This window comes from Rhamphochromis sp. 'chilingali' (assembly GCF_963969265.1).
Source record: "Rhamphochromis sp. 'chilingali' genome assembly, chromosome: 8".
Classification (NCBI taxonomy): Eukaryota; Metazoa; Chordata; class Actinopteri; order Cichliformes; family Cichlidae; genus Rhamphochromis; species Rhamphochromis sp. 'chilingali'.
This window is the reverse complement of record NC_137935.1, coordinates 11618963-11762742: the sequence shown is the minus strand read 5'-3', so window position 1 is coordinate 11762742 and position 143780 is coordinate 11618963. Positions and strand designations below refer to the sequence as shown.

Below are 143780 nucleotides of genomic sequence, written 5' to 3'. Positions count from 1 at the left end.
GAGGCGTGGACTGTGTCAGACTGACAGGTGTAGTAATACAATAGTAGACAGTGGGCCATTAACCATACATAGATGTAGATACATTTTGCTCTATATAAATATACAATCAGTCCAATATTTATTTCCTATTTATTTACAAAAATAACATCCCATCCCAACATTTCTTTAAAACTTTTCTCAGTTTGATTAAGTACATCAGCCAGTCAACAGCATAAACAGGCCAACATGTACTGTCTGTTTTTAGGTGATTCCTAGGCAACATAACATTGTAATATCAGATATAGATAAGAACTTTCAGGTTTCTAAGTCACACCTACAGTGGGGCAAAAAAGTATTTAGTCAGCCACCGATTGTGCAAGTTCCCCCACTTAAAATGATGACAGAGGTCAGTAATTTGCACCAGAGGTACACTTCAACTGTGAGAGACAGAATGTGAAAAAAAATCCATGAATTCACATGGTAGGATTTGTAAAGAATTTATTCGTAAATCAGGGTGGAAAATAAGTATTTGGTCACCTCAAACAAGGAAAATCTCTGGCTCTCACAGACCTGTAACGTCTTCTGTAAGAAGCTTTTCTGTCCCCCACTCGTTACCTGTATGAATGGCACCTGTTTGAACTCATCATCTGTATAAAAGACACCTGTCCACAGCCTCAAACAGTCAGACTCCAAACTCCGCCATGGCCAAGACCAAAGAGCTTTCGAAGGACACCAGGAAAAGTAGTGTAGACCTGCACCAGACTGGGAAGAGTGAATCTACAATAGGCAAGCAGCTTGGTGTGAAAAAATCAACTGTGGGAGCAATCATCAGAAAATGGAAGACATACAAGACCACTGATAATCTCCCTCGATCTGGGGCTCCACGCAAGATCTCATCCCGTGGGGTCAAAATGATCATGAGAACGGTGAGCAAAGATCCCAGAACCACACGGGGGGACCTGGTGAATGACCTGCAGAGAGCTGGGACCAAAGTAACAAAGGTCACCATCAGTAACACACTACAACGGCAGGGAATCAAATCCCGCAGTGCCAGACGTGTTCCGCTGCTGAAGCCAGTGCATGTCCAGGCCCGTCTGAAGTTTGCCAGAGAGCACATGGATGATACAGCAGAGGATTGGGAGAATGTCATGTGGTCAGATGAAACCAAAGTAGAACTTTTTGGTATAAACTCAACTCGTCGTGTTTGGAGGAAGAAGAATACTGAGTTGCATCACAAGAACACCATACCTACTGTGAAGCATGGGGGTGGAAACATCATTCTATGGGGCTGTTTTTCTGCCAAGGGGACAGGACGACTGATCCGTGTTAAGGACAGAATGAATGGGGCCATGTATCGTGAGATTTTGAGCCAAAACCTCCTTCCATCAGTGAGAACTTTGAAGATGAAACGAGGCTGGGTCTTCCAACATGACAATGATCCAAAACACACCGCCCGGGCAACAAAGGAGTGGCTCCGTAAGAAGCATTTGAAAGTCCTGGAGTGGCCTAGCCAGTCTCCAGACCTCAACCCCATAGAAAATCTGTGGCGGGAGTTGAAAGTCCGTGTTGCTCGGCGACAGCCCCAAAACATCACTGCTCTCGAGAAGATCTGCATGGAGGAATGGGCCAAAATACCAGCTACTGTGTGTGCAAACCTGGTAAAGACCTATAGTAAACGTTTGACCTCTGTTATTGCCAACAAAGGTTATGTTACAAAGTATTGAGTTGTATTTTTGTTATTGACCAAATACTTATTTTCCACCCTGATTTACGAATAAATTCTTTACAAATCCTACCATGTGGATTCATGGATTTTTCTTTCACATTCTGTCTCTCACAGTTGAAGTGTACCTCTGGTGCAAATTACTGACCTCTGTCATCATTTTAGGTGGGGGAACTTGCAGAATCGGTGGCTGACTAAATACTTTTTTGCCCCACTGTATGTGCCAAGTTTGCTTGCTTAACTCCTGACTGTGTAGAAGTTTGCAGACAAAGAAGCAAACAAGAGAAATTCTCTGCAACATTTCGTTCACTTGTTATCTTTGTTACTGTCAGTAACAGATGTTTAGAGATTTTTTATGCACAATGATCTGAAAAATTAGCTTAAAGAGATGCAATTGCCATTAAATGAAACATTTATGTTGGAAAATAAGTTAGTGGTTATTTTTGCTGCCTGAGAGCAAGTAGAAGCTGTGTTCGAAGCCACAGGCCAAATAAGGCACAATACTAGATACTCTGGCTTCCTCCTAAAGTCCAGAGACTGCTTTTTAGGTTAACTTGTTCTAAAGTGACAGTAGATGAATGTGAGTGTGCACAGTTATCTGTCTCTGTGTTAGTCCTGCGACAGACCAATAACCCGTTTAGCTTGTACCCCACCTCTGGAAACTGGACTGCATGCCATAAATCTTAGCATTCAGGCTTTTTAAGAAATAAGGACATGTGTATGTAGTTTATAAGGAAATCTCACCAAACAACTAGAAAATACTAACCAATTTCCAAAGCCACAGTCCATGACGGCTTCAAGCAGGGCCATCTCTTCCTGGGCTGTCCACCCAGGCTCCAGCACGGGGAAATCTGACGTCTGCATAACGGGGTGAAAGATGAACATTGATGTTGAAAGACAGCCACACTGGATAAGATTTTATTTGTTTGTTTGTTTGTTTTTTATTTCACTCACCATGATTTCATATTTGTGATCACTCTGGTGCTTCTTGTACTCAAATCCTCTGGTGAAGCACTGAAGGGAAACAAAATGTTTAGTTTCAGTCGGACTGGGTTTGTCTGCAGGTAAATTTAAGAGTTTTTGTGACCGATTCACCTGGAGGCACAGCAGGAAAGGTGAGGGTCCACATTCTGCACATTTGATATAAGGCTCAGTCAGATACGATGAACAACCTCTGCACGGCGGTTTATCGGAGGGGTCATCTGAAATCACGTGATTTTAACACTTTAAGTCACCAGGTAGGGTTGTATAACAAATCAGCTGACATTTCTTTACATGAAACGAGCTTACAATGTAAACAAGACTGCAGATTTCAATTTATTAGGCTTTACAGCGAGCTTTAAGCTAAACCACACATGCTAACTTTAAAGCGCCATGTATGATAATGTTTCATCACCGTTTGAAAAGCAGCTCAATAACAAAAGGCACCAAAGGCTGTTAAAGTAGTTAACACGCCGTGTTAGCATCGCTGCACGCTAACGCTAATGTTAGCATAGCAGACCCAGCTTAATATAGCTAACCTGAGATAATAACCCCAAAAATGATAGACGATAACACTTTAAAGCTGAAGTGGATACGTGTATCTGTGACATATTACTAAAACTTACTTGCAAAAGATGCTAGGCGGTCCATAGGATTACGTTTAAATGAAACTTAATAACAGCTTCGACGTTTAGGTTCCATCTATTTTTCAAAGCTCGCAAGTGACCCTGATTGTGAAGGCACAGCTAATCGAGCTCAGATAACTCAATACTCCCCTTAGATATTTTCTATAAGGAGGATCGATAACTAACTAAGAAATGTAATACATGTAAAATATTTGGTATTTATATTACGGCTAAATATATAGAGATTATAATAATCCCACATTGGGCAAATATACTTGCTACAGCAGCACAAGGGTCAGAGACAAAATGTGAAGTAATTATATATTAGAAAACAATAAAAACAGAAAATAAAACAAGACTTACAAAAAAGCTAATACTTTTAAAAATGCAAAAATCAATAAAATACAAGACTAAAACATTTTTGTAGAAAATGTACTATATACACACACACACTAATATACACTAAAAGCCACACCACAGAGATTAAACAACAAAACAAAATATATGTATAAAAAGTGCAGTGGGAATGATAATACATACACAAAAATGGTGGGCCGTCCTACACTGCGGCTAGAGGACTGGCCATGACAAAGCTGGCCCTCTTCATTAGAGTATTAAGTTGTTTCTGGTTCCTCTCCGTGCTGCCACCTCCCCAGCAGAAAACTGCATAAAAAATTGCAATAGACCTCACCAGGTCATAAAAAGTCCTCAGTAATGTCCTGCACGATCAAAAAGACCCAGAAGCCAACTTTGACCCTTCTTGTACATAGCCTTGGACCAGTAATCAAACCACTCCAATCTACTTTTAAGGTGAACCCCCAGATATTTGTAACTGTCCGCCACCCTGATGTCCAAACTATGGATGTTCACTGGTATGATAGGTGTTGGTTTTCTCCAGAAGTCAACCACCATCTCCGTTGTCTTACTGGTGTTAATGTGCAGGTGATATACAACCACTTTAAGCTAGAGGTAGAGTGAAATGGAGGCAGATGATCTGCTGTGGTGACCCCTAAATAAAAGGAACAGCTGAAAAAAGAAGACTGATATATATTTATATAATCATGTTAATTAGTTTAATTTTAATGTCACTTCGCCATTTATTTTTTTATTTTCTTTGCAATGACCTACCAAAACTTACAATTACGATTATATTGTACTATATTTATTTTTGTATGTTTTTTTTTTTTTTTTCATATTTCTTGTGTTTCAGCATTTCAGCTTCAGTATTCAAAGGCGCTGTCTGCTGTCTGGGTTGACCTTTCACCTGGCTGGCTCACAACACAACTATTAAAAAGGCAATCAAAATACATAAATAAACACATAAATATAACAATTATTAAATGTAGGAAAGGAAATTTAAACAAGAATATAAATAAATAGTTGAAATAATAATAATAATAATAATAATAATAATAATAATAATAATAAATGGTACAGGTAGAGACAAATTAAAGGTGAAATTTCTGTTAATGTTGCTGACAGCTCTTTATTGTTGTTTTTGCCATACATGTACAACAGTCCAAGAATAGTATGGAGTATAATACCTAATAATATCATATAAAATATAAAATCAAAATGTTTCACAGACACATGGAGATGATCTGTTTCACTTTTAATCTCTCACTTCTCTCACTGCAGTTTAGTGACATAGCCCCAGACCTAGTCCCAGTGAAAAGCGCCTTTATTAAAAACGATATTAAATAAAATTACAGCATGTTAGCAGGCTGGACTTCTTCTGAAAGGACCCCGTTTAGAAAAATTAAATAGTGTATGTATGTGATCTTTATTATTTTCGCCACTCTTCTGTCATTCTCCATCTTACCACAGGGTGCCGATCTTGGACTATTTCTCTAATGAAAACAATAAATGTCGTGCAAGTCTTTGTCTGCCTTTCTGTACACAGCACCACCTGAGCTTCATATAAGCAGCGTATATTAGGCTGAATAATGGAAAGAAAGATCATAGATGTGGAACCTTATACGCAACATCCCCATGCTGTTTTTTCTTGTCCCCCATAAAATTCTTCTACAAGTACTACTTGCCCTGAAAATGACTTTAAAACAGCTCATTCTGATGCAATAAATAGCTATGACTCCAGATATTTTCCAGGGTCTGTATCCAGCATTGGCCCCCTGAATCAAATAAAACCCCAGCAACTTAAGGTCGCCCCCTGTGATTGCACACTAAGGGACCTAGCAAAGCAAATATCTGAACATTGATGTGTAAAACTGCAACCTTGCATGCATCAAAACCACTTAAAGTATGAAAAAAAAGAAATATTTTTGTGATTTGAGTAAAAGGACCCTCTGATTCAGTCCAGATGTGATGGAAGTAGCTCGGTAAAAAGAGGGCAGGCACTGGTGTAATGGTGTTAAACTAGGCCTATTGCTTTACACCTTAATTGCCACTCATGATATTTACAAAGAAATGTAATCCATTTCACATTTTCATAGTTTTCTGCTTGATTTCAAAAGATATAATGGTGTGCTTTATATAATTTGCTAAAGCCCAAAATTCATAAACAGGCTCTAATGTGGCTGTGAACGTGCACATTGGGTTAAATCTGTGTACTCTGCTTTCCTCCTGTTAGCCTGCGCTATGTCCATGAGGACGATCCACAGTGACAAGTGCGTTCAGTTGCAGCATACTCTGCGTCCCATCTCCTGACCCTCTGGGGCTGCACCAGACCTCTGGGGAGAGACTCAGACAGCACAAGAGCCCAGAGCAATGCAGATCCACTGGTAATGACAAAGTGGCTATCCGACAGACTGTGCATAATAGAGGGACAGTTGCACTCTCCCCCTCATTGGAATTTCCAGCTTCCTGCCAGAGCAGAGTTTATTTAACAGTCCTGTGAGAACGTTATGATTTATTTATCTTTGAAAGAGGAACTCTTCATTTCTGGGTGACAGTTTGGAGTACAAATGGAATATGGATGTGTGTAAACTCATAACGGCCACCTTTAAAAAGTGAACCTTTTCTTCCTGCTGGAAGTACACTATCTGATCAAATGTTTTATGTGCATACAAACACAAATCTCACATTAAACAAAGTACAATGAGATTAGTGCGTGTACATAAGTGAAATTTACAAGGCAAAAGATCAGTCTGAGAACGTTTTTTCTCCTCTGTGATTTGTGTGACATCAGTGATATGTCCTTGAGCATTTTTACAATCACCCTATGATTCGGTAGCTTGTCGAAGCAGCTTTAGCAACAACAAGTTGAAGTGATTGTTTTCTGTAAGACTTTATCAGTGGAGGAACTCTGGCTCACTCTTCTTCACAAAGTTCCTGGAGTTCATTGTTGTTTGTGAGCATTCGGTTACACGTAGCTCTCTTAAGGTCCCACCACACTGCAATCAGGTTGAGGTCTGATTCTTTTCTTTCTTCAGACATTCTGCTGTAGATTTGCTGCTGTGCTTGGGATCATTGTCCTGTTACATGATATAATTTCAGCCAACCTTTAGCTGTCACGCAGATGGCCTCACATTTGACTCTAGAATACTAAGGTATACAGAGGAGTTCATGGTCGACTCAATGATTGCAAGGTTCGTTGGCTATAAAACAAGCTCATATTAGCACCCTTCCACAACTGTGCTTGATAGTTGGTATTAGACGGTTGTTCCAATATGCTGTGTTTTGATTTGCCAAGTATGATGCTGTGCAGTGTGATGAATGTCTCCACTTTGGTCTCATCTGTTCAAAGGATATTGTTCCAGAAGTACTATGGTTTGTTCAGATGCAACTTTGTTCCTGAAATGTTCTTTTTACAGAGAAGAGGCTTTCTCTTGGCAGTCCTTTCAAACAAGCAAACAAGCTATTTAACATTTGACATCTTGACTGAGGTGTACAAATGTCAGGCTCAGGAGGGACTCAGAGTCAGACCGTCACTAAAGTTCCTCACTAAGACCAAAAAAGTGGATCACATCAGTCCAGCTCTGAGGTCCTTACACTGGCTGCCTGTCCGTCAGAGGATAGACTTTAAAGTTCTGATGCTGGCCTATAAAGCTCTGAATGGTTTAGGACCAAAATACATCAATGACCTCCTGACCCAGTATGAACCATCCAGATCCCTCAGGTCATCTGGATCCGGTCTTTTATCAGTTCCCAGAGTCAGAACCAGACACGGAGAAGCTGCATTCAGCTTTTATGCTCCTTATATCTGGAACAAACTCCCAGAAAGCCTCAGATCAGCTGAAACACTCAGTTTATTTAAATCCAGGTTGAAGACTCACCTGTTCTCAGCTGCATTTGAATAAAGCACCAAATCCACACTTTAAGCTTAAATTTCAAAACTTACATTTAACTACTGATTTTATCTACTGTTCTGATTTTATCTGTTTTGATTTTATATACTGTTTTGTTTGTTTGTTTGTTTGTTAATTAGTTAGTTTATTTGCTTGTTTTAATCAATTTTAAATCATGCTTTTTATTTGTTCTTGTTTCTAATGTCTCTGTAAAGCACTTTGAATCACCTTGTTGTTGAATTGTGCTATACAAATAAACTTGCCTTGCTTTGCCTAAAGTTCACGTTTTATTTACACACACAGACACCAGGTGCGAATATATACAGGTGAGGGGGCACAGGAAGAGGGTCTCCGGGAAGCACAGGCACGGGAAGAAGAGGGCTATGTACAAAATCCACTGAAGCTCGGGTAGCTCGGACTCCGGCTTTAGCTCACCAACGGCGGTCCTCAGGCTGGCGAGAATCCTGGCACAGAGAGGAAAGGCAGGTAAGTAGTGGCACGACAGAAACTCAGAAAAAGGCTCAGATAGGTGATGACACTGACGAGTGTTACACAATAATCCAGCGAGGAAGCACTCTCCGCAGCCGCCTTAAGAAGTGAGTGAGATGATTGCTTGCAGGTGTCCGAGCCAGGGGCTGGAGCCGTCATGACTCCGCCCCGGTAGAGCGCAGTGCAGGGGAGAGAGAGAGATGCAGCACAACAAAAACACTTGTAGCCATACAGAGTCAGCCGAGAAGGCACAGGGTCATGACAACAAAGGCTCAGATGGAGTACTTGGATTGGAAGTTGCTGAGATGTCCACTCCTTAGGAAGATTGTAGAACTTTGATAACATAAACCTGAATGCTCCAGATGAGGAAACTGAAAAACCTCTGCTTTTATAGAGGTGCTCACACTTGCTAATGATCAGTTAACCTGACCTGACTGCTACTTACTCTTAATTTCAATGGAAGCAGCAAGTGTTCACTTGGTTTTCCTCAGTACTTCATATATTAAGGACATACTGTTCAAACCTTGAGGCAGGCTGCCTAAAATGGAGAGGGCACCTTGTTTTTGTCAGAGTTTGAACTGAGAGGCTGGAACAGGGCCCAGTGTGTAATAAGGATTGTTTTGAAATGAGAATCATGCAAAGCTGCTTTTTGGATATAACATTTCAGAATTAGTAAAAATTATTATAAAAGAATTGCAGTCATTAAAAAGAAAACAATCGCAGAACTCCAGATAACATCAGGAAAATGAAAAAAATTAATATGGTAGGATCAGGAAGTACTATTGGAATATTTTCAAATTAGACTGTAAATCAGTTTTTCCTCTGTATGAGGTCAGCAACTGATGCTCATACTTCCCCCAAAAAGTATTGGATGGGGTTCAGGATGGTCAAGATCTTCCACAAAAATTAAAAGAAAAAGCTTGATAGACTTTTCCATAAAGATTTGCTCAAGGTATCTGAAATAAGACCTTTCACCTAACACTTCAAACTAATTTGTAGAAAATACGGTTGTCTAAATTATTATTGCATTATGTAGCATTGGTGGCAGAGTGACCCATCTACCGATTGGAAAGCTGGCGGTTTGACTACAGTATTCTAGAGTGAAAAGATCAACTCCTCTTAACTTCTCCAGTCTCCAGTCCAAGTATTCTTGGACAAGCAACTGAAGCTTGAGTTTCCCCTGAATGCATCTGTTGGAGTGTATGAATGTATGTGACAGGGTGAATAAAACATGCTTTGAGGGCTTTGAGTGCTCAACTGAGTAGAAAGGTGTATATAACTACCAGCAACTCAGGATCCCACAGATGGTAATGAATGCATAAAGATAAGAATATAAAAATATAAATATTCTGAAGCTGGCATTTCCTGCAGCCCAGTTTATGAGGACAGTGCTGTAGCCTCCATATGAATTTAATTAAGCAAAACTCTCACTGGAAGCCAGTTTCAGATGCCAGGGTCAGCATATGTGAGAGCATACTGTATAAAATCACATCTTGGCAGAATCCATTATCCACATGGAGGCTAACAAAGAAAATAATGTCAGCCTCGCAGACTGACATGTGCGCTCCCCTGCAACGGCCCCTGCTGCAGCATCACTGCCTGTGGGCAGACAACCTGCTGTCTCTTGAGCCACATGCCACCCCCACCTACTCACAGTGTCTGCTCCCTCTGCCTTCACACCCAGAGTAAAGGACCTGAACGACCAGGCGAACCCCCATCCTGCAGGCCTCACACTGCTCATGTGGATCAAAGGCAGGGAGCTTTGGGGTTTCTCAGCAATAGAAGTGTGCCAGATTATACAGAGGCCAAACAAATGCACACCCCACCCCATTAGATCTTTAAAAACTCCCCCAGTCCCTGCCCACTTCTTTCTCTCTTACCAAAGCACTTCCCAGCTGCTGTGATTTGAATATGGGGGTCCTGCTCAAGAAAAGAGGGCATCTGGCACACGCCTTGCAGGCTAACAAAAAACCCCTAAACTGCTCCTGTCCTGGAAATGTTCGGAAACAAGATTAAGCATCTTTAAAAAAGCTGAGAGTTAAAATGGAGACAGCCACTAAAACAAATCTGGGTAAAAGGCAATAAGATACGAAGGCAAGATTGAATGCTACAGACTGAGAGCTTTTCTGTTGATTATACATTGAAGAAAATACTATATTATTTTAATTGTGTAACTCTCCAAAGGAGGCTTCCATTTCACATTTATTAAGCTACCTGCCTCCATCTGGCCACTAATGCTAATTAACATATAGTTGCTCAAAGTGTAGACAGAACAGTGTTACATTTTCTTTCTTTCTTTCTTTCTTTCTTTCTTTCTTTCTTTCTTTCTTTCTTTCTTTCTTTCTTTTTTGTTGAAATATACTAAAAACACATTTTATTTTTACAGTACTTCTAGTTGATGACATATTGCAGAGTTTTGAAAATGACCGTAAGACCCAACATTAGCCATTGTACATACATACAGTACATGCAGTTACTGACCTGTTCAAGAGCTTGTTAATGCAAATATCTAATCAGCCAGTCAAATGGCAGAAACCCAATGCATTTAGGCATGCATTCACCATGTACTGTTGAAGTTTAAACTGAGCATCAGAATGAAGATGAAAGATGAATTAAATTAAATTGAATGTGTCGTGGTTTTTAGACATTTTGATCTGAGTGTTTCAGAAACTTTGGCTGTACTTGGATTTTCAGAGAATGGTCTGAAAAATAGAAAATAGTGTGGGGGAGTTCCCTGGGAGAAAATGCTTTGTTGATGCTGATTCACATGGGATCACCAAAACTGGACAATAAAAAACTTCCTGATCTGATAAGTCCTGATCTGATAAGTCTTGATGGGTAGCAAAATCCAATCACCACCTCCTAGCGGTGCCTCCTGAATAACCAACCAACCAACGGTGATGGTCTTCGATGTCAGGCGGTGCGACAAGTCGATCGAAGTTTCAAACCGTCGCATCAAATGGCAATGGAACAAGCCGTGAAAACTAGGGCGTCCCCGCAGGCGGCAAGCAAAAGAAGGCCGCTTTTAAGAAATGGCGTCAAACACTGGCAGACTCTGATTACCAGCAGTACAAAACTAGCAAATCGGCAGCAAAGAGAGCAGTAGCAAAAGCGAGATCAGCCCACTACGACCAACTATACGCCGACCTGAATACACCAGAAGGAGTGAACAAGATCTACCACCTCGCGAAGGCATGCCACCGCTCAGCGCAAGATATCGGTCAAGTCAAATGCATCAAGGACAATAACCATCAGGTCCTCTGAGATCCGCCAACCATACTAAGGCATTGGAGCAACTACTTCTCAGAGATCAGTAACAAAGAATTCCCCCACCCTCCAATTATAAGCGCCGACCCAGTACCCGGACCAGTCCCGCCTATTACACCCGCTGAAGTGGAAACGGCCGTCAAGAAGATGAAAAATGTAAAAACCATTGGACCAGATGATATCCCAACCGAAGTCTGGAAGCTTCTCGGGCGACCGGGAACGGCCATCCTGACAGAACTGTTTAACAACATTGTCAGCACAGGGGAAGTCCCAAAAGTCTGGACGACCAGCATTACCATACCCATATGGAAGAACAAAGGGGATGTAGCCGAATGCTCAAATTATCGTCCTATCCACCTACTATGTCACACAATGAAAATATTCGAAAGAGTCATCAATGCATGTCTTTGGGAAATTGTAAACGTCACTCCAACCAATGCGGTTTCATAAAGGGATTTGGAACAACTGACTCCATACACGCCGCCCGACTCCTGTTGGAGAAGCACAGTGTAGACTGTACATATGGCCTTCCAAGACCTTGAAAAGGCTTTCGACAGGGTACCCCATGACCTCATATGGCACTCCCTAAGATCGCATGGTGTCCCTGAGGCGTACATCAAATGGATACAGCTCCTCTACGACAACACCACCAGTTCAGTCCGATGCGCCGCTGGACTATCACCTTCCTTCCCAGTTAGTGTTGGGGTCCACCAAGGGTCAGCTCTGTCACCCCTCCTCTTCATTCTATGTATGGATACCATCACGGCCGACCTCCAGTTACCTCATCCATGGTCTCTCCTCTTTGCTGATGACGTATTCCTCGCCAGCAAAGACAGAGAAGAGACCCAAATGACGACGCAACTCTGGAAGACCCGGCTCGATGAATACGGTATGTGGCTCAATACGAAAAAGACCGAATACCTGGAAGGAGGCACCCAAACTGATGGCACCATCATAATTGACAACGAAGAGTTGAAGAAGACAGAAGAGTTCCGCTACTTGGGCTCAGTCATCAGCTAAATATAACCTCCGATGTCCGAGCACGAATAAATGCAGCCTGGTTAAAATGGCGACAAGTCACTGGTGTCCTTTGTGACAGAAGAATGCCAGATCAACTCAAGGGAAAAATCTACAAAGCGGTGGTCCGCCCAGTAGCCTTGTATGGTTCCGCATGTTGGCCCGCATTGACCATACATGAACAATCCCTAAACACCATGGAAATGCGCATGCTCCGATGGAGCCTGGGAATTACAAGACAGGACCGTGTTACAAACAAAGACATACGGAAGCGACTAGGTGTAGCCCCAATTAAGGAAAAGATGCTCGAGTCCCGCCTGAGGTGGTATGGACACGATTCGAAGCGATGAGAACTCTGTAGCAAAAACGGCAATGATGATCGACGCAGAAGGATGCCGGCCTCGAGGCAGACCAAAGAAACGGTGGATGGACAAAATTAAGGACATTAAGACCATCAATGCATCACCTGAGGACGCCTTGGACAGAACCAAATGGAGAAACCTTTGCTGAAGAGCGGACCCTGCACCAGCGGGAACAACGCCAGGATGAAGAAGAAGATAAGTCTTGATTTGCTTTTCAACATTTGAATGGTAGGGTAAGAATTTGGCATCAACAACATGGATCCATCATATCTTGCATCAACAGTTCAGGCTGCTGCTGCTGTAATAGTGTAGGGGATATTTTCTTGGCACACTTTGGCCTCCTTTATTTAAATTCCACTGCCTACTTGAGTGTTGACCATTCTTTTACAACCACAGCGTACCCATCTTCAGATAATGCACCATGTCGCAAAGCTCAACTCATCTCAAACTGGTTTCTTGAACAATGTGTCCAGTGTACTCAAATGTGAATTGCAGCTCCAACTTGTTTAATTCCATTTAAGTACGCTTGAAGTTATATGCTTCATTTCCTTTAAAATACACTTAATAGACCACCTTTCTTCTAGTTTCGAGATTAAGTCAACCCCAGAAAGGTAGGCACCTGTTGAGCTTATCCTAATAGCAAGATTCATATATTAGTCTGATGTGCAGTAGTTTCAGACTAATGTCTTCTTTAGCCGTGAAGTCTCAGACCCACCATATGTTTGCCCTTCTCCTTCAGAATATACATTTTATTACCACCTAACAACCCATAGAGATAAGTTTATTATCAGCAGCTGCAAATCCAGCTCTAGCCTTTGCTGTGTTTATGATCCTGCAGAGACTACAGAGAAGTTTACATACAAGTGACCCTATTATTCACTAAGGAAGCAGAACCTTTCTGGCAGGAAATGCTCACGTAGTGCAGTGACTCAGGACAGAGCTATGAGTCTTTAAAGAGAGAGCATGTGTTGATGAAACCTTTGATAAGAAATGCATTTTGTCATCATAGGAGCAGATGTTAAACCTAATTTTCCACTTTTCCCACATTTAGCCTTTGCAGAGAGTTTTGAGTGCAATTGAAATGGCTTTTCACACACAGCACTCGACACTTCTGATTCATGCGCAAGCACAGGCCGTGAGGTGATAAAGAAATTAAGATGTCTCTGTGTAATGTGCCATATAAATGTCAATAATAATATATGACGACCTTACTGCTTTTGAAATTACTCAGTTTCAGCAAAAGGGAATAAATTCATAAGCACAGATGACTCCCACACAATTGTGTCATCAGTTTATTTTCGCTGAGTGAGAGGTTCTCCTTACATATGTTCCTCCTCCCTGTGAGCTTGGTGGATGTCCTCCCCCCACGCCCAAGGTAACATGGAGGAATCAGGTTCAAGAAGGTCAGTAAGTGGGTGTGGAATCCATGTGTTTCCCATGCGGAGTAACTTGAAACTCAAGCACTGAGAAACATCAGTTATTGCTCACAGAACTGGAATTCAAGTAGACCCAAAAGGACCACCTTTTGTGATGAGGCATCAGGCTTATTGAAAAATAAAAACACTGGTGGGGGAACTCCAATCCTTTACTTAAGCACAAACGCATATCAAATCCAGCAATGTTACCACAGAGAACAGAGAATCCAAGATGTTGAACTGACTTCAAAAGTCCCCAATCCGACAGAGTAATGTCACAACAAGTCTGATCTTTGGAGGACATTGGAGGCCCTGCAATACAACCGAGAGAACCCAGAAGATCTGCTAATGTTCCAGTGCCAGACACCACAGGACACCTCCTGAGGTTCTTGACCAAATGAGTGAGAGCTCTTTTTGTAATATAAGGATACAACTTTTCAGAGTGGTGATTGTGTTGTCATGTCAAAGCCCTTTAAGTCAGAGCATATAGTTTTAGGATTAGATGATACGTATTAGATGGCGATGACTATATGATTTTCCTGTTGCTTTTCTGCATTTTATGTAGCGTTCTAACCTCCAAGTCTGAGGCCATAGTTTTGAGTTGGAAAAGGATGGAGATTCCACCTCAGGTCAGGGTTGAGTTGCAGTGGAGGAGTTTAAGATTCCCAGGGTTTTGAGTCGGAGATTGACATGGATTTATCGGTTGGTGTCATGTCTGCAATGATTGCACTGGATCGATCTATGTTCCTACCCTCACCCAGGGTCACAAGTTCTGGGTAGTGACTGGAAGAATGAGATATAAGCGGCAGAGAGATGAGATTCTTTGAAAGGGCGTCTCTCTCTTAGAGATAGAGTGAGGAATTCAGTAATTTGTTAGGATCTTGGAATGATGCCACTACTCCTCCCCATTAACAGAGGTGGTTCAGGCAATGGATGGATGGATGAATCAGCATTTGAGCATTCTTGCATTTAGAGAAACACTGCTAGATTTTTAACATAAGCTCTTAAACTGAAATGTTGAGCATAAAGTCACATAAAATGGAAACATCTAAGAAAAAAAAATACTCCAAATTATAATTCCTGGGTTGGTTTCCACCACTGCGGGGGAAATTTCATCAGCACCAGAGTGGGAAAATGTTGTGGGAGCTGAGAGAAGAGATCCGTGTGGTTGAAATGTGGCCACACGCACACACATAAACACACAAAGGTGATGCATCCCACTGAGGCAGAGCTGTGGATGGAGAAAGAGCTCCCCGTGTGAACCACCATGTTTCCTATGTACCTCTTACGGCAGAGCGGATTTACCACAACACTGTCAGAACACATCAGCTGCAGTAGCCCTGATGACCTCCACACTCAGGCTCTCCCAGCACAGCCCTGGAGACACACCACAGGCCTGTTACTTTAGTCCTACTCCCAGCGGCCTGCTCAGCCTGCCTGGGTCTCAGCACAGTGGAGAGGGCTCCCTAACACAATACTCCCACCCCTCAGTTTAATCTAGGGGAAAAATGATGACGTGGATTAAGCATTATCCATGCTGGCGTTTGGGAGACTAGACAGAAATAACAGCAAAGGGTCACATGGGACATTGCAAAAAGTTTTTTTTTAAAGGTTGCTCTATTGTAGCTGGAGCAGAAATGGCATTGAGCCCTTGAGCTATAGCTCCTGCTGCTTTGTGAGAAGAATAATATCCTCTGAACATGCCCACTGACCTCTTTGGGTTGAGAGACTCAACATATTCTGTAATGTCTTCCTTCTACTAGGTGGCTAAAAATGTGTCATGTCATCACTATATTCTCTTCTCACAATGGTATGCAGCCTGTCAACAGAGTGAAAGTATTCTTGGTTGTCACCTGTTCTTTTAGAGATGAAGAGGCATGAATTTCTGTCGGGTCAGGAGCAAGAATGCAAAAGAAGCAGTGAGAAGTAGAGAGATAAAGACACATGCATGTGGCTTGACTGACACCGGTTCAGGGTTACGACCTGTCTGCTTTGCCACTTTCTATTACACAGGGGAAATGTAAATCATTGCACTGAGCCTTGGTGAGTTTTCTGTTGAATGGGACAGCTACTGAGTTGGGGATTTCGAAGGTTTTTCCCCCTAAAGTAGACACTTAACAAGGGCACAAAGTGTCCTTTTAACAGCCCGCTGGTCAGTGGACACAGCGTCATGACACCAAACCCTGGAGTGACACAAATGATATGTTGTTACCAGCTTGCAGACATCACAGGCAAGGATGAGGACAAATGGAGTAATTTTGCAAGTACATCCTAGCAGGATGGTCAGTGGTAGGGTTTATTGAGTCAGCCGAGGCAAGAGACTTAAATAGTGGCAGTATTTTGGAATAAACATTATAATTTTTGAGTTGTATTAAAAAGAAAGCATGCCAAATGCTTATTTTCACCAGTTTCTCACACTTTTGTTTAACACTATTCCTGTCATTGATAAGATATTCTGTCAATCAATGCTTTTACTGTTACACAGTAAGGAGCATTGTTATATATCTAATTAAATAACACAGCGTGTTAGGTCCAAAGCAGACAAATATAAATATGTGATTGGTGTTTTTATATGATTATGATCAACATCCATTCATGCTGATTAAAGAAAGAATGAATAGGCGCAGAAGCTGTGACATCTCTTGTTGCAGTGACTAATCTGTTCCATCATGTAAATATAGTCTATAATTTGCACACTTTTTTCCACAACATTAATGTGTGTTTGCTACCTTTGGAAACGTTGCAATTTCAAGAAGAACTTAAATAACTTAATCTACGCTTTCTTAAATGAAAATTAAAGCAGTTTGCATTTTTACACCCATCTGCAGATACCGTCAGCATTACTAAGATTTGAAATTCATGGCAAAAACATCCACAAAAGATGAGTAAGAAGCAAAGATAGCCTCTGATGAGGAAAGTTTGCATTGTTTTAATGCTTGTGTTTACTTCTTCTTTATGTCAGAGCCTACATGAATGGACCAACTGGTTGTTCTATATATTTTCCCTCTGCTCCCTGTTCACAATAGAGTTATGGTATGTAGAAGATGTTCTCCAAAGCTCTTTGTAGGACCAGCACACAACCATGCCAGTCCCTTGAATTTCAGGTCATTTTTAAGCCATCCAGAGACAATATTATAGTATTTTATTTTGCTATAGCATGGTATATTATCACTTTGGATAACTGTGCTTCTGTGAAAAAGCCCTGAAAATAACTACAGACACACACAGTTAGCAATTAGCTGGTAAACATTTCCCTCAAGACCAGCGAGAGACTAAAAGCAGAGCTAAAAGAGAGTGATTTAGACATATATTAGCCAACTAGCCAAAATTGGCTTCAAGTGAATACTTTTATATTTTGTATAAAAGTTGATGGTTATATTAAACATCATCGATCCATCCATCCATTAAAGTCCAGGTCAGAAGAAGAGCCACTGAAAGATATAATCTCTGTAGTGTGTCCTGGGCTGCCTCGTGGTTTCCACCCAGTTGGACATGCTCAAAATATCTCACCTAAGAAGCCTCCTGTTCAGATGGTTGTACCACATTAGCTGGCTCCTTTGGATGTGGAATAGCAGCAGTTCTACTTGGAACCACTCCCAGATGAACAAGCTCCTCGTGCTTTCTCTAAGAGAGAGCCAAGATACCCTTCCAAGGAAGCTTATTGGTAACCACCCTACTACTACCAACAGCTAGTGGCCATAGATAAGTGCGAGCATGTGGACTGACCAGTAAAACCTAGTATTTCTGCTCAGCTCTGTCTTTACCACTGCAGACTGTCTGCATTACACCAGGCCGTCTGTCATTCTTAAACTCTATCTTTCCCCCAAATACCTGAACTTCACTTGAGGAAATAACTCCTGTAAAGCCCTTTTCTAGCTTGGAACCATGGTTTCAGACTTGGAGGTGCTAAGTTATCACTTGACTGCCAATCGCCACAGTGCAAGCCCGAGGTCACTGCTCGATGAAGCCAACCGCAGCACCGTATCATCCATCAAAAATTATGAACAGAATTGGTGATAAATAGCAGCCCTGATGTTGGAATACACCCACTAGTGACAACAACACTGGCTTAATGCAATGTGAACCAAGCTCTAACCATAGCTGTACAGGAACCAAAATTATCTTTGACAACATGAAATTCCAGTTGTTAAACTAATTTAAACATATTTGGATCAGTCCTACATACAACAGAAACAGAGCACCATCAATCTTTTTTTTTTTTTTTTTTTTTTTTTTTTTTTCTAAATGACATCAGAAACAGCAGTATGCGACATTACGTGATGGCAGAGCTTCAGTTCATCCTTTGTCATTTTTTTTTTTTTTTTTTAATAAATAGGACAGGGGGAATGAATGAGAGAGAGAGGGGGAGAGAAAGAAAGAAAACCAAAGGGGAGAAGAGACGGTGAGAAGGGGGGGGAAGAGAGAGAAAAAAAAAAAAACTCCTGGGTCACCTGTATGGAGAAAAAAAAAAAAAAAAAACAAAACAAACAAAAACAAACAGAGGAGACAGCAAACAACAAAGAGCAACATAATAATAGAGAAAACAAAGCACCATCACAATAAACTAGCTAGTCATAGATATCAGTATTTACTAAGTAATAAACGATATTGTGCAGCACGCAAGATAGACAGTGCACAGTGTGCTTTGAGGCAGCAGCCAAGAAAGCTTTAGTCCGCGTCTGTGAATACCCATGTGTGCATACCTGTGTGGATCAGCATGCTTGCATTCCAAAGGTTTCTCCATGTAATGATCTGCTAGGGAGTGTGGGGGGGCCACAGCCCCGTCCTCCAGGGTGTGAAGCGGGTATGGAGGAGATCAAAACTCCAGACATCCAGAGGCCCCCAGAACACAAGAGACCATGGAAGACCAACAGAGGGGCAGCCGCGCCACTGTCCCAGTAAGAGCTGAGGAGAGTCCCAGATGAGGGCTCGCCCAGCAGCCGCGGAGCAGAAGTCAGGGGGAGTTGCAGTGACGCGCCCGTGAGCTCCGCCGGCCCCCAGCTGCGCCTGAGTGACCGAGCCCTAGGCCGAGAGGCCGGGGGCACCCCACCTCCAAAGGGGCCCGAGCGAGCCCCAGGCCCCAGGCCCCGACAAGCGGCCGCCAAGGAGTGAGCCGGTGTGCACCCGGACGCCCACCCCCAGACACAAAGAACCACCAACACACCGACACCTGAGGGAGTCCGCCACCGGCAGGGGAAGTGGTGGTGGGTGGAGATAGGCCTCCAAACCTTGGAGGGCCTGAGGTGTCCCCAGAGAGGTGGCTTCTGATACCCAACCTGACATATAGACACAGACATACAGGCACACACAGACACAAACATCCATTCCCACCCTCATGCTCTCATATGCACTCACTCCACACTCAACCAACGTGGAGACAGACATAAAGAGACACTGTACACACAATCACACTCCCCAAGCGTACTCTACAAACCGGGTCTAGGTACCCTTGCCCCTGGAGGGGGGAATTGCACCCAGACCCAGGTGGTGTTACCCTTTTCCCTGCGGTGGGGAGAGGCAGACCACCCCGACTCCGCAGCAGCAGGGAGGCCCCACACCCCAGACCGCAGTCGGACGGCCAACTCCTCCTACTAGCCCTCCCGCTCCAGCAGGCCGCAGAGAATGGGGGTGGGAGAAGACTCCAAACCTCCCTCCACCCGCTCATTGTAGTGTTGATGCATATGTGTTCTAAGGTGCAATTAAAACCCAGGAGGGCATGGAGCTACCTGCCAAGGAGCAGCAGGTAAGCGCATAGTCCCTCCTGCTAACCCTCAATGACTAAGTGAGCACCATCAATCTAATACACAGGTGAGCAGTGTTTTTTTTTTTTTTTTCATGTTTGTTGCGTGAGCAGCAAAGGTTGCAGAGCCAGTCTGCAGACAGCTGGCTTCAACATGTCTGATCTCGTATTACAGGTGTGAAAATATAAACTCAAGCATATTAAGCCTGTTTTTCCCCACCAATGCGTGCACTCTGTGTCATCTCCTTAAACTATCTGTAGTTATTTAATGTCAAAAAAACATGTTTGGGAGGGGCTTTATAGTCTCACAACAGCCTAAAAAAGTTGAATGAATACAGAGCCATTGTTTGCAAGCTTGGGAACGGGGTTCCCAAAGGACAAGACATGACAGAAAACAGGGACTGTGATCAGGGTATTTGGGTTTACACTAGCATGTGGTTCTCATTGCTGCGGCATAGTGAGTGATCATTGTGTACTAAAGCTTTAACTGGCCCCAGCCTTGCACGTGAGCTGATCAAAACCACATGTTCCAGTGCGATTGTGTCTGTGGGCTTGTAAAGATGGAGCTTTGGCTGAAGAGCTGCATTTGGCTCACACAGACATACAGAGCACTTTCTGCATATTAAAAACATTTTTTCCACTCTTGGCTGATGCAACGTAGTACAACTTCCACACGGTGAGTATTTTCCCTGACTAAGGGGTTTGGGATCTGATTTATAGTACAGCACCGTTGTTCAAATGAATCTGAGGAGTGAGGCTTTGTTTTTCTAAGAGCCCTCATTGAGTTAATATTCCAACAGCAATCAAAGAAGAAAGGAAGTTATTAAATTGATTATCCAGGCTATAAGCAAAAGACTATTTGGAGGCACTGAGAGATTCTTTGCAGAGTTACCATTAAGCTCAAAAAGATAGGCTGAACTATTTCTACATAATTATTTTAATTTAGCAGCCTTTGAAATGCAAAGATTCTGTTTAAAAAACTGTTAGGACATCTGCTTTGTATTTCCACAAGCATTTTTCTTGGTCTCGCTGCTTTAAAAAAAACAAGCTATGATCTATTTCAGATAAAAACTCACAAAATGTCCTAAATAATAATTATAAAGCTTATGATTGCACGTTTTTATTGTTTCCAAAATGTTTCTTCTTGTCCTGCGTTGGCGTGCAAATTTGTAATTCGTGAAAAGTTTTCTTACACTTAAAAAACCACTTAAAATGTAAAAGTCGATTAAGAGCTTGTCCAAAAATTGAAGCAAAGAGGGAAATTAACAATCAATATCAGTTAGCCTATATTTCCACTGCTCCACCTGGTAACTTTCATTGGTGTTTATAGTTTGTTTAATAAATGATCTTTTATTCAAGTTAACATTTTGTGTTCACATACCCTGAACCACTGTGTAAGACAAATGGGGTCTTGTCCGGGATTTGAACCCAGAACCCTGACAGCCCTCCACTTGTTTATCTGGGCTGGCTTTTATAGTCTGAAAGGTCCAGGCGAGCTGCATCATCTCCCGACCCTCCCATGTCAGCCAGTTATTGGTAAGAGTGTGGCAGGACTTTCCTGGAGACTTTGTTATTTCACTCCTACAAACATATGAAATCATCTTTAATTCAGTCCACATGTTTTAAAGATATTCATTACATAGATCACATCATTATATGTCAGTTAATCTATAAATGTTAGATGTGTGCTAAAGCATAAAGCAACTTTTCAATTTTAAGTTGTATTACTTTTAGCTACAATTAGCCTATTTAATGTAAAAACAAACAAACAAACAAACAAACAAACAAACAAACAAACACACAAGCAAAAAAGCAAACCGAAAGAATCCACTACTTATAGCTTTATGCTGTTCTAATAATCATTTCAACTGTGCATTAAATACATTTTCAGTTATTTTTCTTTTAGATGTTTGTTTTAGTCTTTTATTTATAACTTTCTGTAAATCTGTTGCTTAAATGTGTTACCTTTTCCTTTTAATTCTGTCCATGACCTACCTTTTCTTAATGTTTTTTACAGTTATCACTACAAGCAATCCCATATGTAAATCCAGCATCTTAAGCTTTTTCAACTGTAAACCTTTTTAAATAAGTGTATTCCATTATTTTGATAACTTCTTATTTGATTCTGGGGGTGAATGGCTGGAGCCTATCCCAGCTATCATAGTGGAGTCTACCTTGGACATGATATTATAAGTTTATACTGGTTAACTGTTTACAACTTTAAGTGCCATTTTAACTTTTCAGCTTTCTGTCATTATACTCACCTGAAAGCTTCAACCATTTGTTTATTGGCTTTATTTTTGAAACAATGGACTTTCACAGCTGATTCCTGAAGCATTTCCCAATTGCTTTCTATTCCATCAGTACTGCAGAAACATTAAGATTCAAATGTGAATTAGTCAAATCTATTTTGTATCATCTGAGTTTCTCCACAAGACCTGAATACCTGACTTACACTAAAAGGTGAGTATATGACGATGAGGTGTTCAAGGGAATGGTATGTGTTAGTTGGGTGATAAACGAGGGACCGTTTGTGGGCTGGCCGAGGTGTTCACAGTGTTGCTGCCCTGAAGTCCCCTGGAAAAAAGCCAGCTGCAACCTCACGGAGACATTGTGTGCCTTATCTCCAGCAGCCAGGATGCTGATTACAGGGCGACAGTAGAGGCATGCGCATATATCCTGGTCTGTGTCAGAGACGGTATGGCTGTGCATCTGCCTCCATGGCACCACAGACATTCACAAAGTCATTATAATGTCACTCACTGTAATAGGATGGTGGACTTTTGAGGCAGCAATGTTTGACAAATACTGTTTCCTTGGACACTGGTGGCATCAGGTTGCAAAATTGTTTTAGGTGATGCTAGCACTCTTTTATTTGTATTTTATACAGCCAACAATATCTTTGTTGGCTTAAAATCTAAATGCACATAGACTCTGTCAGCAGTAGACTTTTAATGTACCTGGTTTAAATACCCAGAGTTTTTAGGTTTATTGTACATACAAAATATTATAGTATATTATAATATTATATTATAATAAAAGTCAAGTGTTATCTTGTTATCAGTGGTCTTGCTGTTGTGTCATGGATCAGCTTTGCTATCAAGTTTTGTACACATCACCATCACATTCTTTAGACCTCAAAGTCCATTGTTTACCAGTGGTGCTAGTTTCAGTCAAATGTACGCTTTATGCATCATCTCCTGATCCTCCCATATAAACCTTATAAAGAGCCTCTACTCTTTATAAGGTTGTGGAAACCTGTAGTCAAGTGAGACCAAAGTAGTCACTTGGATGAGTGATGAAGTGTTTCTCCCCCTGAAAACGCTACATCCAGATGAACAGAATCAACTTTTGGGGGGTTCTTCATTTGGAATTATTCCACTTTTTACATTTATAGCATTACATATACAGTAATGAGCAAAAGTCTTGAACTACCCATCATTTCTTCATATTTTGCTTCTAAGGAGCCAGACTTGTAAATTGTTAAAATTGTCTTGAGTAATACATCTTCAAGCTTTCTAAAGGTGTTTGAAAGTTTTTCTTTGGACATTGGCTGCTTTTTCACTCATTTTGTCCAGTCTGTGTAAATGATGATTTTCAGAGACTGTTTTGTTCGTTTTGTTCATTTGTTTGTTGGATAAGCGGAAGACCATGGATGGATGGGAACCATTTAACACTAACTTGTGAATCAAACACAAAAAGGCACCTAACTCAAAACATTTAAATCAACAAAAAAACAACAACAAAACAAAACGTTATATTAACTAATCGCTCCACATGTGGCCAACGCCTGGTATGCCAGATTATAGTCAAACCCTGAAGAGAGGTACAAGAGTGAGTTTCTACAACAATCTTTGGAGGCTCTGTCATGGTTTGGGTCAGCATTTCAGCCAGGAGTGTTTGGAATCTTGTCAAAATTGATCAAGTATGAACACAGAAATGTGTAATGCTATCTAGGAAATATCTGATTGTCTTAGAGAATTCAGGCTACTCATGTGCCAAATAAAACAAAGGAGGCGTGGTTCAAGACCCATACAATACTTGGTTCTCAGATACAATTCCCTGCATAGAGTAGAACAGAAAAGAAATCTGAGAGGAGTTTAATGAATAATAACTTCAGTGTTTGTGTCTTTCCCACATTTTTCAATCATAGATTAATTTTACTCTCCTGGGATGAATAGTCACACTTATGTCAAACAAGTGGGATGTTAAAGGTCCTGAGATGTGTCAGCGTGTCAGCTGAGAACTGGACTGCTATTTCTGAAACTCTGCAGCTGCGAAAGAAAAGTGGCAAGAAGGTAAGTTAATGATTTGTGTCAACTATATTTGCTTCACAGGAATGTGACACCAGACACACAAGCAAAAAGTAAAATTTGACCCATGAACTCTCTGACTCTGGTTAAAAAAGACATTCCACACAGGTGTGTGCCAGAACAACAGACTTGTCTCTGCTCTAGATGTTTCCACACATATTTCTGATACAAAAAGGGGAAATACTTGAATACAATAAATGTCAGGAGATAAAGGAAACTGTACAAATACAATGCTTGCTTTTAACATTGAAGAGGATTAACGCTCAGCTGTTATCAAGTGCCTCCAGCAACCTCCAGGCTTTCTGTTTGTCTCCTCACCAGTTTGGCTCTCCTTTTGATCCACAGAAACAGAGCTCATGAAGCTCTTGCTCCCTTTTTCATACACTGGCAGTAAAAAAAAAAAAAAAAAAAGACAGCATTAGCTTTTTATTTCAGTGTCCAGTTCTCTTTTCAGGAGAAGAAGGCCTGTCGCAAATAGATTTAACCCTCTCAGGCTCAAATTAAACTTTTTGTTGCTAATGCACAACCAAGTCCTGCAGTGGTACTTCTGAGTAAAAAAAACCTCATAAATTATGTATGTGGGGTAATCAGGTTGTTAGTTTTTAACTGTTGCAAATCGGCAACGCCTGCCTTGAGAGGGTTAATTACATCCTGAACTAAATGCAAACAAGAAAATGTTTGAAACTGAAAGCAGACATTTGGTGCACATACAGTATTACATCAATAATGAAGTTCAGCTGGCTTATATTGCCAATTAAATGAACATAAGTTTAAATTTATTTATGACAAATTAAATTTATGTCATTATTTGTTTTTGGTTTTTTAGGTCTTCATTGTTGCAAAATATAGAACTACATATGGATAAAACAGCAAGCTGCAATCAAACCTCTTTTCCCTCCCTCTTTTTAGTGACTGCAAAAGGGCTAAAAAAATCCACTAATGTGTTTAGACAAGGGGATTACATCTACATTTTCTATCAGTATTCAATAATCTTACAAGCTCTTTGGTTTACCAGCTGACTAAGACATTGTAAAATCTAACTTTAACCTCAGACTATTTGCCTTTTATCCTGACACTTAGATGCAATATCTCTCTTTTGCTTTAGGTTGAAGATGACCGCCTGCAGCAGAACAGAAAGTCTGGCAGCACCTGTCTCTGCTGCTGAGCAGGGGGATCTCAACCCGCAGACCACCAAGGCTGCTAGATGTTAGCCGAGATTACAGTACATTCTTCGTCTACTTATAAATCTTCCCAATTGCTACATCTTACAATTTTTCATAGTTTATGAAAAGTAACTCTGTCACGTCATTGTCAGTTACGTCTATGGATTGTTGTAAAGTTCTGCAGAGTTTCTGTAGTTAAGAATCATGCTACAGTGTCCTGGCAGGTCCATAAGGATTCTCAGAGTCAAAGACATATGTGTATGTTTATTTTAAGTGACTTGAAGACTTCACAGCTCCCAAACAATTGAAGTCAGGCAATAATCGCTTTCCTGTATGTTTGCAAGGCATATACCTGTCATGGCTGGGGCGGCAGTCGTGTGAAGGGTGAGAAAGGAGGATCCAATAGCAGACAATGGCAGAGGTGCAAGTGGGTTTATTTACAGTGCACAAAACCAAGGTGTGAGCAGAACCGAACATAAACCTAAACTGGGAAAACTAATGCAAAAGGGAGGACATGAAACGAGGAGCAGAGCGACACTAAGAAACATGGAATAATGCTGACTACATGGAATTAAACAGACGACACGACAGAGAGCACAGGAAAACACAGGGCTTAAATACACGGGGAGTAATCAGGGAATGGGCCACAGGAGGGAGACACAGCTGGGAGCAATTAGGCTAACGAGACAGGGGAGAGGTAAAACTGAACACACTGACATGAGACAAGAACTTTCAGAATAAAACAGGAAACTAACAGACACAGTTTAGTTAAGAATAGTGAGTTATTCTCTAAAAAGTAAGTTCCACTATGCTTTCTTGTCATCATCTTTTTGTAAATGCAATGCTCTTTAGGACCATATTATGTTAATAAAATATTACTTGCTACTGATTAATAATTTTATTTTTAATCTTAGTTCTTCAGAGAAAATAGGTGCTGTGGCTGTTGAGCACACCAGCAGGCAACAATGTCAGTTACAGTCAACCATCAATACAATTTTCTCTGCATTGCTTAACTTCTTTCTGATAACTCGTCCATGTGCTGAAGCAGTTGAAGAACTCTCGAGCTTTTCCTCTTTCTGCTATAGCAAAACCTGCAATCCATCACCAACTTCCTGTTTGTGCAGAGGCTCAGTTTACATGCTTCCTGTATATGCCAGAGGACTTCCCTCACGACACTCTGGATGCACCGACTCTTTCAACAGCCTGCTTATCTCCGAGGCACAGAGTGACACAAATACAGGCTTAAGATTCCCTGGTGACAGATGCACACACCTCAAAAGAAAGGCATCTTTACAAAAAAAAATTCCATGAATAAATAAATGAGTACTGGTTCAAATACAGGGCAGTCTTCATTATCCAGCACATATTTCTGATACATTTTAAAGTCATGAAATAGTTTTTGAATGAGAGTTTGCCTTTTTTCAAGTGAAAATCTGTGACAGGGGCTTTGACAGATTCTCTGGTTCAGTCAAATGTTTATTCAAATGATTTCCAGAAAAAATATCATCTTCTATTTGGGCTGAATACAGAAAGTAAGGCTGCCAGTGCTATGGATGAATCATAATATTTGATTGCTACTATTTTGCCCACTTATTCTTTTCCATTTTGAAAGCACCATTGACACTTTACCTTGGTGTTGACAGAACCTTTCCGGTTTGGGCTCTTGTTTACTTCTCTCACTGATCTCTTGCCATCATTGGGATCTGCCAGGAAAAGCTACAGACACCTCCACCACAGCAAACTCTGTCAGGCAGTCTCAGTGAGAACAAAGAGAGAAGAAAGTATGCCAAAAGTTAGTGTGTGGTATAAAAGTGCTGATCTTGTGTGTTAATCAGGGGGAAGAAGTGCTGAGATTGCTCATAATGCCTAATGGTTCAAATCAGCCTTAGGATGTATGGTAGTGGGTTATAAATACCACAGCTGCTAAGATGATGCAACTAAAGTGCTACTTGTGACTGTAAAGTTTTGAGACTCTTGTGCAGGCAGACCCAGCTGGTTATCGACTGATAGCAAGGTAACGCTCCCTCTGGTCTTTAATGGTACAATGTTTAATTCATAGACAGGCCACGACTCCCGCCAATGCTTTCATGCTCAGGTTAAATGTATCTGAGCAAAAAAAGCAACTGCCTTACTACATGCTAAAATGTGTCTACCTTAATTATTTAGGACTGCACACAATGACAAGACTGTAGAGCAAAAAAGTCAAGTTAGAGAAAAAAAACTCTTAAGTTGATAGCATTATGGTAGCAGGGGTTTTTATGTGTGTGTGTGTGTGTGTGTGTGTGCTGTCCATGAGCAGTGATGTTATTCAGCTGGTGCACTTGGCCTAAGAGCATGTGAAGTGGTGCTTCACACAGAGAGGTGATCTGCCAGATGTAAGTCTTCATAAAATTCACAGTGCATTTGCCACTGTAGTCATTCAGGCAGGGGCATCCTCAGCAAGGACATCACTAGACTAAACTGGAGTAACATGAAACTAACATTACATTTTGGAAATTTAATTGCATTTCTGGTAATTTGGGCAACTTGGAGGCAGAAAACAAATAAAACAACTATTATCCCTCAAATATTATCTTAACCTCACCCAACAGCTCCACCTAGGCACAGGGTTATTCTTCTTTAGTCACATGCAGTCTTTGGGGATGCAAAATTGGTTAAAAAAAGAAAAAAGGAAAAAAAAGTGACCGTCAGTGGATCATCACAGTGACCCATTTAGAGCAACTGTGGGGATCCCTACATTGGACAGCTGAAAGAAAAAGAAGATAACCAAGGTATGCAGAAGAGAATGTCTGAGCTCAGCAACAGAAAATCAAACCAGATGCCACTCCTGTCAGCTAGGAATGGGAATCTAAGGCTACGGTTTGCAAGGGCTCAGCATAATTAGACAACAGAAGACTGGAAAACATTGTCTGTTCTCATGAGCCTTGATTTCTGCTTCAATATTTGGATAGCAGGGTGAGAATTCAGGGTGGTATAAACAACACAAAACCATGAATCCTTCCTGCCTTGTATCAACGGTTCAGGCTGCAGGTGGTGATGTAATGGTGTGGGGAAAATTGTCTTTGGCGTCCACAGTACCAACTGAGCATTACTTAAACATCGTAGCCTACCAGAATATTGTCATTGAGCATGTCCATCCCTTTATGGCCAAAGTCTACCCACCTTCTGTCGGCTGCTTCCAGTCGAATGCACCATGTCCCAAAGCTCAAATCAACTCTGTTCCTTAAATCTGACGAGTTAATTGCGCTGAGATGTCCTCCACAGTTTTCAAATCTCAAACTAATAGAGCACCTTTGTGAACACATTTGGCACCCCCACAGCAACAGTGTGATGCTATCATGTCAATTTTTACCAAATTCTCCAGCCCAGTATACCAAGATGTAATTAATAAAGTGGCAGATGTTGTGATTTAATCTTTATTGAATGCTTGATCTAAATTTGGAACTGTCATCCCATTTATAGTAAAATAGACATGAAAACGTGATCTGTTTTAAGGTGAAACGCCCTTGTACTTGATAAGTTGCTCATATTTGCCATTCTGTTTCTCACCCCTCATTTCTTCTATTTGTGTTTATCTGGTGGATACATTTTAATTTTAATATATTTTTTAATAGCCAAAACAACTGAATACTGATCAGCTCTGCCCTCTTGTCCAAATACAGCCCATTCCAGTGTTACGGTTTGCAGAGAGGACCTAAATGCAGGATTCCAGGTAGGCTGGAAAAGTTTGCAATGGAATCGGGACACACACTTTTAAAGGATCGTAAGGTAAAACCAGAGCCTTTGAAATGGTACACAGTGGCTGCATTCATCTGGACATAAGTCCATATTAAACGTGTCTTTTCTGTTTCTTTCAATTTGATTGATGTTTCCAAAGAGCTGTTGACAGGTTAACAGAGATGTGACTGAACAGCATTGAAAGATGAAAAAAATAAAAACCTCAAAACAAGTAGCTAAAATGGGCTAAAAACCTAAAGTGGCATGCATTATTGTGTAACAATTCTATGTTAAATTTCAGAGGGGGAAAAGCTGCCTAATTGATTAACAACAGTGTAATTTTTAATAAATACTCTCATTATTTTCAACATTAACTTTTTAGATGAACATATAGCAGATACTTTATGACCCTGCAGTTCCCCATTATGTCCAGGATTACCTGGAATCAAGTTCATTTCAAAATTGCAGGTGGGGATTATGAGATCAAGGCATTATCTCCTCAATCCCAACTCTGATGTTCAGTGTTTAACCTGCAGATTATAGGGACACAAGGTTAGTGTGAAGTGTATTCATCTTAGGTCAGCAGCCATGGGACCAGCAGTTTATAAATCTAATTTGCATCTGACATGTGATGTGGTTTCCTCAGGGAGAAATAAATCTGTCCTGAGTGAGACAGATGAAGACGTGAGGTACTCCCCATTTTGGGTGAGGAAGTTGTGTAAGACATATGGCTGTTTCCCCTGATGAAAGACCTTTTTCTTATGTTGTCAAACTGCAGCACAGCAGCAGGGTGAAACCCCCACCTTGCAAGAATCCAGCAGAGATCAAAGGTCACTGCCCTTCCTGCCAGTCAAAGCAGAGGAGTGCTAACAGAGGACTGGGTCCATCTGTAGGCTGAAATCGAACCACTAGCTTATACTCCTCCTGCTACATCTCTTGTTTCTATTGTTTAAACAAAGCTGCTTATTTAGAGTGGGGGGACTTACTATAATATTTCTGCCCTGCTTTTCTTGCTTTGTTGCAGAGACGTTTTGTGTTATAAGAGGGGGACGGACTTAGTGACTTTCTTCTACCTATCATCTATCTTTATTTCCTCTGTCGCCACAGAGCTCATAAAGACAGTTCATGACCCTCCCTTTGACTTCAGCTCCTTCATCTTCAGTTGTCTCCATAGGCTCAGCTGGCAGATTTATACCCACTCAAAGCCATTGTGTGCTTATCGCCCTAATTTCTCACCGCTTTTTGACATATTACATGCTGGTTTGATCAGGATGTGAAGGCATCCCTCTCACTACTTTAGAGAGATATAGTAGATTTCCTGTTTGAGTGGGAGAGGGTGTCCTCTTCCTTTGTGGCTGTAAGATGTATCTGTTCTTATTTCTAATAACATTAGAAACCGTATGAAACAGTTGCTAAATGCATTAGGGATATCCATCCAGAGATTTCACCTAATCACACAAATACTCTTTTTTTCACACACACCATTTTGTTAATGTGCGTTAGGGTGGCTCTTTGTAAGGTTACCAGGTAGAGTAAATGCATTACGCCATGGATCATTATGAGGCCATAACTTTGAAGGTTGGCTGAATTTATTCTAACTGGAGTCCACCGATGCGAAGCTAAAAGAGAAAAAACAAATTGATGAGATGAGGTAGAAAGACAACAAGAAAACAAAAAACACTTATCCATATTTATGAATAAGAGTAATCCCAGCTGTAACTGCAAAGAAAAGGGTATTCCCAAACGTTAAAGCAGAAATAAAAATCTTTGTCTGTTGCTAATTTCACCCTTTATAAGAACTGCATAGGAATTAAGGGTCAAGTGAAGAAGGTCTCCCTCCTGTGCACCACTTCCTGGTTACCGAGTGTGTGTATTTAGTGTCCGTGTCTGCTCCTGCTCGTTGTCGTGTCGTACCCTCACCAAGCGGTGTGCTCTGTCTCCCTTGCCGGTTTAGCTTATGTTTGTATCTTTCGGTTTAGTTCAGTTTGTGTCCAGCAATAAAGCTGTTAAAGCTCACACCTGCCCTTTTTTCGAGTCTGCATTTGGGTCCTCCACCCCTGCCTGCATGCATACAGTGATGAAAGTATGAACCAAACCTACACAGGGATATCACAGGGAATCACTGGTTGCTGAGGAAAAAATGTATATTCCCTGACTGGTTTGTATTAATCTCCTCACGATTGCTTGGTCCATCCATTTTTTTCCGCTGATCCATTTCAGGGTCTCAGGCAGGTTGGAGGCAGGTTACACTCTGGATACGTTGCTAGACATGCATGTCTCTGGATTGTGGAAGGAGTACCTGCTGAACACCCATGCAGATATAGTGAGAACATAGTGAGAATCCTCTTTTTTTCCTCTTATCACCAGTGGTCGCTAGATGGCTGCAGACTGGTCTCTAGAGTTGTGTGACTGAATTGCACTCTGATAACATCACATGGCTATTGGTCATCTGTCTGCAAAGCCACAATATCGCTCTGACATTCTATGCAGATCTTTTTATAAAATAAAATAAACATCAATTGCAATAAAAGATTGAAAGATAACCTAGCAGCTTCCCGCAAACTGAACCTTAACTGTCATAATGTTTAATCAAAGAAAGAAAGAAATGCTGATGGGTTATGGTCAGAAAAACATACATTTGTTTTAACAGACTCTCATCGCTCGTCTGCATAGATAACATCCACATCTTCATTGTGTTATTAGACCCTCCAAAGTCACATGCTTCACCGGTCTGAGATGTGAATGATCATCTTCATGTTTTCCTAGCAGACTAAAGATATCTACCTCACTGTAAGATCCCACGCTAACCACTATTAGCTGTGCCCTCCTCCACATGTACATCCTGTCAGTGTGACACTGTTACAGACGTATATATGACTTGATAAGACAGCACCAATATTACCACAGCAGTGCGTGTCTGTATCTAAAGGAACATGATGGAAATGTGAGACACCCCAGCTGACGTTTCTTTGGATGACTGGTAGCGTCACACTGTACAGCCTCGGTGACTGAGATAACACATCATTATCTATTTTCAGTTGGCTTTACTGCCTAGTCTGTCATTATGTATGCAGCACAGAGATGTGGAGGAGAAGGGTTATAGACAGGAATGTGACACAGCTATAATTGTTTGGTTGTCACAGAATGTAAAATCTCAACTTTGGTGTTGATCACATCATTTCCATCTTTACTGCTGAGCATTACAGATTTATAGCCTGAACTATAAACAACTTATTTTTATGATAGCAGCACTCCTGGCATATTGATTGGCCGCTATTCTTTCTTTCCTTCTCTCTTGCTTTGTTGTTTTTTATTTGTCTGGATTCAGTTGGCTGATTTCAGCTGAGGCAGGTAAGATCCTCAGTCTTTTTAGTGGCACTCTTGAGAGCAGCTTGAAACTGGACGCCCAGCGTTGCACTTTTGTCTCCTGACACCAACTCTCACAGCTCCTCCCCCCTCTTTCACTGGAGTTTCGCAGGGCCCTTGTTTTATCTAATTTGTCTTCAAAATGTGGTAATAAAAAGTGGGAGATCAACTTGCAGTTTCGGCTCCATTGTATTTGGGATTTGGGATAAGAGCCAGGCCTTCTCTGAACGGGGAGAAGTTGCGCTAATAAATGCTTCTCATGGTTTATCATCGGTGACACATGATGCAAGCTGCTGAACGTGGTTTGAACATGGTTTAATGTTTTACTTTTCCCTGCCTGTGAACGTCTGTGTCCATATGAATGGAATGTGTGAATAACACCCAGCAGCTTTGACTGTGGCACAAAGGACGTCGAAGTCACTGCGGTATAATGTCGAGTCCAAACTGAAACATGAGGTCAGTTTGCAAAGTACACACAACCTCAGTAAGGCCTCAAATGATTTCTGAAGTGTCCTTGGGCAAAGTCCTTCAGCACTAACCTTGTGTTTGATCTCTTGGAAGGCAAACTATGCTTGGGATATTGTGAAATCTTTCCTATTTTAAAGTGAGTTGGAAATACCAGAGTGATAATGAATAACATGCTGATACAGCTGACATATAAAATGAGCTCATTTTGTGTTAAATATTCAGAAACAAATGGTTTCTTTAATGAAGCACTAGTTTTGTATTTATAGTGGATAATATGAGTCATGTGTAGAGAAGCTCCAAGTGTAAGCTAACATAAGCACAACAGTACACTACATTGTTGTTTTACGTACTACAGGTACGTAAATTCTTTACTCATTAGTTGTTTTTAATACCTTCAGTAAAATAAATTTCAGCTATGAGATCAAAACAATCTAAAATGCAAACATATACTCACCAACCACTTTGTTAGGCACGCCTAACACCATGTGATTTTTTTTTGCTTGCATCTTTATGGCGTCGTTTCAACAAAGTGTTGGAAATATTTCATGAGGCTTTGGTTCATATTTACTTGATAGTATCATACAGTTGCTGCAATCAGCCACAATCTCATTCCTCCACATCCCAAACGTGCTCTAATGGATTGAGATTTGGTGACTGTGGAGGCTATTTGAGTACCATGAACTAATTTTCATGTTTCCGAAACCAATTTGAGATGGTTTGTGATATGGCACAACATCTGATGATGTGGTTATAAAGATGCAGAAATGGTCATTGAGATACTCAGGTAGACTGTGGCATTTATATGATGAGTTTGTTCTACAGGGTCCAAAGTGTGCCAAGGAAAAGCAGAATGGATCCATGTCTTCCTGTTGTTAATGCTGAAATCTGCCCCTTACATCAGCAGAAATCAAAACTCGTTGAACCGCGGATTGTTTTTTTCGATCTTCTATTGTCTTATTTTGGTGAGCCCGTTTGAACCGTAGCCTTAGTTCTTAGTTCTTGTTCTTAGCTTCACACAGTGAAATCTCCTGATGCGATAACCCAGCGGTCCCCAAACCCTGGGCCACAGACCGGTACCGGTCCATGAGTCATTTGGTACCGGGCCGCGAGATTTGAGGCTCAGGTGTGAAATTTATGGTTTTCAGGGTTTTTATCGAGTTTTAGCGTAATTTTTTTAAATTAGTTTTTATTGTTAACTCGGTTTCCCTGGGTTTTTTCCCGTGTGTTATGAATAAATATTCTGTTTTTTGGTACCGGTACTGGTTTTATTTTGTTTTATTTATTCACGACACCTTAAAGGCCGGCCTGTGAAAATTTTGTCATAAACCGGTCCGTGACACAAAAAAGGTCGGGGACCGCTGCTATAACCTATCCTATCTGCTTTAAGATTTGACGAGTTATGTTCAGAGATGCTCTTCTGCACATCTCAGTTGCAACGAGTGAAATTTGAGCTACTGTTTCCTTCCAATCAGCTTAAAGCGGACTTTTTTCCTAACCTTTGGCATCAACAAAGCATTTCTGCCCAGAGATCTGCTAATCACTGGATTTTTTCCCAGTAGATCAACAGTTTCTGAAATGCTCAGACCAACTCACCTGCCACATCTAAAGTCACTCAAATCAACTTTCAGTCGACTTCAGCAGGTCATCATGAGTTGCTCTAATGAGATCGGCTGATTAAATATTTGTATTAACAAACAGCTGAACACATGTATCTAATAAAGTGGCTGGTGAGAAGTCCTTGAAATACCCCTACCGTCAGTTTGAGAACACACAGCTGAAACAATAAATTAGTCTTTTTTCCAGATGTTACCTTCCCAGTACCAAACATAAGATAGGAAAGTTCCCACCTAGTGTAATGTAAATAGTGGAGTAAATATTGGACTTTGGCTGGAAACATTTGTCCATCTGAATTCTCTGAATTCTCGTGTCACTTCGCATCTGCTGGATGTGGACATGAGCAATTGTTAGTTTGCTATATCAACCTCAGGAAGTGATACTTTGCTTATTAAATCTGCTTTATTTGTAGTCTGCAGCACAAGAGGAAACATGAACTACATATGAGAACGCAAACTGCAGAATATAAGGTGTGGTTTACCCCTGATAAAATCTGTCTGCTCTTCTACAGCGGGTGCCAAATTCCAGCTGCATTCCTCAGACTGCTTTACAACAGCGATTTGGGCTTCAGTAAACGAGTAACCTCCTGCAGCAACAAGTCTTGAATGTACATTGTGTTTATAGAGAAAACAATACAGGACCTCTTTAACAGACCGGCCACTAGTCAGGGTGTTGTGGACCTCACCTTGGTAAAGTGCCACATGAGCTAGATAATCCACTCCATGTGCCTGTAACCCGACACAATGACTGAGAATGGACCTTTAGTTGATGGACGACTCCCCAGTGGCCCATCAGTACAACACAACACTGCCTAATGACGGATTATTATAGTTAAGGTTAAACTAAACTAAAATGAGGAAAAAGCAATTTGAAAAATTAAATTTAAAAAAGCTGAATGCCATGAAATTTGGTTGTGAGATGAGGCATAGATACTAAATGACAGTCACTCATACAGTTGAGGCAGCGTTGAGGACAATGGGGTGGAGGAGTTGGAGGTCACGTTTCAGTTCCCCGCAGCGGTTCCTCCTCTCTCTCAGCCATGCTGCAGAGCTTTCCTCCTCTTTTGGTTCAGTTGAACAGTCCTTCACAGAGAGAGACCGAGCACATCTGGAGCCGCAGCCATGGGGCCAAACACGGCGCCAGCCCAGCTCCCAGCCAACACCACAAACACACACAGAAACACATACACACACATATGTCCTAAAATGCTGCCGTGTGATGGCATTGAATAGTTTGTCTCTCACTCGTCATTTGTGCAAATAGGAGGCCAAACAGTATTTCATGTATATTTTCATTAATGCGGAAAGCTATTTTTATTCGGTTCAACAAAGCAGGCAAAGAGTTATACTACTTCAAAAAAAAAAAAAATCCTTCCAACTGAAGTGCTCTTTAAAAGCTTCTTAAATTAATCCTGTGAAATTAACATAAGCAGATACCATTCCTTTCTTATTGAGGCAAAGCAGACCCTCATGCACGTTAATTGTTCACAGCTTTTCTAATCCAGTCGTGCACATGTGGGACCTGATCCAGTCTGCCTGTTTCTGATTAAAACTAGTGGGACAGGAGATGCTGAGAGCGCAATCCAGAGTGCATTTTTCTCGGTTTGTGGGATCCGAAACTATTGTCTTGACTGGCCAGCTGAAACGTCTCTGTCATGCTCAGAGTTGTGATTATTGCTGATTTAACCAGCTGAATGAAAATGATACATCCCAAATACAGCTGGGTAATTACATCTGTTGAGAAGGCCCACAATTGGTTGATTGCTCCTTTTAGGGGGAGGAACATTTTTAACGCACACCACCCTAAAATCTCTAGTCTTTGGGCTTCCACTTTTATGGGGATTCAGCATTCAGCATTCTTGGTTGGCTCCACATTTTTTTTCCTTTGGCAAGATTAAAGATTAGAAAGTACAAAATTATTAGGGCTTAAGATGAAAACAAAAAACAAAAACAAGAAAGCACAAACTGATAAGGGATTCTGCTTACATAGCATATTTTTTTAAGAGTGAAACATCAACAATATGATGGATTGCCATTAAATTTTGTCTCCTGGGGATGGCCTACTGAATCAGAGGGTCCCCCGAGCTTTGTATTTGTCAAAATGAGATAAATGAGATTGCTGTTTGTATTTTTGAGTAAAATGTCTTAGCAATCAATATATTAAGGAGGACTGGATAACTCAACAGTTCAGCTGAATGAAAATTACTCACCTGGTGCATTGGCAGGGAACCATTTCCTGCTTGGTCCACAGAATTTATTCTGAAAAGCTGTCAAAAACAGAACAATTCTTTTTTAAATTTTCTGGGCAAATTTAAAATTTAAAGTTAAGTTAAAGGATAAGCCGAGGAAAACAGAAGCCGGTGCAGATGTGTCCAAAATTTGGATGTCCATATGAAGCTGAACAAGCTGTCTCCACCTCATATTGAAAATATATAACTTGCCATTTGTGGTGTATTAAAACTTAAAGATATGTGTACAGGCTGCAATACTGCTTTAAATAACAAATATAGATGCTCTATGCTAGTTATGCTTTTATTGCATTGGTTATATTTAGGGGGTCTTTATCATGCTAGAAAATGAAGCTGTTGCTATAATCAGATGCTTTCAAATGCTGTTTTCCCTGTTCCCAACCCTGAGACCATTTCTGAGAAGGCTTTAGCAAACAGTACATGGATCAACCAAAGTGCCAGATGGATCAGCAAACAACAACAACAACAAAATAACATCCCCTGAAAATGGTCAAGTACAAGGACTGAACTGAAACTGAGTGAAAGAGCAACCAATGTCTAAAGTAAATCTTTGAAATACCTTCAGAAAGCCTGGAAAACTGTTGCTCTGACTTTTTCACCAATATTTGCTAATATTGTTGGAAGTAATTAAATGATTTATCCTCATCCAAGAGTACATTAAAGTAAATTTTAGCGTGAGGAGCACAGTAGTTCAACAGGGACTCAGGGTAGGGCTGCTGCTGCTCCACATCGAAAGGAGGCTGTTGAGGTGGTGTGGTCATCTGACTAGGATACCTCCTGGATGTCTGAGGTATTTTGGGAATTTTCTACCGGTAGGAGGCCCCAATGCAGACCCAGGACTCATTGGACAAATTATATCTCTCGGCTGGCTTAGGAACAACTCGGTGTACCCCTGAAGGAGGGAGGAGGGGTAAGGGAAGCTTGGCCTTCTCTGCTCAGACGGCTGCCCCTGAAACCCAAAACCACAGAAAGGGTAGAAAATAGATGGATGGAACAAACAATTTAGGTTTCAGTAAAATAAACAAGACCTTTTAGCCTTTCTCTTATATCCAGATGAAAAGTCAAGACTTTTTTAGGGAATCTAATTTATCCTCAGTTTTAACTTTTACCTGTGCTATTGGATTGCAAATATGTCCTCACAGACTGAATACACTTTTAAACCAGAGTAAAGTTAAATTTGATTGCTGCACTGATTTTTATGTTTATGAAGCAAACAAGCAGATCCTTATTGTCTACATAAGTGATGGCTGTCAGGTGTGCTGTAAATCAGCCAAACTGGAGACTTTTTAAAAAATCAAATTAACTCCCCCCTCTTATTAGGACTCAAATATCGCTGATTTACATGTACAATTAGCATTGCTGAAGGGGTACATTTCAGACTGACAGTTGTTGTTATGGTCCAAAAGAGTAATGTAATTAGAGGCCATTGTTTAAGCACAGCCGCCCTGTTCAATTACTCGTGTGCAGCTGACAGTCACAGCCTGGCTGTTTGAGATGCACGACTAATGAATGACATCAGGATGTGCTGCCACCTTGCATTACTGCACAGCTGACTTTACACACACGTACACAACCATCAGCCAATGTAGAGATTTCTTTGCAACAAACAAATAAGGAAATCTTGTTCAGTGATTTATGCTAAACAAGTGAATTCGTATTTGCTTGAAAGTTTGCAATGTCTCCTCTTAAATGTAAAACATGATCCAGTAAATGAGAGCAGAAGCAACAAAGCTTCATACTAACATTCATGAGGCCTTTTATATTAAATTTTACTGTTTTTCATGCAAAGAAAAAATAGTCTTTATTGAATTTGTTTCCCTGCTCACACCCAGCTTATAAAAAAACATGAGAAAGTGAAACCTTGGTGGAAAATACTGAGCTCATTGTTTTTTAGCCTTTTGCACAAAGTTGTCATCATACAACTTCCCACAGCCTCAAATCACAGAGGGACAAAGTTTTATTAAAAACAGGGAGGATCTGTTTGTATGAGCTGCTCTGATTTAATAAAGGATGCAGGGAAAATAACTATCATACATATTACAAACCTGAAATGCACACTGTGTAGTTTTGAAGTATTCAGCTGAATTTAAGTGATCTGTTATTTTAATAAAGAAAGGGGTCAGATCAGCCTCTGTGTACACTGAGCAACAACATTTGTAGCTAGTTGTTTCATGAGCTTTGATGATAAAAAGACTGTACCACAGGAGCACCAAGCAGATGTGTAGTGATGTTTCTTTCTTTCTTTAGCAGGCAACCTTCAATAATCGATATCTAGGTTTATACTTATAGAGTGGAGCAGTTCAGCTGCTGGGTCTCTTTAAGATGGGTGTATTTTTTGTTATTTTGTTTGGCAACAGAAGCATCGACCGCTGGTTGAACTGGAAAATCAAATCAACATTTGAATAATTTGCCTAACAGCTGTCCTTCCTGCCTTTAGCAGAAGAGGTCAGGTCTCAGAAAAGAATTAGAAATGTTGTTTTTTTTACAGAGGCTTTTATGTTGTTTGGGCAGAATGGAATATGAAAACAACATGTAACTTTTAAAAAAACAACCATTAACAAACAAAAGTAAAATATTTAATGATCAGTAAGAGCACTTTGTAAAAAAAATAATTATATAAATAAAAATTGCTCTTTACTCCACTGCTGCAAATCACAAAAGATACATTTAGTGTTGGAAAAACATGAGAATATAGTATCTGAGGCGGGGACAGAGTTTGCACAATTCTAATGAGCTTGAAAGTCAATATTTGACCACTTATAATCTTTAACACAGCTTGAACTCCCTTCTTTGGATGTTGGCTGCTTTTTGTTCCATTCTCTGTCAAGATGATCCCACACTGCTTCAACGAGCCAGGCCAATCCATGACTAATAGTTTTCAATTGTGTGTTTTTCAATCCAGGTATGCTTTTACTGCACTGACAATGTATTTGGAATCGCTGTCATGGTACCACATGGTAGATCGAAATCTGGCACTACGGTCCGCATTCATAATTCCATCAATTTCAACAACATCTCCAACACCATTGGCTGACATGAGATCCCAAACCATGAGAGAGTCCACAGGTCCAACTAAAGAAATGGGAAAAAAATGATCTGTTTACAAAAGGATGCTAGTAACCAAGTACCCAAAGATTGGTTGTTTGCTCACTGGTCTGATAAAGTTGTAATTAAAGTTTGTTATGGAGTAAATTTTAATAGTCACTCTGTGTGAGTGCAGTCAGCAAATGCTGCGCTCAGCTACAATTATCTGACAGCGACAGTCACATTATCCAGGTTCACCCCCTCAACCCCAGCCTGGATTAACATTGTGGATTAACATTTTACATAGAAACTATATGAAAACATTATAAAACAGGATGTTAACATTGTAGATTAAAATACAACAACCTCTTAACCCTGAGTCAAGAGAACCCATATGGAAAAGAAATAGTAAAAACTTATATGTGATTACTCATGAAAGTGGTCACTTTCTCATTACTTTCATACATTGTTTTAGTAAGTATCCAAAACATACAAGTTTCATTATATAATTTTTCAAGGGATCTTATATCTGTTTTCACTCTTATATGCTTTTCATACAAGTTTCACACAAGACAGATACAAACTTTATAAGATTTATATATATCTTTTCCATTTGGGAAGCCATGAGTAGATTTTTTTGGAAAACATATACAAGTGAAAAAAAATCCACACATAAGGGTTATTATCAAAAAAAATAAATAAATGTTTTTATAAAACTTGTGTTTCAGTATCTAAAATACTAGTTTAAAAAAACTAACAGAGCTCTAGCAGCTTGTGTTAATGAGTAAATTAAGTGAGTGTTTTACTTTGTGTGTGTTTTTTCTTGATGCCCTACAAAAAATTAGATGAAATTCATTTCAAATAGTTTAAATAGAGTTAAAAGGCTAACTTTGTTGGGTTTCTTGCTTTGTGTGTGTGTGTGTGCGTGTGGGCACGTGTGTGTGTGTTTTACTTTATATTGCTCAAGAAACCCCACAAAGGCCCCATTTCACTCAAACCATGTTCCAGAAATGTGAATCCAGTCACTTTTATTATCTCTAAAACTGCTTAAAACAAACCCGTACTTTTGTTTACTCATTATGAGTTCCACAGCAAATCTTTCTGGTGTCTATGCAATGCACTGTAATGAAGGAAAATGTCACCCATTTCAAGGCCCAATGCCCAACGCTGTAATTTTTCACAATAGCGGAGCTAAATAAGTCTTTGGGTAGACAGAAAGTAACTTTTTAATTGGATCAGTTCATTGTTTTTCATCCTTTCTGAGGATTTATAGGGTAAGAAAAAAATAGAGGAAGACGCCATATTCATCCTTTAAAAACATTTTAATTATGTAGATTTATTTGATAGACTTTCAAAATAAAAATGTAAAAAGTTGTTTAAATAAACAAAAGGTTTCTCTATTCATTCATCACCAAAAATACCCCAACCCACAAGAGCCACGTTTATTTCTTTGAGATGCTTGTATTTAAATTGTTATCTGCAGAAAATCATATAAAGAATTGATGCATGTATTTCAGTAAAATCCTACTGGCACATTGGCTATATTTTGCTGACAAATCTTAAATTGCAGTTCTAAGACTTTAACTTTAACTTTAGTAACGTATCAGATGTGTTGGATAGTCTGGCACTTTTTTGAATTTCTTTGCAGCACAACCTACCTTATTTACCACCTTTGCAAACCTGAGGTGCAATCTTATAGGTAATAAACATCAGCTTTGTATCAGGACAGCTTGGCCCGGCAACAAAACATCAATTGTTTCCAATTGGCAGAATCTCTTTTCCTCAGTCGTGGCTGCAGCCAATCAGAGGCTGGCTTAGTGGAAACGGAGCGCGTTCACCGTGGCAACCGCGCCACTCTACCTCTTCTCACTGACAGTCCCTACACCCTCCTCTCTGCCTCCATCAGACGGCCAAAATAACACCCACCGGTGCACTAACACCAGCCTTTCCAGCAGGTCAGGATGAGGTAAATCCTAACATAGCAGAGGACGGGGATGCGTGTGTGCCAAATCACATTAACGCAGACAATACTGGGCTTCCTTTTAATCCATAAACTCAAAGCTTCACATTAATAGCTGAGAGTATTCTCCCATGGTTGAGGATTGTGACTTCCAGTGAGTCTTTGTGCAGCAGATGCTTGTGGGGGAACCAGTGATATTTGAGCCACAGCACAGATGTGGGGAATACAACTCAAGACAAGTGTGGGGGGTGCTGCGTGTTTCAGTGCAGCGAGATACAAAAGACAAACCACACTTGTTTGAATAACCCTGTGCTGACATCTATACATGGGAACAAATGTTCACCGAGGTACTGAACGGCCAGGCCCCCAGAGGAGAGACCTGCTCGACAGAGAGCGGAGAATGTTTACTTTGAAACGACGGCGGTGTCATGAGGAGCTGAGAGAGGTTGGGAAGCCACGTTTAGCCGATAATCTGGGTCGGACCATCTGGTCAAGAGTGTCACTGTGTTTCTGATTTCCTGTTTTACTAATTAAAAACACAAGAAGCACCTTTTTGTGAGGAGGCTGATGGATTTGATTTACTTCTTCAAATGGATAACTGAATGACATTTGTTAGAGGGTAAGCTTATGTAGCACGCAGAGCCAGTCTGGGAATGCTGTATATATAATCTATACTTGTAATATTTCTGATCACTTCCAGTTGTATCTGCCCATCTGGATGCCTCAGCAAGCCCATTGCCCTCCCAGTGTAATCGCTGTTGACACAGGAAATTTAATCTAGAAATCTTGGTGATTATGAAAGTGGTTGTAATAGGATTAAACTTGGGCTGACAGGGGTGTGACATCGTTACTACAGGGCACTACTCCATAAGTACACCACTGCTGATAGGATAAAATACGGCTTGGCTCAGGAGCTGCTTTGTGCCCACTGGTATACTGGTGTAAAAATATACAGATATTTGTATCATTAAAAGCAAAGGAGCAATACATTATTTTGCCAATTTAATGTTTATGTTATGTGCCACAGGAAAGACGGAAAACTGGCAACACTTTTATATTAAAATTCAGAGTGAAGGAGATCATCAATATCATTGCTGAAAATAAAGGAAAGCAAAACAGCTCAGAAGATGGTGAAATCGTTAACTAGGTCTTACGCAGAGCTTGCGCACATGCTTTGTGTACTCTCATCCTGTTTACTGCCAACAGGAGGCAGTGTTAGTTTCTGTCGTCAAGGGCCGTGTCATTACCCGATTCATGCCCATAAAGCCGATTTGTTTTAAACATCCACAAAATGCCCTGCTAGAAACTCAGTTTGTCATACATGGTATTCTTTCTGTTACTTCCTTTCACAATAAAAGTCCTTATCATCTGTTTATGTACAGTTATTTAGACACCATTACTTCAGTAGTGCTGTAGTAGTTTTTTTTTTTATCAGCGTATGCATCTAAATATATATATAATAATCAACAAAATAAAGCATGCCTTTTTAATTGAAACTTTCTTTTATAAAATTCTACATTTAAGAAACTAAAACTCGTACACATACACACAAAGAAAAGTATGGAAGCTTGTTTGTGTCACTGAAACAGATACTTATGCCTTGCATAAGTCAAAAATTTCAGCTTAATAACTCTAAACTTCTAAATAAATCATACAAAAACTGAGAAAATAACTTCACCTTTGGAGCTTTTAAGTTGAAGTTTTGAAATGACCCCAAATTTCAATTTCTCTCTGCCTAGCTCAGTGACTGAAACAAATTTCCATAAACACAAGACTGTGCTGCAACAGAACAAATCAGCTTCAGTAAGATGAAACAAATAGTTTACATTGCCGTACGCATGCACATCTGTATAGGCTGCACGGCCCTAATATATCATTCTGCAGAGTCAAACACCTACACAAACTGACACAAACACAGCACCATGAATAACCTTGCCGAGTGAAGTCAGCAGCTTTGTGTGGTATGTTTAAAATAATAATAATAAAAAAGATAAACACACACACACACCAAACCAAAATAAATGCTCTCGATTAATTTAGCCTACCTACCTGTTAAAGCTCTACTTGTGGCACAGAGAGAACAGCGACATCTGTGCCCAGTGAAGATGAGGAGATAGACAGTGTGGAGTATAGTTAACAGACTTTACCAGTCAGACTGCCCAATCATGGTTAAGCAATGAATTGTCTAGCCTGCCATAACTATGCATTAGAGGATGAGTGAAAGTGTATTTGCGTGTTTCTTTATTTTGTGTTTAAACTTATTTAAAGTTATTTTACATTTGTTTAAATGCACTCAATGGGATCAGTATGCCAATATTTATTTTGCTAATTTAAAGGGGTTCTGTTTTTCCTGATTTCTGTAATATATATATACTGCTACAGTAGTGAATGCTCATATATACATACAGTATGTATGTAAGTAACCCCTGTAGGCAAAGAGCTGAGGTTTCAGACATCTCTAAACACTTCTCTTTTTACAGTTTTTTCCACTGTTCAGTGTTTATGATGTCAATGCAGTCAAAGCTCCACCCACAAAAGCCCCTCTCACCTCCAGTTTGTAAGACACAGCCAATAGGAAGAAAGTTAAAGGAGGAGGGGCTAAAATTGTTTGATTCAGTCAACGAATGTACTGTAGGGTTTTATAAAGGGTTATTTTGAACTTCAGTGAACAGAGAAACACTAGTAGGATCCAGTAATAATATTATGGAGCTGGAAATGTGGAAGTTAACATGTGAAGGTTGTGGCTTTTGTCTAGAATATATATTACATGTCTCACTCCCACTTAAAATGAATCTACAGTACAAATATCTACAGTGAGATCTGTTACTGGCATTATCAAATGTCCAGTCAGGCTAATGCCACATCTGTGGGATCAGAGGTTCAAGATGAATGAATGTGTAGCAGCTTCATTGTGTTCAAAAATAAATTCATATGCCATTTTTAGTAAGACGATACCTGCTAGTTACAGTTGTGTGCAATTATATTCCAGAAATGGGAAATAAAAATAGGCCAAAGACCATAAAGGGTCTATTTTTTTCTGGACTAAGGTTCTTAAAGTCTTTTTCTCTGCTCATGTATCTGCCTTTGTGGCCTGTTACCATACGGCCAGATTATGGGTTGCATGGTTCGAGCCACAAAAAGCCATTACTTAGGAGCTAAAGGCTGGAGTTAAGATTATCTGCAGGCCTTCAGGCCAAAGAGATTTGTTTCCACAAGCACAACACATCAGTGTGTTTAGTAGTGAGAGGATTCTGGGGTGACAGCGGTTAAATCCAAGATTAGGCTAATTCTGGCTGATGACCATTTTGGTTGAATTTCTGTGGAGATCCACTAACACTGAATGTGCCTGCGCATATAGAATTCAATCACTTCATTTAGTTTAGCTACAGCTGTCAGTTTGTGGAAAATAAATGAGCTTGGCACTGGTTACATGATGGTGGAAGAGATGGGGCATCAACTCGCCATGAAATGAGGTAGAGCAAGGACACTTAAAGGCAGGTGTACAGTTATGTTCTTAGTGTGCAACACTGTTCCTTTAAAAGCAGAGTGACCCAACACCACCTCCCAAGAGTACTGGGGGTCTTCTGCTCATATGTCAGTCCTTCACACCCATTGGCAATGGCTTCAAATACATTAAGAGCTACACAGTTTGTGCATAGCTTCATATGTTGATGCAACACGTTGTCTTGTGTGCCTGTCATAATTACAGTCATTAACTAACCATATATGCACAGTTTGCCTCAATTTTAAAACTTTAATCAGATTTAAATCCTCTGCATGCCATCCTCTCCTCTGCGGGTTTCTGTCTTTCCCCTGCCTGGCAGCTCCATCTTCAAATTCTTTTGTCCAAGGTATCCACCTCTGGACATCTTCAAATCTGCTTCCTGTCTCGTTGTCAGTGCCACTGTCTCCAATCCATGCATCATACCAGGTCTCACTGCCATCTTGTAAACCTTCCCTTTCACTGCTATCTTCTGTCACAAATCACCCCTGACCCCGGTCAAACAAGGGCTTCAGAGACGATCCCTGATGTAATCTCACCCCCACTTTGAACCCATGTATCTCTCCTCACCACTGTCTCGCTGTCCTCACACATATCCTGCACAACCCTCACATACATCTCTGTCCCTCCTGACTCCCTCATGCAGTCATACCGCAGTTCCTCTCTCAGCACCTTATCATATGATTTCTCTAGATCCACAAAGTCACAGTGTGATTCCATCTGACCTTCCTGTACTTCTCCATTCCCACTCTCCCAAGCAAACATCACATTGTCGTGCTCTTTCTCTGCATGAGTCCACCATTCTTTTATCCATCTATAAAAGCATTTGTGTACAAATCTTAAAAATGATCAAGTCGAAGCTTTGTCACCACCATGTGTCTCTTTCATCTACTGCTAAAAAATATGACACTAATCTCAAAGCGGAAACACTCTAATGACCATTTGTATAATTATTGAAACTGAACAATAACAGCAGTTATGCAGGACAGAGTCAAATCTTGAACAACAGCGCATCATTGCCGTGGTACGCTATGACTTTGTTTTTAATCCATTTTTGCCATTATTTCCTAAGGACAAATTGTATTCCTGTATTTGTCATATTCATGTTGTGCACAGTTTCATCACTGATGCTCATTTCTCTTATATTACTCAGCTCTCATGATGATAAATTTCAAATATTCCAGGATGTTCTCTTCTTTAAATGTGTTTATCTGCAGTTCATTACTAAAAGTGGCCCCTTATTTTCACACTAGCCTTGAATGTTGTTACTAGAAGACAACAGCAACTTTAAGCTGCTCTTTATTTTATGATGCACAAGGCAAGTGATGGTAATAGTCATATGTGATGTGGTTATTACTGGCAATCAATGTCTTCAAAGTGGTGTATCGTTTTTGAAAATGTACTTTATGAAGTCTGAAAAAAGAATGCAGTGAAGGTTACTTGAAAAAATACACATTTTAGTCATTTAGTTTTAAAACGACAAATTTATGAACTGAACACAGACAGCTGTATGCTATATTTGAAGCACATTTGTATTCATCAGCCAGAGATCTCTGTCTCTGACATGAGTGGGTGAGCCCCTCTTGGTTCCTCACCCGAAGGCTCTTGTTTTATTTTCCAGTAATCAAAGCCAGTAATTGATCCACACTTGGCAGCGGTGTAGTGCTGGAAGGTAGCCACGGTAGGTCGGACTAACCTACGACCTCAGGTCACTGTTTCTGGTGTTACACGGCTGGCTTTAAAAAGAGATGAAATCTATCTATCAGTCACCAGATGGATATTTATCAGATGTATGTCTGACCTCTGACAGAGGCTGCATACATGCAGGAGAGGCCATCTTTCTTTTGCTTTCCACACACTATATCATGCAGCTGTCTTGCACTGCTTTATCAGATTCTGTTGTATTCAGGTCGTGGTTATAACAGGTCAGGTCAGACAGCCTTATCATAACATATGGTCGGAATTTCAAGGAGAAGCTGAGAATACCAACATTGAATTTTTATGGAAGAATAATAAAAATGACACCCCCACATAAATCTTACAAGCTGTTAATTTGGTTTACACATTTAGCTGCGCATACCAATAATGCAGTAGGATTTAGACGGAGAGAGCATCTGTCATTGAATTGCATGAGTCATACATGGTCGGGCTCACGGCTGACTGTTTTTTTTTTTAACGATTTTTAATGGTTTTTATATGAGGTGCGTGTTCGTTATGCATTCAGAACAAGTCGCAGGTCTGCACCTTTGCATCTGCTCCAATTTAAAGATAAGTGGGATTATTTCAGTGAGTCACTGAGGGAGGAGTGGGGTGGGGCTGCTTCTGACTTAAAGAAGATTATATTATGGATTACCAGACAAAGAACAAGCATGAAGGTCAAATTAGTTATTCTGACTTTTAATACACAATACTTTTTAGTCGTTCTCAATAACCGTTGTAGGGTATCTTTTTAGAGAAGTTCACAGGAAATATTTACTTAATACTTAATTAGGTGCTGCAGCCTACTTGTTCAGAATATTAAAAATACTGACTGCCCCCAGTGCTACCCCTCCTAGAAGATGCACCCATCGTATAAATTAGAAAATCCTTGGTGACTTCCTTCTTATTTATTGCATTCACAGGATTTTCAGAACACTTGACCACTTACCTTGACCTTGAGATTGAGGTCATCAAAATTCCATATTGTTTGAGATTTTCAATAGATGGACCTGTGGTATCAATTTGAAAATCCTGCGTTGCCTCGTTCTCAAGTCTTCGTGTTCACAAAGATAGGGGTTTATGCCTGCCCGTCCAGCAGAGGAACAGCAATTACCCCAGCAGCCTTTTACGGTTGAGGTGCAAAAATGGGTAAAATCTTTTTAAGATTATGATGAACTTTGACATTGTATTTAGTTGTTTATTTTAGGTTTGTTAATTCCAAAATAGTGTGCTTGTTAACTAATTTAAGCTGAATAATTAGCATGCATAGCTAATAAGATAATAATAATAATGGTTAGTTGACTTGGTGCTGATTTTTTGTTTTGAAATTATGTCTGAGTACTTTAAAAAGAGAAAAAGTCTTATCATCAAAACAAGTTGGCGAAGGGCCGACAAACATTTGTGTTCACTTATCTGTAACTTGTAACATCCTCTGACTGAACATTTTTAACTTGCATGAATTATCTTATCAGACACTTTCACTCTGTCCAACAAGTCTTTTAGCTCCACCACTTCCTGGATCTAAGTCAAGGATGAGAATGAAGGAGGGTTGGGTGTGGGGCTAGAGACCCCACCCCATAAGAGGCTAACCACAACAGAAACACAGATGGGAAACCAACAACAAGAAAACCTGGGAGAGGAAGGAGTTTTGATGGCCCGTGTTCTGGTTTAACTCCTCTTTGGTGAAGGATTCTTTAGTTTCCAAGTGTCTCAAGTTTGATTTGTGCTATGTTATCATTAGTCATCTTCTCTAAGCAGATGATGTGCTCAGGCTGAGGGCTATTGACATCCTCAGACATCATAGAACAGCTTCGCACTTGTACATATTGACGTTTTTCCCCTCATTTCTTTTGATGGTGGGTTGCAATAGTGGTTAGTTGTTTACGCCACACAAGAAAGAAATCAATTTTCCCCACTCACATATCTTGTTATCTTTCTCCCTATCATTCAGGCCGCTGTATTGGATGTCAACAAAATATCGATATGCAATCTTTTGAGAAAAGTTTTCACAGGACTCTGAAAACCTGCAGGATTTTTTTTTCTAAAAAAAATGTTAAGAGGACCCTGAAAACTTGCAGTCCTGTGAAAAATTAAACGTAAGCTGTGCTACCATGTCCTTTTTAGAGAGAAATGGCTTTTCTCTTAGCAGCTCTTCAAAACATCCTGTGCTTGTTCAGTCTTTGTGTAATTGTACTGTCATGAACTTTAACATTTTACATGCTAACTAAGGTCTGTAGAGTCTGAGAAGTGCTTACACTTTTTGCATACTCCATCTTCAAATTCTTACACCTTCTATATACAAACTACTTTTTCCTTATTTTTTTCATTCTACAGCCTTTTTATTAAATGTGAAGAGATTAGTTAAAACATTGAAATCAACAATCCTTCTGGTATCTTTAGGCCATATATGAGAATATTTTTCTGTAAATATTTAACTTTAGTTAAGATAAAAAATTTTTGCCAAAGTCCTGTTCACAGGCCAGGAACGAACTGTCATGCTCACGTTCATGTCTGATGATTTATCTGACTCCTGAGGAAACTCCTGCTGTGTAGCACATATGTTTACTTCTGCTAGGATTTTTTTTTCTGCTGTAGGACACCATCTCACTCTTGTACCACCCCGGTTCAGTTCCTGCTCTGTGAGCCACGATTGTTTAACTCCAGTACGAGGCACGACAGCATGGCACCGCTTCATAAACCACAGCTTCTCTTTGATGTGTGTTTTTTTTAATGGGCGAGGAAAGCCTCCATGGGTTGGGCTCCTCTCCGCCTTCACCACAACCTCCTTCTTTAACCCAGATGGGATCTGATTTTTAGCTTGAGTTTACTAAAGTATAGGTGAGCTCAACAAACAGGAATGATACTGGTTTATATGAAAACGTGACTGTGCGTTTAAATCGTTAACCAATGGGAGCTGAGGGTCAAAATGTGCAAAGCCAAAGGGCAGCATTGTACATCAAACTGCACGTGAGTCTGTGCTTCATGGGAAACATGGAGCCTGCTAACATGTAATTAGCTGTTACTATTTTGATTCTGCATCGCCCTGAAGCGGCACAGTGTTGTTGGTTGTGTGTCTTTTGCCAGGAAAGTATGAGGCTGTCATATGGTTTTTCAGCCTCATAGTGTTCTGCCTTTCTTTATTATTGAAGAGAGGACCCTTTTCCTTAAATGAATGACTTCTATGACTTGTGAAAAAAAACAATCCTGAATGAAAGGTAAGCCTTCTTAGGAAGTGTTTTTTAAGATTATTGGCAATTTCCTCAAAAAGCAAAGAAGCAAAGGGAACAGTCATGCGGTGCTCCTTAAACAGATGTTGTTTTCATTCTTAAATGAAAAAATAAAAAATATGGGACTCCGATAGTTGATATGATGGGTTTTTAAAAGACTTTGGCCAACTCCTGTACAGTAAGTGGAAAGCAGGACTGTCCTCCTTAGGGACCTCTCAGTGACTTTGAGGATAAAAGCTCATTTTCCTCTTCCCTAAATCCTGCTGCACTGAACATTATCCAAACTGCAAGCTAATGCAAACTCCTGGCAGAACTTCAAAGCAGGGAGGGCTGGTGTCTGTCTCACTTCCTTTGCCCCTTTTCCTCCCCTGCCCTACCCCCTCCAACTCCAGCAGAGTAACAGCAGACTTAAAGAAAGACACAACTGAAATCAAACTGATCCCTGACCTAGAATTGAGGAAGTGACTCTGTTTGTATAGGAGGTCAGTCATGTTTGCTCTAAAAATACAACTGCACTTGAAGGACAGAAAACCTGAGGTGGATTAATCGAGTCCAACAAAAAAAAATTGTTGTGGTTTTGAATATTAATGAGTTTAAAAAAAACAGACAGAAGGCAAGTTTGCTAAATGTGAATGTTGAGATGAACTTTATAGCTTTTTAGTATCATTAAGTTTTAATGGTGATAATATATTTCATCAATAATTCAGAGGCATTTTAAGTATGAGTGTATTTTAAATGCAAACAGTATAAATCTTCTTCAGTCCAAAATCACATTAAACTAGAAAGGCATTCAGAGGGTGCAGCACTCCACCAAGGTCAGTGCAGTTAATATTTTAAATAAAGTTTAATGGTTTAATGGTTTAGCCTAGTCTCCATCTCTCCAAGAAGCTTTACGACATCCAGCCTAGTAGTTGCTATATAGACAGAAAAACAGACAAACCAACATCGTTGAAACAGCCCAGGGCTTTATCCCAAAATTACTTTAATAACCAAGAAAATGATCTAGAGAGTTTGCCAAGATTTTCCTCCTTGGCAGTGCTCCACATCTCCACCAAGATTCATGAACTTCAGCCAGTTCATTTTTCCATAATATTGCTGACAGACTGATAAATAGTACTTAAAAATTACCCCTGTTGTGGCTACTGAACAGAAACACACAATTTCATTATCAAATCATAGATGCTTTCATTACTTGTTACAAAAAACGGTCATCTCAAGTCACTAATCACAGATATATTAAGAACTTGATTCAGATTGGTTAGATGGCTTCCTTTAATGAATTGGAATAAAAGTAGTTCAGTGGCTTCCATAATACTGGGATGTACCACATTATACTGCTATTTTTGGGCCCAGAGAGCATGCTCAGCATCATTCTTAATAGTCGAGTCCATAAAGAGCATGGACTAGTTGGCTGACTTCCTGTTGGCTCCACATAAACACAAACAGCACTTAAATAAAATAATCAGTGACTCTTTGTTTCCAGATGATTTTGAACCCCATGGATCAAATTAAAAAGGTTGCTGATCCTAGAATATTTAATATTGTTGATGATCTGGATCTGGAGCTCCAGTCACACAGGCATAGAGACTAGTTGGCAACCACTTGGCAAACACCTGTCGCTAGGGGAAAATATATAGTCCCAGACTGATTGTTGGGTGTTTCTAGTTAGCAGACAAGTTAATCTTCCATGCAAAATAGGAGACCACAGCAATGTGCTAGTGACAAAAACAATCACAAGGAGGAAGCACGTTCTATGGGACTGATTTTACCTGGTAACTACTCGCCAGCCAGTCAGGGAATACACATTTTTAACTGGATACTACCAGGTTTTTCTGACCAATTTCTAGGCCTGTGTGAGTAAGGTCTAAATATATAAAATACGCATCACTGACTTTTGTCAGGGCACTGTCACTGACTGACAGTTTGTAAAGATGTGGGAGGGTGCTAGGTCACATTTGCAAACATACCAGTATACATGATGTCTGATGATTTAATTTAGTGGGCAAATGTGATCAAAAGATAAAACAAAACAATTATAATATATGGTATTTTATTTCAGTTAAGAAATTGACAAGCACTCATCAGTCAACATATTAAAACATTTGTACCACGTGTGCAAACTCACACGACGGCTCCTTAAAATAAATACTTTTAAGAGGAAATAATACAGACAGAATATGTAAGGCTCAAACCACACGGACGAACAAATTCTCCAAATGTCCAAGAGACGAAAGGGTCTGAAAGTTCCCAAAGTCACCCCGACTCTCCAATGAAAGGTGTTTGTATAAAACAGCTAGGTACTTTTAAAAATACAGAATCTTACAAAAAGTTTTATTTTTTCACTTCTTTAAATCACTGGAAAATATCAGCTGGTATTATGACAAGAAATCAGGAAATTTTTCCATGTATAATCATAAAAAGACAGAATGTGCTTCTGCATTTTTACATTAGTATTCACATACATCGTGAGTGAACTGCATCGAGAAAGTCCTCCACACCTCGGATGGTGCTGTGATGGAGAGTGGTGTTTAGCGCAGGGCCGCTCCCCATTGTTACATTATGCATCGATCTTGCTATCTTTTCAAAATAGCTGCAGTATACCCTCAACGCCCAGGCTACGTAAAACACACTTCACAGCCAAGTGTTCATTGTCTTTATAGGTTATATTAAAAACAGTGTTCACATTTCTGTATATAAAAACAAACCAAAAAAAGTAAAAAACAATATTCTTTTCGACAATTTGTCATCTTTCCAATGGTCCAAAAGAAAGAACAGCCATCAACAGGAGAGGATTTTACAAGTTACAGTACAAAAATGTGATCCCGGTGATAGCACATGAAGCATGCACGTGTTTATGTCGCCCTGCTCAGCCCTAAAACCCTCATGCGAAGACATACTGTATAAAAAGGCCACATGGCTTTTCCTTCTTTTTTTAAATGCACAGGTACTCCGACAGCTGACCTCTTTGCTCTACTCATCCGAAGACCAACAGAAGGTGAGTTTGTTTTTATCTTATTTGGGACTCCACTGTAGATATGAAGCCTCTAAGGGTCAGTACGAGTGTTTGTTTGGTTGAAGCTACTCACACCGGGGGGGGGGGGGGGGGGGGGGGGGGGGGTCAAACTAGCTAAAAAAACAAAGTCATGGAAAGGTCCTGTGATGGGAAGAAGAGACAGACCTGTAGTTTCATTGTTGACAGGTGAAAAAACGCTTTGAGAGATTTTGAAAGCAAACATCTCAACGCTGAAAAACCTTTGACACACCATCTTTTCTCAATGGAAAGAGAAAATCGTACAGTCGACATGACTTTGATGTCCTGAATGTCCTTTTTGGACTTTATAGTGATGAAAGGTTTGTGAAGAAGAACCATTTCATAATATATTTTTAACAGTTTTTAATAAAACAATCATTCTTAACCCGTTGCACTGGAGGCCGTGGTTGGCCTGATGAGCTTCGATGCTGTGTGGTTAGCTGATCATAATCATTTCATAACCAAATATGTCATCAGTCAAATGTTTGTATGAACAAAATCCAGAGATATTTGTCTGCTCTTGATAATCAGATCAATAGTTCTTGCTTTGCAAGAGACGATCTGACTGAACAACTGTTGCACTGAAACAACATGAGCAGGTCTGATTGGGAAGATAACGTTAATGTTTCAACGGCTTGCTGGATATTTATTGTTTCAGTGGTTTAAGTCTAGCAGTTGATAACACTCATATCTTTTGTTACAGCTGGTAGGTAGTTAGCTTATCAAGAGGAAACAAGAGGAAAAGCTGTTTGAAAGTGATGTATGAGTGGTTTACAGTTTCTGTGAGCATGCTAGGACTAGCTTGGTCCAACTTTACAGTACACCATACATACAAGACACCACATTGTCTGGCATTAAGGTGGACTTCAAAGAAGTATAATATGAGTGACTACTCCTCTGTGTTGTCTAAAGCCATCCACAACTGAGTAATCCCCACATGACTGTTGGCTACAGTTGCTTGAAGGCTAGCAGGAAGGCTAGCTGTTAGCCACGCTAAGATTATAAGCTATAGCAGCTGTATCTTTTCCAAAGAATTCATTTTCTTATTCAAGCCTAATCAAGTTGAGTAAGCTGGATTGGTAGTTCAAAAGGCTAACCTAGAAACTGTGATCCACTCATGCTTGCATTCACAACTACGGCCAACTTAAACTCACCAATTAACCTAACATGCAAGTCTTTGGACTGTGAGAGGACACCGGAGCACCTGAAGGAAAGCCATGCAGAACAGCCAGCCAGGAAGTTCAAATCCAGAACAGTCTTGAATCATTATTCCATTAAAACATGAAAATGATCAATATTTGAGCTGGAAGTTTCTCACCCGTGAACACTGACCTGTTTGTGTGTTCACAAATCTCACAAGCAGTTCTTACTGCGTATTCAGGGTTCATATATACTGTATGAGCACATGTACAAAAGGCAGTTAGGCTTGAGCTTGAGTCCTCTGCTCCCTCTTCTTTAGATCATCCCAGATAAAAATGGGACATCTCTAAAACAGCTTGTTTTTTTCCTTTTTTCCTACTCTTAGTGTAGAGGCTAATGAAGCCCTTCAGCTTTATTTTATATCTGTTCCATAATCTTTTGTATGGTAAAAACAAAAACAACAAAAGCATAACTTAAGATAAACTCTTTAGGCACTGTTTGATTTCCAAGGCTTTCAGTTGTAGACTGTGATTAAAGGTCAACAAACGGAAATTGAAAAAAAAAAAAAAATTAATAATAAAAGAAACAACAGAGATTGATGGCTCTGCAGACGAAACACTTTCTCCTCTCTGATATATCAAGGTCCTCCAAGTCCACTTGCACAGCCAGACAGACTCACTACAAGCTCTGTGGTGGAGAAGTTATAAGGGCAGAAAGTGTCTAAAGCAGGTGTCCCCAATCCCAGTCCACGAGGGCCGGTGTCCCTGCAGGTTTTAGATGTGTCCTTGATCCATCACAGCTGATTTAAATGGATAAACTACCTTCTCAACATGTCTTGAAATTCTCCAGAGGCCTGGTAAAGAACTAATCATGTGATTCAGGTGTGTTGACCCAGGGTGAGATCTAAAACCTGCAGGGACACCGGCCCTCGTGGATTGGGATTGGGGACCCCTGGTCTAAAGGGTAAGTCTGTATAAGTTCTCAAGGTTAAGTTTCAGTTCCAGTCTTTAACGAATCTTTCTCCCTCATAAACAGAAAACAAAGTTTGCATCTCAACCCATTATCTTCTGGGGAATCTCTATAGAAGCCTTGATGAAGATGCAGTTGTCCCGGACGTAGTTCCTCTTCTTGATCTCCTCGTGCGAGATGAACTTGGGGTAACCGAAGCCCAGCGTGCTCTCGTCCAGTGAGTTACGGCTGCTGCAGGGCTTCTGGAAGTTCTTCCAGTTAGGGTCGGGGTTGAAGGTCTCCGTGATGTGCTGGGGTTTTGAAAGCGATGGGTCGCTCTGGTCCAGAATGGAAAACGTCACCTTGTAGGAGAAGGGCCACTCCAGCAGGTTGTCATATTCTCCGGGCAGCACGCGGATATAGACAGAGAGGTGAGAGCCCTCACCACTCCCATTACCATTGAGGAAGGCTGACACCTGCAGCTTGTAGCCATAGCGGTGAGTGTAGAAGGGCGGGCTGAAGAACTCATGGTTACTTCTGAGTTTGGCCTCCTGGAGTTTCCGTGAGTAGTCACTGAGTTTCCAGATGAGTACGCCATCGTGGCTTACAGACAACTCCTCCATCTCCCTCCGCAGCTCCAGGATCTCCTGCCGCTGACGACCCACCAGGTTACACATCATGGTCAGGTGGGACTTAGTGGTGTCTTCCAGGTGACGACCAATAGCCAGTTTGGGGCACTGCAGAGAACGGGGAATCTGATTATAAAAACAAAAATTGGCTTCCCATCAGTGTAAAAGAATGCTTTTGCGCTAATCTTAGTTATTTATAGTATTTCTCCCAGGTTTTATACAGTATGGGACACTTAAAACTTCCTGTGTATCAATTAATAATAAAACAAACAGTAATATGATGAAGATGAGCATGCTCAGACTGCAAAGTGAATCTGCACTCTGCTTTTGTGTTTGTACTTTCCATCAGGCCATCTTTAAATAGAACAAGTCAAGCTCTCCAGATGCTTTTTAAGTCTTAACAGAACACCAAGCCGGAGTTTGGTGCTCATAAGTCACTCTTCCTCGAGCATATCCACATTTCTCCAGATTGATGTGGGTTTTATAAATAGACAGAAATGCACTGTCAGAGTGTAGAAGTGTTGATCTCATTAAAATAGACCCTACAGCCACAGCAGTGCATGTCTGAGAAGAAGAAAGGCAATACTTTGGACACATTTACCAAGGACCAGAAGTTTCCTTCTTGGACAACAAAGGCAAAACATTTGACAAGTCATCTCTTAAGGTCAAATGATGCAGGTCTTACCCTGTGTTTGCACCCGGCATCTTTAAAGGGGCAGAGAACGAGGGCGCTACCGCAGTTATCCTTCATATGGTTAGCCAGGTCCTCTCGGGCAATGTTGGGTGTGCCGCATTGGTTTGGGCACTGGACAGGAAAGCGAGGGCAGTGGTACTGATGGTTCTGCAGAGGACAGACAGCATGACCAGTAAGAACACAGACTGCACACCAAGGCTCAGATTAATAGCTGTACAGGGGAAAAGAAGCCCTTGAAAGTACCCCCCAAAACTTGGGTTTAAAAATGAGGCTACAGAGATAAAAAGCATAAAATTATTTTTATTTTAGCTTCAAAGAAAAGAAATGAAACTATTTGTTATAGTAAATACGTTATGGTTTTAGATCCATGGCTGAATAAACCAAGGAAAGCAGTGGATCTGGTTAATTGTGATTAACATTTTTATACATTTTCATCCATTTTATAAATGTCGGCTGATCATTTCATAAACTGATTTCATTAAAACCAGTCTATAAAATGTCTTCCATATCTTCATGTGACGTATTATATTGCATATTATTGTAAATTAGTGTATGTTGTCATGGTAAAATCAGCAGCTGTTTGAGATACCCCATTATAGACTAGATGGCGACATGAGGAAGCAAGATAACACCTATCTTTGTAAACCAATTAAATGAGCAATATTGAGAAAAGCTCTGAATATCACGTGACAACGGAAAAAGCTCTTCAACACTAGTGTGTGCTATGACCAAGATTGGATTATTACATCTTGGCCTGTCACGTGGGGGGAGGGTGACACTGACTGCTCTGCCTCTGGCCAGATGTGTGCAGCAGGAGGTGCCTTCCCCATAACAAAAACCCAGAAAGAAAAAACAGCAGCTTCACACTAAAAATCCAGCTGCCACAAGACAGAGACACCATAAATGGAAACATCCTTCAGCTACAGCAGGTTTTCTCTTTGCCATCGGGCCCCAATAGGCTGAATTACAGACAGAAGATAAAATGTGTCTCTGCACTTCATCTTGCCAAACATAATTATTTCACTAATAAAAAATAAATACATTTAAAAAAGAAATTAAGGAGCCTTTTAGGAAAAATCACAGCATCTGGTCATAAACTTAATGTGAAACAGACCTGGATTGTGTCGAAGACGAACTCCTTGCCGCAGTACTTGCAGGGCTGCGTGCGTTTGGGGCACTCGGCCATGCTGTGTTGGGACAGCAGGCGACGCATCATCCTCGCCCCGCACTTGTTCTCGCAGTAAACGCTCTCTTGAGGACATACACCCTGGTGATTCTGGAATGAGAAAAATAAAAAATTAGATCGGGGTTATGACATAAATCTATGATTCAGACATGGAGGTGTGCATATTTGATGGTGTCTTTTATTTAAACTGCATTTTAATTAACAAAATAATGCCTGTTAAAATTGGGTTATACTGAATGTTATTGCAGCAATGAACACACCTGGATCCATGAATAGTAACGAATCATGGGGATCTAACTGGATCTTAATCTAATAACAAAATGTTCACCAATTATATCTAATGGTGTCCAGCACAGAAAGCAAAACCTTTTTTTACCCATTTTATATTGCTAGATTTGTGAGGCAATTTAGTTCCATGTATTACCACTACTTTTCCAGTAGCCACGGGAACTGAACTGAATTAATTTAATAAAAATAAAAACTGTATATTTAGTTTTAAAAAATGACCTAAATAAAACAGTCTTCCATTCAAACATTTTTTTAAAATTCAAATTAAAGTGTTTCTGCCACTGAACATTTGTTTTGGCATTTTGCCAACTTTCAAAACTTAAAATTTCACATTACACATGTCAGAATTTTGACTTTTTCCAAATTTATGCATCTTGAAATTTCAACTCATTCAGAAATAACTCCTCATTTTCAGATAATAACCTAAAATTATAAGATAGAATATAATATAATAATGAATTGCATTTATATAGCACTTTTCGGGGCCCTCAAAGTGCTGTACAATTCCACTATTCATTCACTCTCACATTCACACACTGGTGGAGGCAAGCTACAGTTGTAGCCACAGCTGCCCTGGGGCAGACTGACAGAAGCGAGGCTGCCATATCGCCCCTCTGGCCATCACCAGTAGGCGGTGGGTGAAGTGTCTTGCCCAAGGACACAACGACAGAGACTGTCCGAGCCGGGGCTCGAACCGGCAACCTTCCCGTTACAAGACAAACTGCTAACTCTTTGAGCCACGATTGCCCTAATAACGCCTTTATTGTCACTATACAATTGTACAATGAGATACAGAGCATCTCCTACTCAGTGCAAACATGCCTGTTAGCACTGCAGCACTATATACATATGGAGAGTATTAACAGAGAAAAAACATATAAAATGTACAAATATACAAAATTATAAGATGATAACTCTTAAGTGTTATTATCAACTTTAAGTGGTAGGAACAAGCTTTCGCTTCTAATGTGGATAAACTCATTAAATTGTTAAAAATACTGTTTAAAATTAACACCACATTGTAGGGAATTGTTAGCTTAAATGCACGGCTAACAGTTGTTAGCTAAGAGAAACAAAGTAACAAACTATATTTAATTTACTGTACAAAAACCTAAAATAGCTATCTATAAATATAAACTTATTGTTTAACTTAAATATATAGATAACAGTTGCTAGCTAATAACTACACTACAGTAGAGACAAACAATTTAAGCTGTTAGCTAAACTGTAGCTGTAAAATACCTATGAAATGGAATAGCTTCAAAAAGCTAACAAATAGAATTATAGATAAATAAGTCATATTTAATAAATGACAAGTTGAATGCAGTTGCTAAGAGTAAATGGCAACCTCGAGCTAACATTAAACAATGTGAGAAACAGTGTTAATGAAGGAGTCTTGAGTCCAAGGCTGCAAGGGTAAGATATTTAGTTATTTTATAAGTATAACCAACTTTGTAGAAACTTTAACAACCTATTTTTTTTGTCTTGTGAATAAATGAATTTTCTGAGTACTGCTGTTAATCTCAGCAGCTTAAAGGCACATCCATATAAATGCTTACATTAGATATTAGGATTATTGGTAAAGGTCAAAAGTATATTAATGTTCCTGTAATATTGGGCAAAGGGGAAAGCAGAGTAAACAGAGGAGGGGCAGGCTGGCAGTAATGACAGAGGTGCTAGTGAGAAGCCTGAATTACTTCAGCTGTGGAAAACACTTTCAGCATGAAAGACACGGTTATATATTCTTTCTTTCTGCCAACACACGTGTTATTTCAAAATAGACCTAGACTCTCCGAGGGCTCTGACACGTGCATTCACTTTTCCTGCTGCTTTCAACAAAAACACCTTTCATATAACCATGGAAATCATGTGCTGTCACATGAAGTTGTTTACAATGAGAGAGAAACCATAATAAAAATGATTTTTTAAAAAAAAGGTGTGAAGTGCTTACCTCATAGGCTTCGCCGGTGAACTCGCTGCCACAAAACTCACACTTGACCTTGCGCTTGGGGCAGTCGTGCTGCAGGTGGTCGGGTAAGTCGCGGCGCGTCAGCTTGACTGAGCAGCGATTGGGGCAGGGTATCACATTGAAGGCGCAGGTGGAGAAGTGGCCCTGAGAGACACAAAACAGGTCATCAGAATCACCCCACATGCTGGGTGCAGCAGTGGAGGAAGGAGGCATGTATCAGAGGGCATGGCTTCTTACCTGCAGCTGCTTCATCTGGCCAGTCCAGCGACAGCCCTCCTCGCTGTGGATGCATCGGATGGGCAGAGCCAAGATCTGCTGCTCCAGCTCTGGGTCTGGGTAGATCTAAACAGAAAAGCAAGAGGAGGTTGGTGTAGCAGATCCCAGGATGTGTCCCCACTGGTTAAATGCATGTGGCTTTGACAAGTTTTTGCTACATTTGTAAGCTTTGTCATTACTTTGAGGGTAGGAAATATGGGATAAATGAGACACTGGTTAAGTGAATAATGGGAAATCATAAACCAGAATACAGACACTCAGTGGCTGCTCACAGTTACACACACTGGAGATTTATATTGCAAAAAGGGTAAATGCAGCCCTCATCAGACTGCAGCACAGTGACTCAAGCCAAGCACTGCAGTGATAATGAGTAAGTGTCGTTTTATGGGACCTCTGAAAGAGTCAGAGAGGGGAGAAAAGAGGAAAAGATTTATTTATTCTTGGTCACAGAGCGATAGGGATGAGTCAGTTTTCTGCCCAAACACCCCAAATCCTTCCCTACAGTACGCTGTCCAGAGGATTTACGGCTCTTTCGCTGCATCTCCATCCCTTGTGCTGTCACACGAAGCACGGGCAGAGCACTGATCAAACAAGAAAAGCCACTTCCTCAAAATGTCACAACAGCCCTCCGAACAAATAACGGCTCCCAGAAAGTGCCCGACTGCGCTCACGTGTCTCTGCCATCGCCAGCAAGTTAAAAATTCATTTGGAAAACGATCTGCAAGGAAACCCTCGTCGTCTCTCTCATTGTTTGCAGCAGCTTTGTTAGGAGATAGACGCCTTTTCAAGTGTTTTAAAGTACATCTCTGAAGTGAAATGACATCCACAGAAAGCGACTCCATTTACACTGAAGGAGCGGTTGAGATTTCAGTGCCATAATCACATTCTCTGAGAAGAAACAAAGAGCAGAAAAAAAGTCCTCTAAAGCACACTGAAACACTCTCTCATTGTTACAGTCTTGGAATTTGCAGGAGGATGGCAATAATGACCTTTTAATAAGTTAGTCGCAGGCAGATCGGGGGGGTTAATCTCTTTGGAGCTCCAAGTTGGGGGTTTATTCTGTCTGCTGCAGCAATTGTTGGCCGTGCACTGCTGCTACAGCAGAAACAGTGCAATCCTTTAATGACTGCAACACTGTTGTTCTGTGGGAGCGAGGTTGTGTTTGTGCACGTTTTCGAAGGACAGTGTTCAGCGAGCGTTACAACAACCCTGACAGGGACCACCAGGATGGGGTAATTTACAGGCGACTGGGAGCCTTGGCAAATAACAGCGTCTGACAGGTGTGCCATGAGCACATCCTTCCCGTGGGGAGTCCCTGCTATTACAGGCGCCTTCATCGCTCTGAGCACAGCATGCAGACCTGCACTGCTGCCCCGCTGAGCCTGCTGCAGCTCGAGGTTAAACCCTGATAATTTCCTTTGTTTTTTAATGAGTTTTAAGGTCACAAAAATCACCTTATTCCTCCCCGCCTGACGGTATCAGCTTTCATTAAATCTGAACGATGATGAACTTCTATTTAGTGCAGTCATCTTTTTCTTTTTCCAGTGGCTTTGAATAAATGAGCTTTGTGCACATAGAACAAGATCATAAAGAGTAAAGTTAACAAACTGCATGGGAGACTTATCAACTGAAGCCTAACGCTGCACTGAAAAGGAGATGATCCTTTCCTGCCCCTTATCCTTGTCTTCCAGTCTCTCATTTTGCAGTGGGGGTGTGGGTGTGTGAGAGCCAGCCGCCGACTTTGAATACAGTTAGTCATTATCTTTTCCCCCTGAGCACAATCTGATTAACTGCATTTATTGTTCAGCTGAAATTTCTTCTGGACATAAAGAGATGTATTAAAAGAGGCGAGGGTGGGGTGGTACTAGTTTTAATAGATTTTCCACTGACTCTGACTCTCAGTTAAAACAAGGATCTGTAAACTTACTTTCAAAAATTCAGCTTTTATCACACCATTATAAAGTCAAAGCCATCACCCTAAAGCAGTTTTTCTGATAATTTGCATTTACATCCGGATTCATGACTCCATCTTTATCTAATCTTTGTACTCGTTAGACATCTGATTTGCATTCGTTCCTAGTCAGGCCAGTGTAGCCCAGTTTATTTACATCCTGAAGCAGATGAATGCAAACAAAACAAAAATGCTACAAAGCTAGCATTTTAATTATTCTAGCATCTAGTGGCATGTTGTTACATTGATCATCTCCAGTCTTATCTGTACTCTGTGTTTAGTTTAAATGCTAGCGTGCTAAATTTCTCAACCACAGGGGTGATCACAGTTAATGTATCTGCTTAAAATCTGGATGCTAACGTGGTAGAAATTCTGTACAAATGGTCAATTCTTTGATCTGGTGCACATCAGCTTGGTCACACAAGCATTTTAGCACACTCACGTTACCTCACGGTGAGCTGTATCATGGCTATTATCACCTTTGGCCTTGCCAAATAGAACTCTTTGAAAACTTCCAGTGTACAGACATCCATAAACAAGGCGAAACTGAGTTTAAAACATGTTCTGTTAAGTGTTTTGTTTAACTTAGGTAATGTTGTTCAGTTTGCACATGACACAAAAGTCTGAGGTTTCAAGAACATCTTTTATGCTGTCCATGTCTCAAAGCAAGTCATTCCCCATCGGCTTTTGGCAGAGGGTATTTTTGGTCGCTCCCTTATTTCCCAAATGAGGTCATCGGAGTGGATGGATCCACATCTTTTATCTGACACAGATTTTATACCAGGTGCTGCTTTTTTTGTTTTTGTTTTTTGTTACATAACCATCCCATTTATCCAGACTTGGGACCAGCACTTGGACTACCATATGCCCCCTGAGCCTGGGTTTGTGTCTGCCCCTGGGATCGGAACCATACAAACCACTACATTATGGGGTCATTTGTTCTCAATAGACTCCCATGTTAAAATACCCCACTTCACATCAATTAAAAAAGGTTTACAACCTAGAACTAAATATATTTGACCTCTATGGATATTTTCCTCCTTCAAACCAACTAAACAGGGTCTGTTTTTTCACATACTGCAGTAGGGGGTGTAGCTGGTTTGATTGACAGAAGTGTAACCACTCAGTGTTTGCTAGGCCACAGCTGCTAATTGGAGTCAGTGAAGTGAACCACTCAGCTGTGTTTGTGCTGTTATTGCCTTTTGGAGCATTTTCAATGGAAATTATCGGGACTTGCACTTTGGTATAGCCCGTCCAAGATATATCCACTAATTAGCATTAATTAGCAACTCCAACCGCTCATCTAAAATATGCTAATTTGCCCCTCAAAAACAAACAAACAAACCAAAAAAAAACAAAAAACAAACAAACAAACAAACAAACAAACAAAAAAAACAAAACATGGCAGCGGACAAAACACATGTTGAGGCTTCCAAATGTGGTGGGTTTGGTTCATGTTGTTACCATGCTGATTTTTCAACTAAGGAGGGAAAAATGTGCTTTTAAAAATACTCCTGCATGTGTGGGTTTGGCTTTAGTTTGGGATTAGGAGTGTCAGTCGTACCTTGGCATAGTCTAAGGGCAGCTGATCCTCCGGACACTTGAAGACACCCTCACTGCAACAAAAAAAACAAAAACAAAAAAACAGAAACAAAGAAAAGTTTAGTATTGAATGAAAAGAAGACAGAGAAAACAAGTTTAAAAGCAGACATTTTAAAACCACACTGGCCCTTGGACAGAGCTAAAAGGCTCTTCTATAATAGTCTGAAAGAGCAGCGTTGCTCTGCCCTTAGTGCTTCTCTGTCTCTTCGCATACACTTTAAAGCTGAAAAGTTCTCTGACTGATCATGCTGCGTGACGCACTCTCATGCACAGTGATGTCAGGTCTGTGAGCTGCTGACTTTAATGACATTGGCTCTTCTGTGTTTGACCCCTCAGAGGACACGTCTGCACAGATTTATATGACTGCAGAGGACAAAACTACACTGTAGAGCTTCATCTGTTTTTCTCTAAAACATAAAGAAATGATTGTGAACCCCACTGTTTAGCTTCTTTTTCTATTTCTCTTTTTGCTCTAGTACCACAGCCGACATAACAAAGTTCTTGTTTTAACAGGCTTCAGTTTTTCTCAGTATACAAACTGAGCCTCGCCTTCATGCTCGAGGCTCATCCTCGGGACGATTTGCCGATCTGCTCCCATAACAGTGAGACGACTATTTTCTGCATTTTTCCCCTGGAGTAGTAAAACCCCAAATAAGACTTTAACACCCACTTTACTACATACCCCCTGTGCAGTTTTTGTGGCGCCACAAAAGTGCATTCAGCAGCCCGTTTAAGGTCCAAATGAGTGAGTGCCATGGCTCATTAGGGCAGCCGTCTCCCAAACTCCCAGCCCTGATGTTGTCATAAAATATTCACACTTCTAAATAATAGAGGCAGCAGCCACTAGGGGTGAGCTGCTATACAGCGCCGAGGCTCACAGCTGCACAGCAGACACTTCTACACACACAAACTTAAACAGACAAAAAATAAATAAAAAAGGAGGCAATCATGGCTCATCTCCTGAGATTTTAACCATGTTATGATCATCTGGAGCCTCCCTGTTATTTTTGAGTCACACATGTTATTGTTGAAAGTCAGGCCATTTAAAAGATGTCACCTTGTGAATCTGCTCATGATAAACATGATCACACGATCATGCTCAGGCTTCACACTGCTATAACGGTTTGTTTTCACACAGTTTTTCTACTCTTTTCTCTGTGTGTTGTCAAAAAGGGGTGACCTCCGCAAGTACACACGTGTCCCCCCACCTGCTATGTAAACCTTGTATTTGTGAAGGTCAGCCAATCAGACCAAAGCTTAAAACAGCAAATTTCTTACATATGAAAAAAGTGAAGGGGTCAGGATGAAATTATTTATGCAAAGCTACTGTAGCTGAAGCTAATATTAAAAATACAGAGCTGGAAATCACTATAACTGGTCCTAATTTCAGCAGTGATTTTGCCTAAAACTACAAAGAAAACAAAACGGCAGGAGAAATGTGTTCTGCACAAAAGCCCTGAAGCTTCATCTGACCTGTGCAGAAGCCTCTCATAACCCCGACCACGGCCACATTATGCTTAAACTAATTAAGGGACAATCGTATGCAAACAGTAAGTGTATGCCTTTTGGTGCTTTAATTTGCTTGGCAGTGTCACCTGACTGCAGCTCCCAGAGGCACAGGGACATGTGACAAGGCGGGAGTGCATGTGCACCCCCTGTCTAACCAGCTGCTGTGAAACCAGAGAGTGAGCAGCAAATGGGGGGGGGGGGGGGGGGGGGCAGAGGTTAGGCCTGAGATGGAGGGAGGGTTGATGAAAAAAAAAAAAGGGGGGAGGTTAATGCATGACGAGACAGCAGTAATTCTCTTCCATTAGGGTCACTGTGTCAGCAGGGAGCTGGAGACCAATTAACAAACCCACAACGGGCTGTAAAAGGAGGTCAATCGATTAGAGGCTTCGAGAGCCCAGTCAGCATCTCGTGTGGTGTGAAATCATTTACAGTATTCGTGGCCATCGCAGATTTAGAAAGCGCTGCCTGTCCCACAACTGTAAAGCGAGAGGAGATGGGAGGCGACAGGCTCTCCGCTCTGGACAGGGGGTGATGTAGGCGCAGGCAAGGGTGGTGGGGGTTTACAGCCCGAGGCCCCATCCAACTCGGGCCATGCATCTGACACACAGAGAGGCAGACAGGCGAAAAGAGCCTAGTCACAGACTGTCAGGATAATTCCTTCCCCGGTCACAGAGAAGCTCCCACAGCTCCCACACATTCATGTGTTCGGCCCCACGAGCGATAACGCTGCCCGACTCTCTCGGGTCGCTCTCGAATCGAACTCTCTGTCGCTCCATGACAGCACATTAGCAGTGAACAGCGGGGCTGATGTGAGACACAGCTCCGGTTCAATTCATCCATCTTCTCTGCCAAACAATTTCTTTGGCTAGCGAGAGCTTTCTAGAAGAAATGAAATATAACCCACAGATTTGGGTACAGTACAGAATACTCTGCTACAGGACTGCTTCAAGCGACATGTTTACTACAGAAAATGATTATCTGGATATTGATACAAATTCGTTTTTAAGCATTTATCTAAGAGCACAAAGAAAAGACTGGAAAACTGGTAGAAAGATCAATGGAAAGTTGAACAGGTTCTTATACAGTGCATTTCTACTCACTTGGAACACTCCAACCACTCCAGGATCAAACTACCAACCTCTAAGTTAGTAGGTAGATCAGGTCAACTGCTAAGCTATAGCCACCCTATCTAAGGTGAGATTTGAACCTGGGACTCTACATTATCCTTGTGATACATCCTGCTCAATCCAGTGAGCTAAAAAAAGCAAAAAATTGTTTTTTCTAAATGCTTGATGGTTCCAAATGTGTACAATTTTTCATTCAAACAATTTTCTCTCGTATAGTTACAAGCACTACTTTGGACAGATGTTTAATCCGACAAACAAAGCGATCTGAGGACGTCACCGTGGGCTGCGGGGAATTGTGCACTTCTACTGGACCTTGACATTTTATAGCACTTTACACAGTAAGCAATTAGCAGATCAGTAGTAAAAAACATTGCACAGGACAGCCGCAGCCTGACTAAAGCTACTATAGGGTAAACATTACTATTAAGCAAAGCCTTGAGGGTAAACTTGAACTGTGCACGTGGGAACTCGCACCCCACAAACTTCTTCTGAAACGAGTTCGTCATAAATGTGCATAACAGTCGAGATGCTGGTAAACAGCGTTTCGGGGCTGTGTCGGGGAGTCACGGGGGAGCAGCTTAAGAGCGCATAGCATGCAATTTAACACAATCACTTCATTAAAATTTGATCTCCCCCTTCTGTCCACTCAGCTGCTCTCAGGCATTCTTAATATCACCTTAAATTCACTGGTAGGCGACACCGTCACATCGTGTTAGGGGGTAGAAAACACATTCCCCCCACTGCAGGTGAAATACACCCACCCACCTACCCACCAATCAGCCCTTAAATCCCTCTTCCCTCTAATTGCCCTCTCTTTCTCTCCCCTGTCCTTAAATCTTTTCAGGCCCAGATTAAACAGTCGTTCATTCATCCAGCTGATACCACGAGGACAGCCGTCACAACATGCTTCGTCACTCTGCGCGCAACTCCTGACAGGCAGACGGTGAGGAGTACAAATCCCTCAGGTTTAATCTCACCGGTGCAGAGCGGAGTGGTGTTTTTCCAAGAGACAGCGACCGGCCTGCAGGCCACACAGAGACAACATGTTGGTGACAGTCTGCCTCAGAGTAACCTTGAAGCCTGCTCTGTATTGACTAAGAGAGAAACTCCTAAACAAACCCTTCTGTGTTTGCCATTGTGGCAGGCAAGGGCTGTCGAGACGCACAAAACAAACTAAATCAAAAGCACGAGAGCTTCGGAGAGCGCCAGTCTGTGGCACATTAACTCTCTGAGCAGACTTTTGTTATTGAGTCAGATAGCTTCGGGAGCCTTGACTGAACTGCCCACTTATCTCTAGCCGGAGCTCGCTGCCAGCTTTTATGTTCATCCTTATGCTAAAGCCTTTTGTCTTTTCAAGATATAACCAGGATTAACTTTAATATGCACAAACAAAACCTTAAATTCCACCAGTGCGCTGCATGAAGGCTTTGGGTCTCACAGCTGAAACTCTTCTCATTTCCTCTCAGGAAGTTGAGGGAAAACAAGACCTTTGTTTTATCTCATCTAAAGTTACGATAATCCCACAAATCCATCTGGTTTTGGGTTTATGTGTGCAAGAAGTCAGGACTTCCTTCGTCAAAGTCTCGTATTTTGAACACAAATGAGTACAGATTTCATAGAGACATCAGAGTATGAGTTTTATGGTTCAACTACATTTAAATGATCTCCTTTTTTGCAAGTTTGGGATACTTGATACAAAACAAAACATGTACCTCGAGTTTCACACTGTACTTTCTAATATTTTTTTTTTGTTTTCTGATGTTTCAGTTGCAGGATTAGGGTTTAAAATCACAATCAGTCTTTCTCAGTACAGAAAAACACCTTTTCAATAACCATTAACTAATTTGAGAAGATCCGTTTCAGCTATCGTCTCCCACTCTGCTCCAATTGTTCAGCAGGCCTGGCCAAAATGTGCCAGCGGTACTCGATGAGTCATTCTGTGAGTAGAGGCGCAACCCTCTGGGAGCTGCCGGTTGCTAACAAAGCCCCAGAGTTCAACCGCACGACCAGAACTGCAAGCGAGGCAGCAGCATTCTTCGGTTCCAGGGTGTGTCAAACTATATGTGAGGCGGGCATAGCGCTTACGTGTTGAAGTAACGAGGATACGAAAGAGAAAGTAATAAGGAAAAGATTAGAGTTAAGGTAAATCATTTTAACCTGGGTTTTTTCCCGTGGGAGGGAAATAAAACAATCTAGCACGGACTTTGGACTCTGCATCCAACAAACTAAATAAAAATAAAAGTGCTAGCAGATTAAAGGAAAGGAACAACCTCCAAAAACGCAAAATACAGGCAAAGATCGGACTGTACTAGAACGTCTCAACCATTTTTACACGTGGACTCCAGTTCTGAGCCTTTTCATAGGTTAGATGTGAAAATGCAAATATCCCTGCACAAAGCCTGCGTGATATCAGAGCGTGGAGGAGGGAATAGTCTGGAGAATTCATAGCAAGCGAGTGCCTCCTCAAAGTTTTACCCGTGAACTTCCCCTCACCCAAAGCAAACAGACTATTTCCAGGAATTAGAACAGGAAGGACAACTACCTGTTTTTCGTTACATGTGGGCAAGAGCAACTTGGGACGCTGCCAGGACCCGATAGTTGTCATCACAATATATGGAAAGCAGAAATCTACACACGCAAGACTATCAGGGAAATTATAAGTGTGACAGCTACTACCAGTTTAATGAGAACTTCACACAGAGAATTCTAACCGTTTTTCCAGAGATTTAACAGTTCGTTCTTACGTTTTTCCAGCTGTCTCTGAAGCTGTCTGACCACAAACCACAATTCGTTGTAATGTCTTGTGGAGGAGCAGCTTTGCAACAGAGTTTTTAGAACAATGGGATCAACATAAAATACAAAAACCAACGACAGTCAAAAGGTTACACTGACATCCTTCTGCACACCACAAACTCAAAGGTTACAATTAGTATTGTTAGTGCTGCAGCTCAGAGGTCTTCCTGAAAACATCCTGCCTCTAGCCGGGTGTTCTGTCCCTCCGCCTCACGATTAGCTGCGCATCCCCTGAATAAGCCGGGTGATGTTTCCACCTGTGGAACCTGATAGACTTCGCCCACAGCTCATTTGGCTTTCCGCCGAGCTCTCTGCGGCCCTCTCATTTGTCTGAAAGAGGAGAAGCAGCTCCTACTTTCACAGAGCGCGATGACACACCGGCCTACAGGTGGATTGACGGCTCCTTTGCAGACTTTCTGTGTGGCATATCCACACATGAATGACGCTGTGACAGCTGCTTGTGTAGCGCTTAATTCCTACAGGATAAGCTGTCCATACCTGTGGTTTGTTGGAGATTATATTGTGCATAAGCCCTCTGACGCTTCTGGAAGGCAAAGCTATTGCCTACTAGGAAGCACGGTGACCTTTTCACATAGTATAGCAATAATTAAAAGAGGTTGGCACTGAAACGTCTTGGTGTAGAACGTTTATTTAAACTGAGGCTGTAGAACATAAGTGTGAAATGACTAGTGAAGTAGTTATTTTATATAAAGTAAAAAACCCACACATTTCTTTGTTTACAATTTGTAAATGTGAAAGTGTTTTGTTTTTTTCCTTCATTTGACATTATCAGGTTTTGGACACCTGTCTGCCTGATAAATAAAGGATTTCAAAGAAAAATAGCAGCAGATTGACTCAATTTTTGTAGAGAAAAATTAAACTAAATCTAACATTTTACACGAATAGCATATAGTTTTTCTGCATCTCTATTGTTGTCCTTCAGTCTGTTACGCACCTGACATTTTAGTGTCCAATTTATAAGGCTGCTATTATCGTCTGAGCTAAATTTGTACAGTTTTCTGTTCCGTCTTTACTCTGTAAAGTACAGATATTATTACTGAACCTCACACCGAGGCCATCTAATGGCTCATAGCTCAGTTACTATTTAGCAAAGGAGTCACAAGACAGTCAGTAAATTTTGGTCAAACACAGTTTCTTTATCATATGCCCCGAAAACTAAACTAAAGAGAAGAGAGGACGGACTATTACATTTTGCACTACTGTTTTTACCCTAAAATTATTCTTACAGTTTTTGACAGATCTCAGGAGGCTTTTTGTTGAGTTTAGCAGGATCCAGTCTGGAATATGACACCTGTAAAATCCTATCTGACTTCCTGTGTTGGTCACTAACAGCCACTGACAGCTGTTTAATATGAAGCAACAATGGCTGACAGTCTGTAGGTCATGGTCATCAGCAAGAGAGAAATAAACCACATGTGACGCTGTGTCAGATGGCGCTTCAAATAAAGGCGGAAAATGTAACTGTTTTCAAAGATTTGTTGCATAATTCCCTGTAAATTGAACTTTCACACTTTCAGTTCTCCATGTTCCTTATCCAGAAAAGGACTATTTTCGTTGCGTTACTTTGCTGAAGCAGGAATAAAATGATGCAAGTGGAAGAAAGGCACTACTACTACTACTGGAGAGAGTGTGAGTGTGTGTGGGTGGATGTCTGGCCTCGTTCCCTGGCTTCATCTCCTGCACCCCATGCAACACACTCGCTGAGAACAAATGTGTACCAAGATAGAAAAAACCATTAAAGGACGGTTTTACTACGAGCTACACAGACGCCACCTACAAAAACCTGAACAAAAGAAGAAAAGTGGATTTCGAAGCTACTGGGAATTTGTTTCGTGCCTATACGCAGGCAATTTTCTGACCACACACAAAACAGTGGAGATCAGGACACCTGAGGCCATCCCTGCTCATGCCGTCATCGCTTATGCAATGTTATTCATTTCTCTGAGCAGTTCACCTCACCGTGTTGACATTTGTGAACACGAGCCATCTGTGAGAGAGTTCGCACATGTTCTCACAGCATCCAAAGGTTGACAAAAATCTGTTTGTTTGTTTGTTTTTTTAATGTCAGCTCGGCAGTAGCACCGGACGCAGATAAAGGTGAATGTTGCCCTGCGCTCCGTGTCATCTAAGAGCTCTGACTGAGCGTACTCAAAGTGTGACCCAACAGTAAGAGAATATTTCCAGGGACTGTCCTTTAAATTTCCAAAACACAACATCAGATGTGATGTTGTGTCCTGAGAAGGCCTGCAATAAATGATCATAAATATGCACCAATAACACTTGACCTCAACGCATGCATTTGAACAGGATTACATTTTCTGTATGAATAAAGGGGATAAACTGAAGCTAACACAGGTTTGCTATTAACGGATGAACTTTTATTGAACATATTTTTCAGTTCATAACATAATTATTCTGCTAACTTCTTTAATTTTGATGTATTTCTACACACAAAGACCTGGTTGTACTTGTAGCATTACACAATAAAGCTCCATTGATGTGTTATTGGTTTCCAGAAAACACACACCTACATCTCCTGGACAGAAATAACCTTTTGTGCGATTATAAAAAGTAGAACTCAGTCGCTCGAGAGGTGAAACCTGGCAGTCGGTCTGAATTTGAGAGCAATTAGATGATGATGACTCATCTCATCGACCAGAGGCGTAGCTCAGCCACACAGCCACGAGGAAAACACAAAGAAGAAGAAAAAAAAAAAAAACACCTTTCGGAGGGCAAGCAGGAGAGGGGAGGAAGGAAGACCATATATGGAGGGCTGAAGGGAAGAGGAGGAGTAGTTTTCTGAAAGCTGAAGGCAAGCTTGTGTGATGCATAATCCATCCTTAAGTGTGTGAGGAGGGGAGACAGCACATACAAGTAGTTATAATCCCCCCCACACTGTCTCCTTCCATCAGCGTGATCAGGCTCTGACATGAGTCTTTAACAGAAAAAGGAGGGGGGTATAACAGAAACTGAATTCCAGCTCCTCCACTGACACTAAATTTATAGCAGTCATAAACTCAAGACGCCCTCCTAGGTCGCACCTTGGATATTATGAAAGGAGCAAGGGTTTAATGATTGATAGCGCTCATTTCCAGGTTAAATATGAAGTTAGCTGAAGCAGCTTGTCAGCTTAGCTCCGGATCAAAAAAATGAAAGAGCTATCTGAAGGTTTCTGCACAGTTAAATGATAAAAGGTAAATCAGGTTCAAGAGTTTCAGGAGCCTCGCCTCGACGTCTGTTAAATACCTGCAGGCATGTGCACAACACCGATAACTTCAAAAAACACTCAATTATAAATTACTCAAGACAAGATTGATTAGGATCTAATATTCTAGAGAGCAGTATCACTCCTCTATCTTGACAAAGAAGCCAATAAGTGCATTTCCCAAATGGTCCAACTCTTCCACTAAAATGCCTCAAGTCATATGGATGTCAGTGCCAGTTATGCCAGTTTTATACCAACGCAGACTGTTTTCTAAGGAACTTGGCAGGCAATCAAAGACATAATATAACAGAATGCAGTAGGATCTTTTGTTTTCCTGGTCGATTTCATCCCCCAGATTAAACGTTGGATGCAGGAGGTACAGGAAAATCAATCCACTTTCATTAACTGCTGCTGATCTGGGAGCAGGGTGGTGGGGGAGTTGCAGAGAGAGAGAAAAAAAAAAAAGAGAGAGGTCCCATCAATTGTATCGGGAGCTGAGCTCATGCATGCATGAGTGCAGTCACCCTCACCCACTCAGTATACAGCAAAAGTGGAAAAAAAAAAAAAAGGAAACGAGAGAGACCACCATAACGGAGGCGTACCCGCACGAACAGAGCCCGCACTGCGTACATGAAAGGAAAGCAGAGCTTGAAAGGAGATGCTTTACGTTTGATCTGAAGGGCGGTTTGTGGAGGGGCGGGGCGGGTGGAGGACTGCATCTGGAGATCAATGAAAGTCCTGAGGTTTAACATGTCACACATGTGAGAAGGACTTACTGGCCATTGAAGAAGTGCTAAAAGCTGCATTTAAGGTTGCAGCAGGTGAGAAATACCCCACTCTCTGTTTTACTATCCACTGTCACCAATTTGTGAAGATTCAAAAGCTACAAAGGAGCTGGAGAGTGATCAGCTATAATTCAGCAACAAATGGAAGCAGCTACATGCTCTACATTTCTCCAGACGCGTGCGATATTTAGCAGTTTTAATCACAGATAGCTGGTCTAATTTTAGTTCAGAAGGCAGATTTCTGCTCAAAAGAGCAATATGCAGCGATGACGGCTGGCTTTGAGGAGCCGCAGTTAATCTCGTGGAGCGCCCACACCGGACGGGGAGGCAAAGTCTGGCCTACTCAAACGAGAGCCACAAGCCAACTGTATGCATATGGCAGCGGAGACGCAGTAGCAGACAGAGTCACCTCATTTCCCCCCTCAAAACAGCATTAATGAATCAGCTATTGGAGCCACAATCACGGAGAAGCACAACATGAAATCGCAGCACTAATGCAGATTAAGTGTGGAAGCAGCAGCGCGCTTCGAGCTATTGTACAAGCTGCCTGTCAAAATAAGAGCATTTTCAATCAGTTTGTGACGTCTGCAATAATAAGGCATGAGGTGTGCTGCTCAAAAAAAAATAAAGAAAATGTTTTCATTCAGGTGTTTAGTTTGAGGCAGTCAGCTCAGTTTAAAGACTGGAAACAGGGAATCAGTCAGCCTGGCTCTTTAAAAGGTCTCTGTATCATTGTGGGTGGATTTTTCTTACTCTAGGACAGAGCTAGGCCAGCTCCATGGTCTCCTGGTGCAGCTTCATAGAACACATTAGTAGGCTGAAAACAGGAGGGGGGGCTCAGCTAGTCTGGCACAGTCCAAAATCTGCTTACTAACACCTCTAAAGCTCACTAACTAACCACTTTATATCTTGTTTGTTTAATCCGCACAAAACCCTTCGCACAGAGCCAGGCTGTGCCCACTTCCACTATATTGAGCTGCTAGCTGCACATTCATATTCAGCAGAAATAGCATCCACACTCTTCTTCCTTTGCAAACCATTTCACATCTTCTCATAAACGTCTCTCTGAGCTGGGACACTGCCGCAGGTCAGCGTATCTGACAGATGGTTGACAGCGAGGTGAGGAGGTTAATGCCCAGTAAATCCAGAGATAAGCATATTCTGCATCATAACGCATTTTACTTTGAACACACTTTCTCTGATTAGTTTGGACACTGGATGGGAAAAATCAGTCCTTCACACAAATACTGGATTAACTCAAGATTTAAATGCAAGGACAGTTCAGCGAGTAAGACGAGCTGCGATCGGTCACGATGGAGCATCTCTGCTTCGCACACAGGAATAAAAAAAAACATCAAAACACAAAACTACATTTCCACACAGAGGTGTAGGCTTCTATATTCTATTAGGCTAAACGCATGTGGTCAAAATGCCTTTAAAAAAACAAACAAACAAGACCATTTTATCTTCTCTGGAAGAATGACGAGGAATATGCCAGTGATTTGTTAACTGGTCCTAGCAGAGCATTTTTCCTGCGTAATGACCTCGTTTTGCTCTCTGTGGGGTTTGTTTTATGACTTTAAGAACCGCCAAGATCTGTTTCGCCCAGACGCCAAGAGGGACATTTCAACTTTAAAGAGAATTTAGGACAGACCTGGCCACCAGAGGCACGGCACCAATCAAAAGCCACTTAGAGCTAAAATTTCACCATTTAGTACCTATAGGCGCATGAGCTCATGGCAGAAGAGTAGGAGAGGAGGAACTGCTGCTGCTGCTTTGCATGCTCTCAGCATAAATCACATTTTATAGCAATTCGTAAGGAGAGTGCTTCGGTTTGCTCGTTTATTATGGAGTCGACTTTCAATGCCAAGGCCCTCACCAGACAAAGAAGACTGTTGTTTTTACAGCAAGCAAATGAGCCGTATACCCTGAAGGAGAGAGCCTCAGAGAAACACAGAGCTCATCACTCATCAGTTAACACTATTATTTACTGCAGACTGACTGACAATCGCTTTGGAAATATGTAGAGCAAAGAAAACAAGCTCAGATTTTTTTTAAAAAGTGAACAAATTCAGACCACAGACACATCTCAATCAAGTTCAGGAGCAAATGATCGGTCTGCAGATTATGCCAAAGAACTTCTCCATCACAACTCCACTGAGAGACTGCAGCAGGTGGGCAATGCAGATAGCCCCTCCCACTTGTAATAGCTTATGGATCGTAGCAGATCTTTTCACTGATGTGCACCTGTTAACCTTGGAAAAGCAGGTGGAAAACATCCATTATACCTTATTCTTAAAAACATCAAAAATGTGAAAGTAAATGTAATGAAAAAAAAATGTTAAAATGAGTCAAAACATGAAAACAATCTCCTTCCACTGTAATTCATATTTGGCAGTATGGCTCTGCTTTGAAAGAAGCAATGACAAGAGCATTGTTACAGGTGGAGGAAGCCTAGAACAGTGGGCTAAAGGATATCGGCTGATCCATCAGCTGATGTGAGTTAGTACTGAGATTGGTTAGTCTGCTGAGATAGTGGCTCGGAGGCCTGAACTATACGAGGCATCTAAATGTCACAGGTACAAAAAAATAGGTACGAATCATAAATGCCATATTTGACATATTTTCTGGTAGAAAAGCACCCCCAGCTGCTGATCCTGGATAGCATTAGTTAGCATTTTAGGAAAAAAAAAAAAAAGAGTCTGACTTGTGCACAGAGAATAAATAAGCACTGTTGTTTCCTCTCATCGGGTCAGTATAATGAGCAGCAACTTCCATTAATCAAACTAGATACACCAGAAAAAGAAGCCCTGCCTTCAATAAACAGCTGTCTGCTCTTCCCAGGCCTTCAAAGATAAGTACTCCACACACACTCCCTCACAGCTGGTCTGCTATGTGTGAGAGAGATAGGAAGAGAAAGCAGGTGTGGGTAAACCATTATCAGCTTTGCTGTGTGAAGAAGTTATTTTGGTCCGACCCCACAGGAACAACACAGAGGAAGAAATGTGAATTGGCCTGAGGTGGACGAGTCTAATCCGAGATAAAGAGGTTTTTATGTCTGGACCCAATGAATTTCCACAGAATTTAGTTTTTAGACTGCAACTTTGCCACAGTGTGTCTGAGGTCACAGTGAACTGAAGACTGGAGCGAGGATAACGACTTGGATTTCCTCTTGTCAGAGTCTGCGATCTGCGTCGTTGTGATTCACTGTTATCGCAGCAGCAGAGCGCGGGAGGCACAGCCGCGAGTCTGATGTGTCATGAGTCACTTGTGTTCCTCTCAGGCAGAAAAACTGAAAACTTTTGCCTCTCAGCGCCGTCTTAACTCTCCTCCTCAATCCTGCTCACCTTAATGCCTCGCTGTACTGTCAGATATCGAAGAAATCAGCGTTACGTAACGCGAACGTCTGCTTCCGGCTCGTTTGAATTTCCACTGAACAGCGAGCGGAAAAGCTCCTTTTTCCTGATGTGTCAGTAAGCTGATTCGGGCCCGAGAGGTGTGCACATCACCGGCAGGCAGTGACAATTTTAGGTCCTGTGCTTTTGTGTCCATGGTAACTGGAAGTAGGTGTGTGTGCGTGTATGGTTGACAGTGAGCACACACACACACACACACACACACACACACACACACACACACACACACGTGCACTAATTCACAAAAAACACACACAATCCCTTCTCGCTGCCCTTATTATCAGCTACTGGAATCACACCTCAGACGGGCTGTGGCTCTGGCTTCTCCTTATCAGGCTCAGTCCCTACCAACCAACACAGAGAGCCCCCTCCCCACACCCCCTCCCACGTGCCTGATCTGTGAGGCACCTCAAAGCTGGGCCTCCTGCAGTTGTCCACTTCTCTGCCTGCTCTGTGGACGCGGTCTCTTTGTTCGGCGAGGCGAGGCGCTGACGTCAAATCGCCTCCTTTGTTTCAAAAACGCCTCAGTTTGAATTGTTCCTCGAGCACCGATTCTTCAACCTGCCCCTGTTGCTGGGAGCAACAATGAGATAAATGACAAGATTTTTCAATCAGCGCATAAAAGAAGAGGGGGAGGAAAAATAGAGGAATTAGCAACAAATACAGATGTCATCCATTACTCATAATAAAATCTTGTTTTTTCAGCTGGAATATAAGCTGCACTGCTTGAGCTGCAGTATTAATTGGGGCGTCTGTATGGCACTTTCTGAAGCAAGACATTAAATAAGTAGCCTTGTTACTCCAGGGCTTCTCGATTGTCAACAGTGAAATTAGTATCATTTGTTTGTCTGCTGCTTGTTGGAAACTAATAACTAATAATATTCTAAACCCACAATCAGCTGATCTGGTCTTCTTTCTATAGTCTCTGAGCTGAGGAGGTGAAGTAAACAAACGCTCTTTCATTCTGAACAGGGTGACTGACCCATCTGGAGGTGCACCTGATTGCTTCCTGCGCCACCCCATCGGGGGTTCAAAGTTGGCCCGTTCAGAAGGAGGAAGGAGGAGGCCAGGCACAATAACGCTGCGTTGACGCATCAGTAAATGAGTTGTGAGAAAGATCCTGAGGCAAAAACACAAGGGAGTCATTGAGCTGTTCGGTTAAAGGGCCACCGCAGAAAAATAGATGAGAGGAAGATGTAGAGCCTTGGCAGGAAGGAAGCCCTCATCACTGAAAAAAAGAGGGCAGGCGGAAAGGCTCAGGGCCAATGGACAGTGACCTTAACATTGACGGAAGGCCCTGTGAATAAATGACTATAATTCAGAGTGTGTTCACTTCAAGCGAGGGGCTTAACTGCTCTGCAGACACCTGTTCGGCTCGACAGAGGAGCCTTTCACTGAGGACAGGTGCCTCGGCAGCGAGCCGCCAACTTCCCGATCCCAGCTGCTCCGCTTTCAGACCTCGAACAGAGATTCCTCACATGCCTTCCTGTCAGCCCCGAAAGCCTAAAGACTACTCCCTGATGCAAACAAGAGGCATTGAGTCGACAAAACAAGAGCATGTGGTTTAAGGCGCATAAGCTGCACGCAAAAAGCTGCATTAGTGCACATTTCTCACTCCGGGACAGATCAGAATCAGAAAACTTTATTAATCCCGAAGGAAATTAGGGATTAGATTACAGATGTTTTGTCTAAAAGTATGTGCAAGTTTCACTTCCTTCATGAATAACGAGACATCACCTTCAATATAAAGAAGTCTGACGAAGATTCAAGTAAAATAAACTCACAAAGCTGCTGCATCATCAAAATTACTTCTCAGAAATCTTTCCACAGTCATATCTCCTCAGTATTAGTCCAAGGTGACGTCTTCATCACTCTAACCAGTTCGAATTCTATCTGCTGGCAGATTACTTCACCGATTATTTGATGAAATTTTGGTGAGAACAGTCCAAACAGCCCACTGCTGACTGTTAAATATAAAAAACTAAATACCAGAGCCAGAAAACCTCACAGTTCAGCTGCTGAAACTAGAAAAATGTTCAGTATTTTTGCCTGAAAATGACTCGTTAATCAGCCCTAATTTGAGGTTTGATGGCGTCTGTTTGCACTCTCCAGATGCGATTTCAGCCTTACAGCTTCAAATGAGAAAGCGCCCTGCTGGAATAATCTGTGTGAGAGTCGAAACACGTGTGTCGGTGCGCTGGGTCCGTCAGCTCGGTGACCTGTGCACAAGACAAACACGCTGAATGAGCGGCGAGTCGATTAGTGCGAGAGGGGAGCAGATGGAGCCGGGCTGAACACTCAAACCTTAAAGTATCTGCCGCTGAACCCTAAAATCAGCAGCGGGAACAGGCAGAGAGCATGTATGTGGTTTCATATACACATATTATTATCTGAGCCGCTTCACATAGTATACATACTCGGGCACATGTAAGCACTAGTCACGCTTTTCAGATCTGGGCCAGTTGGCTGTGGTCCAGCATCAGGGCTGGGCTGAGCAGCTCGGTCCCAGCATGCTCGCTGTGCGAGGAGCAAGGTGCTTCAATGCATAGCAGGAATGTTTTCAGCCTTTGTTCGGGCGCAAAGGGCTGCGGGATTCATTTTAAAGGAGCTCTTATAGGCAAGGGCAAGTCGAGGCATGTCTATAACGGCCTCTTATTGGGCCTCACGAACACTCAGGAATATATTCACAGGCATATTCGCATGGTTACATGCAAACCAGGCGTCTACTGGGAAACATTACATCCCATTTACACAGGCTGCCGCCTCTGTGGGTTAAGGTAAAAGCAAGCCAGTGGTTTTTTCCTGTTTGTTTGCCTTGTTTATCATGTTTTGGGTGAATAAATAAATAAATAACTCAACTCTTTACCCTTTAAAAGCCAGCTAGGACTAACCCTTGAAGCTCTCTTCTGAGCTGAACAGTTTCTGTCATATTTCAGGCCTACATATAGACCAGATGACTCTGTGTGCGTCACAAGTTAGTGAGGGTGGTCTCTGCTTGGATAACCCTGAAAAACTATTGTTAATAAATCTTTATCGACATATACCGAGGTTTCAAAACTCATCACTAAGGGTACAGGGAACGTCGTCGAATGTCGTCTTCGGAAAATCAGTCAATTATATGGGAATTGAACAAATTTCTTTGTTATCTTCCGAAACATTTCTTCAGTTCTTTGCAGTTTTGTTGAGACGGCCTCGTTTGACCTGCTGTGACCGTTAACTTACAGTTGCTAATTTTCACTAAGCTTCACACCAACCTAGTATTGTTATTAATGAGTCATTTAGTTGAATTAGTATCTCCCTAAGCCTGTTAAATTACTTTAAACTACCGCCACATAACTGTCAGTTACAGCCACAATGTAAAAAATGTTTTCTAAAGAGCAACTAATCCGTTAATTATCACCTTTAGCCCTAATTTTACCTACAAATAATCGTCCTGTTCGCCCACCTTACCTGTTTTTAACAATACTTACACAGTCAGTGATTACAGTCTCATGACAGCCGATAAAAAACAACCACAACTGCGCAACAAAACCTATATTGTAACCAACTACCTCTTCATTGTAAGTACTATGAACCAAATCTGCACTTGTAATAAGCCGCAATTTGCTTTTATCTCAACAAACCTGTATTTCATTTTTAGGCTGTTATACCGGCACTTCATCGGGTAACATGAATCCATGATTTGAAGTCATTCAAGTGGATGGAAGTTGACTTACTTTCCCTAAACCACAAATTAACCTTCATCTAAACATTCTGACACAAACCACAAACAGCAGTGGAAACACAGTGTGTGGGGTCAGGTAGTCTGGCTTTATGGAGAAGTCTGTGAAAGCCTCCGAAGTCATTCAGGATGTGTTCCTGTCTGAGCTCGCATAATCGGTTCCAGGGGCCTTTCAGAAGAGAAGAATTATTATTATTAAAAAAACAAATAAAAAACACATCCAGATGACACAACCTGAATGCGAAACATCTCCATCAGAAAATCCACCCAAGAGCCCAAGGTGGCTCCGAGTTTCATCCGAACTCGAGCGCACGCTCTCGTTTCTTTACATCCGTCAAAATATGAATCTCATAATGACATCTTTTCTCTACTGGAGGGCCTCTGCAGCTGTGTGAACTGGCCGGGGCGCTTTCTCTCAGCAATGTCATCATCACAGCTGCATCTCTAAAGCCTCTTTCCGCTTCCTCCCAGGAGACAAGCGTCTTATCCTGAAACAGCCTCGGCTCACATCTATCCGTCAGTCTCAGGAGTGAACGACTTCTATAAACGTATTTTTGTTCTCCCTGCTGCACTTTTTTTTTTCCATTCTACTTTTCGTGGGGGGGGGGGGGGGGGGGGGAAGAAGTGGGTTTGCATGGTATGTAAGCAAAGTCACGTGAAGCCGTTGTGGTCGCAGCCCAAAAACAACAAATTTAATCTGACTGTGTAATAATTCTGTCTGTTTGCTGTTTATAACAAGCAACATTAAAGTTGGCTGCAGATCATTTCATCCTCTCCTGTCTAAACATGGATAATTATGGGCTATTAGATGTCAACATCCATTTCCTTACACCCATGAGACATGGCAATTTCAGGTTGTTTTCTTTTATTTTTCGGGATTATATTCTCAGACTTAGATCTTCAGCTTATGTGCAGCTAAACTGAAATAACACTGGTTGCAACAGAAATGGGTGCTTGGTTCGTACAGACGCAATTATGAATCAAGAACATGCGTGAAGCCACCGGGTGGCTGCACCTGTAGTTCAAAAAGCACAAAATGAACCAAACTACACTGGTTGAGGATCTCCACTTTCATGTTGCGCTGCAGCTGAACTCGATTGCTCGGGCTGTAAACTTGGTTCACGTTAAACTTTAAACATCAGTGACTTTCCATGCAATCATTAATTTCAAAGTCCAGCCGTGTGGTGAGCTCAGGGACTTTCAGTGACTAACTTCCTTGTCAGTAATTGCTGCTAGAATTAGAAAGGTGTGGGTGTCACACCTTCACAGCAGCTGGTGACTGCTGCTCGACTCTGCAGGTACATTTAGGTGGCATTCAGAGCACCAACTGCTCTTTTCCCAGACAAAAGCTGCAGTGTCGCGCACCATGTTTTATCTCTGCACGCCTCTTTATCCTCCGACTCCTTCTATGCATTGATGTGTTAAAGTTTATGGGACCCTTTCCAGCTCCATCACCCCGAGTGCAACAGCTGACAGCGGCTTGATTGCACAGCTCTGATAGGCCTTCACAGACCCCAAAGTGTAGAGCGGAGGCCTCGCCTGAACACAGCATCTCTCTGTACGCTGCTTGCTGATCACTGTTGAGTCTCCGGATCTGGACCCAGGAAGTCTGTGCAGTGTTGGGACACCTGCGGGGGGACTGTGAATGTCTCTGTGACAGGACCGCAGGATGGAAATGGCAGCGAACACGCAGTCATTCACCAGTCATCCATGGCTCTGCTCCCATTCAGACACAGACACCCACTGAGGCACAAAGACCCAGCTGCCTCAAGTGGCAGACTTACACACAACATTGAGCACTAATACAACACAGCTCCATTAAGCCCTTTAAGAAACGTCCTGTCACTGCAGCCAGAGTGCCCCTCTATACATCCCTTTGGACAGAAGGGAATTCATCACAAAGTTAAAAGGGGGACACATTTAGATCATCGTGTGCCAAACAGGCCAAACGCTCTGAGCTCAGATCACACCAGTTTAGTGTTTTGGTTAAATCCGAACTAGTTTAAAATTGCACAATCCATCTGAATGGTGCCTCCAAGCTTAATAATGCTGGCATTGTGATTCTGACAGCTGTGCATTACAAAGACAGACGTCAAACTCAAACAAGTGGAGCTTTTACACACCTGAGTCACATGCAAACTTTGTTTTTCTGCTCTGTTCCTACAGTCTGTTCAGTCTCTGATGATAAAACCTGCGTGTGTTACACTCAGAATGTGGATGCAAAACCAACGAGGGACTCGATAAAGAATCAGACCTGTGAGGTGTATTTTAATCAATATCAATCCCTAGTCTTAGAATCACATCCTAACAAACCAGCTTCAGTAAAAGAGCAAATACAGTCTTTATAGAAACTTTATAAACCACTGATTAAACAGCTTTGAATGAGGAAATTTCATCAGCACAGAAATTGTTTACTTTTTGGGAAATTAGCTTTCACACTGAAAACCGAATGAGAATATCCGAGACTCACATCCACACCTATGGCCCATTAAGCTAACGAGCATGTCTTTGGGCTGTGGCAGGAAACCGGAGCACCTTCAGGAAACGTATTCTGGACAAGCTCCACACAGAAAGATCCCAGGAACTCAGAACCTCTCAGCTATGAAGTGACAGTGAGGCAACCACTGTACCATAGTGCCGCCCACGACTTAAAGAATTCACCACACCCGACAAAGAAGTCATCTGGCAAATAACTCACTTCCATATAGAAGGCCTGGCCTACTTTTTTCACATAAAGACAAAGGAAAGTAATTTTATTATAGATTTATGTTTTGAAAATAAAGGGTTTGGCTTTTTAACAAAGTAATAAAAGAGTTGTTGACTGTAGTGTTAGAGCAGTTCATTAATTTATTGAAAAAGTAGCCAATCAGACAATCATTATAGCAACAATTTAGCCGTTTCATTAATAATTTAAATAGTTTATTAAGCAAAAATGCTCACGCTAAGCTTTTAATAAGTCCACTTGGCTTCTTGGAAACACTTCCAATCGGGTAACTTATCAGTTTTTTACTACCACACTGCTCACATATTAGATTAGACAGATGCTAGAGGAAGGAGAGTGAGGTACAAGGTGTTCTGTGGCTGTGCATCAGGACATCCACAGTGTAAAAAACGTGGGAGAGCACAGCTGAAAAAGCGAGTATCACCTACATCAGTGAGGAGTGGGGAAAAATGCTGTGCTACACACAGAGGACATGTCAAAGTTAAAACGAATCAAGGTCTGCTGCGAAAAACACTGGCCTGGCTTTCGGACAGTGAATAATCGAGCCGTGAAAAATTCTCACATTAGCCCACTTTGGAGCCACTCGTGACTCCGGGTAAGTCAGCAGTTGTGCTGTACGAATGCGCGGAGGGCCTGTAGGAAGAGATGCTCCCGAGCTGAACAAACCAATTACACCCCTGTCAAGGCCGTGGCGCTGCACTGCATCATCCCCACAGAGGCCCCACAGTTACACTGTGAGGCTTTACTCTGGCTCAGGAGTCCCGGCACTGCCGAGCCGTGAGGCCTGGCATGTGTGGCTCGATCATAAGCCCAACTATTAAGTGTTTATTGTCCTTTATTAGAGCCTCAGTGTGGCTAAAACAAAGTCTGCCCTGGTCAGTAGACACCAAGCAACTGAGGCATGTGACTTCTATTTGATTGCAGAGTGTGTTAAAGCTGCAGGGCAGGGCTGCTTTTACCCCATGACTCTCCCTTTAGAAGAGTGTGTGTTGGGGGGGGCGAACCTCCAAGACTGCTGCTGCTGCACATTCCTCCCAAAGCGGAAACACAGGCCATTAGCATCACATGCTAACAGAGGCTGCTCAGACACAGTAGAGCCACAACGCTTCATGTGTTTCCTTGAGTGCCTCTCAGGGACGTTTCACTCCACTGTGACATTCTTTGAAGTGGAAATACAGGATTAGCCTCCTCGTGGTTCTATGAACAAAATAAATGGTTTAAAAGGTGATAGAAAACTCTATCTGAACACACATGGCTTATGTCTGCCTGGAGGTATAATACAAAATATTTATATAACATATTAGCACTGTTGCCTCATAATAAGAATGTCCTAGGTACAAATCCTGCCCCGAGTGAAGGAGTCTCCCTGTGCCTGCGTTGGCTCTCTCCAGGTGTTCCGGTTTGCTCCCACACTCCAAAGACAGGCTAATTGCTGATGCTCAATTAGCTCTAGGCATGAATGTGAGCATGAACGGACCTGCGCAGGGTGTACTCCACATCTCACCCTGTGACAGCTGGGATAGGCTCCAGCCTAGGATGTCCTCACATCGGCGCTTATTACAGCTTGCACCTGACAAGTACTGTCACATTAGGACTAAAAGTGAAACCAGAACTCGGAGGAGACATGGAGCATGACTAACAGAAGAAGGCATCGCATCGTGGTGCAGATCGGGATCAATTTCCTTAAAATTACAAAGATGGTGCACTAACCCTGGTAGTTGTTGCTCTCTGCATGTCCTCATGCCATTACTGTCATTTGTGATCAGCTCCGTTCTTCTCATGAGGAATTTGGTTATTAAGCACGTATCACTCACCACATAGCGTGTTATAACCCAGTTATATTGCGCCATATAAATTTCTAAATAAATCTGAGGGATTATTTCGTGAGAAAGGATGATTAACGCTCCAGCAATGCCATGCATTTGCTTACTTGTGGCCTATTGTGACAGAGCAGTGGGTCTCCGGAGATGATGACAGAGCCGTCCATGTGAAAGCGGGCATACTGGCCAAGCAAGCCTGGACTGGATGTGACATAGCCCTCAATAACTTCAGAGACAGGATCAGCGGAGTTGCACAATGGGCAATGCATTAGCTAACTACTGACTGTCAGCCTCAATAAACTTGAACCGTGCTCACAAAAGGCGCACACGCTCGACGGCCTCGACTGGCACACTTCGTTAATTAAAGAGGTGAGAACGAAGCCTGTCGGCTGTTTCATGACGGCGGAAGAGCTGCTAAAACACTATTTGCTGTTCACGTAGATGTTTATTTATGCTTTAATCTACCTGGGAAGTGGAGCAGGAAATCTCCTTTGAAGCACGATCAGAGTTCCCACTGTGAAACAGTGTGACCTTGTACGTCATTGTGATTCTATTATTATAAATCTGAATGTGGAAACAGTTTATTTAGACATCTTAGTGCCACTATCACACATCTCTCTTCATGAAAAGCTCAGAAAATAGCTGTTTTAAGTGGCTCGTAACAAATTTGGAGACATCAGGAGAAGTTTATATACATTATTCTGCAGTTTTTAGGCCATTAATAAAGAGATTTAATTATCTGGTGTAAGATCATATTTGTTAATAAGTTGGAAATAGAGTTTTAACCTTGTATACAATGGGTGCTAAAAAAGTCTAACACCTAAGTTTACTGATCAGAGGTGTAAATACTTTTAAGTATTGAATGATAAACAGATCAATGGCCAACAGATGACCTGTGAACATTAGTAAATATTGATAAAACGACCACCCACATTTTAGCTCCTTTACTCAGGATGTGTTGTTAAAGAGGAGATGCACTTCCAGTAAGGCTCACTTGATGTAGGTCATGTAAACTGTACAGGGAGGAATCATATTATGTGACATCTCTACCACGCAGGGGCACAATGTTACTCAATTTAAAACTTTAACAAGTTGAGAAACTTTAGTTAAATTCAGTCAGTCTGTGGGAGTTAAAGAAAAAAAAAAAAAGAGCGTAAACTGGAGGACGAACATGGAGGCGGACGGGATGAGGCAGACAAAGCGTCGGGCCAAACTCATTGATCAGCAGCAACACTGTTCCTCCCGCGCTCCCTTTGTTCAGCACTCTTTCTGCTTTTCAACCAGATGCAATCTGCTGCTGTTTAGTAATCCAGAGGAGGCTTCCCGATGACTCAAAACACTGCAAACCAGCAGCTCACGACAAACTAGCTAATATATTCATAGCGTCAATCCACCTCTGTGCTGTCACTGTGTTCTGACACAGGAAGCCTGACTGAATGATCACCAAATAAGACATCAGTCTTTCCTGAAAGCAACTGGAACTTACAGAGAAGTTATCCCAGTTTCCCTCGGGGTGTCTTCGTGTTTCATCAAGTAAAACCGAAGACTGGTCTCAGCTAAATAGCTGATTTTATAACTGATGTTAAACTGCAGATCAGCTTGACAGGAAAAATGACAAACCAAGAAACCGCAGCATTTTTATGACTCATAAAACTACATTTGAACAATTATAATGTGACGTTTAACTATAGCAAAGCATCAGACACTGGAGACAGTCGTCTTTAGGGTCTCAAACAAAAGCAACTTTGTGTTTTGTCTTTCTCGATTTATCTTTCCATTTAATCACTGCAGCTCAGATTTGAAACATCACAGCAGCTGTCACCCATATCCCATCCAGACTCCATAACATAAAAACAATAGAATAGTCTGAACAAAGAGACCAGATCTACTTTTATTCAAATCTGATGTGTGAATTTAGTTTTCAGCCTACACATGAAACAACTAATGAGCATATTTCCAATAATTCAAATATTTAGCACAAAACACTACAAATGTTCTTCAGTCCCATTTCATTCACTTGAATCTATTACGCCAGCAAATTCTCAAATTGAGGAGGAATCAAGTTCTGACGGCACTTTTGCTCAAAAAAAGAAAAGAACAATGTGGTAATCAGACAGCTTTTCCAAAACAGTGTGAGTCACATTTAGATCGCACTGTACAGATTTAAAAAAAAAAAAAAAAAAAAGGGAAATAAAAGCCAAACTTATGAATGACAACTCCCACAATCAAGTCTTTAGACCTTCTAGAGGGCAACGCAACTGTAATACACAGATCAGATCTTTTATTTAATCGGCTACTCTCTGTTCAAAAAAGCAAACAAACAAAAAGTTCTCAGTGTCTCATAGTCCACAACCAACAGGGAAACAACACAAATCGAGTTAAGGTAAAATGAGATAACACAAAGAAAAGCAGGAAATTTTAAACCATTTAAAAACAGATATTTTGGTCAAAAATGAGATTTTTCCCTATCATCATCATCAACTACAAATTTTACTTATCAGTGCACCAAAATATTTCAAGGTTAATTTTAACCTTTAAAATAATTTTTTCAGTTTATAAAAAAAATAATTAAGTATTAACTAAATTTGTTAACTGTTTGTTTCCTGTTTTAAATCTTTGTGATGTGGCTTTTAGGGCCAATAGTGCTTTTCTGCACACATTTTAATGCAACTAAACATCACATAAACACAAATCAGAAGTCGACAATCTGAACTCATCTACTACTTTACATGGTGACACTGCAGCCAATCAGGCTGGAGAAGAAGCTCCTGATGCAGGTGTGTGTGATCTGCAGGTAAGCTGTTGGGGGATTCTGTGTATTGCTTGAGAGTCCTGTAGGTGTAGTGGGATAATTAGCAACAGGGCCATCTTTGAAAGGAACAAAACAAAGACTCTGTTTGTAGGGATCTTAACACTGAGTCCAGTGTTGAACAGATTAAAAGGTGAGGAGGTCTGCCATCCTGCTGACCTCTGAGCGAAAGGTCCCTCAGTGGCCCCCAGATGCCCCCGACCAATGAACCACTGTCTAATCCTGGACTCCAGAACATACTCAAAAAACACACATACACAACCCACGCAGACTCATCCACCCCAGCCCAGAAACACAGACAGGATGGGGAGGCAGGGGCCCTCTGCAGGCCACAATCACCACAGCATGAAAAATTAATGTAAAAGGGGGGGAAACCCCCAAACTTTAACATAAAGATTACACTCGGAGAAAAAAAAAATCTGCACATTTATGAGTCTAAGCGATAATTAACAATGATGAAATATTATTCCAGGCTAAAGCTGCACATGCAGAGAGAGAAAAAACACACCTGACATCAAGAGAAGGAGGGTTAAAGCCAGGCATTGTTTACCAGGCCTCATATTGTGTTATTGCTCTGGGCAGCAGCTACACAATAGACCAACATTAATGCAGACCCAGGCAAGACGGAAGAAAGGTGAGCAGGGCACACCTTTGCTTTTATTTACTGCTGCTCGACCGAAACTACGCCAGTAATTTCCGGTGTCGCCTGCAAAGAGGTGGATCCCTGTGCACACAAACACACAGCATACCTCAGAAATTCTTGCAGGCAGGTGTCACAGAAGCGGTGTCCACAGGTGGACACTTGGACGGGCTCCCGCATCGCTTTGCTGCAGAGCGGACACTGGAAGCGTCTCTTTGGCTTCTCCAGGAACTTGTAATCAAACCCGGGCATGGCTGCAGGTTCTGTCGCTTTTGTCGGGCCTTCGGCTGCAGGTTAAAGGTACAAATGTCCTCTCGATCCCCCCGCAAACGGGGCTGTCTAGCTGCGCTGCCGTGAAGCCGATGAGGGGTTCATATCACGTCCCTTCCGCCGCCGACGGATCGGGCTCTGCAAATTCGTCCTCCCGCAGTGCTCAGCTGTCTGACGGCAACAAAGGCTGGACGGTCCGAGACAGGCTGGAGAAACGGTTCTCCCTCCGCAGTGTTTATGTTGGCCGGCAGAGCTGCTACAGCTGTGCGGATGACTCCTCTGGTGATGCAGAATTGACACACTGAGAGCAAAGCAAGAGCCCTCCGTCTGTTTAGGTGCACCGAGTCCCGCCTCCGCCTCCTCCTCCTCCTCCTCCAGGCAGGAGGAGTCAAGGAGCTGAAACGCTCTGTTCACACCATTTTATCTCTGTGATCCCCTCTTTATGAGGCTTTAATCGAGCCTTTGTCCGGCTACAGTGGGCTCTCATCGTTCTTTCATTTCACATTTGATAATTATCAATGTTTATTTATCAGCTTAGACGCCATCAGGGGTCCACATAAAGTGTCGGAGAGTGATAATAAATAAATAATTAAATAAATAAAAAAAAAACTAAACATACATAGTGCCAGCTGGTGAAGTCACACGTGAGAGAGGTTTCGCAGTAAAGATGTAAATTAAATAAAGAAAAACTGAATCCAACTCAGACACCTACAGCACAGTCAGAGGGGAGAGGCGCCCCCTGGCGATGGAGCAGCACACCAGTCTGGTATTATTTCGTTTCAAGCTTAAATGTTTCATATAAATGCTTCATTAAAAATAACCCCTGACGTCTGCTGTTATACTCATTAAAAAAAAATAAACATCCGGATGTCATTTCGTTCACGGGGTCAATAAAGCGCACAGCTTCACATCTGGATCGGTTTTCACCTGCTGTATTGCCACTGGATTACATCACCATTACATCATCACACAGGACAACAAAGGCAGCTGAGCCATGTCCCCAGAAAAGGTGAAATAACTCGGTGTGTTTATAGTATTAAACTACATATTAATGACAGCGTAAAGAGGAGGGTAGAGGAGGTTAATGTTTCATTTTTTGAAAGTCTGTCTTTTTAAATGTTCTCTATTGGAATAAAAGCCACAATACAAGAAAATGTCACTGTGAGTCAAATTTAATGTGAATGTAAATATAAAAAATACATGCATATTTAAAAAAGCAGCAGTGGAAATGAGCATTTTGAGGTGCTTGTACTTGAAACTGTTTTCTGTGATTATTTTGGTTTGTTTATATGGATATATAAATATGCATTAAAATCTTTATCAGAGGTGAGTCTTGGCCCACACTTAGAAGTGACTACCTGCTTGAAGTGGAACTAACAGTTAGTCACAATAGATCAAGGAATTTTTGGAACGATATTTCAGCGCTGTGAGACATCTTGTGTCATCAGAAATACCTATCGAAGTGAAATCAGACATCACCTTGATGTTTACGAGAAAATATCACAAACTAATCCAGATGCAGATTAGTAAGTAAAATTGATTTATATAGCGCTTTCTAAGAAAAGGAGTCACAAAGTGCTTACAGAGTTAACAGGAGAAAAACAAACAAAAAGAAGAGCAAAATGCACACAACAGAAAAACAACCAAATCTCTGTCTGAGAAGTTTAAAGCTTTCTAAAGAATGCCACAGATTCAAGCGTGTGAAGAAAGAGTGGTAAGCTGTTCCACAGTTTTGGTTTTAAGAGACAGTACCCATTTAGATTTTACACGGGTACAGAGAACCACAAGAAGACCTCTATCAGCCAGCCTAAGGATTTGAGTAGACAGGCGATGTAAGTGAGGGCCTCACCTCATAAAGCCATGAAAGTAAGAACCAAGATTTCAAGATGATACCTAAACGTGACTGGATGCCAGTGCAGATGCTGTAATGATGGGGTGATATGAGAGAATTTGAGAGCGAGTTACAATCCTTGAAGCAGCATTTTGGACAGATTGGAGGCGATTAATAAACGCTTTGGCGGACAAGAAAATAGAGCAGTACAATAATCCAAGCAGGAGGTGATGAAGACCCGAACGAGCATCTCTTGTTCACTTTTTGAGCAATTTTTCTTACAGTGAACAAGCAAGAGCCTTGATGTGAATATCAGAAGTCAAACATCAAAAATGATCTCAAGATTGTGTTGTTAGCTTTTAGGGTGAATGAGAAAGAAAACGGATATAGAGGTATATGCTTTCTGGAGCGGGAAATAGAGACATTTGCTTTGTCTGAGTTAAATTCAAATATTTTTCATCCAATCATTAATTGAATTGAGACAGTCAATCTACCCCTCGTCTCTGGAGAGACAGAACTTCCAGCCTAAGCTGAGCTGTGCAGTCTCAGACTGCTCTCAGCCTAAATACAGAATATAATCATGTAACTGCAGATGATCTCTGGATTTACTATTGGAAATGAAGCCATGCAGCAGCATATAAAGTACTTCAAACTGACCCCACTTTGCATTATTAGGACTTCAGGTTCTGTGTGCAACTTTCTTCAAATCGTTCATTATTACAGGTTCAAGTTTACATTGACTGGCCCAAAAAAGGTCCTCAGCTGTGACATTTATTTTCCAATATCTCATATTGATGAGGGGAGATCCTCACCGCTGTGCAACATGTTCTTCAGCACATCCCAAAGATTCTCAGTGGGGTTAGGATCTTACTGAACCTTCAACCCAACGGAAGACCCTTATTTCTTTAGTTAAATTGAGGCGGTGTAGTTTGTCTTCATTTACTACAATGGGGGCTTTTCAACATTGTGGTATTTTCATTTGTTGTTAACCCTTTTCAGCATGGTTGTGTCTGCATCAGAGTGAGGCATTGAATGAAATAGTTACTGTACTCTGAACACTTTGGCAGGTTTTGATTTTGGTCATCACATGAACAGTTTTCACACTGTTCTGTACAGCAACATGATTTCAATGAGTTACAAGGACAATAATGATAAAACTGTGAACTTCATCTGCTGTTCAGAGTCCAACACTGGAATGAAAACAGCCCAGCATGTGCACCATTTCCTGCTGCAGTCAGTAAACAGTCTGAAATCTCCTTTCACTCCTCTCATTGAACTGCTGTTTATCTTACAAAAGTGAATGAGCGAACAAGCGAGTGGTTTCAGACACAGCTCGGTCCGTCGTTATGTGGTTCGAACACCGCTGTAATCCAATAAATCGCAAAGTGACCACTGACGTGGTGCTGACTTCATTTGTCTGATGAACGCTCAAATGGCTTCATTCTTTTCGTTTCATTGACCGGCTGCTTGAGAGAGCTCAAACCAGTTTGACCTTTTAATGGTCTTTCTTGTGCTGACACTGCACATGAGAGCGCACAATAGCTCACTGCATGAGCCCAGCCTAATGACTTCCTGTAATCTAGCTTCAGTATCTGTGTTGCAACATTCCTTTCACCGACCTGATGTGAGATAAAACCTGCAGCAAGGCTGTGACCTTTTTTTGTGCTTTGCATCATGAAATCAAACCATTGAATGAAACACCTGAAAGAAAAATAGATAGAGAGAGAAAGGCTGAGGCTGCAGCTGGGGTTTGAAAGGAAATCTTTCTAAATTCAGCACAGATGGGTCTCTAGGAGGAAGCGGTCCTCCTCCACAGTCTGCTGTCGGGTCTCACGATGGCCGCAGAGTGGGTTATTTTTCAAGACGAGATCATCTGGAGATGGCCTCCTCGAGCAGAGCTGAAGCAGAAACAGAATGGCAATGTCAGTAGAGCTGAATCAGGTGCAAGTGTTTGACCTAATTGGGAACTGGTTCTATCTTCTCTCCTTTAAATACAACAGTAAGATAAACAGCTTTTGGTTTTTGTACTGAATTAATCTGAAGATGCCACCTTGGCTTGAAATCTTCTCTACATTTTGACATTGGTTAGACAAAATATTCATTCATCCCACAAAGAAAACAAATTAGCAGGTTAATCGATGAATGAATTGAACCAGCAGCAAACAACTCGTCTGTTGTTGCACAAAAAGTATTAACCCAATAAATCAGTGGGCCAATAATGAGGCTGACAGTTAAATGAATATCAGTAAGAGCTTGTCATGTTTTACAGGAGGTCTGGTAGTCCTGACTAGTCTAATGGAAATTTTAACACTGCAACAGAGTGATTCCTGCTGTCCAGATGTTCCGCTCTCTTCTTTCTCCATCTGCTTTTTCACTCATGACTAATATAGGCAAAAATACGACATAATACAAAAGAACTTCAGGTCTTATTTGTTTTTAAATTTAGGATCAATATTACAAATTTTGGAGAAATGGTCTGCAGTGCTGCATTTTCTTTGGTATTGTTTAATCACAATTACTACTACTGGGCTACTGGACCAGAAAAACATGTTTGCTTTTCACAGTGACTCCACAGCTACATCTGCACACAATTATCTACATTTTCTCTGTTCATTGTTTAAAGTAATTAATAATTAATTAATTCTGTCTTCAAGTAATTGTTGTGAAGACTTTTGCCTTCCACTCACAATTTAAAGCTCACATTAAGAATTTAAGTTCCTTTCAGAGGTTTGTGAACTAATTTTGTGTTCAATTAAATTAATTCTTTCCTCCTTAAGGAAAACTTTAAAACCTGGTGATTTTGTACTTGTGTGTTTTAGCTTTTGACCTTCACATATGTGTTTCCTAATGTTCACCAGATCCTGATCACTGAAACATTGTTCAAGCATGTGTCATATCATCCACACACATCAGGTCACGTAGAGAAAACATTGACCTACATGACGAACCATTCTTGTTGTCCAAAAAAACTATACAAACAATTTTATCTCTCGACTCTTAGAAAAAAAAAAAAAGAAGCTTTGCATGATTCAGAGCTCAAAACAATCCTTCTTTATCTTTATACTGGACCTTTAGGACCACCCTCCGTTTCTTTCCATTTCTGTTGTTTAATGTTGAAGTGTTTGAGTTAGAAGGGTGAAACTCACTCACTTGGGCACTTGTGCAATGGTCTGTACTGTAATCTAAACCTCTCACAGTGGTTGGTCTCTATATATCTGCTGCTCAGCTCAGGCCTGAGAACCATTTAAACAGCAGCCCTGCAGCCTGTTGCTGGATTACCAGCATCTCTGTCACTTATTGAATTCTGATGCAGTTTAATCTTCTCTAATTCTGCAGCTGTTTTCAAATATAAAGTGGAATCCAAGCCCTCAGTTTTGTACCATCACTGTTTATACTGCCATTTTCTGTTCCACTCCATAGACATCTGTGACCTACAATTACTTTTAGTGTGCAGATAAAAATTATATTTGTAGCATAAAAACTAGTTTCTTGTGTAAACAAACCCCCTGGCACCCCGTCTGTAAAAGATGGAAGTACTCCACATTTTTCGCCACAGCTGAGCTTTCAAACTTACAAATGAGTCCTTTCACTATTGTACACAGATGAACATGCAACTCTGCTGATGTTATCGGGGGACCTTGTCTCGAATTAAGCTTGTCTTTCATCTGGGGAGTAGTGATATTTCACCACATCCCAACATCTCACAGAGTTTGTTAACAGAGGGTAATGAGTGAAATATTACGTTTCACTGCCAGCAGGGTGTTGCCATGACAACAAGCCACCGATGTCACCGCGAACGGGTGACTTTCATCGAGCTGCACTGGCTTTGGTATCCCAGAATCCTCCTCTTTTCTTCCCAGGCGGCCACGGGCCCCCTTGCCCCACGTGTACACCTCCCCTTCTGCAGAGAACAGAAACAGAAGAAGAAGAGGATGGTCACCAAATTGAGAGTCAGAACCCCAGCATGCATTAATTCACACAGGTCTTTAACTGATGGCTCCGTGGGTTTATCTTTGGGATGGCGTGAAAATAATCCTGAACAAATGTGAAACTTGCTGAAGAATCTACCGCAATGATCATCTTTATCGGCTTTATTTTGGAGTTGACGCTATAAACCCACTTCTGACAAACTTGAGATGCTGTCCAAAGAGAATCCAATTATTTGCAAATCTCATAAAACCCATATTTTACTCATAATAGAGCATGGAAAACATATCAAATGTTTAAAGTGACAAAATGACGATATTAAGAAATATATTTTGAATATTTTTAATTTAATCATAGAAATGCATTTCAAAACAGTTGGCATTGGGCAAGAAGAGGCTGGAGAAAGTAAGTGGTACTAAATAGAAACGGCTGGAGGAACAGTACGGGTAGTTGTTTGCAAATCATTAGTTTAATCGCCAACAGGTCAGCAACTAACTGGGTATAAAAAGATCATCTTAGAAAGGCAGTTTGTCACAAGTAAAGATGACCAAAGGTTCACCAATCTGCAAAAAACTGCATATACAAATTGTGAAACAATTTCTGAACAATGTTCCTCAAAATTAAATTGTGAATCTCTTGTAATCTGCAGTAAATACATAATCAAAGATTTCAGAGAATTTAGAGAAATCAATACGGAATGTTTATGACTGTCGAGCTCTCAGGCTACCAACTCCTAGGTCCCAACTTTTTCAGAATTGGTGTTGTACATTATAACTGTGTGGTGACACAGCCAGTCAGAGTCAAATTGAGATATAATAAAATACCCATGTAAAGCAGCTAAACAACAGCTATCAATGAAATGTGGTCTCTATCAGATTAAATCTAATGTTATCCATTTCAAAATCCTAGTTGACTTCCTTCTTAAGTTATCGATTTGAAGTCACCCGTTTTTTTCGTTGTTGTTTTTTTTATAGTTATACCTATGGTATCAATTTGAAACTCCTATGTCAGTTACTGCATTCACAAACTTGGGACTCCACATCACCTACCCGGCAGGTTGATGATAATACCCCATCAGTCTTTTACAGCTGAGAGGTAAAAAGAAATGTCTAACAGTAATTTATAGTTTCATTGGCTAATATAATTAGACATGGTAGTTCTCACCGTTTATGTTTCTCTGGCATACCAAGCAAGTCTCCCTTGCCAGAAAAACAGATTTGGCCTGATTGCAGCTTAAGCTGTGTGTACACACACTTTTCTCCTTCTTATTGGTTCCAGTAATCCAGTCAACTCTCAAACTGTACTACATCCCCGGCCCATCTTCAACCTGAACGGCAGCCAGAAAAAACTGAAAGCCCCTTTGCAGGTGTGCAGGGTCTTCAAAAACTTCAAGACGTGATATTTACTCTTTTCTACTCATAAGTATATTAACCTGATATCACACTTTACTTAAAACTATATTGCAGTTTCCTCTGTCAGCCATCCAACATATTTTGAGGATTCTTGTTCACAAAACTCAAGTCTCAAAAGAAACGTGGTTCAAAAAGAAATCTGTTGCAATGTTACAAACATGACTCAATAAATGCATCTACTCACCAGATCCTATGGCTAAGGTGAAGGCGTCACCACAGGCAGCCACAGTGATGCCCTGCAGGCCAGACACTTTGCAGGGGGCACGGCTGCTACGTCGGGAGCTGGAGCCAATTTGACCGTGCTGGTTGCTGCCAAAGGTGAAACACTGACCATTTTCTGAACAACGAAAACGTGGAGACATAAACCAAGAAAAAATTTAGGAATTACACTTGTGGTGAAATTACTTTGTTAGCAGCTTTTCCCTTGTGCGGATAAGAAAAATTTACGTTTTTAATGAATTGCAGTAATATTAATTTTTGTACCGCAGTTGCCTGACAAGGGTCTGCGGGAAAAAAAAGAAAGAGGTCACAGACATTATTCAGGATTCTTTGTTGCATCCCACTAAACCCAATGCTGTCAAAAGCAAGGGAACTACTGCAGTTTTGTCAGGGCTAATCTCTTCAATCTTTCTGGTTTCTGTTTTTCTAGTCAGCTTTAGTCTGGGTGCTAACCAATCACATTTGAGCAGGTTCTGGATGCAGATAAACAGACTGTATAGATGCAAAAAGAGGAAAAACATTTGCCGTTAAGCAATCTCTAACAATCAGCTATTTAAAATATCTGCTCCTCTCTCTATTTAGTCTTTCTGTGTTCCCCTCAAATTAGTTTATTTATCCTTTAGTTGTGTCCTTGATTAATTTCCTGCTTTATTCTGATACCTAGATTTCTCTTGTATCCTGCTTTGGATTTTATCCCTTGTTTGTTGATCATCTTGATAGTTTTCACCTTTGTCTGGTTTCCCTTCTGTTTCTCATTTCCAATCAGCCCTCTGTGTATAAGTAGTTCTGTCTTCCTCTTTGTCAACTCATCTGTTGTACCACCTGCTTCTCTCATAAGGTGCTGCTTCTAAGTCATGTGCTTGTTGGCAGTTTTTGTACTTTTGGATTAGTCACCCTTTTTTCCTCCCTGGAACTTATTGTCAGCATGAAAGTAAAGCTTGCTTTGTGTATTACTCTGTGTGCCAGTCTGTATTTGGGTCCACCTTTGGACTTAAACTTAACATACAAAGGCACTCGCAAAGAAATGCTATAATAGCTACAAACGAGACTCTTTCCAAAAAAGAGAATAATATTGTGAATTTCTTGAACCTGTAACAGCGACAGAATGCGCCGTTCCAATGTCAATGTAAACAATCTTCTCAGTGTTGAGTGGGGCTGATTGGACTGGAGTGTAAGAATGAACTTCTTCCACTTGATTCAAGGGATTCGGTTCCTCTCCAGCTGTGATCATATCCAGGCCAAGCTTGTTGAACCTGAGTACAATAAAACAACAAAACAAACATTTTTAACAGACACAATGCTGTAGTATTCGTCCAAATCTTAAGTGTTTGTTTAAGCATGCATACATTTGAGAATATAAGACTGTTTGTTTCCTGTAAACAAACACATTACCAGCACTCGCTCATAAGTATCGTTTCTTTTTTGCCTTTTGGCTAAAAGCTGCAATCGGTGAAATCCAGAAAACAAATCTGACATTATGTAATATAGAAAAAATCCCAAGTAGGCAGACGTTCCAGTCTAGTTTGCTATCATGTGTATCAAGTTTCCATCCCGTTGGCTATGAAGTCTGTTAAGTTTCATGGTATATAAATAGTTCCACCTGCTATTTTTGGAACACTTTGATGAATATCGTGCAATAAAGTTCTTCTTACCCATCAATGAAGAATAATTATCATTTAATGCCAGTAATCTTTTAGTTTCATATTTATCAAGTATTCAATACATATTTAAGGTCTGGAGCTGAGTTCACTGCTACTGTGTATGTATTTCATGTCTGTAAGCCACAGAAGTGTGAACAAAGCTGTTTACTACTCTTGCCCTCTCCTATTCACACATACATCCTCTCTGAGAGAGCGGGATTAGCGCTGAGTGAATGCAAAGGCTTTGTCATTTTAAAAGAATGCTGTCTCACACGTTGTGCACTAGGAAAGTACCTCTCTGACCTTTTAACCTACCACCATCAACCCACATGATCGAGTTTATAGAGTGAAAAAATGTTAGCATTTTTTACGGAAAACATGGAGTGAAAACGTTGTCTCAGCGTTATATAACGCTGCTCATCACTTCCTCATTTTTGTCACACTTTTGAATCAAGAACCAGAATAGTCACCTGTTGCTTCCACATGCCACAATGCTGTGCTGGTTGCTAATAATCATGGAGCAGTCAACTCCACACACCACCCTCTGGGCTTCAAAGTCGCCAGGTAAACACACTTGCTGTGGAGAGTTATGGGTGTCCTGGGTGCCGAGCCCGAGGCGACCTTTCAGACAGAGACCCAACCATTAAGCTCTGTGTTGAGATGCAGCTGTCATAAACCACACAAGCAAACACCAAAAAGAAGAAAATAAAAACTGGTTTGTTTACTATACCATTGTCTCCTCTTCCCCAGGCAAAAACCTCTCTTTCATTGGTCACAGCGAGAACATGGGAAGCACCGCAGGACACCTGAATGAGCTCGTAACCAAGCAGGGCCTCCACTATCTTGGGCTGAGAACAAAAACAGTGTCATCAATGAAATGAAAGCTTTTCATCAAAAATCTGTAGGGACGTTGCGCCCTCATAGCATTCATTTAACTGTATAAAATGAAACTGCATCATTCTTGGTTGAATTCACTCCTCTCTCTCCCTTTGTTTCCTGTCTGCTTCTGTACTATCTATTGCCTAATAAATTTTAAAAATGTCTTTTTAACGACCATCTCTTTCTATAAAGTCTTTTAATTATTCATTCATCCATTATTATTTCATTGTTATCAATTCATTGTACATGTTAAGGCACGTCTGCTTTTAATGTGTGCTTTTCTGTAAAAATATGAGGGAGAGCACATCAAGCCATGAAAAAAAGACATTATTTTAACACTGTGAAATTGCAAAACACACACAAGCTTGTGTAGAAGCGTGTGGAATGAAGTCTAACCTGTCAGCTTTTTAGGACGACGTCTGTATTTTTTTGCTCCAGTGTTCCAACAACCCAGCTAATATTCCAGCACATTCACCACTAGCTAGTGGGCATCATGTGCGCTGCCTCCTGCACACTAGCTCTCTCACCTAAACCACACAGTGTTTCCAGTAGTGCACTGCTGATTAAATGGTATTATAGACTAACTTCAGGGTCACAGAATTTCTACTGATTGAGAGATTTCTTTAACATGTAATCCACCTTTATTAATCTAAACAAGTTGATTTGAGTGGAATTTACAAAGAAGCTGTTGCCTTTAACTGTATTACTTTTATTAGGGTATACCTAATTTCTTACACTGGCAGCTATCATTGCATTTACTAAGGCATTCAAATAGTGTACCTGTGTTACATCATTGAAGTTCCCGTGTCCTAGACAGCCGTTGCTTCCACTACCAAACGTCATGATAATGCCCCTGTCTGCAAATTGGAAATGAAAAGAAGGGATTAACAGGACTATTAGTTGATGAGTGTAGGTGTATTCTTACAGAGGCCAACAGAATGCTTCTAATCCCCATCTAGGAAACACTAATCTGCAACACAACAGTGAAAACTGATGAAAGAGACATGAGCTAAGAGAAAAGAGTCTTTAATCCTGTGTTATCGGCTTTGTGGTGTTGGATGGGTTGACAAAACCCTTCAAAAACACGCTGTGAGTGTACCACAGTGTGAGAATGAGAGAAACAACCATTCCTAACTGCCAGGCAAGCATGAGGGTTATGTTCAGGTAGATTCACAATATCAAGATAAAGAGATGGTTGGCTGTATCCAAAGTTTGCACTCAAACACCGGTTTAGTGTTTTAGGGGATGAGCATAAAGAGATTTTCTACAGCACAGCTCCTAACTAAACTGATTGGCACGGCTGTGATCTCTCTGATGGGTATCCAAAGACAAATGGCCCACCTACCTGTCATGCAGGTGGTAAAGAGATCACCACAGGACACAGACTTGATGGTGACTCCAGACTGACCCTCGAGGAAGCGAGAAATAAACTGAGGCTGGATCTGCTCCACCACACCAGGAAGACTGGCCTCAGAGGACCCCACTGATGGAGCCTGTGACAAAAAATGTTATTAGACTAAAGTGAGCAGAGAGTCTCTTTATGGCAGTAACAGAATAAGAGGAAATCACGAGTCTGCAATATTCAAGCCTTCCAGATGTTACTTTTAAAGTATACAAATACCCATGTAGAGAATTTATGCTTTTCCAAGAGTATCTTAAAACTCAAAATATGGATAAAAAAGTGCTAAAATCCTTCAATCTGATGTTGTCTGTTTAGTACTGTAGCTTCTCCAAGCAACCATAACAATGCTGTCCTGTAATATTGCTATTTGAGTCTTTAAAACTTTCTGGGATTTTCTTGTTTGCTACAACAAGTACTGGCTCATAATTTCTTTCAGCTATATTTGGACGTTTAACAGTGGAAACATCAGCAAGGCTGAGGAGAGCATATCAGATCAAAGCTGCTCCTTTTGCACTGTGTCAGAGTTACAGGGAACATTTGTACTTCAGGAAAAGCAGTCAAAGTAAAAAAAAAAAAAGAAAAAACAAAGAACACACACACACACACACACACACACACAAACCTCCCATGTAATCAAACGGCCAGTCTTGGTCACACCCATCTTTTGAGTGCGGCCCAGAGAGACCTGAAGCACTTCCGTGTTGAGCATCGGGAGGCGGAGAGGGGTCGAGATGCCACTTCCCCACGTATACACAGAAGACAGCGGGAGGGAATGCACCTTTCCTGGTCCTAAACCAACTGATCTGTCTGTTTCAGCCCAAAAAAAGCAAACAACAATTTTTGTAACTGACGCTATCAGTCTAGATCAGCCAGTACTATGGTCAAATAACTACATGCTTCACCTCTTGACCTGTTGGCAGGAACTCTCCCTCCTGGTCTACCTTGAGGACCAGTTTGCACCGTAGACAGAGGTTTCTCAATCCTGGAAGAAAAGAAGATATTGATAAAGACAGAAGTCACTACACAAAACATAATAAATCTCAATCTGACATCAAAACTCTTGTAGTTAAAATAATCTTATTTCATTATTAATTAAGCAAAAAGACTGTACCTGCGCATTTTTACATTTCCTATATCTGTGTAGAGGTTAAGCAGGGGCCTGATGCATATGGGGAGAGCCATTATTTCATTGAGTTGAGGCCGTTTGGATGGATCCAAATTGAGCATGTTGAGAATTAGCTGTCGGAGTTCTGGGCTGTAACGGTCTGAGATCGGAGCAAAGGTGCCGCTCATGATCTTCAGAACGAGGGCGGGGAGATTCTGAGAGAAAAATGAAGGAGTGAAATCATAAGATGCATCACAGATTGATGTGAAAAGCATAATCTCTCATCTACCCTAAATCCTTGTCAAAACAAGAATCTTTCACAGCACTAAACCGCAGTGTAATCGGTAGTGAAAACAGACTTGAGCAAAAGCAAAAAAGATTTGAATGAATTATTGATCTGAGTGGATATCAGAAGCAGTAGCAATCTGTTTGTGCTTTAAAGTGGGACAACATGCGGGTGCTTTTATGAAATATTCTGAGAAATTTTAAGAATCCCCCATTGTGTAAACAGAGTAGCTCTAATGGTTTGAATGCCTTTGCACACAGCAAGAGTTTATAATTTATACATTTAAGGAGAAGAAGAGTAATGTAAAAAAAACAATAATGCAGTATTATCATCACACCCAAAATGGGACAGTATAAAGTATATGCTCTTATTACAGCAGCCTCAAAGGCTCTCTTGAGGCTTGCTAGCTCATACAGCACACAGCCCAAAGCCCAGATATCACTCTTCTGGTTATACGGCTTTCCCTCACACAGCTCCGGGGAGATGTAGCAAGGGGTCCCGACAACCTGTAACAGGAAATAAAGGAGGTTTTAATTCCATTTCAGAATGCAATTTAGAATTCTAAAAATGAAGGGAAGAGGTAAGACGATTCACCGTGTAAGCTTTGCTTTTGCTGACGAGGATCTTGGAGATGCCAAAGTCTCCGATTTTGACAATCATCTGGTGTTTGTCAAGAAGAATATTCTGAGTCTTGAGGTCCCTGTGCAGGATGAGCTTGTTGTGAACATGGTACAGGGCGAGCAAGATCTGCACAAAGAAGTGAAGGATGGTGTCTTCGTCCAGTAGCGAGTTACAGCGCTTCTGTATGTAGTCAGCCAGTGTCCCACCTGCATGGAGAAAACATGAAGGGAAGAATAAACAACACAGATGACTTTGGTTTGTTGGAACCATAATGGAAGTTACTATGTTGGTCTGAGTAATGAAATGATATTACAGCCAATTAACATTGGATTTTAAAGGCTTTAAAGGGCTTTAAGATCACAGCAGGTGACCTTGTTGCTCAAGTGAAATGTTACTGTAAGCATTAGAAAAAATAAGTAATCCAGCCATGTAAATAAATCACATCAACACTTTTATCTGCAACAAATAGACTTTTTGGATGTTTACAGCCGCAAAATCTGAACTTTAACAAAAACTAAAGTCCATGTACTTTTTCAATAATTTTCTTTCATGTGAAAAAATATGACAATAAATCCAGGCAGGATATATTTACCAAAAAATCAAACAAACTACTGCTAGAATAGTTGGAGCAATGACAAAGAAAAGATAATGAGTGAAAAATGCTCATAAAACACCAAAATATGTAAGGTTTTATATCTGAATCAAAACAATGTACGTGCACCAATATCTGTAAGCTATGGCAGTTCCACTGGCAAAACAAGCTACTTAACCAATCACAAATTGAGAAAATGTCATTTAGAAATGCATTGCAGAACTTTAGAGGCCTTGGCAAAGTCCTCGTCTTTAGTATGAAAATATAAAGATCCAAGCCTCATGATTTTAGGTTTTTGTTTTGGTGCATTTGTGCAGAAGGCTGGCCTCACTAATGGCAATCTACATTTTTTACATTATAGATAAACAGATTTCTGAATTGTAATACTATCACACAGCCTCATGTGGTATTCCCAGGCCTAACATGATGGGAACCAGCAAAGGTATGGAGCCCTGCAGGACTATATCATGGGAAAAGTAACATGCTGTACAATTAACAAAAGGGAGATGTGTAATAAGATATTATAGCAAGGTTACCTGGAGCATATTCCATCGCTATCATTAGGGCCTTGTCTTCCAGGAAGTTCTCATAGTACTCTATAATATTTGGGTGGTTGAGCAGTTTCAACACCTGACACTCGTTTTGTGCTGCCAGACGCTCGTCTCGTGACATTTGCTCCACCGGGATCTCCTTAAGGATGACATAGGCCGCGTCGCTGCGCCTGCGGCACAGGTGAACAATCCTGACAGCAGAGCAAAGTGAAGAAGAATGAGAGATACCGTTTCCTGAATAAATATGAGCAGGGTGATTTGCTGAAGTTTAGATTTGACATTGTTAACTCATTCACTGCCATTGACGTCTATAGCCGTCAATTGCAGTGAATGAGTCAATGGGTTTAACTCATTCACTGCCAATGGCTGGCAGTGAATGAGTTAAGCTTTGGCACTGATTTATTACACGTTACTCTCTGGGGAAGTGATAATGTGAACCAAATAAACACAGTAACACAGTAAAATAACCTCAATATTTAACTTAAGATTTTTAAGCTAATGTGAGACAAAGTTGTAAAAGAATAGAGAATCTGAAAAATCTGACCCTTTCACAGCATTCTGTACTAACCTTTAAGAACTACTCCCACACATGGCTGGCACAGAATAAAAAGAGAAATAAATGGAAGGGACACCAACACAGTGCATGTCTTCTTAGCATATAACCTGACTGGATTCTTTTATGTAGAAAAATAATAACACTTTATCAGCCGATTTAACATCTGGGCTCAAAAAATAACTCTGCCATGCTGTGGGATCAACATTGTGTTCTATTCAAATAAAGTACTGACATAAAAGTACAGCTGTGCAGATCAGGACCTTGTGACTTCCCACCTCTGATGGATTATTTAAGTAGTTATAAATAAACTGCAAAATGAGCAGAGCAGCTCAGGCTCGGGATAAATCCACTTGATGTGCATTATTTATGAAATGTAAGCAGCACAATCCCATGTCTCATTGTGCAAACATCAAACAGGCCATCTTTTAATGACAGTTTTATCATTCAGATGTGAAGTATGACCAACACCAATTCAAAGTGATATGAATGTACAGGTATGGAAAACAAGATTTCTTTTTCCTGCCTCTATGGTATTTTGATCACAAGTTGGAATTCAGACAAATAGAATGAAAATAATAAATATCAATGTTACAAATGAAATTTCTGCTATATTTGGGTTAGATTAGTTGATTTTGTTTCAGAAGACATCAGAAGCTTTCTCCATCTGTGTACCTGAAAAGTATATTTGATTTGTGTTACAGTCCTGAGGTTTCTGAGATGTTACTGAAAATTGATTTTTTGGAATTTGTTGAGTTTCGGTTCCTATTTTGATTGGATTGTTATTCTAGTCTGCCCAGTGTTTCAGTCTTTGTGTCCCCCTGTCTCTATGATCATCTTTATTGTGAGTCTTTTTGTCTGGCTTTATTTATTATGTTTTGAATGTTCAATTATTTTCAGTTTTGCTTTGATAGTCAGATTACTCATCTTGATTCAGTTTTTTACCTCCTGTCTGTCTTTACTTGCGTTTGATTACCTTCAGCTACGCTTTGTTCCCACTGCCCTCTCATCTCCAATTAATATATATATGCTGTGGACAAATAGTCCAAAAAATTCTTTACCTTGACCTTAATGGTCAGGTGTAATGGACACTATAAGGAAAAGAGAAGGACGGTCCTCAAAGAATCCAACTTTACTTACACTATACACAGCTTCTTAAAAATGTGATGGCAGATGTTGTGGATTTTCAGAAGAGTGAAGACAACAACTAAATTTTAAACATGTTTGTGTCATGTTGTTTCACACAGTCACATAAAAAGAGAACCACCCCTAAGAAATACAGTAAAACTTCATTAGCAAGGCTGGACATTTAAATGAACAGGGACATGGAGCTCATAAAGTGTATACCATACCAGTCAAAATGAGATTATTTACTTCAGTCATATTTTCTGATGATCTAGTGTAACTCAATATAGCTCATAATCTTTATTTATGGAGCTTTTCCTACTTATAAAGCTCCCTTCTTCGTGTAAAGCAACAACAAGCAGATTTTATGACAGTAGCATAATATTGATCATTTAAAAATAAACTATAAAGGTTTAGCACATAAAATTGAAAATCACACATAAATATGTGAATTGCTTTTTCTTAGTACTTAGAGAATTCAACCAGCTCCGATTATGCCTGCAATGTTTATTCTTCCAGGTCACTTCATGCAGAAACCTTCCTAAGCAAAACCGACTCTTTGACCATCTTTGACCATCAAATTAATATTTATTCATATGTGACATGGTAGTGTTTTTGTCATTGGCTATAAAGTTTGTGATTGGAAAAATAGTTGTAGTGTTTTATGACCTCTTGGGGTTTTTGTTTATCAGCTAAAATTATATATCTTCATGACACTTAAAAGATTAAAAGTTTCATTCAATTTAAGACTTCAGTGCCTCTTTCATAAAACACTAGCCAACACATATTCTTTTTCAAAACTCCAGAAAAACTCATTCAATTAGTTGAAGTTTAATAAAAAAAAATTAGAGTTAAACTTTGAAATTCAGTTTGTAGGCTGGTTACAAACTATTTACACTCATTTGTCATCTTACCCTGTCATCTGGACCAACTAACACTATATTACCAAAAGTATTCAGTCGCCTATCCAAATCACTGAAATTTGGTGTTCCAATCACTTCCATAACCATAAGTATATAAAATCAAGCACTTTGGCATGCAGATTGCTTCTACAAACATTTGTGATAGAATGGGTCGCTCTCAGGAGCTCAGTGAATTCCAGCGTGGTAGCCTACCGTGATAGGATGTCACCTGTGCAACCAGTCCAGTTATGAATTTCCTCACTTCTAAATATTCCACAGTCAACTTTTAGTGGTATTATAATAAAGTGGAAGAGATTGGGAACAGCAGCGGCTAAGTTGCTTCCTGTTCCAACATGACTGTGCACCAGTGCACAAAGCAAGGTCCATAAAAATATGGAAGAGCAAGTTTGGTGTGGAGAAATTTCACTGGCCTTCATAGAGTCCTGACCTCTACCCGACAGAACACCTCTGGGATGAATTAGAGCGGAGACTGGGAGCCAGTCCTTCTGTTCCAGCATCAGTGTCTGACCTCACAAATCCGCCTTTAGAGGAATGGTCTAATATTCCTATAAACACACCCTTAAAGCTTGTTGAAAGCCTACCCAGAATAGTTGGAGCTGTTATAACTGCAAATGCTGGACTAGCATAAAATTAAACCCTATGAATTAAGAATGGGATGTCACTCAAGTTCATATGCGTGTGAAGGCAGATGACCAAATACTTTTGACAATATAATGTATATAGGGTTTGACCGAGGGTGGTAAACATTTTTGGTGACTTTGGCAGACTTTAACACTCATCTGACCTCTACATGCCTTTCAGATAGCTGGTTTTTAAAGTAAATAAATCGCGTCCAGTGCTCTGTTACTTCTGGTAACACGTCCTTCTCCGTCGTCGTCTTCTTCGCACGTTTGACGATTTCCGTTACTTCTTTTTAAGGGGAAAAATTGTTTTCCTCTTTCGCTCCTGACAGCGCAGCGTTTACAGACAGGCTGATGTGTGTGACATAAAAGAACTTTTATAAATTACATATAAAGTGTAAGTATAGCCAGACGTTACCCGAAAGCTCCTCTTCCAACAACTTTGATTTTCTCATACTTCTCCATCGCTGCTGCGCCCAAACGTTTCCGCCGTTTCCAGGCAACCCCTCTGGCACCACGGCAGCCAGCGAGGGACAAAACAGACGGATTCCACACAGTTAGTACAGGAAGATACCAAACAGACACCCCCTTTTTTTAAAATAATTTTTTCAGTCACGGTGAACATTGTTTTAAATTATGCTTACACGTATACTTTAATACAACGAAATATGGTTATGTTTTATTTATATTTTATTGGAAGTACTTCATAATACCTACATAAATTGTAGTTTCCAAACATTTTCGATTTGCTGTATGTACTGCAAAACAAAGGAGTCACAATTTGCGGTTTAAAAGAGAAGAGGACAAAAACTACACTATATAAATATTTGGGCATTTTAAAGTAATAAGTAGCATGAAACATTTAGAAACAAAGAAAATGAAAATAATATATTATTTATATATTATTTATTTGTTTTTGTTTGGTTTTCCCATTAGAGGAAATTGTCCTTTAGAAGAAACGATAATGTTTATCCATCTTAAACGGTAATTATACAGTATTTTTAAGCACAACGGCTGTGTAGTGGTTTCCACATTTCCTTGACAAGCGAAAGGTCACTGGTTTGATTCCACTTGAAGACACAAATCACCTTTGGGGTTTTGTCAGGAAGGACATCTTGCATAAAACTGCAAAATCACGCATGTGGAGCTACCAACTGTGGTGACAACTGTTGAGTAAGGGAATGATTGGAAGTAGCTGTCAAGTGCAAGAAATGTATTACAGCTTAGATCAACCTGCTGTTATTACACTGTAACTACCTAATATTTAGGGTGAACCTGAGTTATACAGTATTGTAACCGCCCCCTGCTTACATGTTGATAAGTGGTTATTACTGATTTCCCATTTTGTTTATTTTATTCTTTAGGCTACAGGGTATGACTCCACAAAATTCCAGGTCTCAACCTTATTGTCCCTCATGTCCCTTCAGAATAAGATGGCACACTCCTACAAAGCTCCTCACTTTGGAAACTATACCTACATCTGTGGGGTTAGGGGGTTAGGGTACTTAATAATACAGACCACGTAATGATAATACGGTTAATTAAAATGTAAGAAGTCCTTTCCTCCAACGTATCTCATGGGTACTCATTACTTAAAAACACTTACAGTATAATTTGTTTCTTTTTCTTTTCTGTTGTTACTCCATTGTCTAACTACACCTACCAGTAAAAACTCACACTTAATTTAAACATAAAAAAAAACATAGTAACACTTGGGAAATTATACCATAAATCGTGGACTGTATTGTCAAAACGCAAAACGCAGAGCTTATTTTCTGTGAAATATCCGGCCATGCACTTGTGGCAGGAAACAAGTAAATTGAAATGAAAGTGAAAAGGAAATGGAAATGAGAACTAGTCTGACGGATGAGATTAGTAGAGCTTCTTGAGCTTGGACAGCTATTGCACTCTTACATCCAGACACCTGGTGATTATAAAGCGCCTTTCCCTTGCCTGAGACAAGTAGGAAGGGAGCTGTATCAGCACTGTTTCCCCTCTTTGCCTCAATAATAAATGCTTTGTGCTGTGACAAAGCTTGCTCTGTGCTAAAGTACATACCTTCACTATCATCATCAGTCTGAAATAATGGTACATTACCACAAACAGTCATCTGCATGTAACTCAACCTTACCCTGCAATTTCCCTGCAAGATTTTTAAATGACACTAAAGGTGATGTAGAGATAGGTAAGTAGAGGTTGAGTCCAAAACACAATACCTCGCTCTTTTTCAGGAACATGATATCTCAACAAAGAACACATAAAGCAGCCCTGACGTGTATATGGCATTCCTCAGACCAGCTAAGTGACATATTTTGCCTCCTGTCAGCTGATGCTTGAGAGTCAGTGTCCAGGAATGCACGGTGCAGGACAGTGAAACTGTCGCTAAACCTCAGGTATGAAACCTCACCTGAAGAGCATTATCTGTTACTAATCTCCAAAGATCTCTCATGACACATGATGAGAAATTGTGGGGGAGTAAAGTTGTTTTTAGAGATATCTTGAACATCCAGCCCTTTTTCACACTTGGCATCATAAGCTTTGACAACAGATTAGTCAGGACTGAAATGTTGCCTATGAACGCCTGCTGTGAAGAAGGTTATGTTGACATGTTTCTTTGCGTTTGTGTAAAAACTTCCTTAAATTTCTAGGAAAGGTAACATTGCTGCAGCTGGACACAGAATGGACTCCACCCTGAGCAAGAAGAAGCAGTACTCCATTCTTTAGAGACATGCTCCACCCTCTGGTTTGCATCTTTGTGTAGAAGAATTACTACTACAGCTGAACACTGACCCCAAACACACATCAAAACACTGAAAGAACTAACTGAAAACCAAAGAAGACCAAACACTACTGAAGCTGTGGCTTTCCCTCCACAGTCGTGTGACTTGACCCCAACTGAAAATTTACTGGGACTGAAAAAAAGCACTCCTGACATAACAAAAAGCTTTGTTGGATCATGCTAAGGTGTGGATTACCCGCTTCTGCTCAAAATTTTATAATAATAATAATAATGGATTGGATTTATATAGCGCTTTTCAAGGCACCCAAAGCGCTTTACAATGCCACTAGTCATTCACTCTCACATTCACACACTGGTGGAGACAAGCTACGGTTGTAGCCACAGCTGCCCTGGGGCAGACTGACAGAGGCGAGGCTGCCATATCGCGCCATCGGCCCCTCTGGCCATCACCAGTAGGCAGTAGGGTAAAGTGTCTTAATTTTGTAATGTAACAAATGTAAACTAGTGTCTCAGATTTCCCCCAAACTACGTGAGAAAGTCAGTACAACTATTAGAAATGTAACGAAACATTAAAAACACTTACATTACCAAAAACATTCTATTTACTAGACCCTTCAGTGCCACATTCAGGCCCAACAGTGAAATTAAATCTCTTTCTGATTAAGATAGACCTGCTTTTGTTTGCTATTCACGATGCAATCGCTGAATTCAGCTGACCTCTAGATTTTCTTTCTTCTGGCTGCTCACAGTCTCCACTGTAGCTGTTTCTCAACAGCCGTCAGGAGAAAGAAAATCAAGATCAATATGGTTCACTCTGAGCCAGACAGAAAGATTCTCATCTAAAACAGATCACATGATATTGGGAGACCTTCTCAAGACCTAAATAGCAAAAGAGCAGCAGCAGCTTCTCTTGTATGAAACCAGGGGCTTCTGCATCTGCAGGCTGAAGTATTTTTTCTGGAAACCTGAAGCTGTGAGGAATTACAGGTTCCTGTGCCTAAAAAAACTATGAGAGCAAAAAGGATTCCAGCATCTCACACTGCAAAAGAACAAAAAAAAAAAAGAAAAAGAAAACTACAGGGAGGGGACCAGGAAACACAAACAGTGGTGTTAAATTACATTTCTCTCTCTCTTTAACTCCAGGGTGTCTGGTTACAGGGAGCTTTGTCCTCTGGGTATAAGCAGATTAATTGTATTGTTCATCTTTCACATTTGAAGTTTGCTTTCAAAAGGTAAAAAAAGAATTTCGTGGATTCAGATGCATCCAGACATGGCTTTTATTTACCAGAAAGACATGTGCCGTTTTGGAATAATTTTATTAATGCAGATTATTAAAGACGAATTTTTCAGGATGTCTCAACGGCCCTTCTCCAGGGTAGAGTTTAGAGAGTAAGGTACCCCCTGGTGGTCTTATAAAAAACTGAGTGACACATAATTGTTGGTTGCGATGTGAGGTCATCGTGTAAGGTTTTGTCTCCATCTCCTGGTGTGTTTTCATGCTAGCGCCTGGCTGTATTTTTTTTTTCTAAAGATGGAGCTACACACTCTGAAAACGCTAAAGCTTATTTTTAAGTCGTTGTTTGGACATATTTACGTTAATTTGACAGCTGCGGCTGAACACAGCCGGTAATAATATTACTAACAACTGTTCATGGTGTTATCAGTAAAGAGAAATGCGCACTCTTCAATGAAACCACTGTGAATATAAAAACGACAATGATGTAATAAGCTCTCATATAAGGGACTATTTTAATATTGTGCTTGGATTTTGCTAGAATTGCGATTAGATAATTATTGGTAATATTGATATGTAGCCAACAGATTGGGTTTTTCAGCTTTATTTGCAGCTTTGTACCCAACACACTCATTCACAAATTAAACGCTTTTACGCGCAGCGCGTTATTTACGCACGAAGGAGCGGCGCCTCCTGCGTGTCTATGTGCCAAACATTCCTATGCTTATTTTTGTTTTCGACAGCACGAGCACAAATCCACATTTTAGCAGGATCTGTGACCGCGGTGGATCAGTGCTACCGTTCTTCTTGTGAAATCTAATCGCAGCCTCTGGTCTTTCGTTTCTCTGGTTTTAAGGGCGCAGCAGCGACGGCACCACCCACCCCGCTCTCCCTCTCCACCACTCCCCCTTCGTGATCCACAGACAGGCGGGGTGAGAGCGGCGGGACATAACGTTACGAGGCGCAGCGTGAAGACAAACACCGTCGCATTGGAATGAGCTGTAACCGGAATCCCCTCCAAGCCCACCTCTTCAGGCTCGACACGCTGAAAACGTGAAACGAAAAAAAAAAGGCTGCAGCATCAGTTGGAAATCAGCTCTGCAGAGATTTGGGGGGAAAAAAGAAAAAGAAGCTTAGGATCATCTCCTGCAGCAGCAGCTGCGTCTCTTTTCCCTGGCCTGGACAACGCTCCCATCTCTTAACGCATATATTCGCTCATCACTGGGGCCGAGGAGACGCTGACAGGGGCGTAAAAAAACAAAACAAAAAACGTCAGGGGGACGAAGGGAGGGAGCTCATTAAGAGCAGGCGCCAAGAGACAGCGGGGTGGGAAGGAGAGTATGGAGGCCCTGCTTCCTGTGCTCAAGAGTCACCCAGGCCCGTCAGTACTGGTGTGCTCTTTGATTTTCAGGTTGGCCCACCAGCTGCTCCAAAGGCTGCCCGTGCCCAAGGTGGTAAAGCAGGATGCCTTCCGCTCCTGGAAGTGGAAGAACCTCTCCGTCTCTATGGTGCACTCAGTGCTGACTGGGATTTGGGCCCTGACCTGGTAAGTGTCCTTCCAACGCACACATCTGCCTGTCCATCCACACTGGGACACCATTGTCTATTGACAATGCACATGATGTGTCATGTGTAGGGGTGTGTGCGCAACAGTGACAGCCTGTGGCAGCCAGGATGAGAAGGGCATATTCACACAGGGTGAGGGATGGGGGAGAGAATGGCATTTTCAAGTGGGGAGGGAATTGCCACTGTACAGTATGAAACAGACACATACAGCTCTTATTGCTGTTTGTATCATTCATGCACAACTCAGAGGTTTGTAAGGAAAGGAATCGTTTCAGCCTCAACCGGCAGGCAGACCCAATGAAGCAACAGACTGCTGATATATCAACTGGAAAAACCTGCTGGCTTAACCGTTCTTGTGAAAGCATTTTGAAAAAGAGTTATGTTGGGCGGGTCTGAGCTCATGACTCATCTTTTAACATTAAGAAATGGGATCAAGGTCAAACTTTGAAGCTGTCAGCTCCATTCAGTTTGCTAAACATGTGACCATTTGAATTTGCAGTCACTTGACTGCTTAAGTGGGTGAAAAAACACGTTTTCCAATTCAAAGTAAGGGGTTTAGCAAACTGCTTTACATATCAGATAAGGTCTACCAGCCATTTATTAACAGTTATTCTTTCGTGGCTTGTTTATTCAAGGAGGGGGAACAGAGGAACCTTTGCTTTTAAAGGTGTTCCCCTTATGGCAAACTTCAAAGAATGGTAAAGAATAACAGAGAGGAGCTAGAGATTAAAATGGTAGAACATGAAATAAAAAACCCTCAATAACAGCTGATGTTAATGTCTCTGCTTAGTCAGGCTTTTCTCTCCAGGAGTGAGCCCATGTATGTCTGAGTGAGGCAAATTCAGAACCATCTATCCATAACATGTATCCTTCTCCAGTGTGGTGGTTTGGCCAGAGACGCTGAGCGACATCCACTCGTACCACACCCCTCTATCCTACCTGCTTGTCTGCGTCTCCACAGGTCAGTAAACACATAATGGATTAAAAAAAAGCTAAGGGTACTGCAAAATTGACATATATTTCTTCATAGTTATGCATCCCAGTAGTTGTATACTGGGAAAGTATAGTTATATAGGGCTACTTTTGTCATGGAATCTGATGATGAATCATTTTTCCTGTTAAAAGTTATAAAAATCGTCATATTATATATGTTATTATATCTAACTGTCTAAAGGTCCAAAAGAAAAAAACCCCTCATGTCTGAGAAACTGAAACCAGTAAAATACATTTTTAGTAGTACATTAGTTTTATGTCGATTGCAGCTCCAGTTTAATGTTTGAGAGAAATGTGGGAGAGATGTTGACTGATGAAAAATTCTTCTTCCATTACTTGATCAAACTGCAATTATTTTGGGCACGTAAAATTCCGCTTTGCCTGTCATTAGAGAAGCAGCCAACAGATACTTCTCACCTTTTTCCCAGAAGGGAATCTTTCCAGTTAAATGGGCGGCTCCCCTCAATCACCATGGACACCAAAGATAGTCCCCCCAAGAACTCGTCGATCAGGTCGAGCTCTGCTGTGTGTAGTTTAAACAATGTGTCTCTGCATTACTACGAAGACACAAATCTGTAAAGATTTACCGTAACTACTGCAAACAGCTATAAGTGCCCCTGAGGCCAGTCACACCAGATACTGGAGGTCATTTTCTTTAACAGAGGGACTTGTTGTGCGTCTCCGTAGCTGCAGAGTGCCAGTCATACTATAGTACAAAGGGACCCTTAGTCACTAGAAAACCTCCAGCTGAATGAGGTCGACACAGTTTAATAACTGAACTGTTTAGCTGGCAACTTCTAAAAATGATGATGGCGAGAAACGTTTAACTCTGCTGTCAGATTAGCTCAACACTAATTCAGCACTTAGTGTTGCTGTGTCTGGATGACCGTAAATGGATGGAAGGGAAACCCGGCTTTGTGGCCTCAAATATTCTTAAAACTAGCATCTGAGAAATTTATCTTTTAGTGCATGATGTAAGAATTAAATGGGAGCTTTATCTAACAGATTAAGCGATTACTGACGTATTCTTTCAATATTTATGTGCTAAAAGAAGACTGATGCAATTGTCAAGTAACTAAAATATTAGTTTGCTAAACTGTTGTTTACTTCATGTTGTAAAAGATCTTCATAGCAGGAATAATGATTATGCTCATTCTTGTGTTATCTTTTTATGATTGGATACATGGTTTCATAATCACTTGTGTGTCAGTTATGGTTAATGGAGAACTGAGTCACTTTGTGGATTTTCAATTATTTCTCATCCAAATATGGTAGGTATCTCTATGCCTCAGAAATAAGGGGCTGGAATTATGATGATGATGATGCGGCTTTGCTTCTTGGGAAGATAGCGTGCCCTCTGCTTTACAGTCTAAATGCATTTAAAAGCTAAGACATAAAAAGGTGAAAAACCTGCACAGGACTGTGTGAGAGAGGTCACAACACACATTGATCTGCCATCTCCTGCATAGCAGGGAAAATACTTAATCAACTAGTCTGCTGTGTAGACGTGTATGCTGCTGCTCTGTAGCAGACTGCTGTGATCAGCACATAATTTAATGAAGGCAACCACAGCAGACAGTCGTGCATAATGTGTCCCGCTGCCTTCGGACGGCTGCAGAGATTTATTGAAGTGAAGGAGAATGTGACTCTCACACTTTATGCGGTTGGTCAGCGACAGTTTCACTACAGTGAGGGCTGTAACTAACTATTATTATTACTGAGTGTTCTGCGGCTTATTTTCTCGATGCAGTGAAAAGCCTGCCAGATAGAAGGGAGTGTTTTACAGGGAACAGGCTGAGGCAGATGATCCTTACTTACTTACTTATCTTTACACATGAAAGCCTGACATCTTTACTTTCTTTTTCAGTCGGCAGTTTTAACCTACTGGTTTGCATTCTTTGACATGATAGAAGTCTTTGTATATGAAACATGCTGGTGGAAACTGTATTGAATTGCAGTAAACTGATAAGCTTCGCATGTAATGACAGCTACCATTGAAAATATACTATCATATACCCAAAGGTGTCTAGTGACCATGAGATCAGTATAAGAAACAACTGCTGTGACCTCACATGTAAACACCTTTAAGTGCTCTTCTTCTAACTATGGAACTGGTACAAAATCATTTCAATACAGGGGTCCGTCATGTTTTTCTCATTTTTGGTTGGTGCTAGACTTTAACAAAATTACCCTATTGCAAATTAAACACCCCATATGCAAAATACACCAGGGAAACATTTTCAGAAAAGCTTTTGTTACAGTGAGCAGTAAAACACAGACAAAATCTTAGAATTTTTCTTTTTCCTTACAGGCTACTTTGTGCATGATGCAACTGATATCATCCTCTCGGGACATGCAAAAGGATCGTGGGAATTTTTACTCCATCATGCACTGGTAAGACAATTTGCCCGTGACTGTTATGAGTTCTTAACTTGATCGAGGTTTTGTTCTCTGGTTTAGTCAAAAATTTAAGTCATAATGTTAAATCCAGCCAGCCATTAAAAAGAAGGTAGTGTCAGGGTAACCTGCATACTCTTGAACTACTGGGTTTTCCCAGATATTCTAAGGTTTTATAGAGAATGACCCAAAAAAGAGAGAATATCCAATGAGTGGCAGTTCTCTGGGAGAAAATGTCATGTTGATGTTAGAGATTAAGAGCATGGCCAGACTGCTTTGATATGATAGGAAGGCAATAGTTGCTCAAAGAAACACTTTGTACAACCAAGGTATGCAGAAGAGCATATCCGAGATCACAACACATTGAACCTTGAAGCAGATGGGCTACATCAGCAGAAGACCACACCGGATGAAGCTAAGAACAAGAAAATAAGACTATAATTTGCACAGGTTCACCGAAAGTAGACAACAGAAGATTTGAAAAATGTTGCCTGGATTTCTGCTGCAACATTTGGATGATAGGGTCAAAATGAGGTTATGAAAAAATAGCAACAGCTCAGCCAGCTGGTGGTGTAATGGCATGAGAGATAGTTTCTTGGCACAGTTTGGGCCCCTTGGTACCAGCTAAGCTTAATTTTAACACAACAGCTTAGCAGAATTTTGCTACTGACCATATCAGTCCTTTTATGACCACACTGTTCCTGTGCTCTGATGGCTGCTTCCAGTGGGATAACAAGACATATCACAAAGCTCAAATAATCTCAAATTTGTTTATTGAAGACAATAATGAGTTCACTTTACTCAAGCGACCTCCATAGTCACCAAATCTCAATCCAATTGAGCAGCTTTGGAATGTGGTGCAATGGGAGATTCTCATCATGTATATGCAGCGGACAAATCTGCAACTGTGTGACGCTGTCAGGTCAATATCAACCAAAACCTCTAAGGAATGTTTCCAGCACTTTGTTGAATCTATGCCATCAAGAATTAAGGCAGTTCTGTAGGCAAAAGTGGTCTAACTCAGTTTTACCTACCAAAGTGTAAGGTTTGTTTATAATGTACTCTGAACAAAGGATTATTATAGCTGTTAAATTATCTACTGCTTTAAATCCTTTAATATTACCCGGCGATTACTTTTAATGTTGGAAAAATCATGGTTTTCCACTGAGTATAGTACATATTCTTAGATTGAATCTGGACATGCACTGACAAAGTCCCAAAGCAAACAATAAAAGCAATTGAGCTGCAAAGAAAAGCAAACAATGAGATCACAATCCACAAGAGATTAGCTATTAGTACAAACACCTGCACCACCCTCTATGTCTGTCTCGTCCTCAGGTGATTTGGTGTTTCCTGTATGCCCTGTACACTCAGCTCTATGTAGCCGGCGCTGTAATCGCCCTCTTTGTGGAGGTCAACAGCGTCACCCTGCATCTGAGGCTGATGCTGAAGCTGGCGAGTGCTCAGTCTTCCACCTTGTACTACGTCAACAAGCTCACCAACCTGTTCACCTACGTTATGTTTCGCCTCACCACCCAGTTCTACCTCACTTGGTTTATTATCCACAACTACTCCTGGCTGGACCACGGTGGATACTTTCTTGTTTCTATGATGGTGATGAATATTATGATCCTAATTTATTTCTACCGCTTGCTCCGTGCAGACTTCTTCCCACGGAGCTGTGCAGGACAGAATGGGATGCATAACAACAACACCAAAAAGTTTATTAGTGATTGACAGGGGAAAGGTTTACGTGTCTTTTATAGTTTTGTCATTTTGTTACTGACAGCGTTTCTCATGACGGCAGGTTTCCTTATCGTGTCTCTCTGCCAAAGAACATACTGCCACAAAAAGTCCAAACCCTAGGGATGTTACCACTATTAGCGTATTTAAAATGTCTTTTTGTATCATAACTTTTACAGAATAAATTGAGGTTTTGTAAAAGACCCTTAGTGGTTTACCTACCAAGAGTCTGGTTAGAATAAACCATAAAACCAGCGTTTTCATACCAGTACAATAAATATGAAGCTACGGCAAGCAGCTGGTTAGCTTAGCCTAGCGTGGAACCAGGAGGGAAACGGTTAGCCTGGCTCTGTCCAACAAACAAACAAAAAAGTACTCATGTAAATTAACAAATAGTTGCTTTTTTGTTCTTGTTTTTTAACAGTTGTTGAATTTGAGCAAAAATATTTAATTTGCCAGTATTTTCTCCTCTTTATGTATGCTACGTATGGTAGCCCAGATAGTTTCCAGATGTTAGTGGGGGTTAAATTAATTTTTCAAAAAGTGTTAAACCATTGCTTAAATGTTAAAGTTAAGCATCATGTCAGGTCTAAGATTTTGAGTACTATATTTTTAATCAAAAACTTTGATAAAAGCTGTCAAGCAGATATGAAACTTCATCTAACAGCAGTTAGCTTTGATTTGCATTAAGATTAGAAATAATGTTTTCACACTTGGAATTTCATACAGGTTAAACCAGGGGTCTCAAACTTAAATGAGGTGTGGGCCCCTGCTGGCACTGTCATCTCATCGGAGGGCCACTTTAGTATTCAAGTTGTACAAAAAAAACAAACAAACCAAACTTCAAGGGCCAAGTTGCATTGTATTTCTTCATGTCAATACACGGGCCGCAAGTAGGGGTGACGTGGGCCGCAAGTGGTCCCCTGGGCCGCAAGTTTGAGACCCCTGGGTTAAACAAACAAATCTACTTGTCAGTAGGTTATAGTTAGTTTAGCCAGTCAGTATTAACTAGATTTATAATTATTAGCTTACAGATATAAGAGTAATTGCAACCTTTTCATGAAACTCAGAGCAATCACTTGCATGATGCAGATCTTTAATATTTCAAGCAAAAGTTTGACTTTTAGGTCATTACAATGTCCTTCTTGTTATCTCACAGCTTTGCAGCCTTGAAATGTTTCCAGGGACTTATTTAAGGACATATTTTTTATGCATTATTTAAATTAACTTTAATTTCAAACATTATGTATGAATTCAACAGTCAAACTGGGTAAAAATATTTAAAAGGTTTACAGACTGCTCCAAAATGAGGTTTTTAAAAATATTATTTATTCCTGTTAGATATACTTAAATCACTGTCTTTGCTGTTATAGAATTCATACATTAATTCATATTTTAACAAACATTTTCTGTCTTAGTAAGACCTGATATTACTAAGACAGTAAATGATGGTATTTGTTTTGGACATGCACAGCTGTAGGGACCATGGACGAGCAGTTTTATCACACCTGCTTGGGGGATGCATAGCAAGGAGATGCCCTTGCCTTTGCAGTGAAGTCCATGTGGTCATAGCCACTTGGAGGGCAGATGGATGTCTATGCCACATCATGTAAACCCTCTGATGACTAAATACACTAAATGTCACTAAATTAAAAACAGATTCTTGTGTGCCCACCCTTGCAGAAAGTAAAACACCAGAAGAGTGTTGTTGATTTTTTTCATAAGAATGTCCATTGACAAATGCGTAGTTTATCAGAAAAATAAAAAAACTGGAAATTGTATTTTACAGTTGCTAACAACCTTGCTCTGTGTTGCTACATGTTTAACATTTGCATGGGTAGCAGGATTTTTTACGTCGGGAAAATCATGATCAGCTTTCCTCTTGCTATTAGGAAATTTCTGATCTTGGACTTTGAATTTTAGCATTCATTTTAATTATATGTGTAAATAGAGTGGACCTCTCCCTTTGTCTTTATGAAGCCATTTGTGGCTGAAGAGATGCTGGACTGTCAAAAGACGGGTGCATAATACACAGTGTTGTCAAACTGAAGTGTAATACACAATAATGTGGGATAATTTATGGTACTCTTGTGGTTGTCATATTAAATCTGTTTGTATTTGACTCAAGTGGAGCTGGATCTTCCTGCCATCTAACAGTAGCTCTTTGGAAACTGGGAAAGCCTCCATGGAGAGCAGGCAGCAGCACAATCCCAGTCAGATGTATCTTGTTGCTTGTTTTCAAAATAATACTTTTACAGAAAAGATCTTCTTTTAAAGACCTTGAAACAGAAGATGTGTTCTCTCTTCCTCTTTGTTCCTAAACTGTATATATATATGTATAGCACTTTGTACATAATGTCCTTCGGTGTGCATTCCCTTTTGATATATTATAAAAGAAGTGTCCATAGTTGTTGACCATTAGTGGACTAAAACCATGCCATGAATCATAAGTGCAGTGACATTTGAAAACCTAACAATAAGTACATTTCATTTTCTATTTCAACTGATGCCAAGAAAGTCCAAACAGACCTGGACAGAGTGTCTGAGCTGTGCTACAGTGCCTTTGCCTCCGTGCCTTTGTGAATAAGGAAGTATAGATATGCCGCAGAGTGGTGCGTAATATAGAGACAAGCATACAGAAAATCCATGCGACCCTGAACACAATAATGTAAAATATATCTTGTATTTAAGCAACAACTGTCTTTTTTTTTAGGAACTGTGTATTTTGGATTGTTGAGTGATACCATGAAAATAAAGATTGTATTTAAAATCACAGAGGTGATGACGTGTCATTTTGTCTTTTATTGATGAACAGTCAGTGTGAGTTTAAAGGCTTTCTCTGATTTGTGCCTCCTCGTCTCCTCGTGTCATATCTGGAAAATAATCTTTGTTGACGGATGTCTCACTTCCTAAATCATGTCTGGGTGAGACGCTTGCCAGACGACCTATAAATAACAAAGGATGCACAGGTATATTCTTTGCAGAAGTGTTTTTACCTTCATCAAAAGGGATTTTTGTGAGAAAACTAGATTCTGTTTTTATGCCCTTATTGAGGCTTTGCACACAGCTTTGATACACAAACTGCCCTTGCCCCTTTTTATTTCATGTTTTCATTTATCTTTGTGAAGCTTTCCTCCTTTCCCAATTTTTATCTGTGTGATTGTCCCACTGTGTTATGCAGTGAATTTATTTAAAAATAACACAGGTCTGAGATGATAAAACAAGCAGTAGTTGTGTCACGTGTCATATTTGATTGACATGCTTTATAAATGCCTGTTGCTTGGTCTCCTCTCCTTGACTGCGGTCAAATTCAGGGTCACGGGAACCTGGAACCTAACTCCAGCAGTCATAGGGCAAGAGGCAGGGTCCACCCAGATTGCTAGACTTTTGCAGGGCTAACACACAAAGACTGGATATATACTGACATTCACACCTAAGATCAGTTAACTCATATGTGCTCCTTCACCTGGACCTGCTATAACTCCTCTATAAATAAATGATCCTAAAGGGTGCACTGTAGCAGTGAACATAATTAACACAAACTGCATGAATTTACTTGTATCATTTTGTTATGGGTCATAATCTCCGTTCATTTATTCATTAAGATTTTTAATATATGGATTCTTCCTGCGACAACATGATGAGAAGCAAATCTCACATCTGCATTCACCTGTGGGTTTAACAAAGCTTGAAGCGATTGAAAACGCAGTGTTAATCACGCTGTCGGGTGGCATGTTGCTGTGATTATGGGACGTGATCGGGTAATCTCATTTCCTAAAACAACAACAACAACAAAAAACGATCGTCCAGTGCATCCGATGTCAAAGAAGATAATAAAGGAAGCATTGAAGCGCCTTTCCTTAAAATTTAGAGAATTCCACCAGCTGACACACAGATACTTCCGGTTCACGTCTCCCATTTTTAGAAAGCATCTAAAGCACATTTGACTATTGGCTGATGTGTCTCTTCCTCGGTTCCTCCGCTTGCATCTCCCGGTGGGCGGGACTAACACCGGAGGAAAGGAATCGAGGGTGCACTCTGAATGAGGAAGGGGGTGAGGCTCAAATATGATACACATTTAGCAAACACATTGTTCGGTATTACAGTGCCAGTCTGGGCTTTTCCAGGTGAAGCTTACATGTTGTGGGATACTTGGTGGTTTCTAGTGTTGTAGTATGTGTGTACGTGGTTGTCTAGGTGACCTGTCAAGGGGTGTGGCCGGCAGAGTGAGGAACAGAATCACATAGAAATATGTCAAATAATTGTTTTGTGACCTCCAGAAGATTTTTCTTTGTGTAGGATGTGTTCAGCTGACCCGTGCTGTTGCTCATTATGGATGAGGGAAACGGAGTATGACAGGATAGAAGCAGATGTTACATGAGCTATAGGCTGATTTCTAACTTCCAGAAATAATAAAGCTATAAAAGGTACAATTCGGTGAATGAATCTAATCAGTGTCATCGTTTTAAAAATAAATCAATGTCTGCTTCCCTTTATGCGACCTAGCGTTGACCTAAACACCACAGCCAGTCCACAGGTTTCTCCACATCTAACCTTTAAATAACAAAAAAAAGTTTTGAATACCTTATACAAAGATATAGATATAGATAGATCAAGATATAGATCCAGTCTCTGATTTGAATGAATGAATCAAGATATTACATTCCAGTTTATCAAATTTCACTTGCTGAACAACGCTTACCTCAGAAAAATATTATCTTGTCATGTTTCTCCATTCTGAGAGGGGAACACATTAATGCTTTTAGCACACAGCACATAGTTTGTGTGCCAACCTGCACAGAATCAATTTTTGTGTTTACTGATATGTGTTGAACTGTTTGAAAACATTACATGAAACCAAAAAGTAAAACAAAATAAAAACATGTTGAGCACTGCAACCGGAGCTTTATTTACATGTGTACTATGAACATCATAGGGATGAGAAGAATAAAGGGATGTGTTGATAGTGTAAGCGAGCAATGGGATGTCTTTTTTATTATTATTACTGAGCAAACATATCATTGCTGTTGCTGGAAATAATGCATGACTCATTAAAATGAACCCATAACTAACCTGCCTGTAAAAGTCATCTGTTTACTAATTGAAAGTTTGCTGACATTTTAAAAAATGATTTCTGGTATGTAAACTGTTGTAAAACGATTGTTAGCTTAGAATCTGTCAAACATAAATCTTATGAATGATATGAAACGATTTTGTGCCAGGAAGATAATTTTTTATCACAAGCTGGAATTGCAATTAATGCAATTAATTTTTGGCTAAGGGACTATTACATTATCCTTAATTTATCCAGGTAAAAATTATGATTGAGATTTTAAAAAAATTCAAGAAAGATATAACCAAGAGGAAAGTAGAAAAAAATGACATAAAAGTTATGTAAGTATATTTCTAGAGATCAAAAAAGACTGGATTGAATATAGAAAACAGTGAGTACAATGATGGAGAATCATAAGGATACTACTTATGATATTAGGCGTTTGTTTATTTTCTGTATAACCTTTCCATACAAATGCTGCCTATTTGCCAATATCAACAAGGATATTAGACACACAAAAATACATAAAAACATCAGCAATAACTTTTTCATCCCTGCCTCATATTTTAATAAGACACGTCGCTGCATCGTAAAGACAAATCTAGTATGTGCAAGTTTGTGTATGTATGTAGGCCTGCACTGCTATATGTGACATAATATAATAACGCAAGCAAGTGATTTATGTCTGTTAGAAATTTAACTACTATTTATTGCGCTTACAACTAGACAGATATTCAAAAGAGTGTTATGGCGCCCTCTGTAGCAGAAGAGTCAGTATTGAAGGACAGGAAGTTATAGTTTTTTTCCTCTGTGGGGAAAAAACGAAGACATTAAAAGTAAGCAATACTCGAGTTACGTGGAATTAGGTGAAAGTGGGTGGTATTATAAAATGGAAATAGAAGATATGTACAGTAGTTTTTGTTTTTGGGCTGTTGTTGTGCATGCAGAAGGATTTCCCGCATTGTGACCTTTAAACATGGTTTCTATTATAGTAAAAAAAAAATCACATAAGTGTAACAAAGAAAAACAAACAAGCAAAGTTAACAATGTAAGTGACAGAGCCCCTTATATCCGATCATTCCTCTTTCCTCCAGCAGGGGGGCGAGCAGGGAAAAATGTGGGAGGAAAAACTAAATCCAGGGACCTGAGTCAGCAGCTGCAGCGGTGCCAGTCTGCCGATCCCCACAACTTCCGCTCATCCGTTTCATCTTCACACACATTCATAGTTAACAATGGAGCTGAATTGATTTACAGTGAAGAGCGTCTTTGTTAGAGGACGAATACAAGCAGAACAGAGGAGGAAAGAGGACCGAGCGGACCATACGGAGACTCTGAGGTATCCCGTAACATCTCCAAACCCGCTGCTGCTTTTCAGGAGTTAACTCTGAGTAACTCCTGCGGTTTTTCTTCTTCGGGGGTAACTTCAGCGCTCCTCCTTCAACTTGATGCCCAGTCTTCAGGTTTCCGCTATATGTTAGACTATATAAAAACAGCGTTCTTCCTCTTTTCGTGAAGCTCTGATGAACAATAGGATTAAATGTGATCCACGCACTGAGGGGCTCAGGGCCGATCACAGTTGTCTGGTTTTACAAACTGTTGCTGTTGTCTACATGGTCGCGTCTATTTCTAGGAAAATAACATTTTAAAGAGGCTGGCTAATTGTGGTACTGTCTATGTCCTGGTAGCCTGGGAAACGAAAACAAACAAACCTGAAAGAAGTTAGAGGAAAAACTGCGTGAGCTGATGTATCCCACATTCAGAAAGCTACGGCTAATTAAGCACTTGTTTTTATTACCTTCTTATCCGAACTTCGGTGCAGACGTGGTCAACAGACAATAAATTGGGGATTTCTAATAATAATCAGCATAATAGTTTTAGTTAACTACAGTTTGTGCTAAAGACTCGAGCCACCTTTGATTTTCTTTATATTTTTCTTCCAAGGTGACTTTTGTTCTTTTTAAGTGGTCTTTCTTAAGCTTTTTCACCCATTTTCAGTCCAGTCCTTTAATTTCACGGGAATATATTTGTGTTTAAGTCACTCTACGCTGACCTATGAATCATTCAAGCACAAAAAGGCACCTAAATCGAGGGATGAACGAGTGTACACATAACAGAAACCTTTTTAGCCCTTTGTTATTAGGATTATTTGTTGCCACTTTGTTAGCTGAATCTATGAAAGTTATCAAAAATAACACAGCTTGACAGACAAAAAATAGCAGCCTTGCACCAACCAGGTGATTCTTAAAGAACTATTAGCTGAAAAGTTGCATATCTCAGGATGGTGTGCCGTGTGTGCTTAAGAAAATCTACGTAGAGCACAACAGAAGTAGAAGTAAGATATTTACGGCAGATGAACCGAATCTGAAAGTCACCTCCTTAAAAAATAAAAATATCAATACCTGAGAGAGATCTGTGGTTCACTAAAGAAATAGTCTCAGTGGAAAGGTGGCTGTCAAAAAGAACTGAACTGAAAATCGGTGACAAGCCAGTGGTGTTGGCGATCATATTAAAGCTGATGGAAATACTAACACAGCAACAGAGATTCATCCACAATGTAGTAACATCTTGAAACGCACAATGGAACACTATAGATCATGGCTTCACCTCTCGAGAGCCTGGATCTCAACATTACTGAAGCAGTGTGGGTTCATGTTGACAAAAGAACAGAGTGAAAGGCAGCCAGCACCCAAAGAAAAGCCTTGAATGCTTCAAGAAGCCTAGAGAACTATCCCTAAAGACTACTTAAAGCATTGACAAGAAAACTTCCCTAAGAGAGTTCAGATTGTTGAAAAATAAAGGCGCTTATGCCAAATATTGACTTTAATGCCGGTTAGAATTTGCCTTGTATACTCGGTCAACTAAACCCGTTTCTGTCTCGGTAGATTTTTCGTTTAACTTGGGTGGCTTTAAAGATAAACAGCAGACTGTTTACACCGCTCCCTCTGTCTTTCTGTCCAGCTGCTGTTTTCCTTGAGGCCTCATGTCCGTCCGCATTTCAGCCATGAGCGTCCTTCCTCCTGTTCGACGGGACCGAGTCATCGCTCAGCTCCCTCAGGTAAAATCAGTGACCCCAGTTGCCTGCTTATCTTTCTAGAAAAGTTCACATCTTCACGATCCCGCCCTCCTCTCTTCAGTGTTTCCGAAAAGAGGCAGCCATCCACACTAAAAATGATTTCAACAATAAAGTAAAGACTGCGTGTCAGGAGCAGCGGACCGGCACTGTGGGGTGAGTGCCGCAGTGTGAAGCTGCTGTATGCGATCTGCTTTATGTGGCTCTTATTTACTTGCTGCTGCTTCTCTTATTCTTCTCAGCAGATTTAAAATATCCAAGGTCATCGTGGTGGGGGATCTGGCTGTGGGGAAAACCTGCCTGATTAATAGGTAAACTAAGACACACTCGCTTCATATGTGACTGCAAGGCGAGAGGGAATTTGGGGAAATGAATAACTCAGAGGGAGTTCAAGGAAGCACAATACTTAACCTGTGTTACAATTGCTTTAGGTTTCACGGTAATCAAAAAAGTATGAAGCAGTTGTTAAAAGCATGAAAAAAAGGTAGAAAACATAAAAATGGGGCATCTATTTCCAGCCCTGATATGCTTTACTGTACTTATGCTTTGTAATGGCTGTGTTTGTGACCACAACACCAAAAATAATGCTTGTTAGGAAAGATGATAATCTTTGATGGTTTGTGGTCCCGTCACTTCTGCGCATGAGGAAAACACAAGTTTTGGACCACTTAGAGAGCCTCGCTGCATGCAGTACAACATCTACCACATGTATGGAAGTACACAGTTTGAGACTGTAACGTTTTAAATTGCAGTACAACCGTGTCACGTTTTGTCACTTGTAGTTTATTTTTCTGTAATAAGTTCCTTTATGCGTCTGCCATGATCATACATTAGATACTTTGTTTTATTAACAAATGCAGGCAGTGTCGGTTTTATGATCGGGACCTGGGGATCCAGGCCCACCCAGTAAACTCAATGTGCCCCCACAACTTTGGTCAGACTTTATAAAGGACCCCTCATGTCTCTTTGAAACTAAAAACAGGCCATTTATCAGCGTGTGCAGCTAGTTTCGAAGCGTGAACCTACTGAAAATTGCTAAGCTCCTTTGCCTCTGCAATCTAACACAGATCTTTTTGCACTTTGTGCTAAATTTCTCTGTGCATGTATGGGTGTAAATAAGCATAGCAATTTTCTGTGTTTTTTCTTGAATGCCCCCCTGTCAGAGTTGGTCACCTGTCCAAATGATGTAGTCTGCTGCCGACCATAAGTGCATATATTTGCAATAGATTTTTTTTTTTTTTTTTAAGGTTTTGCAAGGATACCTTTGACAAGAACTACAAAGCAACAATCGGTGTTGACTTTGAGATGGAGCGCTTCGAGGTGCTGGGTGTTCCTTTCAGCCTGCAGCTGTAAGTCTGATCCGGAAAATGTAATGCATTAATACAAAAAAAGTCACTCTGATTATGCTCGTCAGCCGCTCTCTGTGTGTTAAAGGTGGGACACCGCAGGCCAAGAGAGGTTCAAGTGCATTGCTTCTACATACTACAGAGGAGCCCAGGGTAAGTTTCCATCAGTCTCTCCGTTTAAAACACTGTTTCCAAGGAATAAAATATCAGTCGCTTTCCCAGCTGCTAACGCAGTAAAATGATCTCTTCTTTTCTTCCAGTTGTTATAATCGTGTTTGATGTAAATGATATTGCCTCTCTGGGCCATGTAAGGTAAATATATAATATAAGAATAACATTTGTGTGCCTTTATCTCATTGTTGTCCCAGCTGGTGGATTTAATGCAGTCTTTTTCCATCTAAAGGCAGTGGCTCGAAGACGCTTTGAAAGAGAACGACCCCACCGCTGTTCAGCTGTTCCTCGTGGGCACCAAGAAGGACCTCAGCGTACGTCTTTTACTGTTTAAAGTGGACGTGCCTGTGGACATTTCTGTTGTATATACTGGAGTCAAATGTGAATGCTTGGATAGGTGCCAGGAGCACAAAGCGTATCCAAGCTCGAACCTCAGGAATGTTTCTCCTCCTTTACTACACCCTAAAGTGGTTGTGACCGAGGTGGAAATCACACACAGGAACGTTTCTAAGACATTATGTATTTAAACAGCCGTACTTAAGCTAGCTCGGTTGCTAGGAAGACATTGTTTTTATGAGTTAGTCAGTAAACATGATACAATAAAATAAACAGTTGTGTTTGTTTTCTTATTGCTAATGTGTTGTATGCTCTGGTTTGTCTCACAGTCACCTGCTCAGTATTCCCAGATTGAACAAGATGCCCTCAAACTAGCAAACGAGATCCAAGCTGAGTATTGGGCGGTTTCATCGCTGACAGGTGAGCGTTTGGATTTTAATACAAGTAAAGCGGTTGCCTCCAAAAGGTGTTAGAGATGAAAAATATTTCTATAGCTTCAGCCAGAATAGCTTTTGGTTTTTGTTTACACTGTTCCTCAGGGAAAGACGCTGCAGTCGATTGTTTACATGAAAATATTTTGGTAGTAAATGCAAAGTGTTCAGTTCCAGAGTTACCAAATTTGCACCTAAGTCTGTATTACACTGCTTGAATAACAGCTACTGTAATCTAGAAAGATTAAAAAAATGTGTTTGTTGCTGTTTATTACCAGAAAATATTCAGAGAGAACAAAAGCTTTAGCAGTGGCCAAGTCGAATGCACTGGAAAGCTCAGCATCACTAGAAGGCCTGAAAATCCACAGAAGACAACTAAAGTAGATGCTTTCAAACTTTGTCCTTGTTTATGAAAAACAACTTGACAACATCTAACCAGGTCAAGAACACTCGAGGAGTGTGGGTTCATTTCAAGATGGAACCCACTGATTACTCTCAAGAACAAGAAGTCCAGATTAGATTTTGCCAGAAAACATCCAAAACAGCCTGCAGAGCTCTGAAAAATAATCTTCAGACAGCTGAAATCAAGATAAACTTGTACCAGAATGATGATAAGAGACAGGTATGGAGAAACAGAAACAGCTCATGATTTGAAGTGTGCCACTTCATCCATCAGATACAGAGGCAGTGTTACGGCATGTGCACGTATGATGACGTGGCTGCTGATAGAAGTTGCAGGATGAATTCTGAAGTGTACAGGGCTTTACTCTGTGCTCAGATTCACCCAAACACCTCAGTGCAATTGGATAATGAGCCAAAGCATACTGCAGAAGCAAACCATGAGTTTCTGAGTGGTATGTCCTTCAGTACCAGGAGTCCATCGCCTGATCTGAAGGCAGAGACCCTGAAACGAGCACCAACAGAGGGCGGCAGTAAAAGCCTGGAAGAATGAGATCTATGCTTTCAGTCATAGACTGCAAAGGAAAAACAATCCCTGTATTCAAAGTCATGTTGGTTTGTCAGGTAGCTTTTGATTCTCTGAAAACCAGCAGCTTTGTATAGGTTCACTGTCATTCATGGACAGTTGATGCATAGTTTTTAAAACCACCTAAATAAAAGCTAAAGCTCTGCATTTGACTGTCATTTTGATTGTTTGATTTAAATCCTACGATGCACAGAGACAAAACTACAGAAAAAAATAAAAAGATTTACTTGTCCAAAGCCTATTGAGCTAGCTTTAGTTTCTTTATAGACCTCCAGTGCTTCTCCTTAAGTCTGTTTAAATATAAAGTCCCCCAGCAGTAGTTTTCACACAGGCCCTGACAGATGCTCTCTGTATCTGCTGCAGGGGAAAACGTGAGAGAGTTTTTCTTTCGGGTTGCATCATTAGCGTTTGAGACCAACGTTCTTGCTGAGCTGGAGAAAAGCGGATCAAGGCAAATCGGAGATGTTGTCAGTGAGTATCCAGACAATCCCAAATCACAAAAGTAGTTGTCGCACGCTTTAAAACTAAGCTTTGCTTTCAGGGATTAACAGCAATTCTAACAATCTGTACGCTGCATCGAAGAAGAAACAGTCCAACTGCTGTCAGTAAGGATGGGAGCAGGAGGTTAAAATCGATGGTACGGACTGAAAGCGAGGAGTTTTCTGAGTGGAAAATGACCACGGCTGCCGTCCAGCTCAGCGGGAAGGATTTCTGTGGTCGGGGAGGGAGGAGGGATTCAGATGTTTCCCTTCCTGACATGTTTTAATTTCAGTTTTTCCTGGCCTAGAAAGCTTTTTCCTCCACGGGATGTGTGTGCAGATTCTTGTGGAGTGACACAGGAATTACACACAAAATGTTCCCGTCCTGCCAGAAAGAGTCTCGTTTCACTTAGGGCTTCAATTCAATCTTAAATCTTGTTGCTGCTGTAGTTTATTTTAACAGTCATATTCTGCTCGTGTTGAATTTGTTTTTTTGGCTCTTCTTTTTTTTTTTCATTGCATTAAAGTGACCAGTTATATTTGTTAGAGGCTAAAAAGAAAATTTGTTCTTGTTTTTATATCTTGTTCATCATCTTCTCCGTTTATCCATCGCACGCTGAGGTCCCAGACCAAAGACTGGGAGCCATATTTGTAATGAAGATACTTGAAAGGTATATTCTTTCTGTTTACAATCAAATTTATCACAGACTTTTATGGTCAGTATCAAAACTAATGTGGTTTTCATATTTTTCATTTTCCCATGGTGAGCTTTACATGTTGTTAGGACATTAAACAATAGAATAGAAATTGTTTCGGTTATTTAAAATAGAATAAATAAAAAAAAAAAAAAAGCCAGCTATTCTATGAGCTCACCGTATTTCTTAAAAAATATATCTATACATTTATTATAAAATTTCTGTGCTTTGCCTTCTTTGCTGAACCTTTAAGGAATCACGTTAACTTGTTCAGTTGTTGAAGCTTTTGAAGGAGTCGAGGTATTTTCCATCAATTTGGCTCTGCAGCTCTTCGGGTATGCAGTGAGAGAATTTGTAGTTTTCCTTAATCCACCTTCCTCCTTCGGTGTTCTCGATAGCCACAGCTGCGACGCCTGCAGAGTGAGATGTTTACAATCAAGTGTTGGGAGTCATTCGGTTATTATATAATACATTACTTTGCAAAAGTCTTGAACAACCCCTTGCTTCTTTATGTTTTGCTTCCAAGCGCACTGACCTCTGTTTTTAAACCAGTCAGTAGTTCTCCAGGCTTTTCTGGAAATCTTTCAAAGTTTTTCTTTGGCTGCTTTTCTTTTGCACCAACACGGTGATTGCCAAAGAGCTATTTGCTGAAAAGTTAGCATATCTTGGACAAGTGTGTCTTTGACCAAACTGGAAAAGTAGGGCACAAAAGAAAAAGTGGTTGATTTAAAAACATTTTAAAGTAGATAAGCAGTATCTGAAAGTGTCCTCAAGTCCTATGTCCTTAAGAAACAGACAAATCCAACAAAGATCTGATGCAGGACTTGAGATGCATCTGGCCCTTCAGATACATCTCCTGTTTACTGAAGCCTCATCAGAAATGGTCTCAGTGGAAGAAACTATTCTTGAGGATGGGAAATTGAGTGAAAAGGCTGAAGAATGCCAAATTATACAAGGATTGGACTGAATATCAGTGGCTAATGCCCTGTGGAAGACGGATCTGGCTTCATTTTTCTTCTTTTTTTTTTGTTGACAAAACAGCGCAGTAAAAGCATACCTAGTTAGAAAAACACAGTTATGGTCGATTATTTCCATAATGTGGGGTCGTATTGACAGAGAACAGAGCAAAATGCAGCCAACATCCACAGAAGAACTTAAATGTTCATCAAAAACCCTAGAAAACTATTCCTGAAGACTACTTTAAGGATTTAGAAGAAACTCAGTTTTTGCCTTTTATTCTTGATTTCCACATTCCAATGAATTTTTGCATCTTTTTTTACATTTTCCTAACAAAATATAAAGAAGGGTAATTCAAGACTTTTGCACAGCACTGTAACTGTTAACTTATTGACTGACAAACCTACAACTGTGGCTCCTAGTTTCTCTACCAGCTGAATGGCAGCCTTCATTGTGCCTCCAGTCTCTATCCACTGGTCCACTAACAACACCCTCGAACCTGCGGCGGGGACACACATGTCGACTGTTAATGTCTCCTTCAGTCTTTCTTCTTTAACTCTTTTTGTTTACGAGGACAAGTATTAAAAGAAAATGGTACATCTTGTGTTTTTGAAAGAAACAAAAACAAATGCTGACAATAAACAGTTATATTTTAATGCATAAGTTTCCCATTAATGTTGTTCTAGGGGCTTCTAGTATTTTGTTTTCAAATCTCAGATTAAGAGAATACTCATTTCCCTAACGTTGTGGATCTCCATTCACCTGTTTATACACAGTCACACCAGACTGTGTTTGTGCTGGAGAGGATGTAGAAAGTAGAAATTGTAGGAATTTGTGAGACTTGATTCTTCTTTAAATGTACGTATTGCAAATTGATGTTCAAAAATGAATCCAGGCTGTCAACAGATTCTGAAGAACCAACATCTGTGGTTTCATGTCCTAAACTGGCCTACGCATGTTATGCAATACCAGATTGCACCAGGAGATGGTGCAGTGACCCAGGCAGGACCTTCAGAAGACATTCCTCTACAGGAAATAAAGCATCTTAGTCAGGTGTTGAGCTACTTGAACAGCTTCAGTGTTTCTTGGCAGTTTTAATGAAGCTTTTCCCTCATTCAGTGTTATGATGAATTCTGACACATTATCCAGAATCTTCCATCTGTAATATGTGAAGGCCATCGCATGTGGCTCACATCGTTTTTAGCTGTTCAATGATCTGTCATTGTGTCATCCTGCCAGACATCATTCCTGTCAGGAAATGTTTAATCATGCGATGATTTAGGGTAGGGGTGGAGAACTCCAAGCCTCCTGCAGGTTTGAGATGTGTCCATGATCCAACACTGCTGATTGAAATGGCAAAATTACCTCTTCAGCATGTCTTGAAGTTCTCCAGAAGCCTGGTAATGAACTAATCATTTCATTCAGGTGTGTTGACCCAGGGTGAGGTCTAAAACCTGCAGGACACCGGCCCTTGAGGCCTGGAGTTGGACACCCCTGATTTAGGGCATATTTTCATTGATTTACAATGAAACAAACATTCAGGCCTGTGCTGTTCTCTGCGTGCTCGTTACACACGTTCGCCCTGTCGTTGAGAATATTGTGAAGGATAACTCATCTGATCACTTTTTCTACGTCTCTCTGGACAAAGGCCTTTACACCAGTTTTATAGTTTTCTGCATTCATCTTTGTTATGACAGCTGGTATTTGTTCAATATCAGTTGCTTCAGCTGACAACAGATGGTGCTGTGCTAGAAGAAAGACAGGGGAGTTTGGAGAAAGAAAGACTGGGCTTTGACAAAATAAATAATTAAATGATTTTGTCATATTTTTAGAAATGTAAGAGCTGAAATCAGTCATTTATCAACCTTCTCATCCACAAACTGCCCAAACATCTTTCTCAGTAAATTATATAACAGGGTTTAAGGGTAAAAAGAAATATTAACCTGGTCTTAGCACATCCAGTCTTACTTCCATAGTCTTTTCCCTGCCTGTGTAGTCTGTGTAGCTTTGGCCTTGGGTGGGGACACATAGGTGACCTGCTTTGCGAACAGCCAGGAAACCTTTTCCAAGAGCGGTGGCAACAGAAGCCCCTGAAAAGACAACATCAGTAACATTCATTCACACCCACAGAGCGAGAAAAGAAGCTTCACATTGCCATGCCATGTGTTAGAGGCAGAGTTTTTCTAAATTTAGTATCTTTGCCTGAAGGGTCAGGTTTCCCGACCTACGTAATGTACACACTGACAACGTCTTAAAATAAAAAATTACTCTTTAGTTTAGTTTCTCTGAACTCGCCCTGTATTTTACCTCTAAACATGAAGTTCTTTGCTTTCTTACCAAGAATGAATCCCATCGCATCTATGCCAGCAACCAAGTCAATGTTGTCACTTTGGAAAGGACTGAGAAGGTCTTTGGCACAGTCTGCAAGAGCCTGGATCGAGTGCAAAGAGGGAAAAAAAGCATAAAATGATGAATGTGCACATGATAAGAGAGACTGCATGTGTATTTGTGCAGTTAGAGGTGAGGTTTGTCATGCTCAGCGAATAGTTTTAGCAACATTTCTTTTCTCTCGGCATACCTGGGAGTTGCAGTAAAGTCTGGATGGGTCCAGCCAGGCGAACTCTGGACCTTTTGTGTTTGGAGCCATTAAAGAAAGGTACCATCCTTTATGCCTGTCGCCTGGAACTGCAAACACATCCATTTGGAGAACAGCTCTTGACTGCACTGACAAGAGGCACAAACAGGGGTGAACGGACTGAACTGTGAATGAGAGTCTTCTGTATCAGGTTCCAGGGGGGGGTGAATAATGGGTGGGAGCTGGCTGTTAATTATACTGAACTAAGTTACAGTTTCTCTCTGCAGTTTGCACCAGATTTCTTGTTCAAAGTTTACCAGTCATTCATTAAACAGTCTTAGCCTCATCAAACAAAGCCTTATATGAGGTATAAGTCACAAAATAAACACTTATTTTTCCTCTTTCTTTGTATTTTCTTTTAGTACTTTGGGACCATTAAAGACTCACACCAGTGTTTAGCCTGCTTGAGTTTACTTTTATTTGATTTTTGTACTGTGGTTAAATGAAGTCAAATCAAACCTAAAAGTAAGAACAACAAAACATTTAAGATGACGTTGTATCAGTGTCTTTGAGGATGTGAACAGAAAGGTGCAGTCCTTTAACAGATCATCTATCTGCCCTTCCAACCATAAATGCATAATTTAAAACAAACTATTTTTTAATGAGTCAGTCTGAACTTCGCATGTGACGAAACAGAGCAATTGTCACCGTTTTGTTTTTTGAATATGTTCAGTCTCTGCACTAAACACTCCAGTCACCTGACCATAACTGAATACACATCCTATAAAAATCCCTGCCTCATGAATGCCTCAGGTTGTTATTGCAAATACCGCTCAGAGCTGATGTCTAAATAAGCTCAGGTTGAGATCACGCTCACTGCAGGAGAAACACGACCCTGGAGCTCGCTGTATTCACAGGATAGTTCCAGTTTTCAGACTGGGAAGCTTCTTACTGTTATTAAATAAACGCATATCTGAAATTTCAAGTTCAAGCTGAGCTCAAGAATGAGCGATGAACTGTCTTTCAGCAGTAACTGCACTTTCCCACAGTCTGGTTTGTGTGCATCTTGAAGCACATGGCTGTGTAGTAAATGTTGCTCTGCAATGATTACATGCTTTATTTCTGACACCATGAATGTGTTCAGATATAAAGGTGTTATGAAGGAAGGAAGGCTCAGGGTTTAAGTAGTCATCATCATGGGCTCATCCGATTAGAATGAGAATAAGCAGTCATCAATCATTCACAGGGTTCTCCTTTTATTCTCAAAATCAAAACCCCAACCAGAACCTCACTTCTGCTGCCCCCCGTGTGGGAGTGAAGAAAGAGTGAGCTGAAAGTGAATGCAGTCCTTATATAACGTGTGACAGGTGAGTGCAATTAAGGACAAGCACCACACCCAATCAAAGGTGAGAGAACTAAACAAGGTGCATCTGGTGAAGTGAGTGGGTGTGCTGGGATGTGCTAAAAGGTGGGTCTTTACAACAGCCGCCCCCATATTTCTAGTGAGAAATATGTTGATATGATCAGAACCAGATCTCACACTGAACTCTGTCGTAATGATCATGGATTTATTCATTTAGCTCCATGTTAGTGCTAAATGCTCTGCTTACTGTATTTTCACCAGCTACTATGACTTTCTGTCTGTCTGCCATTTGGTGCTGGACAGGTAGAATACATTGATTTTAGCATCTGAAGGCTGTCTGCTAATGCACCTGAATAAATTTCATTTGCTTTCAAGGTCAATGGTAATTTAATGATGCAATTCAGCCATCTAGTACTTGCTGGCTGTCTTGCCAAGATTTACTGTTAGGCTCCCAAATCCAATCCTGGGCTGTGTAAGGAAAAAACGTTTAAGGGGTAAAAGTTTTAAGTCATGAAATTTTTCTATAATCAGTTCTGTCTGTGTCATAGTTATGACATAAGTGTCACTGTGACTTCTGCATATTTTACAGTTTGAATTCTATTTCCAACCAGAAAAAAGATCTGAATCTCTTTCACAGCTCTTGTTTCTTACTCACAGAGTTCTTTTATTACTGTAGAACAAAACTTCCATCAGGACGTTCCTTCAACCCTTGTTTACACTCATGGGCAGAAAACCCAGATTAGACTTTGCTAGAAAACACTTAAAAAGGAGCTGCTGCTTTGAGAAGATAACAGAAAGATTCCCACTGGCTTGGAAAAACATGCAGAAGATGTGAAGTTTCCACAAATATGCCAAGAAAGGTAGAGATAGTGCGGCAGCATGACTCAAATAATAGTACCCAGCAGCTGTTGGTGACATGAGGCCCAACCATAGATATGAAGTGTAGAGATATTAGATATCAGAATTACCAATTTACATGATTCATGTTTAGTTTATAGATTCCAATCTGTAGGGTTTCCTTTTGCACTACTGTTAATTTTAATAATCATTTCACTTTATTTCTACTTGTTTTATTGTTTTGTTTTTTTAATAATTTTTACTAGTCCACTGTCAAATGCAATATCTATTAATATGCTGTCTAAATAAAGTTTTACTTGTGTGACAACCCACTGCACCCTGCCTTCCTTTTGGCCTACTTGTGTCTTGTTTGCAGGCGCTGGAGAGGCTGAGTTCCTGTTCACAATTAGTGACACTGGCAACATGGGCTCAGTGTGCCAGGACTGCACAAAAAGCCATTAGAACCCAGATATGCATCAGCTCATTTCCCTGAGACACCCTGTTGGACTGTGGTTGCTTTTAGTTGGGTTCTTGCATTTAACAACATTACATACACCATTTTTCCACCTATGGACTCCACACCACTCTACACCACTGATGGTACTGACTACACACACACCCATTTGTGCAAAGTTTCTTTTTTCTGTTTTATTTACTTAAAATAAAATAGTTTGGATGGCATCCCTATGCATCTCTGTTTTTTTTTGTCGTGCGTGCAGCCTGGTTTGTGACACTTGCTAACTTAAATGTTCCATGCTGCCCTTTTTCATTTTTTTTATAATTTAATATTTGTTCAATATCAGTACTGCTAATTATGTTATAGAATTTTATTATGATGACAATATTAATCTTTGCTTTATATTTTATCATCCTCTTCATGAATATTGCATATTTCATTTGTTTATTTTTTTTCCATTTTGTTTTTATACATGCCATGGTTTTTAGCTTTTATTTTTCTGTTTTCTCCTTTAAAAAAAAGAAAAAAAAATCTGCACTTTATTCCCACTTTTTAAAAACAGTCCCTACTGTTTTTTTTTCTTTTTTTGGGGGGGGGGGGGGGGGGGGGTATTGGTTAATTTAAGTTAATGCAAAATTTTTGTCAAAACCTGTAATTTAACAGTAATGGTCTGCATTTTACTCACATCTGCATTGCTTCATTTCAAATCCATATTGGTATTGAGAGTTATGAAAACGAACAAATACCTGTGGGCATGACTGTAGTTATATGTCGCCACCAGTCTATCGGGAAACCTAAAAAATATGAGAAAACACCTACACTTTGTTTATTTATTTATTTTCCCAGCTCTGCAACACACAGAGAGTCTGAATGAGCTGTTCTGGTTTGCAGCCTGCTGCAGCAGCAAAAGCAGAGAAATACCAGCCTCAGCTTGCATCGTCATTGCTGTCCACAGCTACCTTTCATTTTATTATTATTATTAACCTTTATTTAACCAGGAAGATCCCATTGAGATTAAAAACCTATTTTTCAAGGGAGACCTGGCCAAGATAGGCAGCAGCAGATGTCTCACAGTTACAGAAATTACTCAAACACAGGCAGCAACAACACACATGCAACAATAAGTGAAAGAATACAAATAAAATTAAATAAAATTAAAAAAAAAAAAAAGTCAGTTAAAATGACAATCAATCCAATTGAAACAGTTGCATGTTATGGACTTGGCCTCAAGGATTCGTAGTTTAGATTTAAAAGCACTTAATGAAATTAATTCAGTCATTTTCCATTCCTTCTGCAGTTTGTTCCAAGCCGAGGGTGCTAAATGGACAAAAGCTCTTTTACCAAGTTCAGTTCGGGCAAATAGAACAGAAAGCAACAAGTAGCCATGCGGACGAAGAGAATACCGACCAGCATGTTTCATTACAAGCAGGGAACATATATAAGAAGGCAGCAACCCAAGTATTGCCTTATATATAAAACTGTATAAATGAGAGTTCCTCTGACTTACCAAAGCAGGCCATCCTACCTGAGAGTATAACTCACAGTGGTGAGTCTGAAATTTACGGTTAGTGATGAACCTCAGAGAAGCATGAAACACAGAATCAACCATTCGAAGACATTGAGCAGAAGCATTCACATATAGAATATCACCATAATCCAGCACAGGCAAGAATGTTGCAGCAACAAGCCGCTTCTTTGTATTAAAAGAGAAACACAACTTATTTTGAAAATAAAATCTCAGTTTTAACTTCAGGTTTTTCACAAGATTCTCTACATGTGGTTTGAAGGTAAGCGAGTCATCAATTAAGATTCCCAGATATTTATAGGTGTGAACCAACTCTATTTTATTACCTTCAAGAGTGGTTACTGATGGGATTGTTTGGGCTCGTCTCCTTGATTTAGAAAACAACATGAGCTTTGTTTTGTCATTTCTATTTCCTGTTTATCACTACTATATATAAATATATATTCTAACATTGGTGTAACTGCACTTATTCTTATCTTCGGGAGACACTGCTGGTCTGCAGATGATCTGTCTGTGGCTGTCAGTAAGTGGAGTGTAACTTATCAATATGTTTCATCCAGACTCACCTTGTTACTTGACTCTACATGAACGCACAGTGAACAGCGGGACTATTAGGCTCTTTATTTTTCCCAAACCCCTCCTGCAGCGACAACATTAATTCATGAGAACACCCCCGCCCCACTCAACACTTGGTCGAATGTTGCCTCTGGTGATTTTACATCACTTCTCTCCACCTTCCAGAAATCCGATTTCAGTGCCTTGAGTGGGCTGGATCTCCGCCTCTAGAGCTCAGAGTAAGACCAGCCATGTGATATAACACTGGGCTGATTAGAAACTTGCCCTGCCAAACATTTTTCCCTCCCCGTGAGGAAAACTCAGTTGTAGAAATATGCTGTGCATCATTCTCTTAGTTTGGGAAAATATTAGGAGGGTTTTTGTTGATATCAGACATGAATAAACAATAATTTCACATATGAAATTTGTTCCCATATTGAGGTGATCACATAATGTGAATAAGCAGTGCAACTACTGATATATTATTAGTCAAATGAAAGTTTTTACTCACCTGTCAAATATACTATATCATATTGTGTGAAGGATTATAAGATATATGACTAAATTCTTGAACCACAAAAAATTGAATACTGTATTAAAGTGGAAATATCAGGGAAAAATACCCATTTCCTCTTTTGTCCCAAATTTAAAAGTAACTCTAATTATGTTATTCATTGCTTTCCTGTCACACATACTTTATCCTGTTATAATGACTGAGGCTCACATTAAATATGGCTAAAGCTTCACGTAATGAGTTAGAACAATCTGGTAGGTGCTGGTAGGAATACAAGGCTGTAAAAGTTCAGTTAAGTCATATGATGTCAGAACACTGAAACTCTTAAAAATAAGTAATACAATTGGACAGAAATGGACTGGAAGCCAGGAGCTGCACAGGTGTGATTTGATCATGATGTATCTTTCCTGCAGCTTCAGCATTTTGCACAGCCTGCAGGGGAAAAAATAACAGCTGATCAGAGTCAACAAAGTGACAGCAGTCTAATTGAGGGGTAATAGAGGCATGAATTACTCTACTAGTCATGTGAAGGGGCTTGTGTTTATCACTTAGAGGACAGCATATGCACAGGTAACCCCAATCAGCCAAAGGCTCAGCTTTCAGACTGCTCTAAACACAGTTTCAAACTATTTGTTTCAGATCTTGGCTCTGTTTGATGGAGAAGGAGAAGAGATACCCTTAATGTCAGTAATGGTTTGATATAAGCTAAGATTGTTCTTCTAAGATGGTGTTTGGCTTGAGGGGCAACTCCTTGGATTAAGATAATAAGGATTATTTTGGATGTTCAATCATGCAAAGCTATAGTAAGATCAAGGAACAGAAACATGGAGCTGGGATGGAAAATAGTGGGTTTATTTTTTAAGGAAAACTGGCATCTTACATTATTATAGTGAATCCAGACTGTGCTACAGTACACACGTACTTCTTTGATAATCTGCTCTTGGGGGAATGTAATTTTTAATTTTTGTTTTGTTTTTGTAGTTCTTCATTACTGGAGAAAAAAATACAAAAGCTTCTTGAAGTTCTACATTTGGGTTCATTTGAATGATTGGCAACTCGTGTCAGCTTCTTGGGATAACTGGAAGCCAAGCAGTCATCTGATACCTCCATTATTTCAATGAGTTTTTTTTCTTTTCTGTGTCGGCCGTCAGACTCTGGGGCCCTTCAGTCACCCGGTGCAGAATGCGTGCGACAGAGGCAACCTTTTTCCACATTCCTGCGTAAATGAGTTTTGTCCCTACACTGTAATTTAGGTCATCACCAAATCAGCGCTTGTTTTGTGGTATTTGAATAATGTCCAGTGTGCTTGGTCGGCACAGTCACCCCATGCCTGTTACCATGGGAAGCGGGCGTGAGCTAGAACCGCCTCCATGCATTTTCCCAAAGTCCTATATCTCAGCCTTCTAGGGTGGTGCTGAGCGGGGAGGGGTGGGAGGTTACTTGCAGTCATCTCTTTCTCTGCAGCTAGAGGTGCAGGTTTACGCGCCGCACACCCACTAATTAACCCTCCGTGGGTTAAGTGAGATGATTAAGGTGGTGAGGGGCGCAGGGTGGGGTGATACCTGTTCACTGTGTCTAACAGATAGAGCTACTCTGCCAGGGCTACAGAGGTTAATCCTGCTGACTCCTCCCAGTCATTCATCGTAGCAATAATCGTACCACTTTAGGTTCGCCTTAAAACTGGGTGGGCTGCTCGAGAGCGCCGGGAAATCGCGAGGAGCTGTCTCCGTTACGCGTGGTGCTGAAAGTGCCACTCGCCGCATCATGTGGTCGGTCTTCTTCGTATTTTTGTCTTATCTGGACACAAACGTCGTCAATGGCGACCTCCTGAGTGGCGCTTTGGATGCAGAAAAGGAGGGCAAAGAAATGTTCTCCACGCTCAACGGCACCGTGTGCGCAAAAATGTCCACGGTGGGGGAGAATTTCCTCTACCAGGTGTCAGACGGAGCCGAGGTGGTGGGCTCAGTAGTCAGTCCAGCCGGGAAACTATTGAACTGCTCCGTGATAGTGGAACAGATGCAGGTGAAATCTTTCATGCACGAGTGCAGGTTGGTGCTGAAGAGACGGAGTGGCGGGCGGCAGGTGGAGGCGAGTTTTGCGCGCATGGATGAAGCCAAGCTGATGTGCAGGAAGTTTAAGAAGAGGGTGGAAGAGGAGGATTCGACTGTGCAGGTGCAGGTTCTGAAGAGATCCAAGAGAGGCTTTACTTATCCGGGGACCCTGTGGTGCGGAGCCGGGAACATGGCTGATAGCTATGACCAGCTGGGTAGGTTGAAAAGTTTTTATTCAAGGTGTCTGACTCCCGAGTGCAATACCTGAAATATATAATGACGCCGACCTCTCTTTTACAGGAGAGTTTGCAGGCACTGACAACTGCTGTCGTATTCACGACCACTGCCCTCATGTCATCCACGCCTTCTCCTCAAACTACGGTTACACCAATTTCAAGTGGCACTCCATCTGTCACTGTGACTGCGATAATGCGTGAGTAAAAGCTTTATTTCAGTGATGCTCTTCTTCATTTCAGCAATAAAGAAGAAAAACTGGAGAGTGCAACTTAATAAGGAGCAGTTAACACATTAAATGTTTGGCAGGTCTGTATGTAGAATAGCTGATAAATTATGTTGCCAGATGTTAATATTACTCTATTGACTGTTAGTTTAAGGCATTATGGTCTCTTAAACTAAAACCTTCCTGGCTAATTTTAGATAGTAATGCCAGCCCAGTAGATACATTGCTGTATTAACAATATATAGTACTGGCTGGTCATTTAGTCAGTTGTAGTTCTCTTATAGAGAACTCAAATCATCCCTTTACTCTCTCTGCAGGTTGAAAGACTGTTTGAGGAAAGTCAACAATACATCTTCCCGAGTTGTTGGTCAGGCATTTTTTAATGTCATCGGTGTCCCTTGCTTTGAGTTTGCTTATGAAGAGCAGTGTGTAGAGCGGCACTGGTATGGTCTGTAAGTATTCGTGTAAACCTTTAAGTAGATTTTAAACATACTGAGCCATTTTACTTTCGTAATACGTGACACATTGCCTCCCCTCTCTGTTTTCTCTCTCATAGGTGCAAACGATACAAGAAGCTCCCCATTGCTGTGATGAGAGAGGCGGTGCCGTATGACTTTGGAGGCATTGACATCATTGATGAGCTGACAGTAGCTCCTCCCAAGTCAAAAGGTTCTAAGAAAAGCAATGAAGAAGAGAAACTGGAGAGTGCAACTCAGTCTACGATGTTGGGTCCCGAGGAGCCGTCGCTCAGAAACGTTGTCACCGCCGCCGAGGATTTCCTCAAGGTTCTCGCTACTGTCTCCACATCGCAAAGCTCCAGTACCAACTCTGATAAGGTAGAGGAGCAAAGTTCAGAGAAGAAGAAGAGGAAGAACACAGGGAAGAAAAAGAAAACCAACAAAAAGAAAAAAGGAAAAGGAAATGGGAGGAAGAGAAAAGTGAAAACAGAGGCAGGTGTGAAAGCAGAGGAAGGGGCTGCTGTTTCACCCTCTGGCAGCAAAGCAGAAGTCAAGCCTATGAGTAACTTCATCAATGAGTCACAAAGATATGATCAGTCGAGCAGGAGCACAAAAAGAGTTGATGAGAGCGAATTTGAGCTCAGAGGAAAAGACGAACCCCCTAATGAAGTCATGAAAGATGAACCAGCCTTGGATAAGGAGACGGTTTCCATTACATCACCTGCAACAGTCCAGAAAAGGCCGGCAGGGTCGATCACTGCTGTGCTGACAGAAGAAGTCACTCCCTCAATAAGCACTACTGTTCCACATAAAGCTAAAACAAGAAGGCAAAGAAAGGAGAAGAGAAAGAAGAGCAAAGAAACAACTCTTCTTTCTTCTCCCAAAGATCTTGTAGCAAACAAAACAGAAAACTTAAGCCTTGTCCCCACCATCATTACCATAACCCCACCAGCACAGCCTGAGCAACAAAACTTTGGGAGCGACACTGAAAAGCGACCTGTTGTCCGCATTGCCAATGCCCCCATTGTTATCTCCAAAGTCAAAAGGAACAGGTCAAAGGACAAAACAGACACAGAGGGGAGAAAGAAAAGGAGGAAAGGCAGCTCTGCTTCCCCCATTGTTCCTGTTGCCCTGCAAAATTCCTCTCTGGACAATCTGAAAGTGATCCCTCTCACTGGGGTTCACACCACACCGTCGATCCCCACCGCAGACTACCAGCTTTCCCACAGGCTGGATGTTTACACAGGAAGGGTCAAAGTTACAGCTTTGAACACTTCCTTTAGTATTTTGAAAAGGCAACGGTCGAAAGAAAGAGGGCTGAGAAACAACAAGAGGAAAGCCAGTGTGCCTTCTTCATTGGAAATCCCACGTTCTCACAAGTTTGAAAATGTGCTCCCTATTCTCACTCGTGTTCCTCTCAACAGCCATGAAACCACTGCTGCAGAAGAAGAAACACAAACTCAGAGTAAATGGAGGCTTTTTGCCACAGCTGCGCCCACTGTCGACACAAAACAGCAGCGGCAAGCTGCCAGACAGCAGAGAAAACCAAGAAAGAAAGCTGCAGCTCTCAGTGATGCATTTTCTGATGCTAAACAAACTGAACCAGTCACATTTTTAAGCATGCCATTCAAAGCTGCCACTACAGCAGAGCTTAGATCTAAAAACCCCTTTGCTACCACCTTAGCACCACCTGACATGAGTCCACTTCAGTTATCTATTGAGAGAGCTAAAGCACAATTCACCAGGAAGAAGAAAAGGAAAATGAGACTGTCTAACCAACAACAATGAGCCGTGTTTTTCAGGCACAGCAGGATAGATGGAGAAACACACAAACACAGCTTTAATTACTTAGATTAGCTCCTGATGACCAGACATGCTTTACAGTTAGAATATTTACATATCACAGTAAACTGTTTTCTGGCTTTAATTGCTGGAATCGACATAATCATATTTAATTGTAATATGAGAATCAAGTTTTGCAATAATTTACCCTGCATGTCAATAATAAAATTATTGGTTGATTATGAATGTGTGGCAGTGTTTCGCTTTATTTATTCAATAAATAAAATATTAAATAACAGTATTCTATTTTAACATAAAATAATAATTCAAGATGTTTTCTAGCAAAAGCATCTTCCAGCAGCCACTTTCCATCCTGTCAGGGAATACAACAGTACATCTCCCTAGCAATTAGTGGTTGCCAAGCAGTTGCCAACTGGTCTTCAGGACAGTATGAAAAGGCTCTAAAGCAACTTTGTTCTGTCTGGCATCCCCCTGTCCTTTGTGCTTACAGTTAACGCTTTGCCCCTAAAATGAGTATATTTGGGATATACACTCTACACTGTGATATCAAAAAGGGATAAAAGTAGTGTTTAATACAAGCATCTACCAGTGTAAACGTATGT

General features: G+C 40.8%; 7 protein-coding genes and 1 long non-coding RNA gene across 10 annotated transcripts in view; 4 read left to right on the top strand and 4 right to left on the bottom strand.

The window, feature by feature from the left end:
• The window catches only part of tada2a (transcriptional adaptor 2A), a 17518-nt gene extending 14080 nt beyond the window's left edge, over positions 1–3438 (bottom strand). The window contains exons 1-4 of the mRNA XM_080889433.1: positions 3310–3438; positions 2798–2904; positions 2657–2716; positions 2469–2560 (exon numbers count right to left, since the gene is read on the bottom strand). Of these exons, the coding sequence (XP_080745559.1) occupies positions 2469–2560; positions 2657–2716; positions 2798–2904; positions 3310–3334 (284 nt within the window). The 5' untranslated portion in view covers positions 3335–3438. The remainder of the gene's footprint in view (positions 1–2468; positions 2561–2656; positions 2717–2797; positions 2905–3309) is intronic.
• Positions 3439–20012: 16574 nt separating this feature from the next.
• Positions 20013–26079, top strand: LOC308400795. The gene is made up of 3 exons (XR_013972414.1): positions 20013–20522; positions 24000–24144; positions 25265–26079. It is a non-coding gene; the product is annotated as an uncharacterized lncRNA (long non-coding RNA).
• Positions 26080–53257: 27178 nt separating this feature from the next.
• Positions 53258–88994, bottom strand: traf4a (tnf receptor-associated factor 4a). The gene is made up of 7 exons (XM_080890043.1): positions 88538–88994; positions 63823–63874; positions 60269–60373; positions 60014–60175; positions 57703–57864; positions 56580–56735; positions 53258–56002 (listed from the first exon to the last, which is right to left on the bottom strand). The coding sequence occupies exons 1-7, from the start codon at positions 88678–88680 to the stop codon at positions 55370–55372; spliced, it is 1413 nt and encodes a 470-aa protein (XP_080746169.1). The 5' UTR covers positions 88681–88994; the 3' UTR covers positions 53258–55369.
• A 176-nt stretch (positions 88995–89170) lies between these two features.
• On the bottom strand, positions 89171–106890 carry nek8 (NIMA-related kinase 8). The gene is made up of 15 exons (XM_080890042.1): positions 106803–106890; positions 103149–103354; positions 101994–102226; positions 101774–101905; positions 101120–101328; positions 100911–100990; positions 100631–100815; positions 99952–100099; positions 99387–99463; positions 98458–98575; positions 98198–98348; positions 97177–97340; positions 96053–96205; positions 94272–94430; positions 89171–92427 (listed from the first exon to the last, which is right to left on the bottom strand). The coding sequence occupies exons 1-15, from the start codon at positions 106847–106849 to the stop codon at positions 92399–92401; spliced, it is 2091 nt and encodes a 696-aa protein (XP_080746168.1). The 5' UTR covers positions 106850–106890; the 3' UTR covers positions 89171–92398.
• A 4375-nt stretch (positions 106891–111265) lies between these two features.
• tlcd1 (TLC domain containing 1) lies at positions 111266–119826 on the top strand. The gene is made up of 4 exons (XM_080889983.1): positions 111266–111904; positions 112803–112885; positions 115229–115311; positions 116653–119826. The coding sequence occupies exons 1-4, from the start codon at positions 111699–111701 to the stop codon at positions 117049–117051; spliced, it is 771 nt and encodes a 256-aa protein (XP_080746109.1). The 5' UTR covers positions 111266–111698; the 3' UTR covers positions 117052–119826.
• A 1189-nt stretch (positions 119827–121015) lies between these two features.
• On the top strand, positions 121016–129880 carry rab34a (RAB34, member RAS oncogene family a). 3 transcript variants are annotated; one of them, XM_080889017.1, is made up of 12 exons: positions 121016–121111; positions 123205–123446; positions 125069–125165; positions 125245–125336; positions 125426–125491; positions 126428–126529; positions 126615–126679; positions 126787–126838; positions 126930–127011; positions 127363–127453; positions 128813–128920; positions 128991–129878. In XM_080889017.1, the coding sequence occupies exons 3-12, from the start codon at positions 125091–125093 to the stop codon at positions 129056–129058; spliced, it is 801 nt and encodes a 266-aa protein (XP_080745143.1). In that variant the 5' UTR covers positions 121016–121111; positions 123205–123446; positions 125069–125090; the 3' UTR covers positions 129059–129878. The 3 variants fall into 3 exon arrangements, with proteins under 3 accessions (XP_080745143.1, XP_080745141.1, XP_080745142.1); XM_080889015.1 differs by having other exon boundaries at positions 125423–125491; XM_080889016.1 differs by lacking the exon at positions 123205–123446 and having other exon boundaries at positions 121059–121111; positions 125423–125491; positions 128991–129880.
• LOC308400951 (adenine phosphoribosyltransferase) lies at positions 129751–133611 on the bottom strand. Its single transcript, XM_080889018.1, has 5 exons — positions 133159–133611; positions 132918–133011; positions 132524–132670; positions 130984–131079; positions 129751–130036 (listed from the first exon to the last, which is right to left on the bottom strand). The coding sequence occupies exons 1-5, from the start codon at positions 133279–133281 to the stop codon at positions 129894–129896; spliced, it is 603 nt and encodes a 200-aa protein (XP_080745144.1). The 5' UTR covers positions 133282–133611; the 3' UTR covers positions 129751–129893.
• Positions 133612–139850: 6239 nt separating this feature from the next.
• On the top strand, positions 139851–143403 carry proca1 (protein interacting with cyclin A1). Its single transcript, XM_080889598.1, has 4 exons — positions 139851–140672; positions 140758–140890; positions 141235–141369; positions 141474–143403. Exons 1-4 carry the CDS (start codon positions 140171–140173, stop codon positions 143161–143163), a joined length of 2460 nt encoding a protein of 819 aa, XP_080745724.1. The 5' UTR covers positions 139851–140170; the 3' UTR covers positions 143164–143403.
• Positions 143404–143780: the final 377 nt, after the last annotated feature.

Bases quoted from the DNA above. Each gene is read 5' to 3' on its own strand.
- traf4a (XM_080890043.1), bottom strand. From the start codon at position 88,680: ATGCCCGGGTTTGATTACAAGTTCCTGGAGAAGCCAAAGAGACGCTTC. The intron at 63,875-88,537 runs GTATGCTGTGTG...TTTTTGTTGCAG, and splicing joins TGCCTGCAAGAATTTCTGAG to TGAGGGTGTCTTCAAGTGTC. The intron at 57,865-60,013 runs GTAAGCACTTCA...TTCTCATTCCAG, and splicing joins TCACCGGCGAAGCCTATGAG to AATCACCAGGGTGTATGTCC.
- nek8 (XM_080890042.1), bottom strand. From the start codon at position 106,849: ATGGAGAAGTATGAGAAAATCAAAGTTGTTGGAAGAGGAGCTTTCGG. The intron at 101,906-101,993 runs GTGAATCGTCTT...TTCCTGTTACAG, and splicing joins GCAAAAGCAAAGCTTACACG to GTTGTCGGGACCCCTTGCTA. The intron at 101,329-101,773 runs GTAATAAGAGCA...TTTTTCTCTCAG, and splicing joins AGAGAGCCTTTGAGGCTGCT to AATCTCCCCGCCCTCGTTCT.
- tlcd1 (XM_080889983.1), top strand. From the start codon at position 111,699: ATGGAGGCCCTGCTTCCTGTGCTCAAGAGTCACCCAGGCCCGTCAGTA. The intron at 112,886-115,228 runs GTCAGTAAACAC...TTTTCCTTACAG, and splicing joins GCTTGTCTGCGTCTCCACAG to GCTACTTTGTGCATGATGCA. The intron at 115,312-116,652 runs GTAAGACAATTT...TCTCGTCCTCAG, and splicing joins TTTTACTCCATCATGCACTG to GTGATTTGGTGTTTCCTGTA.
- rab34a (XM_080889016.1), top strand. From the start codon at position 125,091: ATGTCCGTCCGCATTTCAGCCATGAGCGTCCTTCCTCCTGTTCGACGG. The intron at 125,492-126,427 runs GTAAACTAAGAC...TTTTTTTTTAAG, and splicing joins AAAACCTGCCTGATTAATAG to GTTTTGCAAGGATACCTTTG. The intron at 126,530-126,614 runs GTAAGTCTGATC...TGTGTGTTAAAG, and splicing joins GTTCCTTTCAGCCTGCAGCT to GTGGGACACCGCAGGCCAAG.
- LOC308400951 (XM_080889018.1), bottom strand. From the start codon at position 133,281: ATGGATGTGTTTGCAGTTCCAGGCGACAGGCATAAAGGATGGTACCTT. The intron at 133,012-133,158 runs GTATGCCGAGAG...CACTCGATCCAG, and splicing joins GACTTTACTGCAACTCCCAG to GCTCTTGCAGACTGTGCCAA. The intron at 132,671-132,917 runs GTAAGAAAGCAA...TTGTCTTTTCAG, and splicing joins TGCGATGGGATTCATTCTTG to GGGCTTCTGTTGCCACCGCT.
- proca1 (XM_080889598.1), top strand. From the start codon at position 140,171: ATGTGGTCGGTCTTCTTCGTATTTTTGTCTTATCTGGACACAAACGTC. The intron at 140,673-140,757 runs GTAGGTTGAAAA...TCTCTTTTACAG, and splicing joins TGATAGCTATGACCAGCTGG to GAGAGTTTGCAGGCACTGAC. The intron at 141,370-141,473 runs GTAAGTATTCGT...TCTCTCTCATAG, and splicing joins GAGCGGCACTGGTATGGTCT to GTGCAAACGATACAAGAAGC.